Source organism: Pelecanus crispus, unplaced genomic scaffold, assembly GCF_030463565.1.
Source record: "Pelecanus crispus isolate bPelCri1 unplaced genomic scaffold, bPelCri1.pri SCAFFOLD_54, whole genome shotgun sequence".
NCBI classification, from domain to species: domain Eukaryota; kingdom Metazoa; phylum Chordata; class Aves; order Pelecaniformes; family Pelecanidae; genus Pelecanus; species Pelecanus crispus.
In genome coordinates this window covers 442,453-583,899 of record NW_027461485.1, presented here as the reverse complement: position 1 = coordinate 583,899, position 141,447 = coordinate 442,453, and the positions used below count along the sequence as shown (strand labels likewise).

The following is a 141,447-nucleotide window of genomic DNA, read 5'->3' as shown; positions in this document are numbered from 1 at the left end:
GGCCCCGAGATGCAGCGTGGCTGACTCCAAGCCCCTGCCTCAGGCAGGAAGGAGACAGCACTGGAGGCAGCATCGAGCAGCAAGGCACACACTGGGGCTTCTGCCAAACCCAAGCAGCCAAGCTGGCTGCGCCTGTCGCCCACGGTGGGCCAAACCCCACGCGAGGGGCTGCCCCAGCACCTGCACATGCTGCCGTGGCTGCCACGCACCCCCACCCACCCCGTGCTGGCCCTCGGGGGCCTCACGGCTGCGCCCACCCCACTGGAGGAGCAGGAGGAGTTGGTGCTCATCACACCCCAGCAGCGGCCCGAGCGCGAGCGCAGGAAGAAGCTGGCCAGGAGCAGCAGCAGTGGGCAGCGCTGCACATGTCACTGGGCCAGCTGCAGTTTTTGTGCAGAGCGAGATCGACATGGAGATAGCCGACAGCAATGGCTACCCATAGCCACCGGTCCAGCACCGTCCCCCGCAGCACCCACACGCAGGGGGAGATCTGGAGGCAGAGACCTGCACCCACCCACTCCAGCCCCAGCCCCAGCCCTCTCCCACATCCCTGCTTCTTCCTTATTTTATTAAAAGTGTTGGCTGTTCGCTTTGCAGCACCTCTCTCTGCCTGCGGTCATTTGCTCAGTGGGAGGTGGGGCACGGGGGCTAACACAGCCCCTTCCCACCCCACAGGTGCCTGAGCTGGGCTGGGGATGGCCACCGAGAGGGTGGGGAGAGGGGGCATCACTCCGGGTGGTGGTCGCCCGTGGGAGAAACCACGCTGATTTGCACCAACGCCGGGAGGATGGAGGCCTCCATCACCGCCCCAGCACCAGCATCACAGCCGGTGAGCCAGATCCGGCCCTGGCAAGGAGCTGCGGCCGCCCCAGGGGGCCAGGCAGGGACTGGCTGAGCACGCAAAATGCAGCTGGCACCTGGCCGGCGAGTGGCCATAGCTGCGTGGGCTCACACAGTGAGATCCCGGAGCTTGTGCTGCATCGGCTGCCCAGCTCACTCCCACCCCTCTACGGCCTTGTCCGGCGCTGCCTGGACCTCACCCAGCAAAACCCTCTGCCCACAGCTGAGCCCCAAGACGGTGTCACAAAGAATTCGCAACCGGCCCATGCCGACCAAGGCGAGAGGCCAGGATGCAAAGTATACAATTAGAGGGGCAAGTACTTTTTCATCTGCGTGCCATGTCCCAGCCCAACTGGGGCACTCCAAATGTGCTTTTACACAGCCTTCTTATACCCTTCCATTGTTCACGTACAAGACAACTTGACTCTTCACTAGCACCCACGCTCCCAATTACTAATCCTAGCCAAAGTTTGCAAAGCAACTCTGGCTTTGCAGCATTCTCGCCGCTTGTCTATTCATCCAGATGTCCCTGGAGTCAGTCTTGCTGGAGTTACTGATCTATGATGCCAGACCATGCTGGGAGCCTTTCAAAGACGTCTCAGAGAGGCTAGGACGCTGGCATTATCTGGTTGACCTGGGCTATCCTTTAGCCTTCATGGACAGCTCTAAGCTTCCCAGATGCAAAGTCCTTCTTCCCAGGGACAGGCTGGCCTTTCCTTTGTTTCACTTCAGCATGAGCAATATCAGAGTCTCCAAGGAAAACTCCACTACCTCCTCACATTACAGAGTCTCACTTGACATCATCATATATATCTACAAAGTTAACACACTTCCATACTATAAAGACTGGTTGATTAAATAATTGGGGAAGGGAATTGTCAGAACGTGCCCTGTGGGTCCCACCAGCCAGGGCCCCAAAAACCCACTGACAGGGGGACGGAGAGCCAGCAAGGATGCCACCCGGGGAGGATCGGTCTCCTTGAGTGACTACATTTGCCGCTGCAAATCACAAATTCCCCTGCAGCACTCAGGGCATTTCAGCGTCCCTGGAAGAGCCATCCCGTGGCGTTTCATCTCACTTCATCTCTGCCATTCCCTAGACCAACATGGCTGACCAGCAGCCCCGTGCCCCACGACTACGGCTGCCGGCATGCCGCGGGGAGCTCCTTCCTGCTGTCTGACCCTGCAGGTGCACAGAAAGTTGAGAGGGGACACAGCCGGGACAGCTCACCCCAACTGACCAAAGGGATATTCCAGACCATATGACATCACGCCCAGCAATAAAACTGGAGAGGAACGGTGGCGGGGGGGGGCCACCTTTTGGCAAAGTGTCTCAAGGAAATGTTTCTAATACTCTAGAATGGTCAGACTAAGCATGGTAATCTCACTCCATGTTCTAGCTCTGCCACACGTTACCTCTTCTTTTTTTTTTTTTCCCCTCCATTCACCAAAAGGCTGCCACTTCTTTCTGAATGCAAGATGAGTTACATGGGGTTATACAGACAGCCCATGGAAAATGGAGAAATGACTCTGGGATCACATCTATCCCCATTCCTTGGCACTCCAACACTCCTTTCACGCTCCTTTCCTTGCCAGCAGTCAGGCCTTACGCACTCTGTGCAACACGTACAAGATGACGACTTCGCCAGACACCGCCCAAATCAGCTCCTGCTTGAGTTCTCATCAGCTCAACTCCTGCCGCAACCTTTTCTCTCCTTACATGCACTCCTGCCACATTCTCACTCACTCAGAAAGCTCCTACAAGCATCATCTCACTCACTGCCTTCATCGCAACTAACAGTCTCCTTAACACCGTCCCGTTGTTCCCCTCACTTCACACATACAGTTAATGCGGCCTTTCATGCCTTAGCCTCCTCCCTCATGCTATTTCCCACCGAGTACCACGACAACGGCTCCTAATTACACGTCCTGACAGCAGCTTCCACTGACTGTCACCTGCTACACACCAACAGGAACAGCACTGTCTTCTCCCATCGCCATCCCCATGCTCGCGAAGAGCTGTTCACACACCCTGGCAGACGGCCTTGCTGCCTCAAAATCCTTGCTCTGCTGCTCAAGGCCATGAAAACTGGCACGCTACAGCTGGACCCACATCACTCTTCCTCATTCCAGGTGACACTGCCCATTTCTGGATATTCCCACCTGCCCACAGACATCTCTTCTTTTCAATCTTGTAAGCATCTTGGAAAAGCACACTTTTTAAAATTTTTTTAACACCTGCTTTGACCTTGCTACAGTACAGGCTCAGAGTCCATGACTATGGCTGGTAATGTCTGTAGCAATACCGAGTTGTGTAGGGATGAAAAATACCCAGTGGTTCAGCTCATTTCAGCTGTTTAAGCCAAGGCTTTTGGCTAGAACACAGCCAAGAACATTTAAAACCAGAACTAACCTACACTCCCTCCTTCACTGGCACCTCTTTCTTCATCAGTTTGTTGCACTTCCTTAGTTCCTGGGGAGTACATATCAAGATGTTCCTGTTTAAAAGAAACATCAGTCACACAGAAAACCTGCCACTCACATACATGGTGCCCACACAGTAGCATTATCAAGGCCCTGCATATACACAAAAGACTAAATTAATGAACCAGGGAGGAGAGAGCAGAACGAGTGCTCTGGCACCTGCAATTAGTAACAAGAATTTCTGCTCTGACCTGGGGCTTAGTCAATGTTCAAGTACAGTACTGATCCACTAACAAAACTGAGCCTACCACGTAATCCCAGGTGCCATATACACCCTGCCTTCTTCCATTGCCTCCTGCCGATGAAATGTTTTCCAGGCTCTTCCACCTCATCGCAGCTTAGATACCTGCACTCTGGCTCAGGGCTGACTCGGGGAACTTCTCAGTGCTTTAATTTTGCGTTGGGCTTGATACAAGCACGAGGCTTCTTCCTTCGCCTTGGCCCCCAGCAAGTGGCAGGCTTGCAAGTGCTTTGATGGAACTAAGCTTGGACACCTACCAGAGACTAAAACCCAAGCAAACAAAAAGCCCAGAGAAACCGTGTTGGAGAGTAGCAGAAAGAAACATCAGGGCTGAGCACTGTTTAACACACAGGGTTTAGAGTTTTGGAGACTGGAGCTCCCAACAGACTTGGCTCTTTGAATGGAAACATCCTTTAGTTCTTGATCCTGACAGAAATACTACAGACTGCCCCCACCTCTACTTTGCAGTTGCCTGAAGCGTTTGCTTGTCCACATCCAGTTCTCTTCCACGCTTACAAAGTATGTTGAACCAACCGCCCGACCCGGAGCCCCAGCCCGGCCCCAGTGTGCCCCCCAGACTCCCCAAGACCCTGCCCGTAGCCCCAAGACCCTGCCCGTAGCGCCAAGACCCAGCTCAGGGACGGCTGACTCCAAGCCCCCACCTCATGGCAGGAAGGAGATGGCACCGGAGGCGGCATTGAGCAGCAAGGCACGCACCGGGGCTGCCGCCAAACCCAGGCAGCTGAGCTGGCTGCGCCTGTCGCCCACGGGGGGCCAAACCCCACGCGAGGGGCTGCCCCAGCACCTGCGCATGCCACCGCAGCTGCCACGCACCCCCGACCACCCCATGCTGGCCCTCGGGGGCCTCGCAGCTGCGCCCACCCTACTGGAGGAGCAGGAGGAGTCGGTGCCCATCTCACCCGAGCAGCGGCCCGAGCGCAAGCACAGGAAGAAGCTGGCCCAGGAGCAGCAGCAGCGGGCGGCCCTGCACATGTCACTGGGCCAGCTGCAGTTTTTGTGCAGAGGGAGATCAACATGGAGATAGCCGACAGCAATGGCTACCCATAGCCACCGGTCCAGCACCGTCCCCCATAGCACCCACACGCAGGGGGAGATCTGGAGGCAGAGACCTGCACCCACCCACTCCAGCCCCAGCCCCAGCCCTCTCCCACATCCCTGCTTCTTCCTTATTTTATTAAAAGTGTTGGCTGTTCGCTTTGCAGCGCCTCTCTCTGCCTGCGGTCATTTGCTCAGTGGGAGGTGGGGCACGGGGGCTAACGCAGCCCCTTCCCACCCCACAGATGCCTGAGCTGGGCTGGGGATGGCCACCGAGAGGGTGGGGAGAGGGGGCATCGCTCCGGGTGGTGGGCGCGCATGGGAGAAACCACGCTGATTTGCACCAACGCTGGCAGGACGGAGGCCTCCATCACCGCCCCAGCACCAGCATCACTGCCCCGTCACACAGCTTCGCTTCACTGACAGCAAGACCAAGACTGACCTCTGGCCCATGGGAGCAGGTTCTTGACATTGGGTTTGCCATCAGGCCCACTTCTTCCTTTCTGCTCTTGATTTTCTTCACGAGGTCACGAGGCAAACAGCTCTCCTCCGCATGAAGATTCTGATCGCAGCTCTGAGAGGAAAGGATGTGGAACACCAGGCATTAAACACAGGCGCCACAAATACTCTGCATCAATCATCGTTAAAAATGTGATGTTCTATGTAAATCCACTGCAATATTAATGTTGTCATTTGTCATTAAGACCTGTGGCTTAAACCTGGAGATTTTCCCAAAAAATAAAGTGTGAAACTATACTATTGTATAGCTCCTCATTTACCAACAACAGATGGGAGGCACCTGTTGATTTTTTTTTAGAGATTAAGATTCAGTTTTACAGCATGTGTTATAACTGCTCTTGTAAGTAAAAGGCCGCTTTTCCCTACCTTTAGGCATACTAATTTAAATTATCAGGTTTAAATTTTCAGAGAGAAAAACCTTTAACTGCAAAAAGGGACATGGACCCAGCAGCGCAGAGCAGTGCCATGTGCAAACCACCACCCTACACACAGGGAAAGCACAACAAGTCAGATGTGGTACCGAATAATGCCAAAATAATGGCTCTTCACATCAGTTCTCTCTGTCATCAGCTTAGTCCTTTTAGTCAGACACAGAAATCAGAAGTGATTTCTTCTTCTTTTGCTGAAGTAGACTTTTAAGTAGATATTGCCAAAGAATGCAAAAACAACCAAAAAATGTTAAAGTAGGTTTCCCGTTAAGTCCACTACCTCTCACAAAACAGACAAATGGCTTCAAGAGATGCCTGCAAAGAAACCACCGATGGAAGAGAATCCTGATAACTCCAGCACAAGCGGTCAATGTGGAAATGGCAGCACTGACCCTTCTCCCGCTCCTCCTACGAGCTCTTCGCCAGCCATGTGAAGAGGCAAAACCAAGGATGATGGAATCAGATCTGACAAGGAATTCACCCCCCACTACCCAAAACGATCAAGAAATCTATTTGAAATACAGATTCACATCCACTAGCATGGATGATGAACCTCGTCCTAAGCACACGTTGTGCCTTGAGACAGGAGCTAAGGACTGCATGAAGTCACCACCACGAGCAGATGTTCAAACCTGAAGCATCCACAACACCCAGGCAAACCTCCACTATTTTGTCAGCAATGCTTCAAGTCACACGAAACTCAGTCCAGGACTTGACAAAATGTCACCAAAATTAATGACAGCAGCCTCTTTGCAGATTGCTTACTCAAAAGCAAAAACCAAAAAGCTATGTACCCTTGGGGAAACCCTTGTCCTTCTGTGCAGCTGGTGTATTCCCAGGGCTCTTCCTCAAGGCAGGAGAAATGACCATGCATTTGGAAGTCCACACAAACTCAGAAGCACATTTAGTCCTCTGGCAGTCATTACCGATGGGCCAGAAGTCCTCTCACCCCTCCCCAGAACTGCCCATTAGTCATCTGGCAGTCATTCTCCATGGACCGCAAGTCCTCCATACCTACCTACCTGGCAACCTACCTACCGACTTGCCAGAAATGAGTCAGAGCACACCAGAGGTGACACTGCCTGACATGAAGTAGACATATTAGACCAGAAATGATGGTTTCAAGACAGAAAACACAACACAGTCCACCATAACAGCAAAAAAACAACCAGAAGAAACATCACACACAAACCAAAGGCCCCATTCCAAACCCTAAAATCGCAAACAAACTGAAAAAAAAGGACTCTCCACAAAAAAAGACCACACAGAACACAAGGTAAGGTAAAAAAAACCTAACCCCAGGAACCAGGGACAACAAACCCAGATTCTCTCCTAACAGTAACACGCTTTAATTGTAACTTGCTTAAACTCTAGCATAACCCTGTCGCCCCATAACCCTAGCACACTGTAGCCCTAAGATATCAGAAAGCGGAACACAAACTCCCTGGAGATCTCTGCCAGGGCCTTCAGGTGGCCCCGGATCTCAGACATCATAACTCTGAAGTGGGAGTGAGATGGAGCCACCAGATGTCACCAGCATCCATCTTCACACACTGAAAAAGTGCCCAGGTTAAATGCTCCTGGGGAGAAAGGCCGAGGCACTCGGAGACTTTGAACCAGCCAGCCATGACCACGGGGCTTCAGCTCATTGTTTCTGTGCCACAGCCACCAGGCAGATGACCCCATCCTACCTGCAAGACCCCTTGAGGCAGCCGTACTCAGCGCTGGGTGGCTGGATACAGCCTTTGCTCTATCGGGAGGTGCTTCTTGGGAGCAGGATCTCTCACGGGGTCACTGGGAAACCCTCCTCAGGCCTGGAGGCCTGAGAAACATCTCTGTGCTGCTCCATATCTCACCAAAACCAGGGGCAGAGGAAGGCTGTTCTGGTGGCCTCCAAGAGAACCAGCTCACCTGGGCTGCTCTGTGGCCACCGGCTGCCTTGGCTGTCAGGCGGGTCTCAGTATTGCTCTGCGATCAGCTGTCACCTCCCTGCAGGACGCTCTCCAGCACATGGTACATCTCCACTTGCTCACCCTGGGGACAAAGATCAAAAAAGAGTGTGGTGGTACATCTCCCCCCGCCGTTTTTCTGTTGTTTTTCCCCTTTACTTCGGCTGCTTTACAATCTCAGGAATTCCAGGCCACAGCTTTTGTGTAGCGAGTTGGTCAGTTAAGCACCCCTTAATTGTACCAGAAACTCCTACATGGCTGGAGCAGAGAGCGGCTCTGTCCTTATCAAGATTCATATTATGGCTAACAAGGAGAATGAGAACAAACAGCTACCGCAGACAGCCTTGAAACAGAGTGGTATCATCGCTGCTAGAATTCCAGCAACAAGCCGACCCGAATTGTGGCTCGGATGGAAATTTACTGGTGATTAAAGTCAATCATCTCACAATCCTATAAACGGCAGTCCTAAGTGAGGCCCTTTGAGCTCTCCTGGACCGCTGCAGGCCGCACCAGCATCTCCCTCCGATCAAAATGTCTCTGAGAGTCAGCAAAAACTAGCAGACTCCGAAAGTCTGCTGCTACCAGAACTCCATTGCCAGAGATCAACAATGGAGCCTGGGCTGCTGATATTCTTCACTCCTTGAGACTCTACTCTCACCCGTTGAGAAATGCCAAGGCATTAGACGTGAGTATTTCACTAAACTCGAGGGGAATTTTTAACAGGTATACTATTTTAACAGGTATACTATTTTAACAGGTATACTATTTTCATACATGCATTTATAGTTGTAAGTGTGCACGCATGAATCAATTTAAGTAGTTTTATAGATGTATGATTTAATTTTAAAAGGAGTTTTATATTGCTGTACTATTCTTATAGCATTACTCTCCTAAACTGTTGACCAAGTCTGAGACTAAGAGTGGGCCCAGCCGCACCTGGGCTCCTCTCTGAGAAGGAGTTTAGAAAGCAAGGGGGTCTAGTCTAAACCTCGTGACTCAACGGGAGCCCCCCCCCCCCTTGCTTTTATTCCATATATACACAATGCTTTTATGAATTGTTTTAACTTGTTGTGATTTAATTCTCTTTTATGTGCTTCTATGTAGTAATAGAGTGAACCTTGCCATCTTCGAATCTGTAACTAAGTCACTGTTTTGATCAATTTTGTCTAATCACTTTGTTAATCATTGATGATTGAGTGCTATTGAAAATATTATAATCAAATTCTGCAATTCGCTACAAGTAAATTCTAACTTTTACTAAATCAAACTGTGTAAAGTCACTCATTCATAGTGAATCGATATAATCAGCAGGATTCACAAACCTGCATTCGTGACAGAGAGCGATGGCGTTTGCTTTGTCCCCGTTCCCAGGGTGCCACAAGAGACCTGCCACCCCCAAATCACACGCTGGGTGCTGTGGACACAACGTTGGTACAAGCTGCAGACGTGGGTCAGGACGGCTGTGGGGAGCAGGCAAGGCATTCTGCGGTGTCCCCGGTCCTGGCAGAAAGCAGAGCTGGAGAGAACAGCGGGGGAAGCCCAGGGCGGACGGCGCTGGGGCCCAGCAGGGTGCAGCACCCACAGAAATGCCCGGCTCCTTGAGCCTTGGCCCCGGGGCTGCAGCACGGGGACAGCACCGGCTGTGACTTTGCTGGGAAAAGCCAGGCAGGGGGGACCCTCACACCCCACACGGGTACCCAGACCTGGGATTTGACAACCGGTCCCTCTGCCCATCGCTGCCATGGCATCCAGAAAGCAGCGCCGCTGGCCCTGGCATGGTCCGGAGCCATCTCCTGATGGATGAGTCTTTAATCAGCAGGTCTAAAGAGAGGAGAAATTGTCCCCCATTAACCCGTGCTCAAGGTTTTGCAGGCAGGAGGGGTTTTTGAGCTGCCTGGTGGTGCTGCTCCTGGGGAGCGCTCAAGAAACAGGGCGGCTGCCTGTACCTGCAGGCAGGCGGTGGAGCGTGCACAGCGGGAGCGAGCGGTGGTTTGCGCGGCTGTTGAATGGATTCAGGCTTGAAATGTGTCCAGCCTGGTATGCCTGGTTCCTTTTTCCTTGCAAGTTGAATTTAGAGCCTAAATAGTATTATTTTAAAAGCAAAACCAACAAGCAAACCAACAAAAAACCCAAAGCTGGGTGACTGTTTTCCTCCCAGCTGGGCTTTTCTCCCCACTCCTGGCCACTCTGCAAGGTGATGCCAATTATTAGGGTGCAGGATTAGGCACAAGGGCAGGGCTTTTGCAGGCAGCACATTCCTTGAGGCCCCCAGTAATGCAGTTCTTGGGGACTGCTCAAGAAATGGGGACAGTTGCCCATCATTGCTCTTTTGTGTCCCTCCCCATTGCTCTCTGTCCGTCTCCCTGCCCCCATTTTTTAATTCCTCCCTCTCTGTCTTTAGCCCATTGCTATTTTTTTCTTTCTTTTTCTTTCTCTGTCTGACTCCCTGTTTGTATTTTCTAATTCCTCCTTCTCTGTCCTGTTGCTATTTTCTTCTTTCTCTACATCTCTCTCATCTTTTCTATTGCCCTCTCCTGCTTCCTGGCTTTATTCTTCCTCTCTGTCCTGCAGCCTGTCCCCTCTTTCCTGCCTCTCTCCCCTGCTCAGCTGCCTCTGCTTCTCCCTTCTCTCTGGGCCACCACCCTGCTCACCAGCCCGTTTTGCTCCTCCTCCACCTCCATCCTGGAGGCCATTGCTCTACTGTCCTTCTCCACCTGCTTATCCTGATCCGCATCCCTCTGGCTCTCAGTCTCTCTGGATTGTTTCCCATCCTTCCCTTGCTCTCTGTCCCACGCTCTCTCCCCTTCCTTTTCCCTCGCACCCTTTCCCCTTTCTCCCGCTGTCCTGATCCCTGTTCCGTTTCTCTCTCTCTGCTCTCCTGCTGCCTTTTCTCTCTCTCTGCTGCCCCACCCTGCTCCCTCACCCTGCCTGTGTCTGTCCACCCCTCTGTCCTCCTTCCTGCCCTTCTCCTTCTCTCTCTCCCTGTCCTGCTGCTTAGCGCTGTTTTCTTTCCTGCACCTCTCCAGCCCCTTGCCCTCCATCTCTTTCCCGCTCTACCCCTGTGCCAGCTCCTCACCAGTATTTTTCCTTCCTCCACTCCCTGCTCAGCTCCTCCCCTGTTCTCCTCGTCCCTCTGTCCGTCTCCCGTCCCTCTCTCCTCCCATCCCTCTCCGGCTACCCCACCACCCTGCCCCACCCCTCTCTGCTGCTCTCTCCCTCTCTCCTCCTCCTCCTCCCTGCTCCACCGGGACTCCAGGGCCGGGCCCGGGGCAGCCCCGGGGAGGCGGCAATGGGGCCTTGGGGGGAGCGGGGCCGGCCCCAGGGACGGTGTCCCCGCAGGGTCAAACAGCAGGACAGAGCGCCCGCAGTACGCCGGGAGCTGTAGTCCTGGGGCATGGGGCTGCTGAGCGGCCATGTTGGTTCCCAGGGCACGCCGGGAGCTGTAGTCCTGGGGCACGGGGCTGCTGAGCGGCCATGTTGGTTCCCAGGGCACGCCGGGAGCTGTAGTCCTGGGGCACGGGGCTACTGGGAGGCCATGTTGGTTCCCAGGGCACGCCGGGAGCTGTAGTCCTGGGGCACGGGGCTGGCAGGCAGCCATGTCGGTCTCTGGAATGGCAGCAACCAAGCGAGTTGAAAGAGCATGGGACGGCTCTGCTGGGGATGCTGACATGCCCTGAGTGCTGCAGATCATTGATAAAGATATTAAATAAAATACTACATAATAAATATTAAAAGATATAATATTATAAATATAAATATATAAATATAAATATATAAAAATAAATATTAAATATTATATATTAAAAGATATCCAGATCATTGATAAAGATATTAAACAAGACTGGCCCGAAAACTGAGCCCCGGGGAACACCGCTTGTGACCAGTCGCCAACTGGATTTAACTCCATTCACCACAACTCTCTGGGCTCAGCCATCCAGCCAGTTTTTTACCCAGCGAAGAGTATATCTGTCTAGGCCATGAGCCGCCAGCTTCCTTAGGAGAAGGCTGAGGGAGATGGTGTCAAAGGCTTTACTGAAGTCCAGGTAGATGACATCCACAGCCTTTCCCTCATCCACTAGGCACGTCAACAGGTCATAGAAGGAGATCAGGTTGGTCAAGCACGACCTGCCTTTCATAAACCCATGCTGGCTGGGCCCGATCCCCTGGTTGACCTGCACATGGCTGTTGAGCTCACTCAATATGAAATGCTCCATAATCTTTCCTGGCACTGAGGTCAGGCTGACAGGCCTGTAGTTTCCTGGGTCCTCCTTCTGGCCCTTCTTGTAGATGGGCGTCACATTGGCAAGCCTCCAGTCATCAGGGACCTTTCCCTGTTAACCAGGACTGCTGATAGATGATGGAGAGTGGCTTGGTAAGCTCCTCTGCCAGCTCCCTCAGTACTCTCAGGTGAATCCCATCCAGCCCCATAGACCTGTGAGCATCCAGGTGGTGTAGCAGGTCGTTAACTGCTTCCTCCTGGATTATGGGGGCTTCATTCTGCTCTCCATCCCTGTCTTCCAGCTCAGGGGGCTGAATGCCCTGGGGATAACTGGTCTGGCTATTAAAGACAGAGGCAAAGAAGGCATGAAGTACCTCAGCCTTTTCCTCATACTTGGTGGCAATGCTCCCCCCTGCATCCAATAAAGGATGGAGATTCTCCTTGGCTCGCTTTTTGTTGTTAATGTATTTGTAGAAACATTTTTTATTATCTCTTACAACAGTGGCCAGATTGAGTTCTAGCTGGGCTTTTGCGTTTCTAATTTCCTCTCTGCATGACCTAACGAGATCCCTGTATTCTTCTTGAGTTCCCTGCCCCTTCTTCCAAAGGTGGTAAACTCTCCTTTTTTCCCTGAGTCCCAGCAAAAGCTCCCTGTTCAGCCAGGCTGGTCATGTTCCCTGATGGTTCGTCTTACGGCACATGGGGACAGCCTGCTCCTGCACCTTTAAGACTTCCTTGTTGAAGAACCCCCAGCCTTCCTGGACCCCTTTGCCCTTCAGGACTGCCTCCCAAGGGACTTTCCCAACCAGCGTCCCGAACAGGCCAAAGTCTGCCCTCTGGAAGTCCATGGTAGTGGTTTTGCTGGCCTCCTCCTTGCTTTGCCAAGAATCAAAAACTCTATCATATCATATTATGGTCACTAAGCCCAAGATGGCCTCCAACCGCGACATCTCCCATGAGTCCTTCTCTGTTTGTAAACAGCAGGTCAAGCGAGGCACCACCCCTGGTAGGCTCACTTACCAGCTATGTCAGGAAGTTATCTTCCACGCACTCCAGGAACCTCCAAGACTGTTTGCTGTGTTGTATTTCCAGCAGATGTCTGGCAAGTTGAAGTCCCCCACAAGAACAAGGGCTAGCGATTGTGAGACTTCTGCCATCTGCTTATAGAATGCTTCATCTATCTCTACACCCTGGTTGGGTAGTCTATAACAGACTCCCAGCACGACGTCTGCCTTGTTGGCCTTCCCCAAGGATGAGGGCATCCTTACCCATAAGCACTCAACCTTATCATCACAATTGTTAAGCTCTATACAATTGAAACACTCCCTAACATACAGAGCCACCCCACTGCCTCTCCTTCCTTGCCTCTATCTCTTCTGAAGAGCTTATAGCCATCCAGTGCAGCACTCCAGTCATGAGAGTCGTCCCACCACGTTTCTGTGATGGCGACTATGTCATAGCCATCCTGCTGCACAAGGGCTTCCAGCTCCTCCTGCTTGTTGCCCATGCTGCATGCATTGGTGTAGATGCACTTGAGATGGGCTATTGATTTCACCCCCAATGTTGCCATGCCACCCTTGGGCTCCTCTCTAGCGAGCCTCCTTATATCCCCTTCCCCCTTCGAACCTAGTTTAAAGACCTCTCAATGAGCCCTGCCAACTCATGAGCGAGGATCCTTTTCCCTGTTGGGGATAGCTGAACTCCATCTGCCGCCAGCAGGCCTGGTGCTGTGTAAACCTCCCCATGATCGAAAAAACCAAAATTCCACCGATGGTACCAGCCTCTGAGCCACCTGTTAATCAGCTGAGCTTTCCTATTCCTTTCAGTATTCTTCCCTGCCGCTGACAGGATTGAGGAAAACACTACCTGTGCTCCCTCCCGATCCTTCAACCAATTGTCCCAGTGCCCTGAAGTCCCTTTTGATCGCTTTTGGACTTCTCTCTGCAACCTCATCACTGCCAACCTGCATAACGAACAGCAGGTAAGAATCAGAGGGCTGTACCCGATTGGGGAGTTTCTTAGTAACGTCTCTAACGTGGGCCCCAGGGAGGCAGCAGACTTTCCTGGGGGATGGGTCTGGTCGGAATATTGGGCCCCCTGTTCCCCACAGGAGGGAATCGCCTATGACAGTTACCCTCCTTTTTTTCTTAACAGAAGCAGTCATAATGCGTGGGGCTGACTCACTTGCCCTAGGCAACCCCCTGGATGGACCGTCACCTACATCCTCATTTGCCTGGCCCTCAAAGTACCAGAGCCCCACATTTGTTGTGTAAGGGCAACTGGGAAGGTAAGGGAGGCCGGGAGGGGATTCGCCTGCTGTCCCGAGCAGGGACCTGTTTCCATTCCCCCCCTGTCTCTGAGGTCCCCTCCTTCTGCTTCCTGGCAAGAGGGTAGGGGAGCCTCTGCTCCTTGTGGAGCCTCCATCTGCTGCCTTGGCACCAGGGATGGTAGGGTGTGGCTCCACCAATCTATCTCCCTCTCACACTCCCTGATACTCCTCAGCCTTTCCACTCTCTTTCAGCTCTGCCACCAGGCTGAGCAGATCATTCACTTGGTCACACTGAAATCAGCTGTTGTCTGTGCTGCCCTCTGGTATGAGTGACAGGCTCAGGCACTCCCTGAAGCCAGAGACCTGGACGGCTGTATGTTTGTGCAGGAGCTCCGTCTAGGTCGCCGCATTCCTTGTGGCGATGGCTTTTGGGTGAGTGGAAACCATAGCTGCTAGGTCCTCTCCTGAGAGGGCGATGACCACTAGTTGAGTTTCCCTTTAGAGCCAGGAGGGGACTGTGCCCTGCCCGCATGCCCCGCCTGTGCAAAGTGCCACACAAACTGCCGTGCCACACCCTGTTTGCCTGTCCTGTTCACTGTGCCCCTGGTCCCTCGTGCTCCCTGAGGGCTGCTTTTGTACGTGAGGGGGTTAGGCCACCATCGCTCTTGTCCCTGCCCATGCTGAGTCAGAGCTGCCTCTTGTCAGGAGCTCACTCTTTCCCGCTTGGGGTGGGGGGGCTGGGGTACCCTCCCTCCCTGCACTTTTGCCCTGCACTTTTGCCACCGATTTGCCGCTTTAGGAAGGGTACCCCATTGCGATCCTCCGCTCCGGAGCCCTTTGCCTTGCTGGGTGTCAAGGGTGTCTCTGCAGCTATCAGGGCAGAAGCATGCAGATGGCTTCTGCAGCTTTTTGTCATGTCATAGTGTTGCCTTTAAGTAGTAGATTTTGGTAGCAGATTTTGTTATACTAATGAAATATGATCCTATGCCTTTAAGTAGTAGATCTTGTTATACTAATGAAATATAGTCCTTGAGTAGCAGTGAAGTAATGCATATTTTGCTACATTGATAAAATGTAAAAAGGAAGGGAGGATGGCTAAGCGGATGGTTGCTGACCTTCAAAGATAAGGGGATGGCAGAACAAAAGGGGCATGCACATAATAGAAAAAACTGGGTAAGAGGTAATTCGGGCAGGGGGAGATCGTGACCACCGACCCAATTAGGGACTGAAGCAAGTACCCCCCTGACTCCTCCTGCACAAGCGCAGTGAATTAAAAAGACACTGTAGCTTTAAAGACTATGCGAGTAAACTGTTAACCAATGAAGATGAGCGCACGAAGACAGGTTAATGATTATGTATTAGAAAGGTGTGGAGATTGTATATTCAATGTGTAAATAAGGGAATAGAATCCCTAAACCACAACATTGGGTCAGACACCCACTATACCTGTCACCTTTATCTGTCCTCTTTTTAATCTTTACCCATAAGGTCTCGATTGGCTCCTCATCCATCCCCAGGCAGACCTCCATGCACTCCAGATGCTCTCTCACATACAGGCCAACTCCCCCTCCTCGTCTTCCCAACCTCTCCTTCCTAAAAAGCCTGCATCCCTCCATTGTGACACTCCAGTCATGGGAGCCATCCCACCACGTCTCTGTGATCCCAGCAAGACCATAGCCCTGCAGCTGCACAGAGATGTCTAACTCTTCATGTTTATCCCTCATGCTGCGTGCACTCGTACAGGCATTTTAGAGAGGCTTGTCTGCATGCTCGGTTCTCAGAGAGGGTTTGGGGGCTTTCTCCATAGTGGTGTCTTGTAGGCACTTCCTTGTTTTATGTGCAGGTGCTGGAGGTGACCCTACTTTAGCCTCTTTTGTTGATGTGCTGATCCCTTCCTGTCACATCACCCCCTGCTCTTTGCTCAGCGATCCTGTCTGTCACTCCCTCACAGGACTGCAGGTTGCTTTCTCCCTCCCCGTCCTTCTCAGTTTAAAGCCCTCCTTATGGGGTCAGACATCCTGCTGGCGAAAACAGCTTTGCCCTACTTCGTGAGGTGGATCCTCTCTCCCCAGCAGAGGCTGACCAGCAAACAGGGTCCCATGGTCACAGAACCTAAGCCCTGTTACCAACACCAGTTCCATGGCCAATTACTGACTTGTCCTAGTAGTGCCCTTCTCCTCACACCCTTGCCTCTTCGCTGGCAGGACTGGAGGAACACCACCTGGGCCCTTGACTACTGCCTCCAGTAGGCAAGTCCTGTTCTTTTTTGTCCTTCTCTTGTTCCTCCTTTTCTTCCTCCTCTTCTTCCTCCTCCTCTCTACTGTTGTGTCAAGAGAGGCTTTGGAAGGTACCCAATTTATCGTTATAAGACCGGTCGTGTTCAGTGCACTGAACTATCACGATTACGGAGTCACAAATAACGTAGGCACTTTTCGTCTAGTCGTGCTGCATGAACTATCACGGCCACACTTAAAGCGTCTGGTCGCGTTCAATGACCACTATCACACTAGACTAATAAATCAAAGCAATTTATTAAAGCAACAGACACACAGGTTCTTTGGATTACCGGTGATAAATTCACTGACTGCAAGGCACATGCAAATACCAAAGCTTTGGAATAACACAGATGCATCAACAGACCTAAAGCGACTCTATAGAGGTTTCTAAGTTTCGCGCGATGATGGGGGGCGTGTGTGTGTGTGCACTTGGTATAACCAAGTGTTAGATTCTTACCCAAAGGCGTCCCGATGGGGGGGAAGAGAGGCTCAGCCCGTCTACTGATCCCAGAGGTCAGAGTAGTACACGATGGTATCTTCCCTAACATCCCCTCTCTCTTAGGCCAATTTATAGTACTTTTATCTTTCAGGTGGAGCTCGAGGGACTCTAGTCATACATACTTTTGTTATGATTGGTGTAAAACTTTCTTGCTTCGTTTTAAAGGTACAGGCTCAAAAAATTCAGAGTGCAGGCTCAGTGAGGAGTGGTCTCACCTTAGAGGCGGGTAGGTTTTGGGATGGAGGTGTGTTTTGGTATTATAATGACATTATAATGAGCAAAGTTTACCAAAAGGACAGTATTTTGTCAAAATCATGACGCTTGTTGGCTCAGGGTATCAATTATGCAGCTCATCGGTGCCATGGTCCTCTTCTGAGTCCCTTATCACAGAGCTTGGCCGTGGTGTCTCCACACCACTCCTCCCTCTGGGCAACTCCCTTTAGAGCCAGCGCACCAGGCTCCCCTCATGTTGCCGACATCCAAGGTTGCAGGCTTAGGGAACTCCCTGATGGGATAGATTCCTTGCATCCACCTGCATTTCATCTGGACAGCTTCTTCAATGCTGTGTTTTTCTTGAAATTGTAAATCTAAGTCTAATGTCTAAGCCACCTCCAGCAATTACTCCACATCTACCTACCTACTCTTCCTTCTCCTCCTTTTCCTGTTCCTGTTCTTGTTCCTGTCCCTTGTGCTCCTGTTCCTCCTTGTCCTCCTTCTGTTCCTCCTCATCCTCCTGCTGTTCCTCCTCCTGTTCCTCCCTCTGGCCTTCATGATCATTGTCCTCTTGTTCTTCTGTTCTTCCTCCTCTTCTTCCTTTTCCTCTCCTCCTCCTCCTCCTGTTGCTCCTATTCCTCCTTCATATTCATGTTCATCCTCCTTTGCTTTGTCTTCCTTTTCCATCTGCTCCTCCTTTTCCTCCTGCTCCTCCTTTTCATCGTCCTTGTTTTTCTGCCATCTTTCTCCTTTTAATTCTCCTCCTCCTTCTCCTCTTCCTCTTCATTCTCTTCCTCCTCTTCATCTTCTTCCTCTTTTCTGCTTTTGTTCCTCCTCTTGTTCCTCCTCCTCTTTTTATTCTTTCTCCTCCTCATCCACCTTCTCCTCCTCTTCCTTCTCCTCTTCCTCCTTCTATTCCTGCTCATTCTTCTTCTCCTGTTTCTCTTTTTCCGCATTTTCCTAGTCATCTTCCTGTTCCTCTTTCTTTTTCCTCCTCTTCCTCTTCCTCTTCCTCTTCCTCTTCCTCTCCCTTATTCCCTATTCCACTCCCTTATTCTTTAGGCAGAGGCCGACAACCCAGCATGGAAAACTACAGTCAAATAACAGCAAGATGTCTCAAATTGCCTGTGTCCTGACTTAAGAGGTAACAGCACCACAGCCCCCCCCCCCCCCAGCCCCACACCCAAAAAACCAACAGATGTGCACATATCGACCCTTTCATAGAGACCGAAGGACTGTAGGGTAATTTCTTTCTGAACCCACATGCAATCCTATGCCAGCCCAGTAGCATGAAGGGCTTGGATATGTGTGCATCTCCTACTCTAGTAGAGATGGCAGTTCTGGTCATCCTTTCGTCTGGATTTGAGCTGAGAAACCTTCTAGGAAGGTCAGCTGTCCCATGCTCATCCACAGTCCAGCAAACAGATATTCCATTTGAATACAAGTCTCCTTTGTCTTTTTGTGACACAGTTGGGTCTGATGGGTTGGAGGTCTCAAGTTTCTGCCTAGTTTGGTCCTGGCTGGAGAGTGGGAGCAAATGTTCTTGGAGGAGACATAGGGGAGGGCACACACGGACACAGGCGGGATCCTCCTCTTTGGAGAAAAACAGGGCACAAAAATGCAGAGGGCAAAGGCCAGGTCAGTCCCTGTCACGAATGCAGGTTTATGAATCCTGCTGATTATGTCAATTTATTGTGAATGAGTGACTTTACACAGTTTGATTTAGTAGCAGTTTAGAATTTACTGGTAGCAAATCGCAGGATTTGATTGTAATATTTTAATAGCACTCAGTCATCAGTGATTAACAAAGTGATTAGAGAAAACTGGTCAAAACAGTGACTTAGTTAAAGATTCAAAGATGGCAAGGTTCACTCTATTACTACGTGGAAGTGCATAAAGGAAAATTAAGTTACACTGAGTTGGAATGATTCATAAAGTGATTCATGATTGTGTATGCAGGGGATAAGGAGGACCCTCCCGCTGAGTCACGAGGTTCAGAATAGACCCCTTTGCTTTCTAAACTCCTTCTCAGAGAGGAGTCGAGGTGCGGCTGGGTCCACTCTTAGTCTCAGACTTGGTCAACGGTTTATAGGAATAAGGATAAGGCAGCAGTATAAGACTCACTTGGAAACTAAATCGTACATCTACAGACTGCTTAAACTGATTCACACATGCATACACACAAACATGAATACATATGTAAAAATGGTATACCTGTTAAAAATTCCCCTCAAGGTCAATGAAATACTCGCGTCTAATGTCTTGGCATTTCTCAACGGGTGAGGGTTGAGCCTCGAGGAGTGAAGGGTTTCAGCCCAGGCTCCGCTGTCGGTCTTCAGCAATGGATTTCTGGTTTTAGCAAACTTTAAGATTTTGCTAGCTCTGAGAGGCATTGCACTTGGAGGGAGATGCTGGTGCAGCCCATGGCAGTCCAGGAGAGCTCAAAGGGCCTCACTTAGGACTGCTGTTTATAGGATTGTGAGATGATTGACTTTAATCACCAGTAAATTTCCATCTGAGCCACAATTCAGATCAGTAGTTGCTGGAATTCCAGTAACGATGATACCACTCTGTTTCAAGTCTGTCAGGGGTAGCTGTTCTCACTTCCCCTGTTAGCGATAATACAAAGATTTTGATAAGGACAGGGCTGCTCTCTGCTTCAGCCATGTAGGAGTTTCTGGTACAATTAAGGGGCGCTTAACTGACTAACTCGCTACACAAAAATGGTGGCCTGGAATTCCTGAGATCATAAAGCGGTTGAAGAGAAAGAGGAATAAGGCGTGGGGGGGTGGTGTGTGTGCACCACCACAGTCCCCTTGAGACCACGTTGCCTCAGGTCATAGAATCATAGAATAGTTTGGGTTGGAAGGGACCTTTAAAGCTCATCTAGTCTAATCCCCCTGCAATGAGCAGGAACGTCTTCAACTAGATCAGGTTACTCAGAGCCCTGTCAAATCTGACCTTGAATGTTTCCAGGGATGGCTTCCTGGAGGGGGACATGGATCAAGGACAGAGCTGGGAAGGGCTGTCTGCAGAAAGTCTTTGCTAAAGCTATTTGAGGACCATGAGTGAATTCAAGTGATGGAGAATGGGGAAATCCTGCATTTCTGGGCCTGTGGGGGTCCCCAGGATGCTGCCGTGTGTGGTCCCTGCCCCATGGTGTGTCCCCAGCATGTGTCCCTGTGACCTTGTGTCACAGCAGCCCTCTGTGAGGTGCCACGCCCCACAGGGGGGTCACAATGGCCAGGCTCTATATCTTCCTCCTGGGGCTGGTGCTGCCCCAGTTTCTCATGGCTTTTGCCCAGAGAGAGCAGTGCACTGATCTGGGAGATCCTGCTGCCATGAGGAGGATGAGAGTGCTGAGAGGTGAGGGGCTGGTGGGAGGTTAGGGGCTGACGCCTACTGGAGGCAGTGTCTGTCCCAGCCAGGTGCTAGGGGCTGCATCCCCATCACCTCTCATCTTGCTGCCAGGCACCTCTGAGAGGGCTCTGGCTCCATCCTCTCCCTGCCCTCCATGGGGCAGCTGGGGACTGCTCAGAGACAACCTGGCCTAGCTGTCTCTTGTTGGGGCTGCCCAGCCCTCCTGGCCTCTCCTCACAGAGCCCCATGTCCATCCCCTCTCCAGCTTGGGGCCCCCTCACTGAACTTGCTCCAGCACATTGCTGCTGTTCTGTCACTGGGGAGCCCAGAATGGGCCCAGTCCCCCAAGGTGGTCTTCCCAGTGCTGCAGTGCGGGGAAGACTCTCTCCCATCATCCCACTGACTGCCCTCCTGCCTCCTTACCCCTCCTTGGTGTGAAGCCCTGCAGCCAGCAATACTTTTCTTTCTTTTCTTCCAGCTCTGTGCCCATGCATATGTTCCCAGGCCAGACCTGTGCATTCTGAGGATGGAGGCAGGGCAACAGGGACTGTCCCTGTGGCCATCACTACCTTTGCGGCCGTTGGGACTTCTCTGCTAAAGCAGCTGCAAGACCATGAGGTAAGGCGGGGCGGGGGTTGAGGGCTCCCCTCCTTGCCCCTGGCTTCCCCAGGGAGCCAGGGCAGAGGGGGATTTCACCTGACGGCACCTCTGCACTCCTGCAGGCTCTTTGTCCCCAGGCGCTAATCCTGCTGCTCAAGCTGGACTAAGGCCACTGTTCCCCACTCCTTTCCCCAGGAGCTCGCAGCACACTCCTGGGCAAGGCAAAGCCTCTGGCATAAATCTCAGCATCTCTCCGGCACCTTTGTCCAAGTGTCCAAGGCCCCTCCTTAGCTTTGGTTTGGGAACTGTCCCAGAACCAGTGCTCCTGCCAGTGTGAGGAGCAATGCTGTGCCCCAAGGTGCAGAGTGCTCGTGGCTTCCCCTCCTCGGGCCATGGTCTCGTTCCTGTCCTGGTTTCGGCTGGGATAGAGTTAATTTTCTTCCTAGCAGCAGGCATAGTGCTGTGTTTTGGATTTAGTAGGAGAAGAATGTTGATAACATGCTGATGTTTTTAGTTGTTGCTGAGTACTGCTTATGCTAGTCAAGGACTTTTTCAGCTTCCCATGCTCTGCCAGGCGCACAAGAAACTGGGAGGGGGCACAGCCAGAATAGTTGATCCAAACTGACCAAAGGGCTATTCCATACCATATGACGTCATGCTCAGTATATAAACTGGGGGGGGTTGGCCGGGGAGCAGCGACTGCTGCTCGGGAACTGTCTGGGTATCGGTTGTCAGGTGGTGAGCAATTGCATTGTGCATCACTTGCTTTGTATATTATTATTACTGTTATTATTATTATATTGTTGTTATTATTATTTTACTTTATTTTATTTTAATTATTAAACTATTCTTATCTCAACCCAGGAGTGTTTCTCACTCTTACTCCTCTGATTCTCTCCCCCATCCCATCGGGGTAGGGGGAGTGAGCGAGCGGCTGCGTGGTACTGAGTTGCTGGCTGGGACTAAACCACGACAGTCCTTTTTGGCGCCCAACGTGGGGCACGAAGGGTTTGAGATAAGAACAGATTAACTAGAGTGTATTAAGGAGTCTGTTAACAGTTGCCGGTCATGATATTAGTTCATCTGATCTGTACCATGTTCTTTTCTTGGCTGTGCATGTTAAAGCTTGGTGTTGGTCTGTGCATTGCGCTATGCTCTGTAGTGATTAAGGATGTTTTGATTGGGAGGTTCCTTATCAAAATCCTGACCTTGAGCATGGTTTTGTATCTGGGTTTTATACACAAGTCATTACTGTACTTCGGGTACCACCTCATGGAGAGAGTTAGCAATTATACCTTTCCCTCGGAGACGTCTGTTGTGGAGGAACTACAGAATGGCACCTTCATTACCTTATTCTATAATGCTTCCTCCCTCATTACAGAAAGTTTTCAGTATTTTGAACATCCCTGGGCAGTTAAGATACTTCTATTGATACTTCTTGGGAATATTGTTTTGGTTTTGACAAAGGTTAGTAAGCAATTTAAGAATATCATCCAGAGATCTGCCCCAAGGCTGGAGAGTTATGAGTGGCAGGGTGTGTGGGATCGTATGCGCAAGTACCTAGGGCAGTGGGGACCTCCAGTGTTTTGGAACTTCACCCCTGAACAAGTGCAGAATCCTGAAGAACTAGTAAAGTATTTGGAAGAAGTATGTTCTCACCCTGGCAACTCCAAAGAGACACAACTCATTGCAACATGCTGGGGACTGGCCCATGCTTATAGAGCCCTGTTCAACACTATTCAGTACCCTCAAGGGAAAGAGAGGGTCTCTGGATCTGATGACAAAACAACAGGCACTGTGGCTACTCCAACCACAGCCATGAGCACTGTGGCTACTCCAACCACAGCCACAAGCACTGCAGCTACTCCAACACTCACCACAGGCACTGCGGCTACTCCAACACCCACCACAGGTACTGCAGCCACTCCAACCCCAGTGGCAGGCACTGCGGCTAAACCAGAGAACCAACCTGCGCCGGTATCAGTTGCCCCTATACAGAAGAAAAAATACACGAGGAAATCAGTTCGTTTAGTAAGGGATGAAGATGAACCAGGGCCATCACGAGAACCAGAGGAGGAAGAACCCATAAATGAGATGGTGACCACCCGATCCCTATCCCTGAGTGAGCTGCGAGATATGCGAAAAGATTTTGGTCGTCATCCAGGCGAGCACATCATCACCTGGCTGCTCCGATGCTGGGATAACGGGGCCAGTAGCCTGGATTTAGAGGGTAGGGAAGCCAAGCAGCTGGGATCCCTTTCCAGGGAAGGGGGCATTGACAAAGCAATTGGAAAGGGGCAAAACCGCTCAGCCTCTGGAGGCGACTTCTGTCAAGCGTGAAGGAAAGGTATCCCTTCAAGGAGGATGTTTTATACCGTCCAAGCAAATGGACCACCGTAGAGAAAGGTATCCAGTACCTGAGGGAATTAGGCGTGCTGGAGGTGATTTACAGTGACCTGAATGATGAACAGTTAACCAAAGACCCAGATGAAGTCAGGTGCACACAATCCATGTGGCGGAAGGTGGTACGGAGCGCACCAGCATCGTATTCCAACTCGTTGGCAATACTAGCCTGGAAAGACGACGAGGCACCAACGGTGGATGAAGTGGCTAGACAACTCCGGGACTACGAAGAAAAGCTCTCTTCCTCCCTACAGGCCTGTGTCTTGGCTGTGGAAAAACTGTCTGAAAAAATATGCCAAGAGTTCCAACAACTCAGAGAGGATCTGTCCTACTCCCCACCTGCACGGACCAGTGTCTCAGCCATTAGGAGTCAACGTCCCTATGCTCAAGAGAGAGGATATAGAGGATACACACCACGGGGCACCCTGTGGTTTTACCTGCGTGATTATGGAGAGGATGGAAAACCCACCTCAACCTTAGAGGCACGGGTGCGTGAGTTGCAAGGAAAAACTATTAGGAAAGGCGGTTCTCCCAGGAAAATTGCAGCTCCAGTTTCCAGTGAGCAGTTCCCGAGACAGAGTAAGAGGGCTAATTTTACTTCCGACCTTGATCAGGGGACTTTTGATTCACATTTACAGGAAGTGAACAGCGAATACTGTGACCAGTGTTAGAGGGGCCCTGCCTCCAGCCAGGTGGAGGAAAGGGACAACCGGGTTTACTGGACTGTGTGGATTCGATGGCCTGGAACGTCAGACCCACAGGAGTATAAGGCTCTAGTGGACACTGGTGCACAGCGCACGCTAATGCCATCAAACTATAGAGGGGCAGAACCCATTTGTATTTCTGGAGTGACAGGGGGATCCCAACAGCTAACTGTACTGGAAGCTGAAGTGAGCCTAACTGGGAATGAGTGGCAAAAGCACCCCATTGTGACTGGCCCAGACGCTCCGTGCATCCTTGGCATAGACTACCTCAGGAGAGGGTATTTCAAGGACCCAAAAGGGTACCGGTGGGCTTTTGGTATAGCTGCTTTGGAGACAGAGGAAATTAAACAGTTGTCCACCTTGCCCGGTCTCTCAGAGGACCCTTCGATTGTAGGGTTGCTGAAGGTTGAGGAACAACAGGTGCCAATTGCTACCACAACTGTGCACAGGCGGCAATATCGCACCAACCGAGACTCCCTGATTCCCATCCATAACCTGATTCGTCGACTGGAGAGCCAGGGAGTGATCAGCAAGACTCGCTCACCCTTTAACAGTCCCATATGGCCAGTGCGAAAGTCTAATGGGGAGTGGAGACTAACAGTGGACTATCGTGGCCTGAACGAAGTTACACCGCCGCTGAGTGCTGCCGTGCCAGACATGCTAGAACTTCAATATGAACTGGAGTCAAAGGCAGCTAAGTGGTATGCCACAATTGATATTGCTAATGCATTTTTCTCCATCCCTTTGGCAGCAGAGTGCAGACCCCAGTTTGCTTTTACCTGGAGGGGTGTTCAGTACACCTGGAACCGACTGCCCCAGGGGTGGAAGCACAGCCCCACCATTTGCCATGGACTGATCCAGACAGCACTGGAACAGGGTGAAGCTCCAGAACATCTGCAGTACATTGATGACATCATTGTGTGGGGCAACACAGCAGAAGACGTTTTTGAGAAGGGAAAGAAAATAGTCCAAATCCTTCTGAAGGCTGGTTTTGCCATAAAACAGAGTAAGGTCAAGGGGCCTGCACAGGAGATCCAGTTTTTAGGAATAAAATGGCAAGATGGACGTTGTCAGATCCCAATGGATGTGATCAACAAAATAACAGCTATGTCCCCACCAACTAGCAAAAAGGAAACACAAGCTTTCTTAGGCGTTGTGGGGTTTTGGAGAATGCATATTCCAAATTACAGCCAGATCGTAAGCCCTCTCTATCAAGTGACCCGGAAGAAGAACGAATTCAAATGGGGCCCTGAGCAACAACAAGCCTTTGAACAAATTAAACGTGAGATAGTTCATGCAGTAGCCCTTGGGCCAGTCCGGGCAGGGCAGGATATTAAAAATGTGCTCTACACTGCAGCCGGGGAGAATGGCCCTACCTGGAGCCTCTGGCAGAAAGCACCAGGGGAGACTCGAGGTCGACCCCTAGGGTTTTGGAGTCGGGGATACAGAGGATCCGAAGCCCGCTATACTCCAACTGAGAAAGAGATACTGGCAGCATATGAAGGGGTTCGAGCTGCTTCAGAAGTGGTTGGTACTGAAGCACAGCTCCTGCTGGCACCCCGACTGCCGGTGTTGGGCTGGATGTTCAAAGGGAGGGTCCCCTCTACACATCATGCAACTGATGCTACATGGAGTAAGTGGGTTGCATTGATCACACAACGGGCTCGAATAGGAAACCCCAGTCGCCCAGGAATCTTGGAAGTGATCATGGACTGGCCAGAAGGAAAAAACCTTAGAATATCACCAGAGGAGGAGGTGACACGTGCTGAAGAGGCCCCACTGTATAATAAATTGCCAGAAAATGAAAAGCAATATGCCCTGTTCACTGATGGGTCCTGTCGTCTTGTGGGAAAGCATCGGAGGTGGAAAGCTGCTGTATGGAGTCCTATACGACAAGTCGCAGAAACTGCTGAAGGGGAAGGGGAGTCGAGTCAGTTTGCAGAGGTGAAAGCCATTCAGCTGGCTTTAGATATTGCTGAAAGAGAAAAGTGGCCAGTCCTTTATCTCTATACTGACTCATGGATGGTGGCAAATGCCCTGTGGGGGTGGCTGCAGCAATGGAAGCAGAGCAACTGGCAGCGCAGAGGCAAACCAATCTGGGCTGCCGCATTGTGGCAAGATATTGCTGCCCGGGTAGAGAACCTGGTTGTAAAAGTTCGTCATGTAGATGCTCATGTACCTAAGAGTCGGGCCACTGAAGAACATCAAAACAACCAGCAAGTAGATCAGGCTGCTAAGATTGAAGTGGCTCAGGTGGATTTGGACTGGCAACATAAGGGTGAATTATTTATAGCTCGGTGGGCCCATGACGCCTCAGGCCATCAAGGAAGGGATGCAACGTATAAATGGGCTCGTGATCGAGGGGTGGACTTAACTATGGACAGTATTGCACAGGTTATTCATGAGTGTGAAACATGCGCTGCAATCAAGCAAGCCAAGCAGTTCAAGCCCCTTGGGTATAGTGAACGATGGCTGAAATATAAATATGGGGAGGCCTGGCAGATTGATTACATCACGCTCCCACAGACCCGCCAAGGCAAGCGCTACGTGCTCACCATGGTGGAAGCAACCACTGGATGGCTGGAAACATATCCCGTGCCCCATGCCACCGCCCGGAACACCATCCTGGGCCTTGAAAAGCAAGTCCTGTGGCGACATGGCACCCCAGAAAGAATTGAGTCAGACAACGGGACTCATTTCCAAAACAACCTCATAGACACCTGGGCCAAAGAGCACGGCATTGAGTGGGTGTATCACATCCCTTACCATGCACCAGCCTCCGGGAAAATTGAGCAATACAATGGATTGTTAAAGACTACCCTGAGAGCAATGGGTGGTGGGACGTTTAAACATTGGGATACGCATTTAGCAAAAGCCACCTGGTTAGTCAACACCAGGGGATCTGCCAATCGAGCTGGCCCTGCCCAATCAAAACTTTTACGTACTGTAGAAGGAGATAAAGTTCCTGTAGTGCACATGAAAAATATGCTGGGGAAGACAGTCTGGATTACGTCCCCCTCTGGCAAAGGCAAACCCATTCGTGGGATTGCTTTTGCTCAAGGACCTGGGTGCACTTGGTGGGTGATGCGAAAGGATGGGGAAGCCCAATGTGTACCTCAAGGGAATTTGATTTTGGGTGAAAATAGCTAATGAACTGAATTGTATGATATTAATTGCTTTATAATACTGTATGTTATCTCTTAACTATATGTTATCTCTTAACTGCATGTTAATATAATAATATAGTAGGTTAATATTAAGTATATAATACTGTATATTATGATTGATATATGCCACATCAATGGTATTGCAGTAAGAATTGCCCAGCTTAATGAAAATGAACTTTGATGAAACCATTTTGGAATGAGAACTGACTTCAGCATGCAACAGTCCAACACTGCACAACACCTCTCCTGCTCTGAAAGACTGTGATGACAGATGGAACCCAAAGTCATGGGCTAAATGAACTCAATGGACATTTTAGAGGGATGGGCCATAGACGAAGGGAATGATATCTGTGTGTATATCAAGATAGGGAAAGCGGTGGTGATTAATTGGAACACATTGGAAAGGGGAGGGCCTGTGCATGACGTAGATGGTATAGAATAAGGGGTGGATACTGTCCTGGTTTCGGCTGGGATAGAGTTAATTTTCTTCCTAGCAGCAGGCATAGTGCTGTGTTTTGGATTTAGTAGGAGAAGAATGTTGATAACATGCTGATGTTTTTAGTTGTTGCTGAGTACTGCTTATGCTAGTCAAGGACTTTTTCAGCTTCCCATGCTCTGCCAGGCGCACAAGAAACTGGGAGGGGGCACAGCCAGAATAGTTGATCCAAACTGACCAAAGGGCTATTCCATACCATATGACGTCATGCTCAGTATATAAACTGGGGGGGGTTGGCCGGGGAGCAGCGATCGCTGCTCGGGAACTGTCTGGGTATCGGTCGTCGGGTGGTGAGCAATTGCATTGTGCATCACTTGCTTTGTATATTATTATTACTGTTATTATTATTATATTGTTGTTATTATTATTTTACTTTATTTTATTTTAATTATTAAACTATTCTTATCTCAACCCAGGAGTGTTTCTCACTCTTACTCCTCTGATTCTCTCCCCCATCCCATCGGGGTAGGGGGAGTGAGCGAGCGGCTGCGTGGTACTGAGTTGCTGGCTGGGACTAAACCACGACAGTTCCCAAGCCTTCCCCTTTGTCACAGTCTCTTTGGAGCTCTCAAATTTACAGGACAACATACTCCCTGATCTAAATTTTATTTTATGAGCTCATTAAGAAATACACTACATGAACTCGATGAACAGGGGTGCTCAATCCCCTTTTGCCCAGACTAGTCTATCACATGAATTCACTTCTTAACCGGTCAAGTCATAAGTTTCAAAACTTACAACCCATAACTCTTAATGTAGTGCACCTATGAGCAAAAAAAAAGAATTAGTTACCTAGCCGACGGTGAGAGGGCTCATCCCTCCTCCGTCACAGTGCAGGGATCCCCTCTATCACACCAGGAAGCATGAAAGCTTCAGCCGCTCAGCTGCTGTTGGATCCGCTTCAAAAGCTTTTTGAGTAAGCTGATGTTTTATACCCTCCAGCTTGGAGGTTTGGTCTATGCCATTTCCATAAAGTAGTGGACTCTGAGGAAACTGCTAGACAAAAGACAATGCCTGCCGCAGACAGCAATCTGCAGGTGATAATGGCTGCATCATGGCCCTTTAGCTCTTTCTGGCCGCCTGCCCTGCCTATATGGTGCTCTTGCTTTGACCTAATGGTGCTGCTCCCAGTATACATGAGGCCTTAGCATGAGCTGGGTTAGCCAAAACCTAGGCAGGAGTTGAGTGAACAGTCACACCCTTCCTCGCCTGGCACTTTCCCTCTGACCTCCACCATCCCCCATCCTCAGGAGTGACTTCCTTGGCTCCTGCACGGCCATTTACCCTGGTGGAGTTGATCTCCCTATCTGGCTCTCTGCTAGCATCAGAGGCGCTGCGGAAGATCTTAGTGTTGCCCATGGCTGTCCTGACTGATGCCTGCAGCTCGTACCTCGTGCCCATGTCACACAGACGATTTGGGGGGCAGCAGGTCTCTCTCGTGGCTCCCTGGAAAAGAGGGCAAAGCAAGTCCCATCACTCCCCTTTGTGGTCTGTCCCCAGGGTGACCGAGTGGAGACATACCGGGAGCTGGAGAGGATCTTGCAGGGAGATGATGGCTGTTTGACAAGCGGTGTCGTGAACCGCCTAATAGCAGAGGCATCCAGTGACATGCGAGCAGCCCAGGTGAGCTTGTCCTCTTTCAAGGCCACCAAAGCAGCCTGCCTCTGCCCCTGGTTTGGGGGGAAATACAGAGTGGCGCAGAGATGTTCCGTGGTTATTCAGACCCAGAGGAGGTCCTAAGGGAAGAGATTCTGGGGACTCGTCATTACAGGGAATTTGGCGAGGGGATGCAGAGAGCTGTGCAGACACGCGGACTTGGGGCTGTTTCTAACTGAGAGAGAGCTGGGTTCAAGCTCAAGGTTATTCCTCCTGCCTTGAGGAAGAGCCATGGGAACCCACCAGCCCCACAGAGAGGTCCCAGGGGGGTTTCAAGTCTGCAACAATTTGTTCCTGGCATCTCCATGGAGAGGAGCCAGTGGCACAGGGCTGTGCCGGGGAAATGCCTCCCTTGTCTTGCAAGGGAGCTACTCGCCTACCCCAGGGAGCAAGAGGCAGCAGCTGCCTGGCCCTGAGCACAGCTGCCCCAAGGGGTTTCACAGAGGACATGGGGTCATTCAGCCTGTCTGAATGCCTCAGCCTTTTTCTTGGGAGTGTTTAGCCTGTGATGCTTTTGCAGGGTGTGACAGGTGATGTGAAGACGGCCGCTAGCGATGTCCTGGTGGCTCTGGCCCGCTCCCACTTCCACTTTGTCATGTCTGAGCTCCAGAGCCACCTGAAGGCCATGGGGAAGGTCCCTGATGAGACTGTGCTCCTCACCTTGGGCAAAATGGCCCGCAGCTATGGTACGGCACCCTCGGCCTCCTGGTTTGGGTAGGGGTCTGTGATAATAGCGAGAAGGGATCCTCCCCCTCCCTAAACACTCTGTGTTGAACTGGGGGGCTATGGAGTTGCTGTGCCTCCTTGCTCCAAGCCAGGGCCAGCTGGCAGCTCTGCCTTACCAGCCCAATCCCAGTTCCTGAAGGGTGGGCACCTGTTGGAAACAAACCCATGGGGTGTCTGTCCCCCGCTCTCCTCCCCATTTCCCCAAAGGGCTTTCCTGTGTTCCCCTTGGGGAAGGCAGCCCTCCCCATGCCCTCTAGCATGCCCTGCATGGCCCAGCAGCCCCAGCCTTGCCAGAGATCGACCCCAGTCTCCCATGTCTATCACTGACCTTGGTCCCTCTGTCCCTGCCTTCTCTGCAGCCCTGCGGTGCATCCCCTTCATGGGGATGACGCTGCTCGCCCTGCGCACTGTGCTGAGCCAGGTGGGGAGTGGCCAGATCTTGCACGTTGTCTGCAGTGGTGAGTGTCAGCTCCTTGGCCGGGGCCCCTGGGGCAGGGCTGGGGTGGCCTTCAATGCCTTCATGGGATCTCAGAGGGAACATGGTGGGTGCAGCCTGCAGCGAGGTCAAGCCTTGGTATTCCCAAACTCCTGTGAGTATGCAGAAGGAGAGGGGAAGCCCAGGAGGTTCCTGAGGGCAGGACATGGTGGCGCTGCACAGAGGAACTCCTAGGTCCTTTTCCATGGCTTCTGTTCCCCTGCTTTCCTCTGGGATTAAAATCCGTGCTCTGAAAGGGCATGTGTGTGGGGAAGGGAAGGGGCTGCAGTGAGAAATGCTGGAGGGGAACAGGCCATTTGAGGAGGAGAAGGTGCAAGAGCGAGGAGGAGTGAAACAATGGGGTGTTTGAATCCAGATGCCTCAAGAGCACAGATTGCCCTCAGATCCAGATCTGGTCCTGGGCTGAGCCCTGCTGGAGCCTGGGACTGTCCTTAAAGCAGGCTTGGGCGTGGATGCAAGGGACCGTCCCTGCTGCAGACTCTCACATGCTCCCTTTTCCTTTCTCCTGGTGCAGTTCTTGAGCAATGGTCAAAAGCAGTCAATACATACTTTGGCAACCGGGAGCAATGCCCGTTCCCTCTCAAGGGGGTAGCACACTTCTGTGAAGCCATTTACCCGGTGTTCCGCTATGTGGTGGTAAATCGGCTGGACTGCAAGGATGAAGAGGTGAGAAGTGCTGCTTTCCACGCCTGGGTCCACAGCAGAGACATCCACGTTGGTGGGTCTGTCTGTGCTCAGTTGGGTGCGAGCAGAGGGGCGAGGGGAGGGAGTGGTCTGAGTGACAAGGCACCCCAAGCCAGGAGCCTGTCGGCACCGTGCCTGAGACTAGGGGCTCCCTGGCAGGAAGCAGCCAAGTCCTGGGGCCTTTCTGCAGGAAGGGTGGGGTATCAGCATGGGGAAGTGCTCTTTCCTCTCTGGAGTGAGCCCTTCTCCTGCAGGGCAGAAAGGAAAGGAAAACCCTCCCAGTGGGAAGGGCAGACTGGTGTCCAGGGGATGCTGAGCACTAGGCAGACCTTCAGCCCTCTAAGCAGAGCCTCTCCCTTCTCTCTTCAGGACAAGCAGGCTGTCCTCGGGGCAGTGGCTGCCATGATGGGGGTCCTTCTGCATGAGGAGCAGCACCGAGAGCATGCCTGTGAGCAGCTCCTCTGGCTCCTGCACCAATACCAGGAGGTCCGAGACACCTCCCGGGTCACCAAGGTGAGGTCTTGCGCAAGGCTCAGCGTGGCTCCTGGGGGGCATCTATGAGAGTGCCACGAGGTGCTGGGGAGCTGTGGGGTGCCAGGAGGAGCTGGGACGCCCTTAGAGAAGGAACAAGGAGATCAGAGGAAGCCTGAGGCTTCCTGGGCTCTTTGGACAAGAAAAGAGAAACCCAGGGGGGCACGAGAGAGGCAAGAGTCCCTGCGGCTCATCTTCTCAGGAAATGAGGCATTGCCACCTCCCTGGGGCTCTGTGTGCGGAAAGAGCTTTGCCCTAACGCCCAGGGCCATGTCCAATCCTGTCCAGTGAAGGGCAAGATCTGATGAGTGGGAAGTGCCGGGAAACTGAATTGTCAACACTGGGCTCTGTTCAGAGGAAAGAGACCCTCCTGATGCTGCAAGCAAGAAGCCCCATTTAGGAGGGTTTGGGGCTTTCCCTGGGAGCTGGCGCTAGGGACTCCCCTTATCCCAGATGTGCTGGGTTTCTCCTTTCCCAGGTGCCTTTAGCCTCCTCTTCCTCCCCTGTTCTCTTGTAGAGCCTGAGCTATGTCCTGGAGATACTGGAGGGAGTTCAGACGCCCATCCCACAGGGCACAGCTCTTGCCATCAGCACCGCTGTGCACCGCCAGGTAAGGGGAGCCTGCGCCCTGCCGCCAGCCTGGGGCCTGCACACCTGATTGCCATGGAGGGGAAAGACCTGCTGGCTGGCAGGGCAGGGCAGGGCAGGACAGGGCAGAACCTGGCAAGGTGTCCCTCCGCCAGGACTTTCCTGCAGGCCAGGAGGATGCCAGGATTTGTCACCTAGGTGCCACCTTAAGGCTGCAGGAGGCCTGATCCTGGCTGTTTGGAATGGGCCTGAGGGGCAGCCCGGTTCCCACAGCAATTTCCCTCTTGGCCAAGTTGCAGGCGGACTCTGGAGCGCTGGCACCCTAAGGGCAGCCTTTTAACGCTGCTCAGTCTCAGCTCCTGGGCAGCCTGGGCTGCTGCAAACCTCTGTGTGTGCCCGGGGCCACTGTGGTGTGGGCTGGGTTTTGGCTGTGGATCCTGTGCCCAGAGTGCCCTGGGAGAGGCGAGCAGAGAGCACTGTTTCTTTTCAGTCCCTGTCAACACTGATGCGACTTTCTCTAAAATGGACCTTGTTCCCACAGCTCTCTGATGTGACCAAGGAGCCTGGCCCAACCCATAAGGCAGTGCTATCCCGCTGCATCATGCTGCAGGGTAAGGAGAGGAGGCTGGGCGATGCCCCGCCGTGCCATGGCAGCTCTCTCCCTGTCCTTGGTGGTCAGGGGCAGCTGCCTGCTAATGCAGAATGTGATTTCTTCCCCACAGCGCAAAGCTGCCCTGAGGAGACGGTTGTGTTTCTACACTCCCAGCTGAGCGGTGGGAGCGAAGCCAGTTGCGTGGCAGCCCTGGGCCTGCTGGGAGCCCTGGCCCACTCTGATGGTCAGTGCCACGGACCAGGGACACAAGGCAGGGGTTGGGGCTGCTGGGCTGAGAGCAGGAATGGGCTGAAAGTGGTGCACCTGCACCCAAAAGGAGCTACAAAGAGCAGCTCCCCCAGCAGAGCTGGCACCCTGCAACAAGGCTCAAGCACTCCCCCAGCAGTTAGAAATGGCGGCACACCAGGGACGATGCTCCAAGCTCAGTAACACGGGCAGGCTGGCGGGTGGGCTGGTGTGCACAGGAGCTGCTTGTATCCACGCCATTTGTCTTCTCCTCTGTGTTACCATATTACCATAGCTTTCAGTCCCTATAAAATAGCTGTGCCTGTAGAAACAGAGTTGCTCTGGCTATGCCACTGCCTCCTGTGAAGTCAGTCAGACCCCACTTTTCTGTCCCGTTGGTGTGCGAAAAACTTGGTATCTTCAAGGGATCCCTTCTGCCATCTAGGCTGTGCCTCAACGCACACCTCTCTGTATGTCTTCCAGCACCTGCGACAAGAGAGAAGCTGCCCCAGGTGGTGGAGGCCGTGCGATCCGTGTGCAACAGCCCCAGTGCCCAGGTGAGCTGGTTTGGGAAGGGACAGTGCCACCAGGGGAGGCAGAGAAACCCTCGGGGCAGAGCTGGAGTGCCTGGGAAAGCGCCAGCACGCTGCCCAGGTGGTGGGTGATGGCTCCTCCCCGGGGAGAGCTGGCAGAGTGGAGCAGGCAGGTTGCTGTGCTCTGTGGGGCAAATGCCCATCCAGCCTGGTGCTAAAGCCCAGCCCTGGTGCCAGGAGTGAAAGCTGCTGCCGTGCACTCATCATCTCTCCCTGAGCCACAAAGGCTGCCCCCAAGCAAAGGCATCTTCCTTTTGGATTTTGAACAGGAGGATCGTAACCGCACTCTCTCCTGGCAGGTGCGAAGGGCAGTTCTGGAGTTCATCAGGGAGCTGCTCAGCTCCGGCTCTGAGAGCCGCTGGGCATGGGATGTGGTGGGGCACATCTTCATCGAGTTCAGACGGACCTCGGGCAGACTGGTAAGGGCAGAGCAGGACACTCAGAGCTTTGACCGGTGCCTTGACTGCGCTGAGAGCTCCTGCAAGCATCTTTGGCCATGGAGAGCTCAACGCTGCAGGGCCATCAGGGTTGGCACTGCCATCGGAGTGGCCTCCCAATGGCTGTTCCTTGTGGGCGTCTGTGCTGATGTTGGTGGAGATGTCAGTGGATGATGTGGGTTTGCACCCGGGCATGCCACCCAGGACTGTGGGGCTGCCTGCACACCCCATGGGCTGAGCTGTGCCCACAGGCGCCTTCTGCAAAGCCACCTTGCAAAGGGAGGGGCTGGTAGGGACAGGACATCCTTCATCCTTAAATGCTCATGGACAATCAGCAAAACACAGCCAGTGCAGACAGGTGGGCCTGGCTAGAGGAGATTTCTGTGGTGTTCTTGTGCCCTAGCCCTCCAAAACACACCCTGCCCATCCAATAGCAGTCTGGGGGCCTGCATCCCTTCTGGCAAGGGGACAGGCCATTTGGCCATCCCTTCCATGAGCATTTCCAGCTGGGTGCCCAGGAGATGAAAGCTGGGGATGGCTGAGCCTCCCACTGACTTGCTGAGGATCTTCCCTCCGGCTGAAGCTTCCCTCTAGCTGGGAGATCTGTGTGTGTCACTTTGCTCTGAGGCTTGGGGAGGCTCTGCTTTGGGAGCAGGGCAAAGGAAAGGGCTTCTGCGTGCTCCTCTGCATCTGTCGGGCTGAGCGTGCTCCTGCCAGGGCTGGCACCGAGTTACAACAATGCTGAAGGGCACGTTCCTCACCTCTGCTTTGCTGGCATGAGAGCAGCATTTAGGCCCTGGGGGACTGTGCAGACAAGCAGCGTCGCTCTCTGCTCCCAGGCTTCCAGTCCTTCCCAGGGTCTGGGACCTGGTCCTTGAGCTGGGTCCGGCTGTCCTTGTTCCCCTTTCAGGAGATCAGTGCTGCCAGGAGGCTGGCACAGGAGCACTGGTGAGTTGTGCCTGAGCTGTCTCAGTCAGGAGCCGAGAGTAATGGGGATTTTGCCAACTCTGTCTTACAGGTGGCAGGAGGCCTTTTTGCCTGCGAAACCCAAGAGGATGGAGCTCTTCAAGCCCTGTGCATGGACATCCTGAGCTCGCTGGATGTCTCTCTGAGAGGGATGACCAAAGTAAGTCACCCTCTGCCCTGCTGCTGTGGCTTCCTCTTGCCTTCGGGATGTTTTTCCTCATGCACCCCCATGCCCTGAACCTCTCCCCTCATGTGTGCTGAAGTGCACAAGGCTCAGGGAAACGCAGACCACCCTTTTTGTCTTTGAGCTGAGTGGAAATGCCAATGTGGCAAACTGCCCACTGCTTCTCTGCAGCTCCTGTGGCCAAGGCTGCTGCAGTACGTGGTGCCAGCCCAGTACAGCGGCATGCTGATCCCGCTCTCCTGCTGTCTCCGAGCCCTAGTTGAGAGATGGGAGAGAGCAGGGTGCAAGGAAGAAGAGGAAGATCTGGATGGCATGGACTCCCAGGAGCAAGGTAGGAGCCCCAGTGAGTGCGGCTGGGTTTGGCCAGGGGCCGGGCCAGCCTGTGTCTCCCTGCACCCCACCAGCCCTGAGCAGGAGCCCAGGAAAACCAAAGGGTAGAAGCAGGTGCTGCTGCACCTTGCCCGGTGCAGAGGCCTGGCTCTCCTGCTCGCAGCACTCTGCTGGTGAGCCAGGACTCATTCCTGGCCATGAGCTGCCTTCATCTCATGCTGGGCAGCCCTGGGGAGCCCCCCCGGGCCAGCGCTGTGGCAGTGCAGCTGCTCGCAGCCCTCAGCCCTGTGTGGGGCATCGGAGGTGCACGGGGCAGAGCACGGTGGGGGCTTGTCGGCTCACCCAGCCTTTCTTCCTCCCCGCAGCCCAGCTGCCGGCTCCCCAGGCCCTGTTGACTCGACTGCTGGTGAGTAGTGGGGCCCTGGGGAAAGAGCTTTTCTGGCCAGGGGTGGTGGGAGAGCCCAGGGCGGATGTGCTGTTAAGGCCAGTGCTGGGAGCCCCCGAGGAGGAGGCAGCATGCCGAGCCTGCCCGAGCCCATTGGGGATCCCACTCTACTCTTGGGGCTGGCAGCACCCCAGGTGAAGCCATCGGCTGCCTGCTGCTGGCCGAGTGGCACCAGGCTCCCTCCCTCCCTCCCTCCCGGGAGAAGCTGTGGCTCTGGCAGCAGGAGTGACCCTTCTCTCCTGCCCTTGCCTAGGTGGTGGCAGCGGCTCCTTACGCGAGCAGCGAACGCACAGTCGCTGCCTTGCAGCTGCTGCAGGCTCTCCACGGCTGGATCCACAGAGCCTTGGGGCCAGTGTGGGCGACTGAGATCCCCCTCCTGCTGCAGTACCTGGAAGGTAAAGTGCGGGTGGTGAGGGAGAGGCTGGGGGTGGGGGGAGGAAAATGCAGCTTCTCAGCGTGATGGAGGAGAATTGTCCTCATGTCCCCAGGACTTGCTCTGTTGCCTTTCCTGTTCCAGGGAGCCAGCACTGAGGCTGGGGGCAGCTGACCCCTGGTGCCAATTCAGCCCAGGGAATGGGTGGGGCCGTTGATGTCTCCTTGGATGGCAGGTCTTGGTGGCACCTCCATGTCCTGCCCAGGATGGTCTTTGGGGGAGGGACAGGACTGGTGCTCCTGGAGCGGGTGCAGGCCTTGGCTTTGGAGGACCAAGTCCCCAGGCCAGGCCAGGTTTGTAGCAGCCGTCCTTGGCAGTAGCCTGGGAGAAGGGCTACAAATGGGCAGAAAGCGGTAGGTCATTAAGGAGAAAATGCGTGTTGCTGGTGCGTGCTGTGTCTCAGTGGCTGGAGTTGTTCTGGGAGCTGCCGTCAAGCAGTGGGGATCAGCTGCGGTCAGTATGTCCTTCCCCAGCTTGAATCAGTGGCCCTGACAGATGCCCCTGGGATCCTTCCTGTGTCTTTGGCCTCACAAAGACTTTGATGTAGGTGCCTTCTAGCCTGATGGCCTGGGACTTTTGGGCGGTCTGACCGCAGAGGAGACCACAGGGCTTGTCTTTGGTGTGAGCTTAAATAGCAGCAAGAGCTTTTGCTTCCTCTTGCTTTCTAGGAAAAACCGAGAGCTCCGTGGACTCTGCAGAGTGGGAGCACCGTGTGCTTAAGGTACAGCATCCTTGCGGGGGTGTCAGAAATAGAGGGGGAGAAGAGGGAGCAGACAAACTTGTGGGAGGAAGCTCGGGGCTGCTTGTGTAGGCAGCAGGAGGTGGGGGTACCTCATGAGCACCCTGTGCCTCCCCCCGCAGTAGGTGCCTGCCCGCTCAGAGGAGCTGCTGTCTGCACACGTGCCATGGCTGATGGCTAATGCCCTCTAACGCTGTGGCACGTGCCTTAGCACTGCCTCCTCCTCTATGTCTGGTGTGCTGGGGGGTCTCGCCTGAGGTGTTAGAGGAAGAGGGAGGCTGGCGAAAAGAGCGTGGGGTGGGGGAAGAGACTGCTGTTCCCAGCAGCTCTTCCCCAGCAGCATCCCGGGACATACGAGTGTGGAAAGGGCCCTGGCCAAGGGCAGGGGAACACTCGCTTCCTCTCCTGTTCACCCCAGTTCCTGCGAGCATCGCTGGAGCCCATTGAGGACAAGGCCTGGACTGTGGGCCTGAGCCAGGAGCTGAGCCAGCAGCTGGGCAGCTCTGCCCCCAGCTCCTGGGAGAAGGTGCGTCTCCTGCCCCGTGCCAGGGCTGGGGCCGGCGCCACTGCTCTGCCCACACAGGCGGTTTTCACTGCTTCCTGTTCCCTCACCCTCAAAAGGCACTTTCCCCAGGCTGCCCCAGTGGCTGGCTACAGCCTGACACCGCAGCCGGCCCTGCCTGCTCCCGGGGCGGTTGGGTCCATCTGGGGCCAGCCCTCTCCTGATGGGTCGGGCCGTGACTGCATCTTGGGTTTGGCCTCTTCTCTTTCAGTTTTTCCTGTACAAGGCTCTTGGGACAGCGCTGGCAGCTTGTCGGGACCTCAGACACGTCCAAGGGCAGGTGCTGAGGTTCCTCCAGGAGACAAGCCCCGTGGAGCTGTCTGAGGCCCAGGTGAGGTGATGCTCATGTCCTGAGCATGCCCTGCCTGTTCCTGGGGGAGAGGGTGGGCTGCTGCTGGCCCAGCTCCATATCTCCTTGATTTCCACATCGCTGCCGTTTCCCCCTTGCTGCAACATCTTGTCAGGCTATTGTCACTGGCCACAGCCAAGTGCATGGGCTGGAGCCAACTCTCTGTTTCTCTGTGGTTGCAGGGAATGATTTCTGTTGTGTCCCATGCTGCCGAGAGCCACTTCCACTTGGTCCTGGACACAGTGACTATGTTCTCTGCCGCTTTCACCAGAGGCTGGTTCTATCAGACTTCCACGGGCTGGAAGGTAAAGGCTCCAGGGTTCTGCTGCTTGGCTTTCCTTTTTCAGCCTTATTTCCACTTCCACACCTGCAGCAGCCAAACCGGGGCAGCTGCCTTCAGATTAGCCCTCTTGTAAGAGCTACCTGAGACCTGTTTTTCAGAGGGGACGTCCTGGCATTGGGGCCCCTGAGGTGTCTTTGGAAACGATGGGCTTTGACACCTGGTGGATCAGAGCCACCCAGCTGGGGCAGCTGCAGTGGTTCCTTGCTGGCAGCCACGTTGCCCCTGACTGAACTTCAGCAGGAGCTAGCAACAAGATGGGGTGGGCACAGTGTGACCCTCTGTCCCTTCCTCAAAGCTGAGGGCCAGGAGCAGGAGTCTGGTGAGGTCTCGCTGGCTCTGCTCCCCACCTGGGGGCTGTGGGGAAACCTTTCTGGGTAGGGCACGGCCTTGCAGAGAGAGCAGTGCAGCCTGGTCTGGGGAGGCAAGCAGACTGGGCTCCTCTGCGCCACTGACCTGCACGGGCTGGGCATCTCTGAGCAGGACCATGACAAGCAATGTCAGATACCTTTCCACTGAAAGGTTCCAGACAGCTCCCTGACCTCTCAAATCAGTGGTAAAACAGCCAGCAGCGTGTGCAATGCTGGCTGCACCCTCCTCCCCATCCCCATGCAAGAACCCAAGCTGCAGGATGGGAACAGCTCCCAGTCCCGGAGCTCCCGCAGCTCAAGGAGCAGCTTGGGGAGCTGCTGGGAGGTGCCCAGGGAAACAAGGAGCTGGTGAAGGTGCCGGAGCAGGGCCTGCTGCAGGAGCCCGCAGGAGTCTCGGGGCTGATGTCTCAGGGCATCTCTGTCAACACAGGTACAGCGGTGGAAGAAGGAGAAAGCCCAGGGCATTCGTGCTGCTCTCATGCGCACCTACAGCGGCATTGCGCTGCATGCCCCCAAGGAGCAGCTGCTCACCCGTGTGGATAAAGAAATCATGGGCAACATCCTGCGGCTCTCCAGAGCCAAACAGAGGGTAGGAGCATGGAGCACACAGGGCGGGGATGCCTGGGTGCCCCAGCTCCAGCCCCTAGGGGCTGGGGCATACCGAGATGGATGGTCTTTTTCTAAAGATCCCCCAAGGAAGGGTTTGTCCTCAACGTACAGATCCAACCCCCCCTTTTGGTTCCCCCTGCCCATGCTCACCTGCCACCTCTCAGCCCTTCAAAGAGTTCAAGGGGTGCTTTTCTGTCTTTGGCCTCAGGACTTGCAGCTCAAGCTCGCCCTGGTGCAGAGCATCACAGAGGTCAGCTGTGCCATCCAGGCTGTGGGCGACTGCAGCAACTTTGAGCTCTCCTCAAAGCAGGAGGCAACGCAGACCCTGCTGGTGAGCCGCCCGTAGCCAGGGCAGTCACATGGGGGGGTTTTGGGCTGTGCCATCAGACTGGTTTCCCCAGAGGCACGACGGACTCTTGACTTCATGCGAGCTCCTGCAGCTGTGTCCTGAGCCAGTGGGGCTGCTGGGTGCTGGTGCTAGCTGGCTGCGGAGCAGGGTCGCTCCTGTGGTGCCTTTGGGGATCCGTGGGGGTGACGGGGCAGTGTCTGCCCAGGCCTGGCAACAGAGCCTGTCCCCAGGGGAGGCAGGAGGGCTGTCCCCTGTCTCTGCCTGCTGCCAACTCTGCATTTGTCTTTCTGGGACTTGCAGGACTGGATAAAGGGGGAGCCCTGGGGCTCCCTAGTGTATGGAGTGTTTCAGGCCCTGGAGGAGTTGAGGTGAGGTCTGTTCCCCGGGCTCTGGGGACTCCCATTGTACTCCATCCCAGCTGGCTGGGACAGCCCCAGTGGCCTTGAGCATGGGGCCGGGAGCTGCTGGGGCTGTGGAGTGGGAGGGTGTTCCCCATTTTGGGTGTCTCCAAAAGAAGGGAGCTCCAGGGAGCCCCCTTAACCTGCGGGTGGGAGGTTGCCTGCTGCCTGGGATGTGGCAGGAATTGCTGGAGCTGAAGGCAGTGCTTGCTGGCATGGGCTGGGGGTGTTGGATACAGGGCCCTTGTTTAGGAGGAACCCAGTTGTGCTTTAAGCCGCTCTGGAGAGAGCTAGTCAATCTCCTTTCTCTTTTCTCTTCCTTTTTCCTCTGGCCAGCAAGCTGAGGCCACCTCTGAGCAGGGCGGAAAATTGCAACCTGCTGGCAGTGTGCTGCCAGAGTGTCTTGTCCTATCCTTCCAAGGAGCGGATGAACAAGAGAAGGAAGATAGTGAGGGCAGCTGTGAACATGCAGGTACCCACTGGCCACTGCCTGCCCACCTCTGGGTCAGGATGCCACCTCAGTGCGCACTGGTAGTCCCCATGATGCAGAAACTCAGCTCTCCTTTCCTGCTTTCAGGTTCTGCACAGGAGAAGCATGGAAGATCTGGGGCATCTCATAGAAACCCTTCTGGAGGCAGAGGAGACCTCTGCCTGCTTTGATGACGTGGTCCATGTGAGTAGTCATGGGGCAACAGGGAAAGTGTTGCAGGGGCAGAGAATCGAGGCTTTAGAGGGTGATAGGAGGTGGATGCCTTTCCTATGGGAAAGTGGGGCTTTGGCTCTTTGCTCTGAGAGTGTGCATCTGGCTGGGGCCAGGGGCTGAGCTGGGGGGTGGGAGCGCCTGGCCACTGCAGCCTCAGGACAGGCAGAGAAGTAGGCCCTGCCAGAGGGAAAGCCAAGAGCCAGCCCTGAGCTGGGAAAGAGCAGCCTGGGGGAAGGCCGGGGAGGGGAGATGCTGGCAGGGAAGCAACACCTGCCTCAGGGCAGAGGTGGCTGGAGAGCGCAAGGCAGTGGAGGCTGCAGTGCCAGTGCTCGGTAGGGCCAGGGGCTGTGCTGGGAAGGGGCCAGAGAAGGACGGTGGCGGGGGGATCTCAGGGAGAGAAAAATGCCGGTTGTGAGAGAGATGCACCCTGCCTCAGGTCCTGAAAGGCTGGCTCACCTCAGCCAATGAATGGGAGCGGGAGAGAGCCCTGCAGGTTTGTGCCCATGTGTTGGGAGCTTGCAAGGAGCAATCTGAGCTCATGGTAAGTAGGGATCCCCTGCGTGCTCTGGTGCCCTCTTCCCAGCATTCGTGGCCCCAGAAGGGAGCCCTGCCCAACTGGGTGCTGGGTTTCGGGGCTCCTGGGATCATGGGGCAGCCCTTCTGCCTGCCCCTCTGCCCAGTCGCTGCTCAGGGAGCAGGATGGGCGGTAGAGGCGAGCAGGTGCTGGGTCTGCCTGTGACCCTTTTCCTGCTGCTCTCCCCTGCAGAGAGGACGTCCTTGCAAGCAGTTTGGCTCCCTGGTGGGACTGCTGGGGACTCTGACCAACGACTGCCTGGCCGCGTCCCGCAAGAAGGCATGGGTCTGCCTCAGCTACCTTCTCCGAATGCAAGGTGAGGAGAGCGGGCGCTTCCCAGACTTGCTCAGCCTGATCCTCCCTCCCTTCCTGGCCTGGTGACCACTGGGGTCCCGTGGGGCCAGGCCCTGTCCCAGGGAAGGAAGGGGGAGTCAATGAGCTCAGATGTTTTTGTGCCCCCACCCTGTTAACTCTCTGCCTCCCTGGCCATCTCAGGAAGGATCTCTGGGAGAGGGTCGCTGAGTCCGACCTCCCTGGGGCATGTGTGAGGCTGGGTGGTCAGGGCCTTCCCCCACTGCTGTCTGAGAGCAGGACGTTGTCACCAATGCTGGGGACTGTCTCCCTCCACATTCAAGGAGAGACAGATGGTGGTCAGACAATTCACTTGGATGAGGGCCCTGATATTTCAGAGGGTGACGTAGGGGACACAGCTGTTGGGAGCAGAGGCTGCTGAATCCCTGAAGTCCCAGCAAACAGTTCAAGGAGGAAGAGGGCTCCTTCCAGCCCAGGATTTGTCAGCCATTTATTGGGGTCAGGAAGTCCTGCTGCACCGAGTTCAGGAGCCCTGGGTTTCCCTGTGGCCTTCACTGCCACCACTTGGGTTCTCCTTTATTGGTACCTGGGGCCAGAGGTTGGGTTTTCTGTAGATGTGACTCCTCTTTTCTCCTGGTGTTTGTTCCAGCCAAGACCATGAAGGTGGTGCCTCAGGCAGATGAGATCAGGTGCCTTTGTGAGGCACTGAACAGCCCAGACACCGAGACTCTGGTGGAGACCTGTACCAAACTAGCAAAGGTAACTAGCCCCAGACCAGCGGGGTGGGGGCTCGGCTCCTGGCCTCCTGCATGTCTCCCTGCTCCCCTCCAGAGTCTCTTACTGTCTCCAGAGTGAGCTGTTTGGAACGGCTGCTGTTAGCAAGTAGCAGGAGGCTTTGAGACAAGACTGTCCTCTAGGCCTGCTGGAGTAGATACCATGATGGGTGTGTTTGTGCGCACACGTGTGTGAGTGCTCTTGTCAGAATACAAATTTGGTATATGAGCAAACAACATGGGGGGAGGCACTTCCAAACTGGTTAGCTGCATCAGATGTAAACAGCACTGTATGCACAGCCGGAGGATCAAGTGATTGCCCCCTCCATGACTGCTGAACTAACAGTCCTGTCAAGTTTGCTTTCCTTTCCGAATTGCTGGAGCAGAGCTGTGATGCGGTCTCTCCTGTTCCTGACTTCTTTCCAGGCTGTTAGCAAATGCATCCCTCCAGCACAGGCTACGGACTTTCTGACTGCCATCCTGGACAGATTGCTGCATGTCACACCTGCACGTGCAAGAGCAGTGTGGAAGTGGGTGTTCATCTTCCTGGTGGAATGCAGAAAGGAAATACTCCAGGAGGTAAAGGAGACCTTTTTTTCCATTTGACTTTGTCTTTTCTCCTGTTGGCTGTTGCACTACACCCTGTGCAGTTGCCATGGGCTCAAGGAATGCTGCCTGTGTGCTGAGCCAAGGGGCTACTGATGGTCTGAGTCATGCATTAGCATCTGCTGCTGGTGTCTGCTCCAGCTGGTGACAAAGGATATGGGCACTTCTTGTCCAAAGTCTCCTGTTGGTTCAGCTCCTTCCCATGAGTGAGGCACTGGGAGGCACCAACCTTGCCCCTTGCCATTCTTCCCCTTCCTCAGGGTCACTGTCAGTCCTCCCTGCCCCGGGACCCACTTCACCCTGCTCTTTCTTCACTGGTTGCAAATTCTCTCTACTCTGAGCATTGCTGGGCATGCTAGGTTTTCCACAGGTTGGGTACTTGTTCATTGCTCTCATTGCTTTCCCTGACTGTGGTGTTACCCAGCCTGCACGGTGACCTTCCTTTAGCCACCAGTTGCTGCCTGTTTGTAGCCTGGGAGCCTCTGGCCTCATGCTGTGCCTGCCCTTTCCAGGCTCCTGTTCTCCTCCTCCATTTGTGCTCTGCTGCGCTCCACTTGGGCTCTAGGGCCACCAGCACATTGCTCAGCCCGGACTAGCTCAGTGGCTGTCTGCCGCTGACAGAAGCCGGTCACAGTGATGGCAATCATGGGTGGCAGCCCACAGGATCATGCCCAGCTGAGCTAAAGCTCACCCAGCTGTTAGGGAGCTCCTGTTACAGGCAGGGCAGGGCATCCCTGTGCCATCCCTGCAGAGCCAGCGGCTGCTCCAGGCAGCAAGAGTGCCGCATCCATGGGCTGCGGGGTCACCCCTTGCTACTTCCCCAGGCACAGAGTGGGTTGTGTCTGCACCACAGGCCAGAGGTAGGCAGCTGTGGGGGAAGCTGGGCTCTTCCACGGGATGAGGGAACTGGCTGCCTCTTTGTCTTTATCATGACCACGGCTTCTAGCTGTGAAAGGCTCCAACAAACACCCTTTTCTTCAGGGGATGGTCCTCTGTGTAGCGACGGCATTGGAGTTTTGGGAAAGGAGGGCAGAGGCAAGGAATAGTGTCCCTGGAGAACTGGGTTCCTCCGGAAGGAGTCACGTGCCCTTGCACAGGCCCTGCAAGAGTGTGTTTGGTTTTGCTCTTGCATTGCTACAGACACATGGGGAGAGCTATTTAAGTGCTGGGTGTGAAATGTGTCCATGTCCTCTGTGTGCACACAGCGCACGCAGCTGCTCATACATCTGGGCCCAGGCACGTGCAGTGACTGAGGCTCTGCCTGTGAGCACATGCATCTGTGCGTGCGCGTGTGTGCATGCGTGTGCGCTATTGCCAAGAGCAGGCTCAGCTCCAGACATGAGCCAGGGTCAGACAGGGTGGAAGGAGTGAGGTTTCGAGCTAGATCTGGACTCTGTGTCGACGGAGCAGGCATTGCTCATGTGCTGAATGACTGTGTCTGGGCCCCGCAGGAGGGGATAAAGAAGGCACTGAGCCCTTCTTTCTCCTCTTCTTTCATTCAGGTGCCAAAAATCCTGAACACCCTTTACACCTACATGCAGCAGAGCACCCACAGGCCCTTCCTGCTCCATATGGTGTTTCTTCTCGCCCGCTTTCACCATGAGCCTGTGATCAGCAGTCTCCTGCAGAAAGGTCTGCCTATGGACAGGTATGTGCACTTCCCCACTGTAGTCAGAGACCCTGCAGCTTGCTTGTACTGGCGGGGGCGGGGGGGGGGGGGGGGGGGGGGGCAGTTGAGAAGCAGGTCTTTTTTTTCTGCCTGAACAGTCTTGAGTGTTGCAAGACTGCATGCTTGTGTCTGCTGTGAGTGGGGCATTGTAAGCCCCATTGCAGGTGAGGAGGTTTGAGGGCACTGCAGGACTGCGAGGATATGGGCTCAGGGGTGAACGTCTCTTCCCTTGCAGTGACATGGTGGAGCTGTGGAGGAGCCTGGGAAGAAGCATCCTTGGGATTCAGATCCTGAGGTGCTTAGTAGAGAAACTAAACAGAGCAGGAAACAACCACCTGGGGACTCACTCCTCTGCTTGTGAGCGGCACAGCCGTCAGACTGCTCTGGAGACTCTGTCGGTACGTTCAATGGCACACACGTTTCTGCAGCTTTGCATCTGCTTTCTAACTCATATCTTGGCACGAGGGAGTCAGGTGCCCTTTGCGGATGCCCGTGGAGACTCCCAGGGCACTGTGCTGGGCTGGCCTCAAGGAGTGTGGGGAGCCGGGACAGTTTTGTGCTCCTGAGCCACAAGGCTGTCACAGAAGTGACAATTGTGGACAGTAACCCCCCTGCCCCAGGCAGGCAGGGGAACCAGGCTGGTGGGAAAAGGCCTTGCCTGAACAGGTGGTTCTTGGTCATGTTTCTCTGCAGATCACCCGTGCCATCTCCGAGGTGGTGCTTGCCCTGAGGAGCACAGAGGAGCTCAGGCAACTGCTTCCCCACCTTCTTCCCAGCCTCATGAGGTGGGCCAGGGAAACGCTGGGTGAGGAGAGGCTGCTTTCCCCCATAAGCAGCTGGAGACAACTGTTCCTTGAGGGCCAGGTGCTTGAAGAGAAGCCGTGCAGGTAAGGAGCTGAAGGGGCAGATGGAGGGGCTGGCTTCAGTTCCCCTCACCAAGGCATGTGCCTTTGTGGAGCTGAGGGAGAGCTTCACCTGCCCCGCTTCCTAGATGTGGAAACCAGTAGTCATGGTTGGGTTTACTTCTGTTCCTTCATGGAGAAACTCCAGCTCCTAGGCAGGAGTATCTAGCATGGAGTCAGTCTAGGGGTATGGGTTTTCTTCTGCTTCAGTGGGTTTGGGGCATGACAAAAATGCCAGTGTTGTTAGCTGCAGTCTTGGAGGCTATGAAGCATCATTTCAGGGGTATTTAGCTCTGCTAAAGATAAGTCTTCCCCTAACCTGCTGTGATTTGAGATTTCTTTGGGTTTGTGGTGGTGGTGTTATTTTGATTTGTTGTGTTTTGTTTCTTCTGCCAGGATTTTCCTTTCAGCTATAGAGTTGGTGCTAGGCAAATGCATGGCGCAGAAATGGATGCGGCTGCTCATGAATTGGGCAGTGTGGGCTCGCCTGGAAGACCCCCTGGCTCACCCTGAGGGGCTGTGTCTCCTGAGCAGGTAAGAGCCCCAGGGATGCATCTGGCCACCTTCTGTGGAGCTGTGCGCAGGGAAATGGCTGCTGGGACCCTTCCAGTGTGCCTGGGAAGCTGTCCTGAGCAAAAGAATAGCGTCTGTGTCAGCGCAAGTGAATTCTGGAGACCCGGCCTGTGGCCTTCCTGGGCAACTGTGTGTCCCTCGCTTGTGTCCCCTGCACAGCGTCCTGCTCCATGCTGGGCTCATCTCCCCCTGTGTGGTGAGGAACCTCTTGCCATGGCTGGATTCCTCCTCAGTTAAGCTGCGGGTGAGTGCTACAGCTTTCTTTGCTGAGGTAAGGCAGGGGGTGGGGAAGGAAGGGTTCAGAGGGGTTTTGCCGAGATACTGCTGCTTGGGATGTCTAGCTCACCAGACTCACTAGCGCAAGCGGCAGAGGAGTGAGATTCTGCCATCCAGACAAACATCTGTCTTCCAACCCAGCTGAAAGAGGCAGAGCGCAAACTGAAAGCCATGAGAGAAATGGCAGAAGGAAGTCAACAGCTGGAGAAGGAACAGGAGAGACAAAGTTAGCGCTCCAGAGGAAAGAGGAGGAAAGCGAGTATTTGCGGAGGCCTCAGGCAGAAGTACACAGGGAACACAAAGAAACCCTGCAACTGTTTCGAGCCCAGCTGATTGAACTGAATGATCGGTACCAGAAGTTAAATGAACAACACCAGAAACTATTTCAGGAACTTGAACAGCTGGAAGGAGAAAGATCCAACCACATCATTTCCAGGCCATGCCAGGCTAACCTGGGAGCAGACAAGGAGTGCATCCTCGTGGAGGCTGTGAGAAAACAACCAGCAGAGCTTCGAGCATTCGTAGCTCAATAGAGCTATGATCCTTTTGATGGTCCCAATGAGCTGCCTGAACTAGTGCTTCCTCTAGTTGCTGGACAATATGTTTACATCTTTGGAGATGTGGATGGAGAGGGCTGGTATGTAGCAGAGCTGACCAATGGCACAAGAGGCGTTGTCCCCTCTAATCTTGTTGAAGAAGTTTCAGATGACGGATGACCTGATGACGCCAGAGTCTCTCCAGAGACAACTAATTGGTAGCAGGACACAGATGATGTCTGTCCTGTCTTCTCGTATCTTCTTGTTAAATCTTTTCTTAACAATCTCTCTGTGTCATCTCGCTCTCTATCCTGTGTGCATGCAAACTGAAAGGACTATGTGCCAGCTATTGGGGGGTTGGCATGGGTGGACTGGGTGCCAGCTACTGGAGTCAACCAGGGGGTGTAGGCACCCCTGGCTTGTGGTGCCAGCTACTGGCATGGGTCCCAGTGCAGCTCGTGGAGTGAGTAGGGGTTCTCAGTGCAGCTACAGGAGCGAGTGGGGGTCTTGACCACCAGGCTCTGTGGCAGGAACGGTGTACATCCTGTAAACCACCTACTGGGGGAGACCAGCATGAGTGAGGTGAGTGAGAGGCTCTGTGAGTGTCTCTATCTTCCCCAAACCTGGTGTGCATAGGGTGTGCGTGTGCATCCACCAGCAGACTTCAAGCTGGACCAGCTGGTGACTTGCAGGGCCTTGGGTCTAGGCTGAGGTATCAGGTGGGCAGAGGGTCTGTGCTAGCACCTGGGGAGATTGGCAAGTGTGGGGTGCCTGCAGGAGAAACGTGTGAGTGCTGCCTGTTTGCAGGGAGCACGAAGATGGACCAGTCGGCGAGTAGCGGACCCATGGGGTGGGTCAGAGGGCTGGGATCTGGGCAGAGGTACCAGTGGACAGAGGGGCTGTGCCAGTACGCAGGGGATCCATGAACATCTGTATGCTTGTGAACGTAGAGAGTGTCGTGTGTGCCTGCACTAGTGACCTCCTGTCTCTGCCAGCCCAAGAGGAGGAGGGGACGTGGCTGGCTGTGTTTTATGTGAGTCCTGCATGCGGGTGCTGTTGACGGCAGCACCTCATCTGCGGCAGTCTGTGTGACTGGCTGTATCAGTGTCCTCTGCGTGTGTGTGTTGGCGTGTGTGTGTGTGTGTTGGCGTGTGTGTGTGTGTGTTGGCGTGTGTGTGTGTTGGCGTGTGTGTGTTGGCGTGTGTGTGTGTGTTGGCGTGTGTGTGTGTTGGCGTGTGTGTGTGTTGGCGTGTGTGTGTGTGTGTTGGCGTGTGTCTGTCTGTCTGTCTGTCTCTCGGATGCGTGGTCAGCTTCGCTACTAGTTACCACCTGCAAGCAGAAAAGTGGCAGCTGAATCCCTCAGCCTGCACAAAGACTCCAGATCCCCAGGCTGGGCTCCAGCAGCCAGGCACGACTGTACTGGGTGGTACTGGTGTGTATTGGGCTCCAGTGGCATGGCAGGAGGGGTCCTGGGCTGGAGTGTCTGGAAGTGGTGGCCAGTCTTGACATCCCTTAACACTGTGGGTCTGTGGGGTGCATGGGGGGAGCTGAATCCCACTTCAGCCCAAAGGCTTCCAGCTGGGGAGGAGATGCCTGCATTGCTTCAGCTGAATTCCTGCCTGGCGCAGGGTCCAACCAACACCTCCCTGTCACTGCCTGTGTGTCCTTGTCGTTAGGGGTCAAGAATGTCAGTGTCCAGAGGGGAACATTTATACTTCTCATAGGCATCCATGCCCTGATAGGACAAACCACACTTTTGGAATCAGTGTCTCTCCACTCTTCAGAGAGGGACAATTGGTGATTATTTCAGTCAGCTAAAAAGTCCATTCCCCAAAGGTGACTCTGTTGCCTTTCAGGAGCTGTCAGCCCTAGAGCCCCTGGGACATCTCCAGGCAGCCCAGAAAGTGGCTGCTTTGGCTGGTCCTCTGCTGCTGAGCTGGGCCGGGCTCCTGGGATGGAGGGAACTCATAGCAAGTGGGCAGTGCTTGTGAGAGACAGCTCTGCCCAGGAGCAGCTCCCCTGCAAAGTGCAGCAGGGCTGAGGGCAGTGCCTGCAGGCAGTGAGGGGAGAGGAATGAGGCAGGGAGAGGTTGGTGGAAGGACAGCTGGGCTCTCAGTGTGGGAGAAATCTTCACAGGTCTTTACATGGTAGGACTCTGGCTGCAGGGCAGTGCACATGAGTATCCCGGAGGGCTCTCCAAAATCTGGTACATCCAAAGCATCTGTCAGAACAACCCTCACAGTTTATCCAGTTTGTAGGAAGACGTGCTGCTGAGCAAGGCTTCCCTGCTGCATCATCAGAGGGACAAGACATGACAGCTGCCTTCTGCCGGGTACGGCTGCAGGGGTGTGAAGCTGGGTGTACATCCAGGGGTGCCCAGGACTGTCCTTCCAAGCAGGGTCCCTGCACCCCAGGGGGCTGTGTGCTGGGGCAGGACTCTGCCACCTGCCAGGGTCAGCGCTCAGCCTGCCTGGGGAGCTCCTCCCAGTGCTGTGATGACAAGCTGTGGGTGGAAGGAGCAACCCGCAGCAGGGCAGGGTCCTTCTGCTGTCGAGAGAGTGCTGCATGGGCCAGGCCTGCTCACAGCTCCACATCACCCCCAGGACATTTCTGAGGGCAGTTTTGAAGAGGAAGATCAAGGTGGGGGTTACCTGAAAGGGCAGGTGTCTGTGCTTTGAGGATTCTCCTCTTGGTTGTCTGGGTGGGCAGTGGGAGATGGGAATTTGCACTCAGACCCCAGCTCTTGTTAGGACTTGTCTGAGCTGCTCCTTCACACCTGCACACACAGAGATGCCCCTGGGGAGTGCCTTGTTGCCAGGAGGTGTCTGAAGGGCAGAGCTGAGCACACAGCGGGTGGGATGGGGTCTGTGAACATAGCCAGGGCAGAGACATGGGGACAGAGAAACAGCAGGGACAGCTCCAGGCTGTAGAGACATGGGCAATAAGGTAGAGGGAAGTACCACCAGAAATGCCTTGGGAGAGGGGATTCGAGCACCTCCCTGCCATCCCCTGCAGTGCAGACACCTGCCCTGGAGCAACCCCCTCACCTCTCCCACCTAGCAGAGCCTCTGCCCTCACAGCCATGGGGTCTCAGGCTGAGTCACCTCCTTCGCATCCCGATCTCTGATGAGGAGAAACCCCCAAATGCCTGTATCTCTGTCCTTGCCCTGTCTCCCTCAGCAGGCGCATTGGGGCATTTCTGCATGTTTCCCCCCCTGTCCCTGCTGTGATTGTCCCCACCTAACCTGCGGTCTGTTGGCACTGCAGTGTGGGGGACTGGAATGAGCTGGCCCTCCTTTCAGGACACCCCATCTTTAGGACATTTGACTTCCCCTGGGAGTGCTGCTGGGCTGCAGGTTGCCCTCCAGAAGGGCACAGCTCTCCCATAGCATCTCTGTGTTATGTAGGAGGCCCACGGAGAAGACACCTCGGTGCTAAGGCCATGGAAATGCTGCCGGACAGCTGTAGGTGGGCAGCTGCAATGAGCCCCCTGTGTCCCCGGCTGGGAGGGGAGAGCCGAGATCATGCTCAGGTACAATGAGGTGGGCATGGAGAGTCTGGAGATCTGCACTTTGAAACCGGGTTCCTCTGCTCTCAGTAGTGTCCACTTTCTTTTCAGGGGAACATCTGAGTACAATCACCCTCCAGCTCAAAGAGGTGCCAGCACAGGGCAGCTGAGAACAGGACTGATGGACAGACTGGCTCATCTCACTCTACACTAAGGGAAAAACCCCTTTGCCTCTCAGGACCCACAAGGTTTCACTCGGAGTGCAGCAGAAATGCCAGGGATTTCTGCCTTAAAACACTCCTCAGGTGTGGTGGGGCAACAAGGACAAAATAAACAAATCAAAATCCCCAAAGCTCTGCTCTACGGTTGGGTGATTTGGGAGCGACAATGCTGAAAAACTTTTTGATATCACAAGTGGATTTGATCTGAGATCACCCCATGGCCCTATTTACCTTTTGGTGTAGGGCAGGACTGTCTCCTCCAAAGCCCACAGCAGAGCCCCCTGCTCCCAGAGACACCCTTAGTTGGCCCTAAACAAAGCTCATGAAAGGCACCTGCCAAAGGTGTTCCTGGAAATGGGAGAAGCAGATTAGGGGATTTCTTTGAGAAGCAGAGTAGGTTTTGCTCAGAGAAATCTCCCCTAACTTCTCAATGCCTTTTCTTCCATAGTCATCCACACCTAGAAGCAGCAAATGTCTAACGGCAGCTCCATCACTGAGTTCCTCCTCCTGGTGTTCGCAGACACACGGGAGCTGCAGCTCTTGCACTTCTGTCTCTTCCTGGGCATCTACCTGGCTACTCTCCTGGGCAACGGCCTCATCATCACTTCCATAGCCTGCAACCACTGCCTCCACACCCCCAGGTATTTCTTCCTCCTCAACCTCTCTCTCTTCAACCTGGGCTCCATCTCCACCACTGTCCCCAAGTCCATGGCCAATTCCCTCTGCAACACCAGGGTCATCCCCTTGGCATGTGCTGCCAGGTCTTTTCCTTTTTGATGTCAGCAGAACTGTGTCTTGTCACCATCATGGCCTATGACTGCTACATTGCCATCTGCAAACCCCTTCAACTACAGGACCCTCCTGGACAGCAGAACTTGTGCCAAAATGGCAGCAGCTGCCTGAGGCAGTGGTTTCCTCCACGCTCTGCTGCACACTGCTAATACATTTTCAATACCACTCTGCCGAGGCAATGCCATAAACCAGTTCTGCTGTGAACTTCCCCAGATGCTCAAGCTCTCCTGCTCCAACTCCTGCCTCAGGGGAGTTGGGCTTCTTATGGTTGGTGTCTTTGTGAGCTTGGGGTGTTTTCATTTTCATTCTTTTCTCCTGTGTGCAGATCTTCAGGGCCGTGCTGAGGATCCCCTCTGAGCAGGGACAGCACAAAGCCTTTTCCACGTGCCTTCCTCACCCGGCTGTAGTGTCCCTGTTTGTCAACACTGGCATGTTTGCCTACTTGAAGCCCCACTCCATCTCCTCACCATCGCTGGAGCCGGTGATGGCTGTTCTGTACTCAGTGGTACCTCCAACATTGAACCCCCACATCTACAGCTTGAGGAACAAAGAGCTCAAGGATGCCATTCGGAAAATGATTTCTTGGATGTTTTTCAGTAGTGATAAACTTCTCTCCTCACAAATGACTCCCAGGGTATCCCATTCCAGGCCTATGCTATGGTTTTTTTAGTTATCATGTTCATCATTAGGATTATCATCATCATTACTCTTCTTATTATCATTATCGTAGCTGCTATCATTATCATTTTGTGGTAATTTGTGGTTATTTTGTTCCTACACAAATGTTTAGACTCAGTTCACTTCTACTGAGGAATGGACCTGTTCTTTCTCACCTGGCGTCCATATAAATGTACATCTAACACTGGGTCAGAGGTGGCTCTCATATAGCATCTCTGTAATATAGGGTGACCTCCTCAGTGCACAAAGGTTGGGCTCATCTTCCAAAGCTGATGCCAAGAACAGGCATGAGCAACTGCTCCCCAAAAGGGCCTGTTTCTTCATTGATTAAGGAGCAAAGAGCTCAGTGTCACATTGTGACTTCTTAGACACCGAAGGCTGGATTTAAGACTAACCCGTCAATGTCTACTTACAATGGAGATGGTGAGCAGTCACCGACGTACATACCCAGGACATACCCATGCAGATGATGGCCTTGAGAAAGCAAACCTGGAGCTGCCTGGAGACCCCAGGGATCTCCATAGACAGCGTGTGCCTGGGGCAGGCAGTGACTAGAGACGCACAAAGTAAGAGATCACCCAAGGTGGAGTCGCTCAAAGCAGAAGTGCTAAACCCAGGCGACGGCAGGGAAACAAGGACTCTGGAGTCCCAGTGGAGGAAATGGGGACCCAGCAGGCACAAGGAAGGGAGAGGCAGGAGAGTCGTTCATGTCACCCTCAGACATAACTGAACATCTACTCTCCTTTCAAATGCATCATAGTCCCTTCAAGCACCTGCCACATCCACAGAGCCCCAGGGTGGGGCTTCACAGCAGTGATCCCCACCCAGCTCCCAAGGGCCAGTGGAGAGCACAAGGAGAGGGCCAGGCATGACCAGAAGATCGGAGTGGTCGGCGCTGCCTGTAGGCTGGGAGGCAGGGGCAGGGGAGGGCGAAGGGACTTCCTGAGGTTCCTCACATACCTCTTTATCTTTCAGAGTAACATGTTAGCAGTCTTACCCCCAAATCTAAACCTCCAAAACTGCTTCCATCTCCCTATTGCCGATGTTGGAAAACTGAAAAAAAAAAAAACCCAAACCCACAAAACAACTGAGTCAGGAAAGACCTTGCAGGTACCTGGTGAACTTACCTTCCCCTTGAAAAGTCCCCATCTCCAAATGTCCCCATTGTGAGCTAAAGCTGTGAGCTAGAGCTGTGAGCTAGAGCTGTGAGCAGCCCCATCCCACATAACACCCTCCAGGTGGAAGAATGACCCTGCCCTGCCAGGGCTTTCTCCTTCCACCCAGACCTTCTCCCTGCACCACCGTAGGGAGCTCCCAGGGCAGGCCAAGTGCTGACATGGCATGGGGCAGAGTCACCGTCCCGAGCACACAGCATCTCTGGAGCAGGAGGACATCACTCTGAATTGCAGCCCTGTGCAGACCCGAGTGCACATCCCAGCTGCACACCCTGCAACCATCCCTCGGAAAGGTAGCAGTGATGCCCTGTCCCTCTGACGGTGGCAGAAGAAAGTCCTGCTCTGGAGCGCCTCCTTCTCCTGCACCCCTGAGAAGCTGTGAGAGCTGTCCTGACAGATCCCATCAGCAGAAGATGTGGCAGCTTCGGAAGACCTCTCTGGGAACATCAGCCACACTGTCCTGCAGCCAGAGACTTACTATGTCAAGGACTGGGAAGATCATAAGGCCATCGAATCCACACAGTCCAGTAAAACGGTTGTCCCTTTCCTCCACCTGGCTGGACGCAGGCCCCCTCTAGTCCTGCTCATAGTATTCATTACTCACTTCTTGTAAATGCGAATCAAAAGTCCCTTTATTAAGATCAGAAGTAAAATCAACCCTTCTACTCTGTCTGGGGAACTGCCCACTGGAAACTGAAGCTGCAATTTACCTGGAAGAACCACCTTTTGTGACTCTTTTTCCTTGCAACTCATGCACCCATGCCTCTAGGGTCGAGGTAGATTTTCCCATCCCACTTCCTCATGTCCTCTCCATGGTCACGCAGGTAAAACCACAGGGTGGCCCGTGGTGTGTATCCACTATATCCTCTCTGTTGAGCAGAGGGACGCTTACTCCTAACAGCTGAGATACTGGTCCGTACAGGTGGGGAGTAGGACATACCCTCTTTGAGTTGCTGGAACACCGGACAGTTTTTCAGACAGTTCTTCCACAGCCGAGACACAGGCCTGTAGGGAGGAAGAGAGACTTTCTTCGCATTTCCAGAGTTGGCCAGTGTCCTGGTTTAGCCCCTGTCGGCAACCAAGCTCCACACAGCCGCTCGCTCACCCTCCCCTCCCCAGTGGGATGGGGGAGAGAACTGGAAGGGCAAAACTAAGAAAACTCAGGGGTTGAGATAAGAACAGATTAATAATTGAAATAATAATTATAATACAAATAGTAATACAAATTGTAATGAAAAGGAGAAAAACGAGAGAGAGAAAGAAAACCCAGGGAAAAAAAAAACCAAGTCACACAACCACTTACCACCCGCCAACAGACACCCAGCCAGTCCCCAAGCAGTGATCGCTGCTCCCCAGCCGACTCCCCACAGCTTATATACTGAGCATGACATCACATGGTATGGACTATCCCTTTGGGCAGTTTGGGTCAGCTCTCCTCGCTCTGCCCCCTCCCAGTTTTTTTGTGCACCTGGCAGAGCATGGGAAGCTGGAAAAGTCCTTGACTAGTGCAAGCACTATGTAGCAACAACTAAAACATCAGTGTGTTACCAACATTATTCTAATGCTAAATCCAAACCACAGCACTATCCCAACTACTAGGAAGAAAATTAACTTTATCCCGGCCCCCCCACCCCGCTCCCCCCCTCCCCCAGTTCTCCTCAGGCTGCTCGGCCTCTGCCCCCTCCGGCCCCGCCCCAGGCTGCCTGGGACTGACAGGCCGCCTCCGGCTCCGCTCATTGGCTCAGCTGTGGCCAATGGCGTGGCTGTTGCCAGGCGGGCACAGGCAGCCCGCGCCTCTCCTCCCAGGGCTGCCCTGCGCCCGCTGCCCCCCAGCCCGCAGCGGCTCCTCAGCCCGCCGGGACACTGGGCCTGCGGAGAGACGGCCTGCGAGAAGGGCCATGGCCCTGGGGCTGTTCTCTCAGCAGCGCAAGGGCTGTGCACAGCCCTGCCCTCCCTCAGGGCTCTGCTGGGGGCTGGGCCTGCCCGCGGAGGGAGGGGAGGGGAGGGGAGGGGAGGGAGCTGCCAGGAGGGAGCTGCCTGGAATTGCTCTGGATTGGCAAGTCTTTCCCAAAAATGCAGGTCTGTCTGTGCTGCCAGCCACAGCCCTGGGCAGGAGGAGCTGTGTGACAGGAGCCGCTGGCATGGGCCAGGCCGGCAGCAGGCAGGAGACAGGGCTCTGCCCCTGGTGCCAGCGCCTGTGCTGAGCCCAGCACCCAGGGCCTTCCTCAGGCATCGCCTTCCCCCGGGCAGTGAGGAGGAGGGACGCCCTGTCCTGGTGTGGCCCAGGGCATCTTCCTGTGGCCAGGAGGAAGGACAGAGCCCCGTCTGTCTTCCCGCGGGCGCTGACCGCTGTCCTTCGCTTCTGTCCCTGGTGCTCCCCAGTACTGGCCAAGCAAATACCAGGGCACCAGGGGCTCCTGGGGCTCAGATCAGCTTTGCGGCTGCCCCTTTGCTTCTGCAGATGCAGTTGTTTGCTACCCCCTTCAGTGGTCAGAACTTTTTCTCTTCATGGCACATGGACTGGACAGAAGCCAGTTCCCTGTTAGTCTGGGGGAACTTCAGGGAAACGAGGAAGTCAAAGCATGCACACAGGTGTGAGGACAGCGAAAAGGAGCTGTGTCAAGGTTTTTTCCTGCTGTTTCAGATCTGAACTCAGACATCTGTGCACATCCCAGCACCAAGGTCAGTTTTTTTTTCTTCCAAGCTCCACAGCTTTTCACCAGCAAAAGTGAGCTGGCTTTCGGGATAACTCAGCTCCTTTCTTGTTTAATTGTGTGCCCACACTTTCCCTTTTTCCAGCAATTTCTTTCTTCCCCCTTGACCCTCGCCCAGTTCCATCCTCTTTCAAAGCTAATTATGATTTGATTTTCTGGACAGATCATCGAGTAGGTAGACAGAGGCTCTAAGTCTAGGCTGACTGTATAGCTGTAGGCTGAGCTATTCTACCTCTACCTATTCTACTTCCGAAGGCTGGATAGATATGGGCTATGGATAGAGTTACTGTTTGCCAGTTATCGTTTCTTTTGGGGTCCTGTGACAGTAATGGTAAGGCTGCCAGCCTGCAGCTCTGCAGCAGTTAAAATTATCACTGAAAGTGTTTTGATGACGGATGCTGTTCTGTGCATTTCATTTTCAATAATTGTTTCACTGAGCTGGAATTTTTTCTGTGCAATTAGGTGACAGGGATCTTCTTGCAGTGGGCTTCTGTTTCTGGAGCACGTCCTGACAGCCTTTGTCATGCAGAGCTTTCCTATCTGCTCCCGAGAGGAGTGATGGCCATGACATGGAATGACTCCTGTGTGTAATGGCTCTACCAGTAGGCTTGGATTTAGTGCATCCCCATGGACAAACATATGCAGCAGGTGCTCCATCCAAGAATGTTGATGTGCTGACACTCTAGAGTGAATTTGGAGGTGTTTCCTCCTCCTTGTCCTCTTCCTCTTCCCTGTTCTTCCTCCTCCTTTTCCTTCTACTCCTGCTCCTCCTCTGGTTCTTCATCATAGTCGTCGTCATCCTCCTCCTGTTCTTCCTCCTCCTGTTATTGTTATTCATCTTGTTCTTCCTCCTCTTCCTCCCATTCTTCCTCCTCCTCCCTCCTCCTCCTTCTCTTCCTTCTCCTCCTCCTCTTCCTCTTCTTGCTGTTCTTCCTCCTCCTCTTGTTCTTCCTATGACTCCTGTTCTTCATCCTTCTTTTCGTCCTCCACCTCTTCTTCCTCTTCTTCTTCCTCCTTCTCCTTCTCTTTCTCCTCCTTCTCCTCATATGCCTCTGCATGTTTATCCTCTGCATGTTCATTGGCTTCCTGTTCTTCTTGTTCTTCATAGTCCTTCTCCTTATACCCCTCCTTCTCCTCCTCCTCCAACTCATCCTCCTCCTATTCCCTTCTGCTTTTCTTCCTCCACTTCCTCTTATTCTGTTGTTCTTTCTCTCCTGTTCTTTATCCTCCTCCTGCTGTTCCTTCTGTTCTTTTTCCACCTTCTCCTTGTTGTCTACTTCCTCGTCTTCCTTCTCCTTCCTCCTCCTCTTCATCTTCTCCTACCTCATATTCATCTTTTTGTTTCTCCTCCTCATCATCCTGTTCTTTTTCCTGTTCTTCCTTCTCCTTCTCCTCCTACTCAACTTAATTTTATTCCTCTTATTCCTCCTCTTCCTGTTCTTCTTTCTCTTCCCCCTCATCCTCCTGTTGCCATCCTCCTTTTTTTCTTCTCCTTTTTCTCATCCTCCTCTTCCTCTTCTTATGCCTGTACCTTTTCCTATTACTTCTCCTCCTGTTCCTCCTCCACCTCCTCTTCTTCCTCCTCTTGCTCATTTCTCATCTTTCTCCTCCTCATTGTTCCTTTTCATCCTTGTCCTATCTTTTCATCCTCCTTATCCTCATCTTCCTTCTTGTGTTCCTCCTTCTTCTTCTCCTCCTCCTTCACCCTTTCCTCCAATTTCTCCTCATCCATCTCCTCCCATCCCTGGAGGTATCTAAAAGCCATGTAGAGGTGGCGCTTAGGGAACTGCTTAAGTGGTGCCTTGGCAGTGCTAGGTTAACAGTTGCACTCAATGATCCTAAGGGTCTTTGCCCACCTAAATGATTCTGATTCCATGATTCTATGCAAAACAAAGCTTACAGAGGGTGGAAACAAGGCCAGGTGTCCTGGGAGAAAGATGGAAACATTGTCCGAGCATCCAAGGACCAAGTCAGGAAAGCCAAAGCCCAAATGGAATTGAATCTGGGCAGGGATGTCAAAGATAGCCAGGAGAGCTTCTTAAGTACGCAGGAGACAAAAAGCAGCCGAGGGAAATTGTGGGCCCCTTGCTCAACGAGACAGGGGACCTGGTTCCACAGACGTGCAAAAAGCGGAGGTACTGAATGCAGCCTTTGCCTCAGCCTTTACTAGCAAGAGCAGCCTTCAGGAGTGCCAGGTCCCAGAGAGTAGGTGGAAAGGCTGGAGCAAGGAAGAGGTACACTTGGTGGAAGAGGATCAGGTCAGAGAATACTTGTGAAACAAGGGATATGCAGTTCTGAATGTCTCTCTCAAGACTGTGTACTCTTCCATATGTTTTTATTATGTTGACTTAATATACCGTCATTTGTCTTCAGCCTCAATTGTCTGTTTTGTCTCTCTAAAGTGTTTAGTTACAGACAAGTTCATCCTGTGATTTCTATTTTTAATATTAAATGCTACCAAACGGTGATGGGCTTCTTATTCACTGGTCCTGAATCAGGAGGTGAGTGGGGAACCTGTATTAAATACATTTCATCTGAATAATCTGCCTGGTTGATACAAGCTGTGTGGTTCAGAGATGTCTAAAGTTTGATCTTTGTTTTTTTAGAGATAAAAAGCACTTGCCCCACTGTAAATACATATAGTATGTAAAATGTATATAGTATATAAATACAGCAAAGTTACAATGGATTTTTACCTAAGTTTTACTAGTTATTTAACAAGCAGTATGTGATGTGAATGGAAAGCTTTCAGCATGTGTTTGATACTCACAAAATCAGCTCTTCCTTTCAGTGGTAGGTGAGAAGATGCTGTCAGTGTGACCCAGAGAAGATAAGTAACTGGGGACTTCAGCTGCCTAGGCAAGAACACAGACGGCTTTCTCCTTTGAAGTTAAAAGCTTCCGAAACCAGGCAGCAGGTTGGAAGCTCAGCAGTAGCTTTTTACTGTGTGTGACACCATAAAAAAAAAGGAGCAAGGTTAATGTTTTACTAAATAGTGCAAGGAGTATTTTGGTACATGCAGAACACCCTAAAGCCAAAGGGTAAGTGTCCCCTGCCTAATGTTCCTATGGCAACAGTTATGTGAAGTGACATAAAGTAGCATGACCAAGAAACCACATAGCTTTCCTGTATCTGGCTTTTTTTAGCTCTTCTGCCCTTTGGCTCCAAGATTTGGTGTCTTGTGTCTTGTCTGATGAGTAACCCTGGCCTAAAAGTATCAAAGGAGTTTAAATGTTGACTGCTGTACCTCGATTAAGAGCTCCAGAAGCAACAACTGCCCGAACTAGCTACTAAGCAGTAAATGGAGGGAGGGCAGTTCATGACAGCTTCAGATTAGAGCTGTGGAGAAGCAGACTGGGCAACTGCAGCAGCATCAGCTATTTCTAATTGGAGGAGTTCTAATTAATCTACTTGAGGAGCAGAGATCCAATTTCCTCCCCCCCTGCCCCCTTTCCATTTCACTGAAACTCATGGAAGTGGACTGATGAAATACCTCCTTAATTTAGGGTGACTCTCGAGGGAAACCAGCTCTTAATGGAATAAAACTCACAGTTGTAGCATACTTGACTGAAACAATCTATTTTGCAGTTAAAGGTTTTTCTCTCTGAAAATTTAAACCTGATAATTTAAATTAGTATGCCTAAAGGTAGGGAAAAGAGGCCTTTTACTTACAAGAGCAGTTATAACACATGCTGTAAAACTGAATCTTAATCTCTAAAAAAAAATCAACAGGTGCCTCCCATCTGTTGTTGGTAAATGAGGAGCTATACAATAGTATAGTTTCACACTTTATTTTTTGGGAAAATCTCCAGGTTTAAGCCACAGGTCTTAATGACAAATGACAACATTAATATTGCAGTGGATTTACATAGAACATCACATTTTTAACGATGATTGATGCAGAGTATTTGTGGCGCCTGTGTTTAATGCCTGGTGTTCCACATCCTTTCCTCTCAGAGCTGTGATCAGAATCTTCATGCGGAGGAGAGCTGTTTGCCTCGTGACCTCGTGAAGAAAATCAAGAGCAGAAAGGAAGAAGTGGGCCTGATGGCAAACCCAATGTCAAGAACCTGCTCCCATGGGCCAGAGGTCAGTCTTGGTCTTGCTGTCAGTGAAGCGAAGCTGTGTGACGGGGCGGTGATGCTGGTGCTGGGGCGGTGATGGAGGCCTCCGTCCTGCCAGCGTTGGTGCAAATCAGCGTGGTTTCTCCCATGCGCGCCCACCACCCGGAGCGATGTCCCCTCTCCCCACCCTCTCGGTGGCCATCCCCAGCCCAGCTCAGGCATCTGTGGGGTGGGAAGGGGCTGCGTTAGCCCCCGTGCCCCACCTCCCACTGAGCAAATGACCGCAGGCAGAGAGAGGCGCTGCAAAGCGAACAGCCAACACTTTTAATAAAATAAGGAAGAAGCAGGGATGTGGGAGAGGGCTGGGGCTGGGGCTGGAGTGGGTGGGTGCAGGTCTCTGCCTCCAGATCTCCCCCTGCGCGTGGGTGCTATGGGGGACGGTGCTGGACCGGTGGCTATGGGTAGCCATTGCTGTCGGCTATCTCCATGTTGATCTCCCTCTGCACAAAAACTGCAGCTGGCCCAGTGACATGTGCAGGGCCGCCCGCTGCTGCTGCTCCTGGGCCAGCTTCTTCCTGTGCTTGCGCTCGGGCCGCTGCTCAGGTGAGATGGGCACCGACTCCTCCTGCTCCTCCAGTAGGGTGGGCGCAGCTGCGAGGCCCCCGAGGGCCAGCATGGGGTGGTCGGGGGTGCGTGGCAGCTGCGGTGGCATGCGCAGGTGCTGGGGCAGCCCCTCGCGTGGGGTTTGGCCCCCCGTGGGCGACAGGCGCAGCCAGCTCAGCTGCCTGGGTTTAGCGGCAGCCCCGGTGCGTGCCTTGCTGCTCAATGCCGCCTCCGGTGCCATCTCCTTCCTGCCATGAGGTGGGGGCTTGGAGTCAGCCGTCCCTGAGCTGGGTCTTGGCGCTACGGGCAGGGTCTTGGGGCTACGGGCAGGGTCTTGGGGAGTCTGGGGGGCACACTGGGGCCGGGCTGGGGCTCCGGGTCGGGCGGTTGGTTCAACATACTTTGTAAGCGTGGAAGAGAACTGGATGTGGACAAGCAAACGTTTCAGGCAACTGCAAAGTAGAGGTGGGGGCAGTCTGTAGTATTTCTGTCAGGATCAAGAGCTAAAGGATGTTTCCATTCAAAGAGCCAAGTCTGTTGGGAGCTCCAGTCTCCAAAACTCTAAACCCTGTGTGTTAAACAGTGCTCAGCCCTGATGTTTCTTTCTGCTACTCTCCAACACGGTTTCTCTGGGCTTTTTGTTTGCTTGGGTTTTAGTCTCTGGTAGGTGTCCAAGCTTAGTTCCATCAAAGCACTTGCAAGCCTGCCACTTGCTGGGGGCCAAGGCGAAGGAAGAAGCCTCGTGCTTGTATCAAGCCCAACGCAAAATTAAAGCACTGAGAAGTTTCTCGAGTCAGCCCTGAGCCAGAGTGCAGGTATCTAAGCTGCAATGAGATGGAAGAGCCTGGAAAATATTTCATCAACAGGAGGCAATGGAAGAGGGTAGGGTGTATATGGCACCTGGGATTACGTGGTAGTAGGCTCAGTTTTGTTAGTGGATCAGTATTGTACTTGCACGTTGACTAAGCCCCAGGTCAGAGCAGAAATTCTTGTTACTAATCGCAGGTGCCAGAGCACTTGTTCTGCTCTCTCCTCCCCAGTTCATTAATTTAATCTTTTGTGTATATGCAGGGCCTTGATAATGCTACTGTGTGGGCACCATGTATGTGAGTGGCAGATTTTCTGTGTATTTGTGACTGATGTTTCTTGTTTCTTTTAAACAGGAACATCTTGATATGTACTCCCCAGGAACTAAGGAAATGCAACAAACTGATGAAGAAAGAGGTGCCAATGAAGGAGGGAGTGTAGGTTAGTTCTGGTGTTACATGTTCTTGCCTATGTTCTATCTAGCCTTGGCTTAAACAATTGAAGCAAGCTGAACTTACTGGGTATTTTTCATCCCTACACAACTCGGTATTGCTACAGACATTACCAGCCATAGTCATGGACTCTGAGCCTGTACTGTAGCAAGGTCAAAGCAGGTGTTAAAAAAATTTTTAAAAATTGTGCTTTTCCAAGATGCTTACAAGATTGAAAAGAAGAGATGTCTGTGGGCAGGTGGGAATATCCAGAAATGGGCAGTGTCACCTGGAATGAGGAAGAGTGATGTGGGTCCAGCTGTAGCGTGCCAGTTTTCATGGCCTTGAGCAGCAGAGCAAGGATTTTGAGGCAGCAAGGCCGTCTGCCAGGGTGTGTGAACAGCTCTTCGCGAGCATGGGGATGGCGATGGGAGATGGCGATGGGCACAGGGCCGCCCAAAGCCACTGCTCCTGGCCAGCTTCTTCCTGCGCTCGCGCTCAGGCCGCTGCTGGGGTGTGATGGACACCGACTCCTCCTGCTCCTCCAGTGGGGTGGGCGCAGCCATGAGGCCCCTGAGGGCCAGCACGGGGTGGGCGGGGGTGTGTGGCAGCCACGGCAGCATGTGCAGGTGCTGGGGCAGCCCCTCGCGTGGGGTTTGGCCCACCGTGGGCGACAGGCGCAGCCAGCTTGGCTGCTTGGGTTTGGCAGAAGCCCCAGTGTGTGCCTTGCTGCTCGATGCTGCCTCCAGTGCTGTCTCCTTCCTGCCTGAGGCAGGGGCTTGGAGTCAGCCACGCTGCATCTCGGGGCCGCGGGCAGGGTCTTGGGGAGTCTGGGGGTCACGCTGGGGCCGGGCTGTGGCTCCAGGTCGGGCAGTTGGTGTCCCAGCCCCACCACCTTCACTCTTTGCCCCAGCGGGTGGAAACTCTGGATGGAGCTCAGCAAGTGCCCTCAGGTCGTTGCGGGGTGTCCTCAGCCCTGTGGTGTGGATGCTGTTCCTAGGGACGCTGTTTCCTGCCTGCGGTGGGGATGCTGGCAGTGGGGCTGTCAGCGGCAGGAAGGGGCAGAGATGGCGGTAGCAGGGGTGTTGGTACCAGGCCGCGGTGGGGATGCTGTTTCGGGGCGGTGGTTCCTTTTAGCAGCCGCACAGTTCAGTAGACTGGGCTGGGGGAGGGTCCCTGGGCTGGGCGCGGGGCCGGAGCCCCAGGCCCATGGTTTAAGGACTCCATGCTGCAGGGTTTTGGTGGACTGGCTGCATTAAACCTGTCCCCTCCTGCTGCACAAAGGACCTTTACCCCTGGCATCGCCCCGGGTTCTAGGTTGCTTGGCGGGGACGTTGTTGGATTTGGATGCTCTCCGCTTGCTGCTTCCTGCCTGCTGCCCGCTGCCGCCTGCTGCATCGCCGTCCCCGTCCATCTTCCTCTGCAAGAGAGTATTTGAGTGTTTGGCCACCCGGCACACCACCACCATCTTCTTTTTCTTTGGTGGGATGGTGTCCCGTGGGGCACTCACTCTTGCATGTTGCGTCTTGCAGGTGCTGGCTGGCACGGAGCGCTTGGCCTTCTTGCCGCCCGCCTCTCCTGAGCTGGCCACCATTTGGCAGGATACGGTGCCCGGCGGCAGTGGCAAGCGGGTCAAAAGCACCCGGGGCTGCCTCCACAGTGCCTCCTCCAGCAGTTGGTCCATGCGGGGTGGATGGCACCGGGGGGCAGCCGGGGGCATCACCGCCGCCACTCGCTGTCTGCTGCAGCCGCCCTCTGCCCTGTAGTCCAAGAGGTGGGGGAGGTTGTTGAGGGAGGAGGTCAAGTTGGGGATGTTGGGGACATCGGAGATGGTGTCCTCACCATCCCCCAGCCCCACCACCACCACTCCCTCCTCAGGGCAGCCTCCCTCTGCCACGTACTTGGAGAGGTCAGGGACCTTGGTGGTCAAACTGGGGACACTGGCAGCAGAGGTGGTGTTCTCGCTGTCCCCTAGCCGCACCACGACCGCTTGGTCTTGGTGGCACTTGCTGTCCGCCGTGTCCTCCAAGAATTCACGGAACTCAATGAGGAAAGCGTTGGTGGTGAGGCTGTTGGGGAAATCAAGGATATGAGGGCGGGTGTCCTTGCTGTCCCCCAGCCCTGCCGCCACCACTCAATCCTTGGGGCAGCCGCCCTCCGCCACGTACTCGGAGAGGTCGGGGAACTCCTGGAGGAAAGCAGACAAGTCAGGGACATCAGAGACGGTGTCCTTGCTGTCCCATAGACCCGCCACCGCTGCTTGCTCTTTGGGGCAGCTGCCATCTGCCGCATACTCAGAGAGGCTGGGGAGCTGGTGGAGGAAGTCAGTCAAGCTGGGGCTGTCAGGGACATCAGGGACAGTGTCCTCGCTGTCCATGTTGTTGAGCCAAGTGAGCATATAGTTGGCGGTGGTGTTCTGTACCTGCTCAGGAATCCCTTTGGTGAAGGCATATGGCCCCTGCTTGGACAGCTCCGTGGGCTTCCCTGGGGCTGCCGGGGTGGTCACCACTGCTGAAATAGCAAACAAAGGCAACCCAACCCCAGGGTGATGCAGGGTTTCCTCAGCTTGGCCGCCCACCTGCAGGCTCTGCTACCCCCCAAACCTCACCTTTGGGTTTTGTTGCAGTTCTGCTGGTGAGCGGAGCCAGGGCACGCTGGTGGGGGCTGGCAGCAGGGTCACCATCTTCAGTGGCCGCTGTGTCCTTGTTGGCGGCCTCCGATGGCTTCTGGGTGCTGCCAGGCAGGGTGTGGAGCACAGGGGGGCCCTGCACCCAGAGCTGAGCCGTGGGGTGGCAGGGGGCCAGGGCGGTGGGGCAGGCAGGGACGTGCAGCGAGCAGGAACTGTTGGGGTTCAGGGGCTGCCCCTTGACCATGGCCCCCATCCCCAGCTCCATCAGCTGGTGGGGCAGCAGCATCCCTGTCACCACCGGCTGTCCCCAGCTGTAGGCAGAGGGCAAGGGAGCAGCCACGGTGGGGAGCTGCACCCCATGGGGGAGCTGCACCACGGTGGGGAGCTGCACCCCGGGGGGAAGCGGCACCGCGCGATGGAGCTGCACCCCCTGCCCCGGGGCCCCCAGGGGCCCTGGCACTCCCTGGCAGACGCTGCCCTGGGCCAGCTGGTAGGTGACAGTGTGGAGCTGGGCAGGCTCAGAGGACACCATCAGCCCCGGGACAGAAGGCAGCACACAGGCAGTGACCGGTGGCGGCATGGCCGGGGTGGTGAATGTGATGCTGGATACCTCCGATGCCATGGGCAGGCGGAGAGGGAACCTCCCTGTTGGGGGAAGCAAAGAGGGGTGATGGGGTGAGATATTGGTGGGCAGAGCCGTCTGGGGAGTTACCTGGGGGGCAGGAGCACCAGGAGGAGCAGGAGCCTGCTGCTGTACCTGCCATGGCGGTTGGTCGGTGTGGGGTTTGTTGGGGACAAACAGCATTGTGGGGGGGGGGCGTCCCCATGGCGATGGTTCCGCCAGCACCTGCTTCATCCAGCCTTGCGATGGTTTGATTTGTCATACCACAACGACTTCCCATCTCAATGATTTCCCTGCCTGCTGATGATTTTGTCCTCAATGCTGATTTCCCATCCCCACCATAGTTTCCCATCCATACCCATGATGGTTTCCCATCCCAATGGTGATTTCCCATCCCGATGATGGCTTCCCATCCCAACCATGATTGCATCAGCCCTGTTTCCCACCCCAACAGTTTCCCATCCCAAGCATGCTTTCTGCGGGGAGGTGAATTTCCTCTCCAAGGGGCAGGCATGGGGCCACCACCGGTGGCCCTGCGATGCCGACATATGTGTGCTGCCCCATCCCGCCCCGGTAGTGAGGATGGGGTGCTTTTGGCTTGTGTTTTCCCTCCCCGTCTCTGCCCCAGAGGGGGAAGATGCTGCACCCAAGTGTGGTGGAACCAGTGCTGGTACTGTGTGGCCATGCTGGGGAGCTGTCAGGAAAATTTGGCAAGTGGCCCGTGCCGACCGACGAGAGAGGCTGGGAGGCAAAGTACAGCATTACAAGAGGAATTCTTGCATTCGTGCGCACAAGCTGTCCCATTCAAACTGGCGCAGCCCGAATGTGGTCTGACACGTGGTTCTTAGACCATTCAAGCATTGAGGTCCAACGCAATTTGACACATCGTTACTGAACACGCACACACACACACGCTGCTGTTTTGCAAAGCAACTCTGTCTCTGTGTCGTCATCATGTATCTGCTGCTTTCTTGATCCAGACGTCCCTGGAGTGGGTCTTGCTGCAGCTCCTTGTCTCTGCTGCCAGAGAAGGGGAGGGTTTCGCAGAGGTGTGGGAGGGGCTGGGATGCTGGCATGATCTGGGCAGCGCAGGGGTGTGCTTTGTTCTTCAGGGTGGGGGCTGTCCTTCTCCTTGCAGAGAGCTGGGGTCATTGGGCACGCTGGCTGAACCATGGCGGTGCAGTATACGGTGTCAGCTCGATGTATCTTAAGAAAGTTCATACAAGTTCATAGTCTAAAGACTAATTGGTACAATAGTTAGGGAATGAGATTTTACTTCCTTTTCTTTGGACCATCAGGCTCACACTATACTATTCATTTTATAAGCCGGAAATTGAGTGCATAAGGTATACAACACTATAAACACACACATACAATTACAAAGCAAAATACGATAGTGAATGCAACAACCCAAATCCTTTTAGTTCACAGTCCTCTACCTGAGCTTGGGGGCCAAGAGGTTAACCAGCCAAAGAGATTTAGGGAAGATCCCTGCCTTACTTCATGTCATACAGTTAAATGAGTCTTTTTCTTTTTTTTCAATCAGTTTCATTTTTCTGGTCTTGATTTACATAAACAGCCCAGCAGCTGTGATTCAACAATGCACACACTGTGTCCTGTGCTGCTAAAAGGTGGTCTCAGGCTAATCAATTCTGTATTAGCATTTGTGGTGATAAGTTGATTTGTTCCTGTAGGGCTGTAATACTCCCTGCGGTTTCATTAATGGCTTTTTCTAATTCTCTTGACACATTCACAATAGCTCTTTCGAGTTTTGCAACCCATAAACGAGGGATAAAAGCTGTTACAGACAGGGGGAACTTAGTGCCACATTCCATCAGAGGGCTGTAACACTTCTTCCCATAACTATCAGTAGCTACGACCTCCAGAGGCAGAAGAGATAGCGGTTCTAACCTGTGCGGAAGGTATTAATGCACTTAGAATCCCCTTTTCAGCTCAGGTGGAGGGTAAATCCTGGAAAGCCCTTTCTTCACCTATCCCATATTGCCCTGGTAGTTGTGCAAATAGGGTAGTCTAATCTTCAGGTAAGTCTGAATGATGCAAATGATTTCCTGTGCAAGGGTTAGCATGTGCCGGATTGGGTTGTTCAGGTAAACCAGTAAGGCTGGGACCCAGAGGAGATGACTCAGAGCAATCAGGATGCTCTGGGCCCGTAGTGGCAGCCAAACTCTTACCATTACCTTTAGTTCGATTGTGGCTTCCTGCAGAACAGCAAGTGAATCTCTCTGCAAACATCCACGTTATGCGGCAGTGTGCAGGGCTGGATGAACTCCCTCCAGGAAAAAAATGGCCAGCGTGCTGGCTTATTCGAATGGGTTTCACGTAAGGGCTTCTGGAGAATCTCCCTTGCCCGCTCAGTGGATGTGGTAGACGGGAAGGTTTTGGAAGAAGGTGTGGAGGAATGGCGATTGCCTTTAGGGAGAGCTCAGGGTTAGGAGGAAGAGGGTGGGGCTGCCGTGCCCCCATGATGCAGGCCTTTTGCCGTAACACGCTGGGTGACATGAGGCACTGGAGGCAGCCTGTGCACTTGTCATCCAGGAAACCCCTGGGTGGAATGCTGAGGCCGGGCGCCCGAGTGGCCATAGCGAGCGGTCGGGCCTGGGAGCGCTGCATGTGAGAGAGGGAGCGGAGGAGGAGCCGGGGCCGCGGGGGCCACTCCCCATCGTGTGGCCGCCCGCTGGGCTGTGAGGAGGAGCATGCCGTGCGTCCACTACAAGTTCTCCTCCCAGCTGAGCTATGATGCGGTCACCTTCAGTGGCCTCCACATCCCCCTGTGTGACCTCAAGCGCCAGATCATGGGCCGCGAGAAGCTGAAGGCGACCAACTGCGACCTGCAGATCAGCAACGCCCAGACCAACAAAGGTGCATGGGGGCTGCGGGCGCGGGGCCTTGGGCACCTAAAGCTCCCTGTTTATCTGCAGATGTGTCCTGGTTTTGTCTGGGACAGAGTTGGTTTTCTCCCTAGTAGCTGGTGTGGTGCTGTGGTTTGGATTGAGAATGAGAGCATGAGAATAATGTTGATAGCACACTGATGTTGTAGTTGTTGCTCAGGAGTGTTTGTGGCAGTCAAGGACTTTTCCGCTTCCCATGCTCTGCCAGGTGCAGAAGAAGCTGTGAGGGGGCAGAGCCAGGAGAGCTGACCCAAACTGGCCAGAGGGCTGTTCCATACCATAGGGCGTCATGCTCAGTATAGAAAGTGGGGGGAGTTGGCTGGGGCTCAGCGATTGCTGCTCAGGGATGGGCTGGGCATCGGTCAGCGGGTGGTGAGCAACAGCATCACAAAGGGCATCACTTTGTGCTTTGTGTGTTCTTTTCTCATTAGTAGCAGTAGTATTACTATTTCTCTTCCTCTGCTGCCCTGTTAAACTACCTTTATCTCAACCCAGGGGTTTTACTTTTTTTTCCCCTGCAATTCTCTCCCCCATCCCTGTGGGGTGTGAGGGGAGGGTGAGTGAGCGGCTCTGTGGTGCTTAGTTGCCGACTGGGGTTAAACCACAACAAGATATTTAAACTATGTTCAGGAGAATGTCTGTGAAGAGACTTAAGAGCACAATGTTAGGGGTCCTAGGGGTGCCATTGGATTGCATGACACGCGTAGATAGAGATACATTTCAGGAGTCTTGTATTTTTCTACTACTGTTGAATGAAATTGTCAAGAGCTTTTGAAAAATGGTTAATTTGCCTGAAGGGCTTTTCTGCAGAAGGGTCTCTGAATTTTGTCTTCAATTGCTAAGGTACTGTCAGCTTCATGAATGCTAGCAGGCTGAATGGCCAACTGGCTGGCGTCACTACTGGAATAGTTGGGTCTGTGTCAAACAGAGCCTTAAAACCAGACTGATGGATGGTCATAAACTGTGATGGAGCCCAGTTATTATCCCCAGGAGAAAAAATGTTTTGAAATAGGCCAAACGTGGATTCTGTTACAGAAGGTGAGGAACAGAAAGCAAAGTTTTAGAAGAGAAAATGATGCTCATAAAGATTTTACCCCATAAAGTGTTACTGCAATATACATCATACCAGTTTTACAAAGTGTGTTGCTTTGTTTTCATCCGTACTCAGAATGCGGTGAAGAAAAAGTGTCTGCTTCCCCTAGGTTCTGTTAAGCGTGGTGTTCCCTAAAGGTGAGGTTAAAGAAGGAGTATCTGTCATGCTTTAAAGAGCATCCCTCTTGTTCACCAGTGACCAGATCCTCCTCTAGGTCGGTTGTGTTGCCCTTTGACCTTTGTAAAAGGAGTCTAAAATATTAAACTTGGTGTACTAGTGACAGAGGTGCTTCCTGAAGCTTTCTTAAGGGTGTTTTCCATGTGAAAACACAAAAATCTCCCTGTGGTTTTCAGAGCAAAGCTAGAGAATACATTTCAGTGTAATGTATACGTATACCAAATTTTTGCTTGAAATGCATAACCATGAATTTCAGTTTTTATTCATCAGATGTAGATGCTTAAACTCGCTAAAAGGTAACAGGATTTTAAATGTCAGTGGAAAAAATGATCTGATGGACTCTTTTGAAGATGCTGGGAAGCTATACTGGATGGTTGGGTCCTATTTTAAATAGCAGGGGGGGCAGGGGTGTCCTCTTCCATGCTTACTCTAGAGGCATGTTCTATAAAGGCAGAGTTCTCTTCAAAAAGCCTGCACTCAGGAATGATGCATTTCAACTTGCCTCCTCTTAATTTGATCTGAATTTCTTGACCTGTCTTTTGGAATAGATGTTCTCACAGGATTGTGGAAGAACTGTAAACTCGAGGGCTCAGGATTCTGGAATGCTCTTTCCTGCCCTGTAACATTCTGACTGAAAACACTTGGAGCATGTGCTATTCTGCTTCTCAGGCAAAATACAACAGACCAACGTAAACAACAAACCCCAGCTGGGCCTCTGACCTGGTCTTAATGCAGATGGCAGGCTGTCTTCTGTGTTCTGTCAGTCCTGAGTGACCTTGGAGACCATTGTGCTGTTGGCAAACAACAAACTGTTTTAAAAGAACAGAAATGATTTTGCTGCTTGTGTTTGATGACCAAATCTGAAGACTTCTAGGAATGTCCCGTTAGTGTGTTGAGATGTTAAAAGCACAATGTTACCTCTAAAGTTTTGCTTTCATACCTGTGAAGGGATTCCCTGAAGTGATGTGTAATGTCATAGTACTATACATTCTTACAAAGTGACTACAGTTTTTGTCTGCATTTGTGTTGTTTTCAGAATACACAGATGATAATGCCCTGATTGCTAAGAACTCATCGGTGATTGTTAGGAGAATCCCTGTTGGAGGAGTCAAAGGTACCAGCAAAACCTATGTTGTGTAAGTATCCATACAGCATTGTACCCTTTGTTAGGGCTTTCAGTGTGTTAGCTGCTTTTGTGGATATATTAGTTTACAGAGGCATTCAGATTGCATCTTTGTTGTTAAAGCCACTGTTAATTTTTGTTGTCATGGGGTAGATTGTAATCATAGAATCATAGAATCATTTAGGTTGGAAAAGACCTTTAAGATCATCCAGTCCAACCATTAACCTACACTACCAAGTCCACACTAAACCAATCAAGGGTAGACTAGATAAACTAGGTAAACCATGTCCCGAAGTGCCACATCTACCCATTTTTTGAACACCTCCAGGGATGGTGACTCCACCACCTCTCTGGGCAGCCTCTTCCAATTCTTGACCACCCTTTCTGTAAAGAAATTTTTCCTAATTTCCAACCTAAACCTCCCCTGGCGCAGCTTGAGCCCATTTCCTCTTGTCCTATTGCTAACTACATGGGAGAAGAGACCAACACCCACCTCACTACAACCTCCTTTCAGGTAGTTGTAGAGAGCGATAAGGTCTCCCCTCAGCCTCCTCTTCTCTAAGCTAAACAATCCCACTTCCCTCAGCTGCTCCTCATAAGGCCTGTTCCCTAGACCCTTCACCAGCCTTGTTGCCCTTCTCTGAACATGCTCCAGCACCTCAATGTCTTTCTTGTATTGAGGGGCCCAAAACTGGACACAGCATTCCAGGTGTGGCCTCACCAGCGCTAAGTACAGGGGGACAATCACCTCCCTGCTCCTGCTGGCCACACTATTCCTGATACAAGCCAGGATGCTGTTGGCCTTCTTGGCCACCTGGGCACACTGCTGGCTCACGTTCAGCCAGCTGTCAACCAACACCCCCAGGTCCTTTTCAGCCAGGCAGCTTTCCAGCCACTCTTCCCCAAGCCTGTAGCGCTGCATGGGGTTGTTGTGACCCAAGTGCAGGACCCGGCACTTGGCCTTGTTAAACCTCATACAGTTGGCCTCGGCCCATCGGTCCAGCCTGTCCAGGTCCCTCTGCAGGGCCATCTGACCCTCCAGCAGATCGACACTCCCACCCAACTTGGTGTCATCTGCAAACTTACTGAGGCTGCACTCAATCCCCTCACCCAGATCATTGATAAAGATATTAAACAAGGCTGGCCCCAAAACAGAGCCCTGGGGAACACCGCTCGTGACCGGCTGCCAACTGGACTTAACTCCATTCACCACTACTCTCTGGGCTCGGCCACCCAACCAGTTTTTAACCCAGCGAAGACTATGCCCGTCGAAGTCATGAGCTGCCAGCTTCCCAAGGAGAATACTATGGGAGACTGTGTCGAAGGCTTTGCTAAAGTCCAGGTAAATGACATCCACAGCCTTTCCATCATCTACCAGGTGGGTCACCAGGTCATAAAAGATCAGCTTGGTCAAGCAGGACCTGCCTTTCATGAACCCATGCTGGCTGGTCCTGATCCCCTGGTTGACCTGCACTTGCCTGTTGAGTTCACTCAAGATGAACCGCTCCATAATCTTTCCCGGCACCGAGGTCAGGCTGACAGGCCTGTAGTTTCCCGGGTCCTCCTTCTGGCCCTTCTTGTAGATGGGCGTCACATTGGCAAGCCTCCAGTCATCAGGGACCTCCCCTGTTAACCAGGACTTCTGATAGCTGAATGTATCTGTCCCAAAGTCAACTTCCATGTTCAGGCCTGCTGGGACACAGGGTTCCAACTGCAGCAATGGTAACTTTTAAGATGATACTCTTGGGCTTGTTCAGGGGCTTGATTTTGCTGATACCCAGGATGTAGATCCTGTTTCCTCTGTCTGGAGAGATTCCTTGCTATGTCTGTTTGCTTTTATTGTTTTTATAGTAAAGACAGAGCCACATCGTAGTGGGAACTCAGAACTTGTTCCCATCTCAGAAGTGTCTGATTGTTGGGGTTTGACTCTTTCTTGCCTTTGGGGGAGAGAGGGTGGGATATGGCAGGTATTCTTATGCCCCAAGGCTGGGGGTTTTGCATCCTAGCTGTAGAGGAAAGACCAAGGGTTGCCAGCTGGCGAACCGTGCAAACAAGAAGTTCCATTCATAAGGGATTCGTATCAGTTTCCTAAAGACAACATCCATTTCAGGCAAGAGAAAAAGAACAATATCCCAAAGTGTATTGCCTTTTGTGCGAGTACGATGAAGGAATAGTTAATCCTTTCCAAACCTGAAATGCAGGAAGCAGTTTAGCACGTTGCCAACTGTTGCTAGTTCTCTTTCTAAGTCTGTTTTTACCCTAAGCTGATATCTGTGCTCCAGGTTTTAGTTCTGTATTCCTAAGATTTAGAGAGGACAGAGAATCAGGCGTATTGATTAAAATGACAGACACTCAAATGCAATCCTGCCTACAGCATTATTGCTGTCATTTCTGTATTCACAGAGTCCAGTTGTGTATCAGCTACATTAGCATTGTTTGAATGGTCATGTTTTCCAGCCTTCTTAAAGATAGGCCTCTCCACCACAGTTAGTAGGTGTTATTAGCTTGTGGTTTTGCCATGTCCTTCTGATGTGGGTTCCCCATAAATAAAGTATACTGATGAGTTACAGTGTGTCTTGAACAAACAGTACAGCAGCATCCTGGCACCCGTGAAGCACTTGCCAGCCAAAAACCCTGAATTTGTGTGGCTCTGCCTGTAAACTTTGGGCATGTTACTGCAGCAGTTGTTGCAGTGCTTTCAGGCACTACTGAGTAATTGTGGACGCCACAGCATTGTGCTTATAAACATGGCCTTGTTTGGGGGGTTAATTTAAGTATGGATGCTCAGTGCTGCCTTGTGAATGCATCCTCCGTTTCTGGTTGGGTGGCACCCTCTCCTGGTATTGTAATGCTGCCCTAAAGTGAGAGGACAGATGCTGCTGGCATCAAAGCTCAACTAAATCCCTGTGTGTGGGGACAAGGAAAGAATGGCACTGCTGTTGTAACGTTGAAAACTAGCCGTGCAGATTAGCTTTTGATTCCTCTGTCTGGAAACATTGCAGAAACTGCTGGTAGAGTGGTTAATGTTTGGGAATGCTGACCGTATGCTGTAATGGTGGAGAGGCCTTCAAAAATGCATTACTTGCCTTGTAGTACGTTCTTGAAGGGAAATGTACGAAGAAACCACTGTGTGATAATCTCAAGCATTTCCTTGTACTTCCTCATCTTCAGGAGGTACGTGCTCTATTTTAAGTTCTGATCACCTCCATTTCTTCTTGCAGAAGTCGAACAGAGCCAGTGCGTGGACCATCAAAACCAGTATGTAAAACCACAGTCTCGCACTGTTTTTCTACACACGGCACTTAATTCTAAACAATGTAGCCTTGTATTAATTTTCCAAACAGTAATTTCATCTCTTTTGCAGTAAAACAGAGTATATGTTGTAAATAGAATGTATTTGATTCAGCATAATAGTTTGTATGTTTGTATCGGTTGTTGTGTGCTTTTTGATTCTTGCAATACAAATTGTCTGGAGTGCATTTTTTTGCCATTTTCACATTGTATCACTTAGCTGTTGTTTTTAAACACTTTTTTTTTGCCTAATTGTTTTTGAAAATGTGATGAAAACCCCCTGAGAAACCATTATTGTTCAACTTGGTACTGTTTCTTACTTTTGATTTGGGTGTTCAAACAAATACGATAAGCCACGTATCCCATATGTTTTGAGGACAGTTCTGTGCAGCTAAATGATTCCTTTCCATGTCCTTAAATACCTGGGTGTTTGTTCCTAAAACTGTATGATTGAAGTGATATTCTTTGGGCCCCTCTGAGTGAATAAATGTCTTTCATAGATTGCCGTGAAATTAAACATCGTTGCTACACAAAGTGCTATTGTCAAGTTCTGCATTTGATCTTTCCACTTTCTCAGATGAAGCAGTTTAGTTGAATAGTTTGTCTGCAAATGAAAATACCTAAACCCCAGTGTATAAATTTTGGCACAAGGTTAGAGCCTGGTGCATTTGTGGGTAAAATCCCTGTCATTTGTCTTCACTTCTGCCTGCAGTATGCTTTTGGAGCTGGGTGACTTCAGGGTTGGATGCTGCTTTAATTTCCCAGAAGTTAAGCCTTTCTTTAGTGTACCACCGTATGATTCTAAACATATAGAGAAGGAATGATGAACTGGAGTGAGGAATCATCTTCTGCATGTAGAGATTTTTTTCCCCAGAGTCTGCTAAAACTGCTCCCTTGAATTCTTCCACTGCGTTAGGCACTAAAGGACAAGAGCATTTTCCAAGGAAGGGTTTTACTCTCTTCTGATCCAGTTAGTGACCCCTTGAGGAGAGCTGTTCATTTTACATTGTGAAATGTTATTCTACGCTTTTGAACAACTTCAGGCATAATAAGCAGTGATTCAAGTGTCTTTCTGGTAATGTTTTACTAGTGTAAGCTTAAGTGCTGCTTGTGGCATAATAGACTTGAGTATACTGGAAAAGGAGCAAGCGAAGAGTTCCCCTTTTTCCTTGTGGAAAAATTGCCCTCCAGTCATTAGTTCTCAACAAACACAGCAGTCCATTACGAACCAGTGGCCTGAGGACTTCATTCCTGCAAGCTGTTCCATAGGTAGCTGGGAGGGAGGAGTGTGGCTGCAGTTTATTCTCAGAAATTCCTTTTTAGCTGAAAATTGGCAGCTTCCTTACCCCTTTGACTCTTAAGCAGTTGTGAGCATTTGACAAGGGTCCCTCTCTGAGATAGTCTGGAGCAGTAAGTTGATCTCAGGCGGGTTTGGTGAGTTTGGTTTCTTCTCATTAACCACAGAGGCACTCTGGAGCTGTCACAGGTTTGGACACTTTTTTGAACAAATACAGATTACACTGGGTTGGAAATGCCTCTTTCAGTGACACTCAGAGGATACAATGCAGCCTTTCAGGCTACAGTAGAGGTGAACTATTGCTGTGTTTTGATTGTAGAACTTGAATATGTGTTTAATGTTTTGTGAACAGATTGATGACTCTTCTGGATGTATTTCTCTGACCCAGCTTATTAAGGTGTGTATATATAGATACGGTCCTGGTTTCAGCTGGAATAGAGTTAATTTTCTTCCTAGTAGCTGGCATAGTGCTGTGTTTTGGATTTAGGATGAGAAGAATGTTGATAACACACTGGTGTTTTAGTTGTTGCTAAGTATTGCTTATGCTAGTGAAGGACTTTTCAGCTTGCCATGCTCTGCCAGGTGGACACAAGCTCTGCTGCCCAGCAGAGTGCCGTAGTGCAGGGGTTTGCAGATGGCAACATAGTGGTCATAGGCCATGACAGTGAGAAGAAAAAGCTCTGCTGAAATGAAAAAGACAGACAGACAGAGTTGGGCAGCACATCCCAAGCAGGAGATGGCCCTGGAGTCCCACAGGGAATTGGCCATGGCTTTAGGCACAGTGGTGGAGATGCAGACCAGGTCAAGGAGGGAGAGCTTGAGGAGGAAGAAGTACATGGGGGTGTGGAGGCGGTGGTCACAGGCTATGGTGGTGATGATGGGGCCGTTGCCCAGGAGGGCAGTCACGTAGATGCCCAGGAAGAGCCAGAAGTGCAGGAGCTGCAGCTCCCGCGTGTCTGCAAACACCAGGAGGAGGAACTCAGTGATGGAGCTGCTGTTGGACATCTGCTGCCTCTGGGCATGGGGACTGTCATTGGAGAAAAAGATAGTGACAAGTTAGGGGAGACTTCTCTGAGCAAAATGAAAGCCATTTCCCATAGACACTCCCCCTGTCATACATAGACACCCTTTTCTTTTTCTAGCAGACCTTCCTTGAGCTCTGTGCCTGAAGCCCTGGTTGGTGCTGGCCGTGTGGGCCATGAGGAGCAGGGCATCTGCCCACAGGCTCTTGAGAAGTCAGCCCTATTCTGCAGCAGTGGGCAGGGACAGGGACCAGTCCTGGCTGTTCAACTGTGTCAGATGACTGTATCCTGTAAGATCCTGTAAGCTGTGGGATGTACCAGCTTCAGGAGATCCCTCCAGGAACTGCACCGGTATTGTCCTACAGCCAGTGACTTACCATGTCAAGGGCTGTGAAGATCTCTCCTGCAGTGAGCTCTCAGCATCCTCCCACCCCACACTGCCTTTAACCTCTCTCTGCCTCCCTCCTCTCCCCTCCCTGCCTGCAGGCACTGCGCTCAGCCCTGCTGCGCTTGGCACAGGAGCTGCTCCTGGGCAGAGCTGTCTCTCTGCAGCGCTGCCCGCTTGCCAGGAGCTGCCTGTGTCCCAGGAGCCCGGCCCAGCTCAGCAGCACAGCACCAGCCCAAGGCAGCACTTGCTCTGCCCCTCTGGGCTCCCTTGTGTTGTCCCTGGGGCTGCAGGGGAACCTGCTGTGACACAGCCTGAAGCCATCACTGATGCTCCCTCCCTCAGCTGAAAAGAGGGACTTAGTTTCAGTTTTCAAGATCCCAGCTTCTTGTTTAATTCATTACAAGAGTTGGCTGTTCACTTTGCAGTGCCTCTCTCTGCCTGTGGTCATTTGCTTGTACACCCCCCTCAGCTTCCTTGACTCCCGCCTTTCTCCACCCTTGCCTCCTCCCAAACAAGGGACCTACCCCTGCTTATTTCCCCCCCCCCCCCCTTGCTCCCATGTTTGCCACACCTGGGAACAGATGTGGTCATTCAGGCGCTGTTAGCTAGGTCGTCTTGGACTTCCATGCCATTACTGATGGGGTTTCCTGGGTACTGCTGTCTCTGCCAGATTCCTCTCCCCAAAGTGACCACAACTCTTCCTTCAATTTTCTGTCAAGTGTGGCCACCTCTCACATCAATCCCCCTTAACCACCTGCAAAATCTGGGGCTGCAATAGCAGAGTATCCACAGGAGACAAGCTGTCTGCTCTAAGGCCGCCTTCTGTCTGCTCTGAGCAGATACTGGGCACCACCTTCAGGTCCATTCCAAAATCCAAAGCAGCCTTGAGCCAGTTGGTTTGGGGCCCAGCTCTGGTGCCCATGAAGCCATGCTACGCCTCAAGGGCCCTGAGAGCAGCTCTTCCACTTTCAGGCAGAGCCTGCCCTGCCATCCTAGGGACCAGGCTGCACTCGGCTGGGTGCCTCAGCTCTATCCCCACAAGCCAGGGTGGCAGCAGGAAGCTCCCGCACCTTGCACGCCCTTTGAGGCTGCCATTCTTCAAGCCACTGCTCTCTGCCCTCCGGGGACCCAGCCCTGCTCAGCAAATGCAACGCACGTGCCTGGCTCCTGCTTTTCTCCCAGGACTGCCCTGCACTCCAGCATGTGAGCAGCTGTAGCTGACACCTGGCTGCCCCACCAAGTCTCACTGATACCAATGATATCCTAGCTCTGGGAACGGACCCAGGCTTCCAGTTCAGCTTGGTTGTTTCTCACACTGCCTGCCCTGCTGTACAAGCATTTCAGATATGCTCCTGAGCCCTCCCTGCTCCCAGGAGCAGGGTAAATGTTTCCATCCTCAGGCGATGTATGCAACTTGGATGAAACCCGAAGATAATAATGCAGAAGAATTGGGAAAAAAAAATAGAAAAAGAAAAGACAAACCCCAAAACCCAGAACTGACAGTCAATGTATTAACTCCCACTTCCAACAGAAGACTAAACAGAAACTAACACAAAGCAAGTGGGGAAGGGGACAGAAAATAGCAGGAAAAGGCTAATCTCACTGCTGCAGTGCTGCATGTAAATTACAGTGGTTTCCTAAAACCCAATAGCTTGGCTAAACTCAAAATTCAGCCAGGAAGGATCACAGCTGTGCTTGATGGCACTAAAACAATGGGCATGACTCTGCACTTCTGCAGCCTCTAAGGACAAATGCCAACCAGAGATCCTTTCACTTACTGAAATAGTCATACTAAACCAAAAAGGATCCACTTGCTTGCTTTGGCTGCAGTAACAGCAGGACGGCAGCACAAATTTGCAAGTGTAGAATGACAGCTAACAGAAGAGCAAGACAATGAAGAAATACTCAAAGTATAAGCTTTGTGCATCTTTTTTTAAAAAAATCTTCACTAATTTTAGGTTTGCTGTTTTACTGTTCAACAAGAATTAGCAAGCTTTCCAGTGATTTATTCCTGCCACACTAAGATCCAGCTTCTGGTTTGAAATTCATACAAGGATACACGTATGAAAAAAAAAAAAAAAAAAAAGAAACTAAATGAAACCAAAGCAAACCCAAAACCGCACCCTGTAGACCAAGACCTGAGGTAGCTTTAAGAATGAAGCTAATTGTGTCTCCAAGACTAGAAAGCACCTGAGGCTGCAGTGCTTTGACAGGGGGAGGGAGAGAGGACTTCTAAAGAGAGATGCAAGGCTTCCACCCTGCGACAGCCACCCACAGCCCAAATCAGGGACAGTCAGAGCAAACAAGAAGGAAATGTGTTTGCTTTCTCTCTCATTTACTTGAATTAGTTCTAACTAAGACTAAGTCTTCCCTCCCACTCCACGATTTTTCCTGTTTTTTAATTTTTTTTTTTTGAGATTTCTCTGTTCCCTTATGGTAAGATGCTACTTAGAAATGTAATACAGACGTGCCAGGGAATACACGAGGCTAAAAGAATGTTAGCTTTATTTATAACATGTGATTTGTGTTTATACACACGCTAGTAAAGAAAAGTGGAAAACAGCCATGCAATTGTCCATGGTCCAGAACGGCTAGTGCAGTCCCCCGCAAAAGGTACTCCCCTTCTATCTTCCCAAAGTGGGAACTACTCTTTACGGGATAGTATCAAAATATTCTTATCCTTCTAAGAGGAAGATGTTCTAACTCTGTCTGTGTCTGGCTACTCCTTCTTCACTTTTTTCACAGGAGGTTCTATTTGAGCAGATCTTTCACCATCGGTGTCCACCTTCCTTTCCCACGCGCTGTATCTTTCCTTCTCAGATCGATCTCCGAAGTCAACAGATCTGCCATAGTGAGCTTCCCTACCATATGGTGGAACTTCTCTGTGTCTCTTAAGATACTGCCTTTCTCCTTGCCCTTGAGGTATAGTCTGTTTAATGCGAGACTGGCCTCTAAATACTGGACACCTTGGTCGTGAACGGGATCTTCAGTATGGGGTGACCTTGACCTTGACCAGTGATAACCATGTGCCCTTGACCTAGAATGAGAGTTACCACTTTTCCCTTTGCCTCTTCTTGGATACGGTGGCGATCGCGAGTAGGAGCAAGGATGGGAACGTCTAAATGTTCGAGAGGAGGAGCGAGTGCGGGAAGAACCAGACCTTGACTTGGAGTCGCTATATGAACTTCTAGAGTAAGATGAAGCCCTACAGGGAGACTTGGACCTTAAGGAAAACACAACACAGAAAAAAATAATGAAGATAATTCAAAACAGTCATTCTCCCCAGGTTTTTTCCTCCCAAGTTTGGTTTGGGTTATTTTTTTTTCCTCTCCCATATGCTTATGGCAAAGCTTCTTTCAGCTGCTGATGTGATGCTACTGCAGAGTGAAGAACTTGATGACATGTAAGAGTTTCTGCTTACAAGACACAACAGCTGCTGCTTTGTTAGTGTAAAAACATCCAAGAAGGGTAAGTCTATTTCCACTCACTTCTCTCTCATGAACTACCACAGCTGTTGATTGATTTCTGGTGGTGTATACTGGCCTCTACTGGTATAGGAACGGGAATTTTTCACTCCTCTGCGACTACATGCAGTGCAAATCATTTTTGTTGCAGTAAGATGCAAAAAGAGCAAATCTTAACAGCACCCATGCAGTATCAAACATCAAGAAAACATGATTTAGCCTCAAGACAGTAAAGCTCAATTTTAAAATGCCAATTTTTATATGTAATTATGTTTTCCTCAAAAAGAGTTCATTTTTCAGAGTCCTCTTTTCCGTCCTGTACTGGAGTTTTGTTTTAAATAATCTTACTGCAAGCACATATCCCCTTTCTTAAAGCCAATTCAAATTAAGACATCTAAAAATTAATTACTGCTTGTATTCTCCACAGCGATCTGTGCATACTCAGTTCATTATAAACCAGCTGCCGTATAAGTCCTATGTTACAGCCTTGTTTAACAGGTTACAAGTAGTCATCTCTTGAATTTCTGTAGAATACTCACAGTTCCCAACGTGGTCTGACACCTGCTGAGCAAATTGTTCTGGCTGTCATTGGATGACCTATTGGAGTGGGGAGACAAAAAAAACCCCAAAATCCCATTCAGTTGGTCTGAAGATAATTCTTTTAAGGAAATCCTGAAGTTATAGACACTTACCAGCTGTGGATATTGGTTGTCCTTGGGGGCCCAGAACACTTGCTAATGCTGGCTGTCTTTGTACAGGATCCTGGTAGCCCTTGTGAATAAATGCAAACAGTTGGAAAATAAGCTCTACGAAAATACCACAATCAGCGCATATGTTGAAATAAAACTTACCTTCTTCTTCCAAAAAAATGCTGATTGTCAGAGTGGAAGGTTTAGACAGTTGAGTGGCACTCACCAGAGCAGTAGGAGGTGTCAGGAGTGGTGTTGGTGGCAGCTGCTGCTGCTGTTGCTGCTGAATCTGCTTAGGAAGCCTTTTCTTGTAGCCAGTTCCGTTTCTGAAGTTGTTCACAGCCTAGAGGCAGAAAAACATTTACAAAAAGGTAATATGAAACTTCAGTAGACACATGAACAAATGCCTCCACAGAATAAAATTTTTTTTTGCATTCCTGTAAATGCTACCAACCCTAAAATAAATCACCATACAGATATATGAACGACTCAAGAGTATCCGTATTTCAAGTACTTCAGTGTTCACATCAATTTGCAAGTGAGGCAATCACGTTAAACAAAAGTGTGACCTGAATGTGCCAGGTTGTCTCTAAAGAGTTGTAAGCTTCCATGACAACAGCGAAAGTATTTGAAAAGTAAAGTTAGCCTTGTTCAATTTCGCCTTGCTTAAAGGAGATGTAAATGAATATTTGCTTCCCTTTCAGCTTTTTACAAACAGACACGAAATCATCAGCAGGCAGGGAAATCATTGAGATGGGAAGTCGTTGTGGTATGACAAATCAAACCATCGCAAGGCTGGATGAAGCAGGTGCTGGCAGAACCATCGCCATGGGGACGCCCCCCCCCCACAATGCTGTTTGTCCCCAACAAACCCCACACCGACCAACCGCCATGGCAGGTACAGCAGCAGGCTCCTGCTCCTCCTGGTGCTCCTGCCCTCCAGGTAATCCCCCATATGGCTCTGCCCACCAGTATCTCACCCCATCACCCCTCTTTGCTTCCCCCGACAGGGACGTTTCCTCTCCGCCTGCCAATGGCATCGGAGGTGCACAGCATGAGCTTCACCGCCCCAGCCATGCTGCTACCAGTCACTGCCCGTGTGCTGCCTTCTGTCCCGGGGCTGATGGTGTCCTCTGAGCCTGCCCAGCTCCACACTGTCACCTTCCAGCTGGCCCAGGACAGCAGCTGGCAGGGGGTGCCAGGGCCCCTGGGGGCCCCGGGGCAGGGGGTGCAGCTGCCGCATGTGATGCCACTTCCCCCCAGGGTGCAGCTCCCCACCGTGCTGCAGCTCCCCCATGGGGCACAGGTCCCCCATGGGATACAGCTCCCCCATGGGGTGCAGCTCCCCACCATGGTGCAGTACCCCACCGTGGCTGCTCCCTGGTCCACTGCCTATGGCTGGGGACAGCCAGTGGTGACAGGGATGCTGCTGCCCCAACAGCCGATGGGGCTGGGGCCAGGGGCCATGGGCCAGGTGAGCCCCTGAACCCCACGGGCTCCTGCCCGCTGCACATCCCTGCCTGCCCCACCGCCCCGGCCCCCCACTGCCCCACAGCTCAGCACTGGGTGCAGGGCCCCGCTGCACTCCACACCCTGCCCAGCAGCGCCCAGAAGCCATCGCAGACCTTTAAGAAGGACGCAGCGGCCGTCGAGAACAGCGACGCGGTGGCCAGGCCCTACCAGACCACCCTGGCTCCACTGACCAGCACAACCACAACCAAACCCAAAGGTGAGAACTGGGGGTGGCAGAACCTGCGGGAGGGCGGCCCGCACCAAGGAAAGCTTGCATCGCCCCGGGCTTTCGGTTGCCTTTGTTTGCTTTTTCAGCAGTGGTGACCACCCTGGCAGCCCCGGAGAAGCCTGCGGACCTGCCCAAGCAGGGGCCAGACCCCTTCGCCGAGCCCTTTCCTCAGCAGGCAGCTGACACCAACACCAACGACACGCTCGCCTGGCTCAACACCCTCGATGGCACGGGCACCCCCAAGGCGCAAGAGACCTCCCCGCAGGACAACGTGCCACCCAAGAAGAAGATGGTGCTGTGCCAGGTGGCAAAACAATCCAAAACCCTGGGGGAGGGGAAGCTGGGCAGGGACGGCGTGGCGGCAGGCGGCAGTGGGCAGCAGGCGGGCAGTAGCAGGCAAAAAGCAGGCAGCAGCAAGCGCATGGCACCTGAGGACCCAGACATACCCACCTCAGTGCTCAAGCAACCCGGAATCCCTGGGGACACCGGGGGGCAAAGCACCCCACGCCCGCCACTCGCCTGCCCGCCCCGCCCGCTGCTCATCGAGAAGGTGCAGAGCGTGGATCCCCTCAACATGCGAGCCTGGGACAGGCCGCTGCGCAAAAAAGTCCAGGCCAAAACGCCACAGGGGCTAAGGACACCCCGCAACGACCTGAGGGCACACTTGCTGAGCTCCATCCAGTGCCTACACCCACTGGGGCAAAGAGTCAAGCTGGTGGGGCCGGTGCACCAACCACCGGACCCGGAGACCCAGCCCAGCCCCCACATGCCCCCCAGCCTCCCCAAGCCCACGGCCCCGAGACCCAGCGTGGGGCCAGCTGCCTCCAAGGCAGCTGATGGCAGGAAGGACACTGCACCGGTGGTGGCATCAAGCAGCAAGGCACGCACCGGGGCTGCCGCCAAACCCAAGCAGCCGAGATGGCTGCGCCTGTCGCCCACGGCGGGCCAAACCCCATGCGAGGGGCTGCCCCAGCACCTGCGCATGCCGCCGAGGCTGCCACGCTCCCCTGACGACCCTGTGCCGGCCCTGGGGCCCTCGGGGGGCCTCGCAGCTGCGCCCACCCCGCTGGAGGAGCAGGAGGAGTCAGTGCCCATCACACCCCAGCAGCGGCCCGAGCGCGAGCACATGAAGAAGCTGGCCCAGGAGCAGCGGCAGTGGGCGGCCATGCAGATGTCACTGGGCCAGCTGCAGTTTTTTGTGCAGAGGGAGATCGACATGGAGATAGCCGACAGCAATGGCTACCCATAGCCACCGGTCCAGCACCGTCCCCCGCAGCACCCACACGCAGGGGGAGATCCGGAGGCAGAGACCTGCACCCACCTGCTCCAGCCCCAGCCCCAGCCCTCTCCCACATCCCTGCTTCTTCCTATTTTATTAAAAGTGTTGGCTGTTCGCTTTGCAGTGCCTCTCTCTGCCTGCGGTCATTTGCTCAGCGGGAGGTGGGGTGCGGGGGTTAACACAGCCCCTGCCCACGCCACAGGTGCCTGAGCTGGGCTGGGGATGGCCACCAAGAGCGTGGGCAGATGGGGCATCACTCTGGGTGGTGGGCGCGCATGGGAGAAACCACGCTGATTTGCATCAACGCCGGGAGGATGGAGGCCTCCATCACCGCCCCGGTACCAGCATCACCATCACTGCCCCAGCACCAGCATCACAGCCAGCGAGCCGGATCCAGCCCTGGCAAGGAGCTGCGGCCACCCCAGGGGGCCAGGCAGGGACTGGCTGAGCACGCAAAACCCAGCTCACACCGGGCTGGCGAGCGGCCATTGCTGGCCAGGGCTCACACAGTGAGATCCCGGAGCTGGCATTGCACCGGCTGCCCAGCTCGCTCCCACCCCTCTACAGCCTTGTCCGGCGCTGCCTGGACCACACCCAGCAAAACCCCTGCCCACAGCTGAGCCCCAAGACGGTGTCACAAAGAATTTGCAACTGGCCCATGCCAACTGATGCAAGGTGCCAGGACGCAAAGTATACAGTTACAGGGGCAAATACTTTCTTATCTGCATGCCGTGTCTGACTACAGCAGCCAGCATGCCGCGGGGAGCTCCTTCCTGCTGTCTGACCCTGCAGGTGCACAGAAAGTTGGGAGGGGACACAGCCAGGACAGCTCACCCCAACTGACCAAAGGGATATTCCAGACCATATGACATCACGCCCAGCAATAAAACTGGAGAGGAACGGTGGCGGGGGGGGGCCACCTTTTGGCAAAGTGTCTCAAGGAAATGTTTCTAATACTCTAGAATGGTCAGACTAAGCATGGTAATCTCACTCCATGTTCTAGCTCTGCCATACGTTACCTTTTTTTTTTTCCCCTCCATTCACCAAAAGGCTGCCACTTCTTTCTGAATGCAAGATGAGTTACATGGGGTTATACAGACAGCCCATGGAAAATGGAGAAATGACTCTGGGATCACATCTATCCCCATTCCTTGGCACTCCAACACTCCTTTCACGCTCCTTTCCTTGCCAGCAGTCAGGCCTTACGCACTCTGTGCAACACATACAAGATGACGACTTCGCCAGACACCGCCCAAATCAGCTCCTGCTTGAGTTCTCATCAGCTCAACTCCTGCCACAACCTTTTCTCTCCTTACATGCAGCCCTGCCACATTCTCACTCACTCAGAAAGCTCCTACAAGCATCATCTCACTCACTGCCTTCATCGCAACTAAGTCTCCTTAACACCGTCCCGTTGTTCCCCTCACTTCACACATACAGTTAATGCGGCCTTTCATGCCTTAGCCTCCTCCCTCATGCTATTTCCCACCGAGTACCACAACAACGGCTCCTAATTACACGTCCTGACAGCAGCTTCCACTGACTGTCACCTGCTACACACCAACAGGAACAGCACTGTCTTCTCCCATCGCCATCCCCATGCTCGCGAAGAGCTGTTCACACACCCTGGCAGACGGCCTTGCTGCCTCAAAATCCTTGCTCTGCTGCTCAAGGCCATGAAAACTGGCACGCTACAGCTGGACCCACATCACTCTTCCTCATTCCAGGTGACACTGCCCATTTCTGGATATTCCCACCTGCCCACAGACATCTCTTCTTTTCAATCTTGTAAGCATCTTGGAAAAGCACACTTTTTAAAATTTTTTTAACACCTGCTTTGACCTTGCTACAGTACAGGCTCAGAGTCCATGACTATGGCTGGTAATGTCTGTAGCAATACCGAGTTGTGTAGGGATGAAAAATACCCAGTGGTTCAGCTCATTTCAGCTGTTTAAGCCAAGGCTTTTGGCTAGAACACAGCCAAGAACATTTAAAACCAGAACTAACCTACACTCCCTCCTTCACTGGCACCTCTTTCTTCATCAGTTTGTTGCACTTCCTTAGTTCCTGGGGAGTACATATCAAGATGTTCCTGTTTAAAAGAAACATCAGTCACACAGAAAACCTGCCACTCACATACATGGTGCCCACACAGTAGCATTATCAAGGCCCTGCATATACACAAAAGACTAAATTAATGAACCAGGGAGGAGAGAGCAGAACGAGTGCTCTGGCACCTGCGATTAGTAACAAGAATTTCTGCTCTGGCCTGGGGCTTAGTCAATGTTCAAGTACAGTACTGATCCACTAACAAAACTGAGCCTACCACGTAATCCCAGGTGCCATATACACCCTGCCTTCTTCCATTGCCTCCTGCCGATGAAATGTTTTCCAGGCTCTTCCACCTCATCGCAGCTTAGATACCTGCACTCTGGCTCAGGGCTGACTCGGGGAACTTCTCAGTGCTTTAATTTTGCGTTGGGCTTGATACAAGCACGAGGCTTCTTCCTTTGGCTTGGCCCCCAGCAGAAGGTGGGCGAGTAGCAGGTTTGCAAGTGCTTTGATGGAACTGAGCTTGGACACCTACCAGAGACTAAAACCCAAGCAAACAAAAAGCCCGGAGAAATTGCATTAGAGAGTAGCAGAAAGAAACATCAGGGCTGAGAACTGTTTAACACATGGGGTTTGCAATTTTGGAGACTGGAGCTCCCAACAGACTCGCCTCTTTGAATGGAAACATCCTTTAGCTTTTGGTCCTGACAGAAATACTACACACTGCCCCCACCTCTACTTTGCAGTTGCCTGAAGCATTGCCTGTCCATGCTCAGGTCTCTTCCACGCTTACAAAGTATGTTGAACCTGCAAAACAGTCGGTACTACAAACCGGCAGCCAAATGCCTCTTCTCTCAAACATGTGAAAACTGCAGTTCAAGACCACACAGGTACCATGACAAGCCTTCTGCTCTGGGTTAGCTTTTAAAAAGCAAGGTCTTCTGGACCTCTGTTTTCCAGCTGCCACCCACAGCTGCAGAAACGGTCTGCTTTGGATCAGCTGGAGGATCAATGCTAACCCCCAAAACTCAGTACAGGACGCTACACCTCAGGCTTCACATTTTGAGACCAACCCAAAGGACTGATTAACCTCTCTCCTGCCATTGGGCTGCCTGCAGCATTGCACATCCCCTGGCTTCTCCAGCTCTTCCCCAGCAGTCTTCTCCTGACCACTCTGCTATAGGCTGCTATATGGTCTCAGGGAACCATACTCTGCATCCACTCTGGCATCTCCCGTCAATGAGGATACAGAGATGCTCTCCCGGCACACTGTGCTCCTCTCACCTCTTCTGCTCTCACTGCATTGGCCTTTCCTCATCTCCAGGCACTGGTCTGCACCTTCAGTCACATCTCCACTGCTTGTAAAATTCCCCCGCTTCAAGGAAATCAACAAGATGACCAGGTCCTCCTGAGCCTTGTCTCTCATGGCAACTTTGCTCTAGCAACCAAGACGGAAAAGGGCCGTGTGAGCACAGAAGCATCAAGGCTTGCCCCACACGAAGGTGGGATGAGATTTGCTCTTGTTCTGCACAGGAGCACAGCACAAAGAAAACCTGGTCAGGTTTAAGCACTAACAGCTTTACTGGGCTTTACCGGGCTTTTGCTGCCTTCTGCAGACCTCTCGCCTGGTAACATGCCAAACTTCCCAGCCCCTGCCTTTCAAGACGGCTTATTTTGGCTTGCATTAGAATATCAGTCAGCACCTGCACTGCCGAACCCTTGTAGACATGAGCATGCTCCTCACAGCTCCGTACCGCTGTACCCTGCGGGAAGTGAAGCTCAGGGTCAGCAGTGCTGCACAGATATGTGCTGGAAGGCAGCACAATGGGAATATATATACGAGACTGGTGGTGGAAAGGTCAAGTATCGACACTGGGAAACGTGATGCCAGTTCAGTGTCTGCAGCAGGATCTGGGCAGACACAGGATGAGCAGCGACTCTCTTTGGAGACCATGAGGCAACAGGTACCCTCACTCCCACAACCCACTCTACATGACATCCCACTTCTCGCATCCTTGCCATCCACTTCCCATCCAGCTTTCCAGACTGTGGGAATCGTCCTCTGAGGGTAAGACAAGAGAAAGTGCTCCTTGCTGAACCACCACCATTTCCTCCACTGGAACCACCCCAGCTCTGCACACAAGGACATATGGCAGTGGCAGCAGTTCACTCCCGTTCTGCTCCCTACACACCCCTTTGAGGACCTGAATGAAGTCTGCTCCTGGGATCCTCCTTGTGCCCACCCCAGCCTCCTCAAAGAAGTCAACTATCAGCCACTTCTATTTGCGCGGGAGGTTAAGCAGCGTGACAAGATCCTGGGGGGACGGTGCACAAAGAAGGGGGGGTGCTGCTCTTCCCCCAGGGACGACAGTTCTCTGCTGGCAAGCACTGGAAAAGGTTAGAAAACTCCCTGAGAGCACCCTTACCCAGAGTCACCAGGCCAGGAGGTCAGACACCATCTGGGGCAACTCTACTCATCTGTTCTTCTCCCTCTAGTCTTCCCTTTCTTCTCAGGCCTTCTGTCAGCAGGGTTTGCTCCTGAGTTCCTGCAGATGCAAACAGAAACCCTTCTGTTGTGGGCCAGGAACTAACTCACCCAAGAGCTGTTTTTCAGAAAGGGCTATGGTTACTTGCCTGACATAAGCAATGCCCAGAGTTTCTGATGCACCTCCGGAGTGCAGGGATGCACACAAGGGACTGCTAAGGCTCAGAGTAACTCACATCATTTAAGAACCCACAACAGGCAACTGAACGGGAGAACGAGCACAAACAAGGGGTCTTTGCAGAATCACTATCGATTTCTTTTTCACATCCAGATTTTCCTCACCACGGGGAGGAAACACAGACTCTGCAGACCCTGCACACAAATACAGTTCTGCGGAACACCGGGGAGAAGAAAGTAGAGAGACCTGAACAGGGAATTTTCAAATCTGTGAACAATCAAGTCAAAACACTTCCCAAGTGTAGCATCAAGTTACAGAAATTTAAACCTGATGGAGCCGTGTAGCAGAAGTGAGTATTACAGACAGCTAGAGGGGAGCACTGCAGTCAAGAGGGGAAGCAACACAGACAGCTCCAACTGCACACTGCCACCTCATTGCCTTAAACACAACAGGCTTGGGATCCCGACTGCTCACTTCACCCTGGAATAGTCCCATTCCTCAGCTGAAAACGACTGTGCACGTGGCTGAGGACAGACACAATCCACACAGACAGCAAGCACAGCTAAATGCTGTGCTTTCCTTGATCACATTTCCTTGGCAATAATACATTTTAAAAAAAAACAAAAGCTGTTACTGCAAGAACCAGGAAGCAAAAAATCCCTGACAGGTTGATTGGAACTTCCCGGCTGTGGTAAAACCATCCACCCTCTGGAGCCCCATTTCCCAAAAGCCAGCAGCACAGCTTGCGTGGGGGGAAAGGCACAAATCAGACCTTGGGGCCAAGAGAGGGGCACAACCATCTCCCAAGGGAGCTGCATCCAACCACCAGCACTCCACACTTGCTCCTCTGACAACAAAGTCCCTCTCACCTGGAGGGAGAAACAACCTCCATGCCTGCAAATCCCCATTTATCAAAGCCTCTCAACAGAGACGGGGCCGTCCATGAGCACGAGACCCACATGCAGGCCTGGGGACAGCAAAGGCACCTGCTCTGTCCCCACCACAGCACGCCCGCTCCACAGCCTGCAGCCGTCTCTTGGAGAGGAGGCCACTCCGCCTTCCCCTGCCCTGCGCACATCAGACACCCACCTCCAGCTCTCAGGGCTCGGGCTGGCGACCCTCGGGGCAGCAGCAGGAACCGCTCGGACCCTGCCTGTGGCCTTGGCCCTGGGGCTGAGCACTCGGGGCTGGGCTGGGGAGCTGGGCCATGCTGGGGCCCAGGGCACTGAGGTCTCCAGGTCCCTGCCCCCAGGCCCACCCGCACGGGGAAATACCTGCTCCTCCTTCTCCTTCTCCTTCTCCTTCTCCTCCCGCCCCCGCCCCTGCAGCTCCCCGGCTCCCCCCCCCCGCTCCCCCCCTCCCCCATTTCTCCTCAGGCTGCTCGGCCTCTGCCCCCTCCGGCCCCGCCCCAGGCTGCCTGGGACTGACAGGCCGCCTCCGGCTCCGCTCATTGGCTCAGCTGTGGCCAATGGCGTGGCTGTTGCCAGGCGGGCACAGGCAGCCCGCGCCTCTCCTCCCAGGGCTGCCCTGCGCCCGCTGCCCCCCAGCCCGCAGCGGCTCCTCAGCCCGCCGGGACACTGGGCCTGCGGAGAGACGGCCTGCGAGAAGGGCCATGGCCCTGGGGCTGTTCTCTCAGCAGCGCAAGGGCTGTGCACAGCCCTGCCCTCCCTCAGGGCTCTGCTGGGGGCTGGGCCTGCCCGCGGAGGGAGCTGCCGGGAGGGAGCTGCCCGGGAATTGCTCTGGGCCCCAAGGCTTCCCCAAAATGCAGGCCTGTCTGTGCTGCCAGCCCCAGCCCTGGGCAGGGGGAGCTGCGTGACGGGAGCCGCTGATTTGACTTTCTGGGCAGATGATGGAGTAGGCAGACACAGGCTGTAAGCCTGGGCTGGTCTGTACCTGCAGAGCTGTGGGCTGAGCTATTCTGCCTCTGAAGGCTGGAGAGATACGGGCTATGGGCAGAGTTACTGTTTGCCAGTTACCATTTCTTTTGGGGTCCTGTGACGGTGATGGTAAGGTCATCAGCCTGCAGCTCTGTGGCAGTTAAAACTACGACTGAAAGAGTTTTGATGGTGGATGCTCCTCTGTGTGTTTCATTTTCAATAATTGTTTCACTGAGCTGGAATTATTTCTGTGCGATTAGGTGACAGGGATCTTCTTGCAGTGGGCTTCTGTTTCTGGAGCACATCCTGACAGCCTTTGTCATGCAGAGCTTTCCCATCTGTTCCCGAGAGGAGTCATGGTCATGATGTGGAGCAACTCCTGTGAGTAGTGGCTTCACCAGTAAGCTTGGATTTAGTGAATTCCTGTGGACAAATGGATGCAGCAGGTGCTCCATCCAAGAACTTTGATGTGCTGACGGTCTAGAGTGAATTTGGAGGCGTTTCCTCCTCCTCCTCCTCCTCCTCCTCCTCTTCCTCTTCCTCTTCCCTGTTCTTCCTCCTCCTTTTCCTTCTCCTCCTGCTCCTCCTCCTCTGGTTCTTTGTCATAGTCATCATCCTCCTCCTCCTGTTTTTCTTCTCCTCCTGTTGTTGTTGTTCTTCATCTTGTTCTTCCTCCTCCTGTTGTTCCTGCTACTGTTGTTCCTCCTCCCATTCTTCCTCCTCCTCCCTCCTCCTCCTTCTCTTCCTTCTCCTCCTCCTCTTCCTCTTCTTGCTGTTCTTCCTCCTCCTCTTGTTCTTCCTCTGACTCCTGTTCTTCAGCCTCCTTGTCATCCTCCACCTCTTCTTCCTCTTCCTCATTCTCCTTCTCTTTCTCCTCTGTCTCCTCATATGCCTCTGCATGTTTATCCTCTATATGTTCATTGTCTTCCTGTTGTTCTTCATAGTCCTTCTCCTTATACCCCTCCTCCAACTCCTCCTCCTCCAACTCCTCCTCCTCCAACTCCTCCTCCTCCTATTCCCTTCTGTTTTTCTTCCTCCGCTTCCTCTTACTCTGTTGTTCTGTTTACTCTCCTGGTCTTATCCTCCTCCTGCTGTTCCTTCTGTTCTTTTTCCACCTTCTCCTCTTCTTCTGCTTCCTCCTCTTCCTTCCTCCTTCCTCCTCCTCTTCTTCTCCTACCTCATATTCCTCTTTTTCTTTCTCCTCTTCATCATCCTGTTCTTCCTCTTCTTCCTTCTCCTCCTACTCAACTTAATTTTATTCCTCTTATTCCTCCTCTTCCTTTCCTTCTTCCTCTTCCCCCTCATCCTCCTGTCGCCATCCTCCTTTTTTCTTCTCCTTTTTCTCATCCTCCTCTTCCTCTTCTTATGCCTGTTCCTTTTCCTATTTCTTCTCCTCCTGTTCCTCCTCCACCTCCTCTTCTTCCTCCTCTTGCTCATTTCTCATCTTTCTCCTCCTCATTGTTCCTTTTCATCCTTGTCCTATCTTTTCATCCTCCTTATCCCTCATCTTCCTTCTTGTGTTCCTCCTTCTCCTCCTCCTCCTCCTCCTCCTTCACCTTTTCCTCCAATTTCTCCTCATCCATCTCCTCCCATCCCTGGAGGTATCTAAAAGCCATGTAGAGATGGCACTTAGGGACCTGCTTTAGTGGTGCTTTGGCAGTGCTAGGTTAACAGTTGCACTCAATGATCCTAAGGGTCTTTGCCAACCTAAATGATTCTGATTCCGTGATTGTATGCAAAACGAAGCTTACAGAGGGTGGAAACAAGGCCAGGTATCCTGGGAGAAGCATGGAAATATTGTCCGAGCGTCCAGGGACCAAGTCAGGAAAGCCAAAGCCCAAATGGAATTGAATCTGGGCAGGGATGTCAAAGATAGGCAGAGGGGCTTCTTAAGTACGCAGAGACAAAAAGCATCCTAGGGAAATTGTGGGCCCCTTGCTCAACGAGACAGGGGACCTGGTTACACAGGCCATGGAAAAAGTGGAGGTACTGAATGCAGCCTTTGCCTCAGCCTTTACTAGCAAGAGCAGCCTTCAGGAATCCCAGGTCCCAGAGAGCAGGTGGAAAGGCTGGAGCAAGGAAGAGGTGCCCTTGGTGGAAGAGGATCAGGTCAGGGAATACTTGTGAAACAAGGCATATGCAGTTCTGAATGTCTCTCTCAAGACTGTTTGTGTACTCTTCCATATGTTTTTATTACGTTGACTTAATAGAATCATAGAATCGTTTAGGTTGGAAAAGACCTTTAAGATCATCCAGTCCAACCATTAACCTACACTACCAAGTCCACACTAAACCAATCAAGGGTAGACTAGACTAAACCATGTCCCAAAGTGCCACATCTACCCATTTTTTGAACACTTCCAGGGATGGTGACTCCACCACCTCTCTGGGCAGCCTGTTCCAATTCTTGACCACCCTTTCTGTAAAGAAATTTTTCCTAATATCCAACCTAAACCTCACCTGGCGCAGCTTGAGCCCATTTCCTCTCCTCCTATCGCTAACTACATGGGAGAAGAGACCAACACCCACCTCACTACAACCTCCTTTCAGGTAGTTGTAAAGAGCAATAAGGTCACCCCTCAGCCTCCTCTTCTCCAGGCTAAACAATCCCAGTTCCCTCAGCTGCTCCCCACCAGTCCTGTGCTCCAGACCCTTCACCAGCCTTGTTGCCCTTCTCTGAACATGCTCCAGCACCTCAATGTCCTTCTTGTATTGAGGGGCCCAAAACTGGACACAGCATTCCAGGTGTGGCCTCACCAGCGCCGAGTACAGGGGAACAATCACCTCCCTGCTCCTGCTGGCCACACTATTCCTGATACAAGCCAGGATGCTGTTGGCCTTCTTGGCCACCTGGGCACACTGCTGGCTCATGTTCAGCCGGCTGTCGACCAACACCCCCAGGTCCTTTTCAGCCAGGCAGCTTTCCAGCCACTCTTCCTCAAGCCTGTAGCGTTGCATGGGGTTGTTGTGCCCGAAGTGCAGGACCCGGCACTTGGCCTTGTTAAACCTCATACAGTTGGCCTCGGCCCATCGGTCCAGCCTGTCCAGGTCCCTCTGCAGGGCCATCTGACCCTCCAGCAGATCGACACTCCCACCCAACTTGGTGTCATCTGCAAACTTACTGAGGCTGCACTCAATCCCCTCATCCAGATCATTGATAAAGATATTAAACAAGGCTGGCCCCAAAACAGAGCCCTGGGGAACACCGCTCGTGACCGGCCGCCAACTGCACTTAACTCCATTCACCACTACTCTCTGGGCTCGGCCACCCAACCAGTTTTTTACCCAGCGAAGACTACACCCGTCCAAGCCATGAGCTGCCAGCTTCCCAAGGAGAATATTGTGGGAGACTGTGTCAAAGGCTTTGCTAAAGTCCAGGTATATACCATCATTTGTCTTAAGTCTGGGTTGTCTGTTTTGTCTCTCTAAAGTGTCTAGTTAGACAAGTTAATCCTGTGATTTCTGTTTTTATTGTTAAATGCAGTGAAACACTGATGGACTTCTTCTTCACTGGTCCTGCATCAGGAGGTGAGTGGGGAAGCTGTATTAAATACAGTTCATCTAAATAATCTGCCTGGTTGATACAAGCTGTGTTGTTCAGAGATGTCTAAAGTTTTGGGTTTTTTTTTTTTAAGGATAAAAAGCACTTGCCCCACTGTAAATATATAGCATGTAAAATTTATATAGTATAGAGTGGGTTTGATACTCCTGAAATCAGCTCTTCCGTTCAGTGGTGGGTGAGAAGATGCTGTCGGTGTGACCCAGGGAAGATAAGTAACTGGGGACTTCAGCTGCCTAGGCAAGAACGCAGACGGCTTTCTCCTTTGAAGTTAAAAGCTTCCAAAACCAGCAGCAGGTTGGAAGCTCAGCAGTAGCTTTTTACTGTGTGTGACACCATGGAAAAAAGGAGCAAGGTTAATGTTTTACTAAACAGTGCAAGGAATATTTTGGTACCTGGAGAACACCCTAAAGCCAAAGGGTAAGTGTCCCCTGCCTAATGTTCCTATGGCAACAGTTATGTGAGGTGACATAAAGTAGCATGACCAAGAAACCACATAGCTTTCCTGTATCTGGCTTTTTTCCCTCTTTTGTCCTTTGGCTCCAAGATTTGGTGTCTTGTCTTTTGTCTGATGAATAACCCTGGCCTAAAAGTATGAAAGGAGTTTAAATGTTGACTGCTGTACCTCGATTAAGAGCTGCAGAAGCAACAACTGCCCCAACTAGCTACTAAGCAGTAAATGGAGGGAGGGCAGTTTGTGACAGCTTCAGATTAGAGCTGTGGAGAAGCAGACTGGGCAGCTGCAGCAGCGTCAGCTGTGTCTAACTGGGGGAGGTCTAATTAATCTACCTGAGGAGCAGAGATCCGCTTTCACCCACACCCCCTCCTTTACATTTCACTGAAACTCATGGAAGGGGACTTCCATGGAACAGGAACAAAATACCTCCTTAATTTAGGGTGACTGACTCTCAAGGGAAACCAGCTCTTAATGGAATAAAACTCACAGTTGTAGCATACTTGACTGAAACAATCTATTTTGCAGTTGAAGGGTTTTCTGTCTGAAAATTTAACCCTGATAATTTAAATTAGTGTGCGTAAAGGTAGGGAACAGGGGCCTTTTACTTACAAGAGCAGTTATAACACATGTTGTAAAATTTAATCTTAATCACTAAAAAAAAAAAAAAAAAAAGCAGTTGCCTCCCATGTGTTCTTGGTAAATGAGGAACTATACAATAGTACAGTTTCACACTTTATTTTTCAGAAAATCACCAGACTTAAGCCACGGGTCTTCATGACAAATGAAAACATGAATACTGCAGTGGATTTACATAGAACATCCCATTTTTAACAATGATTGATACAGAGTATTTGTCATGCAAATCACTTGTGTGCACCGAGTAATACTTCTATCAGTCCATATCTGTACAGTATTTACATTTTATCTTTAAAATCTTTCTAGAACCATTTTCCAAGAAAATGTGGAAATGAAACGGGTAATCCACAAGTCTTAATTTGTAGCATTTGGTCTACAACAGACCCAGCTTTTCCAGCAAGCCTATCTACATAGATATGTAATGAATCTTAAAAATAGGCATTGTTTATATATGAAGCACTACAAATGCTGCTCCGTGTACAAAGGTTCAGTTTTGTACCAGTTTAAAATGGTTCCAAATGTGAAGTGACGTAGAGCTTATTTTGTTTTATTTTGTATTTTCTTTTGGTTTTTTTCAGAGTTAGCCTTCAACAATTCCAGTGGGGGTAGGTGATAGATCTTTGCTAAGAGGAGCAGCGTTGCTGGGGTTTGGAATAGTAACATGAACACAGCATTTCTGTTCGCCATCCTGGGGGGTGCTGCAAAAGAGAGAGAAGAGAAAAAACCCCTGTTTCAGCGGGGAGAGTTATCGTGGTTTAGCCCTAGCCAGCAACTAAGCACCACGCAGCCCCTCGCTCACTCCCCCTACCCCGATGGGATGGGGGAGAGAATTGGAGGAGTAAGAGTGAAAAAAACCACTCCTGGGTTGAGATAAGAACAGTTTAATAATTGAAATAAGGTAAAATGATGATAATAATAATATAATAGTGATAATAATAATAACAATATACAAAGCAAGTGATGCATAATGCAATTGCTCACCACCCGTCGAGCGATACCCAGACAGTTCCCGAGCAGCGATCGCTGCTCCCCGGCCAACCCCCCCACAGTTTATATACTGAGCATGACGTCACATGGTATGGAATAGCCCTTTGGTCAGTTTGGATCAACTGTCCTGGCTGTGCCCCCTCCCAGTTTCTTGTGCCCCTGGCAGAGCATGGGAAGCTGAAAAGTCCTTGACTGGCATGAGCAGCACGTAGCAACAACTAAAAACATCAGTGTGCTATCAACATTCTTCTCCTACTAAATCCAAAACACATCACTATGCCTGCTGCTAGGAAGAAAATTTCGGCTATCCCAGCCGAAACCAGGACAAGAGTCCAGGCGAGTTACCTCTTTAGTGATACAGGATAAATCTACCTAGTAGTGATTCTATATTTTATACCACTGTTATCAATAGCTTCAGCAGAAATTGGCTATTGTGGTACGTTAGTAACTACTGAATTAGGGAGTGCAGGGGCTACACGGAGTAAACGCACTGTAGCCTCCTGATCTTTATCAGGTTAGGATTAATATTTGAACCAAAGCACCACATCCCACCGTCTGGGAGGCGCCAGGTTCGGCCATTCAAATCATCAAAGCCCAAAATTTTTTCATTAAGATTTTTCGCTGCAAATGGGTAGACAGCATGCGTTTGTCGCGCGGGAGCCATAAATTAACCTTTGCAGTTTGACAAAAAGCACTTGCTCCATTCTCTCCAGTAACTTTAACCCTTTGCCATCTGGGTCATATACTCAGCTTCTCAGCATCTTGTTGTGTCAATATTGAATTTTGTGTACCGGTGTCTATTAGGAATTTGATTAATTGTTTTTGAGGACCAACTGGGATTAAAAATATATAGGCCATTATTATCTATCCATTGATAGGAGTCCACTTGCCAGACAGCCCAACCCAATTGTCATCCAGGCACTACTTGTTTTTTGATCTTGGATTTTGGGGAAGGACAGGGTCATCACCCCCTCTCGGAGCTGGTGATGGTATCTGGGTGTTGGAAATGTTTTCTCTCCGATGGTGTCTTTGAACTGCATGAATTAGATCTTGGGTAATGCTGGCAGGTTGTTTCTGAATTACAGCTCTCAGAATGCCTAATGTCAGTGCTTGATTCTATAGTTCTCTCCACCTCTGACCCCTAGGTTGACGATGAATGGGTTTTGGTTCCTGGGAACTGTTTTGGGGTGTTTAATTTGTCTGATGTTACCACTAGAATTTTCAGTTTCAAAAGATGGATCAGATTTCTCGTCCATGATTGATGATGTTGTGCATCAGTACTGCCCACGTGGGGAGATGTCTGCGCACTAGGGCCCCTTCCTGTTTGTTGGCAACCTCCCTTATGTCTACCAGGACATTGAAGTCTGTGTTCCTTCTAATTTCATCTCATTTTGCAACGAGGTAGGGTTTGAGCATAGCAGGGGCTCCCTTAATTAAGGGCTTTAGCCTCTCATGAGCCACGATTGCTGATACGGGAACGTCAAGAGGGCTGTGATCATGCATGGCCTGGATACCGGCAGCTTTTGTAACAGCTGTGGAAACTTCATTTAGGGATTTAATAGGCATTACTAGAGGTTCTCCTCTCTCCCCATATATCAATTCCATCGGCCCAGTATGCCACTCTGCTGGTTATGGAGTGGGGATCATCTGGAGGCCTGGAGGCAGCATTTGAAAAGACACCAGGGCCCCAGAATCCATTGGTTTCCTCGCCGTTTAGTAGAATTCTATCTCCGCCAGTTAAACGTTCACTCCAGAAATAATCAGTTTCAGTTTCGCCTGGCTTAGGGCCATAGCGTTCTTGTAGGTCAGCCATTTGGATTGGATCACATGGGGTTATTTCCTACTCCACCCCTAGGCCCAGTAGTTTCTTCTGTTTTTATAATGGGCCTCGCTACATATGTAGGGGCATTTGGAGGAGATAAAGAATCATCTTACACCGTTTCATTATCATCGGGGTCAGCCCAGATGTTTCCATCCCATTCTTCAGGGGATACAATTAATATCCGAATTTGTACAATGTCAAGGGGATTGGGAGCTTGCACAAGCATCATCTCAACCTTCTCCGCCAATTTTTGGTTTTCCTCCTTTCCTTTCTGTATCTGTTTCTGTAGTTGTTCAATTTGTAGGGACAGTATTAATTCAGCTGCCTTCCTGCCTTCTATTTCGTCCTTTAGATCCTGCTTCCTTTTATGAAACCTTTCTCAGTCTTTGCAGGCAGCTTCTAAGCAGGTGCCTAGCATCTTGCAAATGACTCCCTTTCCTTTCCCATTTTTAATATTTCCCCTGGTAACTTCTATCTGTTCTTCCACAGCTTCCCTATCATGCCAGTTATCACAAGCCCATTCTTCCGAGAATTTGGGACTCAGACTTATTCCATTTGTTTTTAAGTAATCAGAGATACTGCTTCCCATCCTGCTGACTATGCCAAATTGTCGCAAACACAGGTTTGTGAATCCTGCTGATTATGTTAATTTGTCATGAATGAGTGACTTTACAGTTTGATTTAGTAGCAGTTCAGAATTTACTTGTGGCAAATGGCAGGATTTGACTGTGATATTTTAATAACACTCAGTCCTCAGTGATTAACAAAGTGATCAGACAAAACTGATCAAAAGAGTGACTTCAGTTACAGATTCGAAGATGGCAAGGTTCACTCTATTACTAGATGGAAGAAGTGCATAAAGGGAAATTGAGTTACACTGAGCTGGAATGATTCACAGAGAGATTGTGTGTGCAGGGGATAAGGGGGACCCTCCCGTTGAGTCCCAAGGTTCAGAACAGACCCCCTTGCTTTCTAAACTCCTTTTCAGAGAGGAGTCGAGGTGCGGCTGGGTCCAATCTTAGTCTCAGGCTTGGTCAGTGGTTTATGTGAATAAGGATAATATGTATGCATATATCTAGTGGCAGGGTAAGGCTCACTTTGTAATTAAACCATAAAACTGCTGCTTTATAGCATGGTGAGATGATTGCCCAGAAAGCCCATCCAGTGCTCTTGGCAGCCCCTGGGTCCAGATCCCAACCCTGGAACACCCCTCTTCCACACATCCAGGGTCCCTGTGCAGGGATGAGGGAGAGCCCGACCGTACAGGCTCATGACCCCTTCCTAGAAAAGCTTCTGTAGGCTCCAGCACCTGAGCAGAGTGCACTCAAGGCTGCTTTGGTTTTTGAAAATGGACCTGAAGGTGATGCCCCATATGTGCTTAGAGCAGACAGAAGTCGACCTTAGAGAAGACAACTTGTACAACTTGTCTGCTGTGGATACTCTGCTATTCCAGCACCAGATTTTGCAGGTGGGTTTGCCCCTGCGCTGCCAGTTGCTCTGCTTCCATTGCTGCAACCACCCCCACAGGGCATTTGCCACCCCCCATGGTCAGTACAGAGATAAAGCACTGGCCGCATTTCTCCTTCAGCAATATCTGAAGCCAGCTGGATGGCTTTCACCTCTGCAAACTGACTCGACTCCATGTCTTCAGCAGTTTCTGTGACTTGTCATATAGGACTCGGTGCAGCAGCTTTCCACCTCCGATGCTTGCCCACAAGATGACAGGACCCATCAGTGAACAGGGCATACTGCTTCTCATTTTCTGGCACTTTATTCTACAGGAACACCTGCTTTTTGTTGTTGGAAGACTAGAAGTTAATTAGTACATTTGAATGCAGATGCTGAATAATCCTAGCGTAATATCCTAGCAAGCAACATGTAATGTATGAAGGATTCTCATAGTTTACAGATTATGGCTGAGGAAGAGTAAGATAACTCTGATAAGCACCTCACATCTGGATTGCACGATCCTTCATTAATGTGAGGTGTGATCAGTTGAGTCACACATAAACCCAGAAGTTTCAGTCTTTTTGTGAGTTTAAAGAGAAAGGTTTAGCATATGTGCAGTATCTTTTCCATTGCTCGTATAGAAGCTGGTATTACTTTTAAAAATTTCCTAATTGACGTTTTCCTTTTCCACCATGAATATTTCTAATAAACATTAATGCCTTAAAACTTTGTACCTAATTACAAGTTTCATAGAATTTTATAAAGCACTTCTTTTTTTTTTTTTTTTTTTTCTTATTCTGGGTAGGTCTCATTTTTTGTTCATAGGCATTCCCTATCAGTTTTGAATTATCTGCCTTGCATTTTGACATCAGAATATGAAAAGAGACTATTTAATTCTTTATATTTGTTAACTCTCAACAGTGTTTTTCTTGATGATGTGAACTGACGTGTTCCAGTCTTTCTCTGTGCTAGCGGTTGAATTTCACAACTTACTCCGCAGGCCCTCCCTTGGAGTGCGCAGTGCAATAATTTTGTTTCAAAGGGGTGCAGATGGTCTTGGTGTCTTTCCAGGCAACTCAGTACATGAAGACTTATTACTGTCCAATGTCTCCCTCCTGCAGAATGCCTGTTTCCTTCCATTGTATTTTTTACATTGATCTATGATCCATTTTGGAAATTATTTGCAGTTTCTAGTCCTGAGAACCTAGACTCTCTTGTTCCACTTTTAAGATTTGCATTCTAGCAGAAAGCTGAAGGAGTATATCCAGGCCATGCATTCAAAATAGCCGCTGCTTTGGTATAACAAGAAATGGTGCCCTTGCCTGACGTTCTGGTGATGTGCTCTAGTGAGAGATTCCTGGTCCTGCTTCGTGCCGAGTTGTTGGGAAGCCTGACCTTTTTGGCATAACAAAGATGCATGTCCAGACATTTGTTTGGCTATCAAAAGACAATGTTCTAAATCCTTTCTTCTTTGTTCTGTAGAGCTGTCCTCTTATATCCTGCTACCTTCTCTGGATTCACAAACCTGAAATGCAGTGTATGGATTTCTGAAAAGAAAAAACCTATTATGCAAGTAAATATCATTCAAATAGCATAAACATGTGTGAAGAGATGAAACCTTGTTTGACTTTGGGGTGGTGGTGGGGAAATACGCTTTTAAACATTTGTCTGTGCTTGTTTTTAAGGTGTAAAAAGATGGTTGCTGTATCACTGAGAAGATTTGTAAATTTTACAGGTGGAAAGATCAACAAGGTATGATAAAGTCCCTGTGTGGCCATAAGAACATACCTTACTCTTAAACAGTTAATTCTGTAGAAACCAATTCTCTGCAGCTTAAGTCATTAAATGTTGTTTATGAGAACAGGTATTTTTAAATTAATCAAAAAATATATTCATATAATCCTAGTCTGTGTTTTTAGAAGTGTTTTTCTCAGGCCATTCCATGGAGTATTTCAGGATAATTTTTGAATCTTCTTGGTCTCTCTTTAGAATGTAAAATGTCCTGGATCTTCAAGCATGTATGTATGTCCCAATCAGCTGGAGAACCACTCATCTATGCTTGATACGCAGTTCTCGTACAGAGGGGTTTCAGCTGTACCGCAGGACACACTCTCTGCTTCATAAAGGCAGCTATCAGCTTGATTTCTAACAGGGTAAAATCTGTGCTGACAAAGAAATTCAAACCTTACTGGTAACCACTGTTTTTAGGGGAAAAAGTTGCATTCTATGTTTTGTCTGATTTGTTTTGCTATGTTTTGTTCTGTAGTGTTCTAACTGTGATGCCATTTGGAAGCCACGCAGTTCATCTAAAGGAATCATTGTCTTTATTTGCAGGCCAGTAATGGACTTTGGTATGGAATGAATGATGCCTCGATAGACCTTTCTGATATCAAACCAGTTCTCAATCAGCAGGCTTATGTACTTTTTTATATCAGGTAATAACAAATACTAAATGTGTTGAGAATATATTTACTTTCCTGTTACTGACCTTTTTCTTCTTTTCAAGTGTTTTTCTTTCTGTCCTAGGAGAAGATTACTACTTGTATAATTCAGTTCTGTCAAACCTGAAATTGCCCATGCCTTTATTATCTTTCATTGCTTGGCCTTCAACTGCTGCGCTTGTGTACATTGCTATAGATCTGCTCTCTGTAGGTGGCTAATTTAGAAAAGAGGAGAAATTAAGGCCATAGATGGTGTAAGGGTGAGTTATGGCTCTGAAAAGGATAGTCATTGTAGGAAGACCATTATCTAATTTTCAGTTTTGGCTAAGTCTTCCGTATATGTCTTCTGTGTAATATGAACTGTTCCTGTAAAATTACAGGATGGGGTTTAATCCAAGCATAGGCTGAAAGAAAAATTCTAAACTAAGATTCCTGCTCTTTTCCCCAGGCACTGTGATTTGACACTCGGAGAATGTGCTTTTTACTTACCAGCACCATCTTATCCGCATTCATTCCTCGGTCAGCAGTGGGCTAATAGTGAGCAGGCTGGATTTATGGGACCACGACTTCCTCCTCATATGATTAAGGTAATTTGAGGGGGGCAGATAATGGCACCAAATTGATAGTGGGTTTTGGGTTTGGGGTGGGGTTTTTTGTTGTTCTTTTTTAGCATCTGAGGGTTATTTTCCCTCCCACACTGCAGCTTTCTTCACAGCCCTCATGCTACAGCCAGAGTTATTCAAAGAGTGGCTAATCCTAAATTGTGCAGCCATGCTACTTCATTACTTTATACTTCCAACTCAGCTTTCTGAAGCACTGAGGACTATGCTCTTGAGACAATTTAAGTAGAAATTTAGATCATGAATCTAAAGAAAATGGATTGAGACGTGAAGATTCCACTTGCCAAGGCCAACCTGTTAAAACTTCTGAGATTTTCTTTTCTAAAACAAACGGATTGCTTGAAACAGTGAGTTATGTTTGTTGCATCTGGAATTTCTCCCCTGGGATGTATTTGGTGTTCAGGAGCATTATAATGTTCCTAATTGATGTGAAATACCAAGAAAACACGCAGCAATGTCATCACAACACCTTGTGCTATTTTCCCATTAGAATTTGCAGAGCTGAGCTGACATATGAGAACACGTCACCTTAAAGAGAAGTTCTGCTGAGATAATACTTGCTAAGTTTCATAAAGTATATTTGGGGAGGTGGGTGGGGTGATGTGTAAAATGGGGATAGCGCATATAACTCAAAGTGACCTTGTTTAACTTCTAATGTTGAAACATTGCAAACAGTAGTTTTCTACTAAGGAAAGTATTTTTTCTGTCTGTTAACTTCTGCATTTATTAAAATGTAGATGCCTATAGCTTTGTCGCTGGTTCCTCAAGTAATAATCTTAGAATCTCTCACATACAGCCAGTTGAACAACTTGTCAGAGGAAATAAGGTAAAATGAGAATGCTCTGACTAAAACAAGGTTTCACACAAGATTATCACTGTTTTACCTGTCTCCTAATACTATTGAATAGAAAGATTTAAATCAGCCCAGAGAATTCCACGCTGTACATCTAGTGTTGCAAACATCAGCACTGAGCATTTATCATGCTGATCTTAAATACAGGCAGATGCCTCCTGGAAAACTTTTGTTTCTTCATAGAATGTTTTTCCATTTTTTCCCATTGTCTGGAATACTCTTTCTATTCCTTTCTCACTTTCTTCCATCCTAGGCTGTGTGAATGTAAATTCCCACCACCTGCTCTGCCATTTGGGAGAGAGAGGGAAAGCCATGTGTTTACTTTTTTCTAGTTGTGGGGAGAGCAAATCCAGTGGCTTTGGCTGTTGATGTGATTCAGAGCAGCAAGCGAAGGGAGACAGATATGTTGGGTGTGGGGTTTTTAATGCAATACTTGCAGAATCAAGAGGGAAAAATCCCACCTTCTCCTGGAGCTGAGGAAGGTGTCATCATTAGGTTTCTAAAGGGAATGTCTTTCAGAGTTTTCCAGTAGCCACCAATTTTTTTTACTTAGGGGGATTTTACTCCTAACATTCATCTTTTAGATGGACTTTTTCAAGTGAAAAACATGTTTTTATTTTGTGTAGTGCCCCTGGACCTCAGAAATCTTCTGAGAATGATGCGCTTCTAGCAACCGTAGTGATGGAAGCACTGTTTGCCTCTGAAGAATCCAGGAAGATTCCTTCCAACTTTAGCTGTGAGGTTGAGAATCTTTTTACTGAATCAGATTCTAAACCTTTTCTACCAAAGAAGTTGCTGAAAGGATTATCACAAAAGCTGATAATTTGCATCCCAGTGTCAATGGTCAGCACAAAGTCAGGAAAAAAATCCTTGGACACTGAAGGGGAATTCCTTGGGCGGTGTGAGTCTGAAGACAGTAGAGACAAAGACAAAGAAAGAAGATCAAGGGAACCTGAACGAATTCCAAAAGAAAGTCCTTTGTACATGAAAGGGTCTCCTGAGAGCGAAGAGAAATTAGGGCAAACTTCCTCTATAAAGTCTGACAGTGAATGTATTTCTAACAAACTTGCATCTCTAGATATTATAGGTAAATGCCAAGATGCAAAGGACATTTCTAAAAACTATGTAGAGGTACCACCTGTTAATGACTCTTCTATTACAAAGCTGGGTAACGTTTTGGTGAGTCCATTTTCTAGAGAAAATGAGGGACCGAGTAATAAAAAATGTGAAGACAAACATAGGAAAAAAGATAAGAAAAAAATATACAACTCTCAAAAACCGGATGAGGTCCACTAGCAAAACAAAAGAGAAACTCAGACACTGAAGAGAGGGAGAAGGAGAAGCAAAGCAGAAGCAGAGCAGATGATCATTCCCGCAAGAGGAGGTACTCTCGCAGTGTGGAAACAAATAAGCAGAATAGTCATAAGCAGGACTGTAGCAAGGAATGCAAGTACAGCTCTTCCCATAATGAAAGAAAGAAATAATGTCAGAAGCTCAGGAAAATATTCTCGTTCTAGATCCCGAAGCAGAGAAAGAACAGAACAAGACAGGAATAGGTATTACCATTGCAAAGGGGAGAGGACTTGGAGCAGAGAAAGATACTATCAAGATGAACCACAGAGATGGGGAAAAATGCAGATACTACAATGATTATTATTCCTCTCATGGAATAGAGATGGTAGAGAGAGAAAGTCCTCTCAGTGTGATAACGACTTTGACAAATGGAGTCAGGCTTACAACAACAGGTCGCATAAGGATTAGCATTGCAAAAGCAGGTGGCCTCACAATGCCCTCTCTAGAGAGGAAGATGTGCATCACTTTAGCAGCCACAGAGCAAACTTACATCATTGTTCAGTACCTCAGCAGCAATCTGAAAAATATTCTTGTGAAAGGCATGCACTTCCTCCTGTGTCAGCTTATTCACATTTTGAGGACCTTTCCTGGGAAAATGAAAAAGAAAAATTAAGACACGGCAAAAGAAAAGACACCCACACAGAAGGAAGCAGAAATGAAATAGAAAAGAAATGCTGAAAGATAGGTGTCCAAAGAAAGAAAAAAATATAAGTAGGTCAAGAGGAAAAAGAAGTTGAAAGGTAAACATTGAGAGAAGGAGTGCAAGTAGGCAAGCATTCCAGCATGATCAGCAATTTTTTGCTTAGTCTTTTCTGAGTGTTTCTCATGTCTGCCTGTTTTTCATTGTTCCTAAGTTATTTCTATAGCATAATCTGTCTGGGGATCATATCATTAGGTTGGTCAAGTGAAGACAAGAAAGATATTGCTGAATTGTATTAGAGCACTAGATCTGGACCCTGTAGTGATAATCACATCTGCACACTGTTCTTGATTAGGTTACAACAATTATTTCTTTTTAATTCCAGCTGTTCCACAACTAGCCACTGTTCATGATTTGTGTACAAACCAGGACCCGTTGTCCATCAATCTGTGGGCTTAAGTTTCCTGCATCTGAAGTAAGTTAGATGCACAGAAATTACCACAAGATAGCTGACATGCTGTAAGTCATTACCTGTGGTAAAATAAATAACATTTCATATATGCATCAAGTGCCACATCTGTTTTTCGATTTTTAACTTGCATGTATCCTTCATACTTTAGGATTTGGAGTTTTCTGTGCTCTGTGCTCTGCTTTGACAATGACAACCACAAATGGAAGAAAAAGAAGAAAAAGAAGAAACACGTCAGGAAAGTGAAAGGCTTCTTGGAATATTTAGATCCTCGTTTCCAGAAGAAAACGTGGGAGAAGAAGGAAGAATCCTGTACTCCAGGCACCTATTTATGTGAGTAATACACATAAACCCCTCTCAAAACCTCCCCCAGAACCAGGGGAACCAATGTGTTCCCCCCCAATAAACATTGTCAAATGATGGCGGCTCTGCTCCGGTCACGCCGTCCCCACGGCCGCTTGAAAGCCCTCTGCCAGAGGCCGTGCCCCTTTTCACCCCCCATCACTCACACCCTCCTGTCCGCACCCTTTGTTTGCATGTGGGGGGGAACAATTTGAGGGGAAGGATGGCGGGGATCTCAGGAACAGACCGTGTGCCAGCCCCAGGCACCCTGAATGTGCCTTTACACAGTGTTCTTATAACCTTCAGTCATTCAGGTACAAGACAATTTGACCGATCGCTAGCACCCACGCTACTGATTACTAATCATCGTCAAACTTTGCGAAGCAACTCTGGTTTTCAGCATTCTTGCTGCTTGTCTGTTCATCCAGATGTCCAGGAGCTCCTCCCCAAGCTCCCCCCAAAGCGTTGCAGGGCTCTGGGTGCCTCAGACATCTCTTCCTCGGCCTCCTCCTGGGTCTGAGCATTTATCAGGGACGCTCCCAGAGCCTGGCCCAGCCGGGGTGCAGGGGAAGACTCCCCACAGCTCTTGCTAACCACCAGTGTACCCCTTGCACTGGCAGAGCCCTCAGAGAAGGACGTCCACCCAGTGCCCCACAACTTTTCCCCATGCCCAGGACAGACCCCCGTCACAGAGCTTTGCATCCCCAACAGCAAAACCAAGACTTTAAAAGGCTTTAAAATGCTGATGACTCTTCAGGTATGCTTCATGGTACCTAGTCTACAAGGTACTTAATGAATTGGGACCTGCCTGTCTCAGGCTACCTTACTTACCCTTCATAATTTTAGAACGAGTTGTGCCCCTGGAAAGAGCAGAGTTAGACTGTCTGTGAAAGGAGATGGAACATTTGCTACGGCGGCACCTGGCTATTTATCCCTGTGTCAGAAATCAAGCTGTTTCAAGATGTCAAGATGTTGTCTCCCCTTGTCGTCTCTAGTGACAGAGTACCATGCACTGTGACCACTCTTTGCACTGTTGACCGGCTTTGCCTTACTGTCCTTTGTCAGTCACGTCTGCTGATGACTTCTCTTTTGCTACTGCATTTATAGCAAAGTTCCATGTCAGCACAACTCCTAGCTAAGCTTGGCTAAGAAAAGGTTTTCCCTGGTTTTGCATAATCTCTTAACCCTGGAATGTTTCGGATTAGAGAGGTGACACCTAATTTGTGCCCCTGAGTAGATGGACTGGGCTTTGTGTCCCAGGTTTAAGTTGTGAGGAAAAGAGAACTTGGAAGGTTGTGGCATTCTAAGCTTGGTTTTTGTGCCTTACAGACTTGTGGGGCACAAGGAGAGGTTCCCAAGCACGCCCGCATCCTATTATCATCAGGCTCCTGCTTGTCTAATGGTAAGGGTAACGTCTGAGCTGTGATCTGGTGGAACTCTGACTGATGACAGTCCCAGCTGACACTTGGCCCATATGTTACTTTTTATGGTTACGCTGCCTTCTATTTCTTGTCTCTTCCTGTGGTTTAAAAAACTTTCCTACACTGTTCTTTATTCCCTCGCCAGATAAAACCAGTGTAGTTGGGTATGTTTAGGTCTCTCCTGTCTTTCCTGACAGCACTCTTACTATATTCCGCGGCTTTGCTGTCTTTTAAATTGCCTTCCTTTTGTCACTGTGTTTCCAGTAAGGTGGTACGTACAGCGGAATTGTACGTGGTTATTTGGAAGCAGTCCTGTCAGAGGTGATGTGAGGGAAGAGGGCATTCCTTTCTTGTTCTGTGATGTGACTGTTGCATGATGTAATACAACCCTGTTCTGACACATTCTGCAGGGGTACTACATGAGACATTCTTCTCTGGTCCTCTGCCCTTTCTGCTTTCCTATACTTTGCACTTCCCATTTCTTAGCTCAGATGAGTCTTGTTTCCTGACTCCTAACCCGCTTAGGGTCTCGGTTTAGGGCATGATTGATCTCACCTAATAGAAGCCTTTCGTACAGGATGTGCCAAGCCCGCCTTGAATCCACCGATTGCACGGGCTGTACGGGAAGTGCGAGGCAAACGGACTTGGTGTTGGCAGCCCTACTGTAGACAGAAGCTCTACCTAGATGAATCCTGCTCTTAGTGTTCTTGTGTGAGCAGACGCTGCTCCAAGAGAGTGCTGGGCCTTGCCTTCATTTGCTGTATTGCACCCAGAGCAGGAAATGATCAGCCCACAGCTCTTAACACAGGCCCAGCCTGCAGAAGAGTTGCTGCAGCTTCCTGCAAAGAGGTGGGGAGTGGCTGCCTGGGCAGTGCTCGCTGGCGGGCATTTGGAGTGTGAACAACTGTCGCTTCTGTGAGCAACGGCGGATCAGCTGGAGTCATCCTCCTGTGCTGGCCCACAGGCTGCCTCTCTATCAAAACTGAGCTGTCACTGCTGTGTCAGCACATCCTGTAAGCATGCAGGAGATTTGTTCCAAAGCTGAAAGGAAGCCTCTGGCCTGCTGAGGCTGGGGTAGCTGGACCTGACTGCCTGTTACGTAAAGATATCCAGCAGTTGAGTCCTGTGTAGACTGTGAGCGTGCCCTTGCCTCACAGGCAGGTAGGTGCCATGGCATAAGGGCCGTGGGGAGTTCTGGTTAAAAAGGCCGAAGTGGAGGGAGAGGCATGGCTATACTGGCAATGGTGTCCAGGTCACGTGGACACACAGCAGAAATTGTAGGGCTGTGCCTGGAAAACATTCCTAGTTGCCACACAGCAAGTGAACTGACATGTTCTAAGCCGCAAAGCATTATTCATTTAGAACATACCACAATCCATCTATAATTTAGTCAAGCACTGTGGATAAACCAACAAGAACTCTTTTCTTTTTGTGTCTTCTTGTCAACACTTTGCTGCTGCTGTTGCTTTTCAAACCCTAGGGGAGGACTCTCCTGGCCTTGCCCTCCAGTGAGGAGGCCTTGCCAGCTAAATCAGGCTCTGGTCTCCATCTGCTCCACCACTCCTGCATATGTTGGCATTCTGCCTGCAGTGGTGTCTTACTGACCGCTGCTCCTTTTTTTTTTTTCTCCTTATATTTTTGCCCCCAGCGGCTATGGAGGGGACCCAGAAAAGCTTCCACTTTGGCCAGAAGTTCAGTTTGCCCTTTGACTTTGTGTCTGCTGCAGATGGCACCAAGGTAGTGAAGGTAAAACCTGGCTGTTTGGCTCAGCATCCATGAGACCCCTCTGCAGCGCAAGGACATGGAGGCTGCTGTAGGCACAGAGAGCAGAAAATGGCCCAGGACATCTGTTGGGCTACTTGTGAGGTTCTGGTAGCTATAGGGAGTTGCAGAGGTTTGGGTTGTTTTCTCTTTCCTTGGGATGTGGGAACAGTTTCCTTGTGTTACAGAAAGGCAGTGCCCCTCACTTGGGGTGACAAGCATTCTCCTTCTCATCAGCCCCTCAGTGATGCTATCCAGCTGGCAGTTGCTTCCAACCAGAATTCAGGAGATTTCATGGACGAGGTCGTGGGAGAACTGGAGGTCAGAAAGGCTCTACTCCCTGCGCTCCTCCTAAGTGACGAGCAGCGCTGCTCCTTTTTCCCCTCCAGGACACCAGAGCCTGTGGCAAAGGGTGAAGGGCATGGGCGAGGGGCATGGGGGGCCACACTGCAGCCATCCCAGGGAGTGGGGAGAGGGTCTGGAGCCACGCGTGGGCTTCATCCCCGTTGGGATGAGCAGAAATGGGGGGTGTGGGCAGGGAGAGGATGCCAGAGGGCCGGTGAAGTCACAGGGTTCCATTTGCAGTAATGTGGGTGTTGCTGGGCGCTGCGTGAGCAGAGCAGCCTCTGCCAGGGTGCGGGCAGCAGCCTTTGCCTCTGCGGGAGTGCGGGCAGCGGGAGGAGGCAGAATGGCCAAGAAGCAGGCAGCGTCAGGCTCTCTGCAGAGGAGGAGGAAGGCAAGGGTGCGCGGGCAGGGCTGGGGCGGGGGGTTTGGCAGCAGCAGAGAGGTTTGGGTCTCTGCCTGCACGTGGCGGCAGCCCCCCGGTCGGTGGCTGTGGGGTGGGCATGGGGGGGCACGCTCCAGGGCCCGGTGCCTGTTGAAGAGCCAGTCCTGTGCCCCAGTGTCCCCAGTGTTCCCCCAGGGCCTGCCCAGTGCCTCCCAGTATGTCCCCGGGACCTGCCCCGTGGGTGCCAGTGTGTGCCCAGGCCTGCCCAATACAGTGCCGGTGCCTGCCCAGTGTGCCCCAGTGTGACAGGAGGGCCAGCCCAGTGGGTGCCCAGGGCCTGTCCAGTAGGTCCCTGCGTGTCCCCAGAAGGTGCCCAGTGTATCCCAGTGCGTCCCAGTGCATCCCAGCACCAACGGCAAGCGGGCAGGCGCTGGGCCCCGCTGCACAGTGCCCTCCCCTCGCTCTTCTCTTGGTGGATCCCACTGTCCGTCCCTCCACTGTCCCTTCCGAGTGGAGCCCCAGCAGTCCCTGTCGCCCCTCCCAGGGTGTGCAGCCCCCGCCACTCTCTCCCGCCCCACTGTCCCCGCAGGGCTTGGGGTTCCCCCGCCACCCCGTCCCCTGGGCGTCCTGGGCCTCCCTCAGCTCCCGCCGGGCCCCCCTCATGGCCTCTTCCCCCAGTGCCCCCGCTCTGCTCAGATCCCCCGTTCCTCTGAGATCTCCCCCATCCACGTTCTCCTCGGGCCCCTCCCGGCATCCTCCCCCTCTCCCCTGGCACCGTGTTGGGGTCCCCCGCCATCTGGGCCCACTCCAACTCCCCCCCAACCTGACCCCCCCCAATTCCCCTCCCACATCCCGCTGTCCCTCACTGCTGCTGCCTCTCCCCCTGAGCAGCCCGCAGACGGGAACCCCCGGGTGCCCAGGGGCGATGGCACCCAGAAGCGGATCTCGGTGGAGCACATTTACCAGAAGAAGATGCAGCTGGAGCACATCCTGCTCCATCCCGACACCTACATCGGCTCCATGGAGCTGGTGCCCCAGGTGCAGGGGGGCCCAGGGCAAGGGAGGGTTGTGGGGCTAAGCCGCCTGAACTCCTGGGTGCAGGTGAGGAGTCATTAGTGTCTGTTTGTGAGGGACAAAACATCTGCTTTACAAACTGGTGGCCCAGAAGAGGAGGTGTACCGGGGACCTGATGTGTTTCTTGCCTTCTTATTTTAGCAGGTGTGGGTTTTTGATGAGGACGTGGGCCTGAACTGCAGAGCTGTGACCTTTGTGCCTGGCTTATACAAAATCTTTGATGAGATTCTAGGGAAGGGGAGCTACTTGTTGAGCCAATGATTGACAAGTTACTAACAGGTACTGAATGTCTAAGAAACTGGAACTAAATGCAAGAACTTACCAAGTGTGCTTTTACCTAGTTGTGGTGTTGACCAAGGGATGTCTGTTGCATGATTTGATGGATGGTGTTCGCAGAGTACGTTGCTTGTTGATTGTGCTTGGAAATACTGGATACTGATGTCCTTCCATTAGTGCTACTTAACAGTAAGCCATTCATGGGATGATTGGGTTTTGATAACAAACCCAATTTCATTCAGCCCCAAATTCTCCCAGATTCACTGTTAACTTGTAGTACTTGTCTTTCTAACTTGCAAAATATTTGCATACCAAGATGATTATTAGTAACGTAATGAATTTTTACATTCATTCTACTGAAGACACTTTATAGTTAATAGTTTTGACTTGATTGAGAATGTAATATAATAACAATAATCTTTCCGTTCTAGTCAATGCTGCAGACAACAAGCAGAGGGATAAAAGCATGTCATGCATTAAAGTTACAATTGATGTGTAAGTTTGATTTCATTTCTGTTCATTGCCTTCCCAACTGAAGGGCATTTGATTTTCTCACTCAGATGCTGTTCTGCTGAGCTGGTGTAGTACTGGAGGGCTCTGCCATGCAGCCGATCCAAGTTAGAGGCAATGTCATTCAGCAGTTGCGAAAGCCTTTTTCTTTGTTTAGTCCCTTGGTCTCTTCCAGAGTGCTGACTGGTGACATGACTGCTTTGGTGGTGGTGTTGTTTTCTGTTGTGGCTATTTTCCTCTCTTCTTCCTCTCAACCTTGTTATTCTGTCATTGAGCATAGACAGAGGTTTTTTATGTGTGGCGGTCCGTTTCACAGAATTTTTTTGTTGACTTGCCCTCCCTCTGCTGGCTGTTTCTGCACTTGCTGAGCAGAGATTTGCTCTTCATGAAATGGTGGCCTTTCCCCAGAGCTTTTGTGTACTCCTTGTTTCATAGCTCCGTCATTTGCAGCCTTAAAAACACACATTTTTTTCCCTTAGGGAGAATAACACAATCAGTGTATGGAACGATGGGAAAGGTATTCCAGTTGTTGAACACAAAGTGGAGAAAGTCTGTGTGCCCGCTCTGATCTTTGGACAGCTGCTAACATCCAGCAACTACGATGACAATGAAAAGAAAGTCACAGGTAGGGAAGACTCTCAAATATGTGCTCATATTTTTGAGCAGCCTGATCAAACGGTTTAAATGTGTGAACTGAAGTAAAGGCAGCGGGGGAAGGGGGTCCTTGATGCAACATGCAAACGGCGTTCTGAGCCCATCAGAGAGAAGTCTCCATGCTCGATTTTATAGTAATAATGGTACAAACAGGGAGAACAGGAACAATTCTCTTTGACCACTAATCCCAGTTGAATCTGGGTTTGTAGTCAGGTACTGGGTTTGTAGGACATTGTTGCTCCTTGACGGTTGTACTTTGATTGTGCTGAAGTGGCTGAGCTCCTGTTAGTCTGGAATTCTTGTAGGTGGTTTTGAACAAAGGTAATAACACAAGTCTTGTTTTCCTTCTCATTCCAGGTGGGCGAAATGACCAAATGGAGCCAAACTGTGCAACATATTTAGCACAAAATTTACTGTGGAAACTGCATGTCGCGAATACAAAAAGTTATTCAAGCAGGTATGAGCGCTTCTCATTTCAGTAAGGTTATACCTGAGATTTTCAAATGAGACCCTAAGGTTTTGTTCCAAAAATTTAGGTGTAACTTGCAGTCAGTGCACTGTGATTCAAATAAATTTGGCCCACAGTTTCTGTATCACCAAATAGAATTCAAATGAATAATGAAATGAGCAGACATAATGAGAATCTCGTTTTTAACCAGTGTTTTTTTTTTTTTTTTTTAATTTGAAAGTATTTAAAACTCGTAAATCAGCTCACTGCTTTTAAAAACTGAGCTAGTTGCTTGTGTGTGTTAAGAGTTGCAATTCCTAAAACCTTCTTTTCTCAGATGTGGACAGACAACATGGGCAAGGCTGGTGAAATGCAGCTGAAGTATTTTGATGGAGAAGATGACCCGTGTGTCCCTTTCCAACCTGATCTGTCAAAACTCAGAATGACCATTCTTGATAAAGCCATTGTAGCACTAATGTCTCGAAGAGCATATGATATTGCTGGATGCACAAAGGATGTCCAAGTTTTCCTAAATGGACAGAGGCTGCCTGTAAGTGAGCATTTAAAAGAAACAGTACTATCTGTATTTCTCGTGCCATTTAAAGAGTGGGATTTTGTTGAAGCAATTTACGTCATTACACATAGTAAAGGGAAAATTTGCGTGCGTGATTCCTCTACCCACTTTTCAGGAGGATATGAATTAAGTCTTTCTAGGAGCTGTTCTAACCGAGTTGTCTGCTTTCATGTGTATGCAGGTGAAAGGATTCTGCAGTTATGTGGACCTCTGTCTGAAGGACAAAGTAGATGAAACTGGGAATGCGCTTCAGGTTCTTCATGCGGAAGTCAATTCTCTGTGGCAAGTGTGTTTGACTTTAAGTGAAAAAGGCTTCCAGCAAGTTAGCTTTGTCAACAGCATTACCACTACAAAGGTGACTTTTCTTTAGTTGATTTAGTCAAGCTAATGCCATATACTTCATCATTAATATTCTTAGCTGTTTTCAAATGTCTGTATGTTAGTGAAAAATACTTAGTTGCTTAGTGTTGCAAGGACTATGCTTAAAGTTTTAAATAGATATGCATAGCGTTTTGGGTTTTTTTTCAATGGAATCACCACCAGGTCTTTGGTCCCATTTTCCCTTAGGGTGGCAGGCACGTTGATTATGTAGCTGACCAGATTGTGACCAAACTCATTGATGCTGTGAAAAGGAAGAACAAAAACGGAGTTGGAGTGAAGCCTTTTCAGGTACAATGTCAGAATTTCCCCAGTGGGAAACACGACTCTAGCATTACTGCAAATTGTGACTACAGTTTAATGCATTACTCCATTAATTAATAATACATATTTCCATTGTGCAGACTATATATAAAATTGCTGATTATAGAAGCCTCATATTGTCCAGTTTAAGCCAGCTAACAATCTTTGTGTTTGGCTGATGTGTTTTGTAATCAGCACACTGTAAGTCAGTGCAGATGCACTACAGCTCAGTACCTGTTTGATAATACCTATTTTGGCTGCGAGCTGTTGATTCCTGGACATCCCAAATCATCTAACGTTGTTGGTGAATGTTATTAGCTGTCCTAAATTCTTTCAAGACATCTAGGAAAATCCAAAACCATACAGTGATAATTGAGTTTTTCCTCACTGCGGGGCTGCTGCAGCCCGTGGCTCCGCTCCCTCTGACCCCTCTCTCCATCTGCCTTCCAGGCACATCACCCTGTGGCGCGTGGTGATCGGGGCCACCCGGTTGACTCAGCTGGGCCCTGAGGCCCAAGGGCGCCATATTAAGCAGCTCCTGGTTGACGAACACTATAGTAATACCTCGGAGAGGGACGACGTTGCCTGGCTGGAATTGGACCAGCCTGCCCAGTGCAGTTCCTACGTACTGCGTGCACGACGCCTCGCTGAGAGTGTCAGAGATGAGAACCTGCTACATCAGTGGCTGGGGTTCCACAGCTGCAAGATGTGAGTTCCCCAAAAGTACCCCTGTCCTGAGTGCAAGCTTGGCACACTGGGGAGACAGGTTGGGTCTGCTGAGAGCCCTGGCGAAAGCCAGAGTCAGGCTGGGGGACGTATGCCTACAAGGAGATGGGCCTGAGCCATTCCCCAGAGCAGGAGGGAAGGGAAACACGGGCACAAGGCCTCTCGAGATGCAAAGCCAAGCCTGTGGGAAGGGGCTCAGCCAGTCGGGGGAGGAGATCTGGCAAGGAGCTGCTGGCTGTTAATTGCTTTCTGTGCTCCCAGCTGGAGGATCAGCTGATGTGCTGCAGGAGGCCAAGGTCCACCTCATGGATGTCAGGCTCTGCAAGAGCAGCCGGTGGTCCAGAGGGGCCATCCACGCTCACAGGCTGTGTGCCGGCTGTGCGCAGGGTGGCATCGACCCCTGCCAGGTACGGGCGTGCTACAAGTCACCCCAGCAGCCCCGGCAGCCCCCACAGCACCACCCAAACACACCCCGGCACGTGCTTTGCCTGGCCAGTCACCCTCCCACCGCTGGGTCCCCACCGCTGTTGGGGCTCACCTCCCCTTCCCCATCTGCCGGTCCTTGCCCAGTGCCCCCCTCGTCCCAGCGGCCTGGGACTCTGCCCAGAAAGCCCATCCAGTGCTCTTGGCAGCCTGTAGGTCCAGATCCCAACCCTGGAACATCCCTCTTCCACACATCCAGGGTCACTGTGCAGGGATGAGAGAGAGCCCGAGCTTCCAGGCCCCGGACCCCCTCCCAGACAAGGTTCTGTCTGCTCCAGCACCTGAACAGAGCCTTCCTGTGCAGGGAATCCAGCTCTGGCAGGTGCTGTGGGAGAGCAGGAGCCAGCCCCAGTGCTGTCGGTGGCCCCCCAACACCACCTTAATCCTCTCCCCTCCGCTGCAGGTGACAGCAGTGGTCCCCTCGTGTGCAAAGCTAACAATGCCGACGACTTCTGGTGTGTTGGAGTGACAAGCTGGGGGAAAGGCTGTACAAGAGCCAAATGGCCTGGGGTCTACACCTCTGCTCAGCACTTTTACGTAAGAGTGGATTTTGGAAGAGATGGGACTGCGCCCAGCAGTAACAGCTACTCCAAGGCCACAGCCAGTCATCACCTCAAGCCCCTTTCAGAGGCCAAGGCCCCACACAATGGGGCAGGCTGAGGGTTAGGGTTAGACTTGGGGTTAGGGTTAGCATTAGGATTCAGGGCGAGGATTAGGGTTAGGGGATAGGGTTAGGGTTAGTGATTAGGGTTATGGGTTAGGGTTAGGGGTTAAGGGTAGGGTTAGGGTTAGAGTTAGGGGACTAGCCTTATGTTTAGGGTTGGGGTTAGGGTTAGGGTTTGGTTTAGGGTTCATTTGGTTTAGGGTTCATTAAGGGTTCTTGTAAGGGTTAGGGTAAGGGGTTAGGGTGGGGGTAGCAGGGTTAGGGCTCAGGTTTAGGGGTTAAGGTTAGGGGGTTAGGGTTTTAGGGTTAGGGTTAAGGTTAAGGTTTAGTGTTAGGGCTTAGAGTTAGGCTTAGGGGTTTGGGTTAGGGTTAGGTTTATGCGTTAGTGTGAGGGTTCAGGTTAGGGGTTTGGTGTTAGGGTTAGGGGTCAGGGTTAGGTTTATGTTTAGCATTAGGGGTTAGGGTAAAGGTTAGAGTTAGGTTTAGGGTTAGGGTTAGGCTTAGGTTTAGGTGTCAGGGTTAGGGTCATTAGTGTCAGGGTTAGGTTTAGGGTAAAGTGTTCATGTTAGGGATAGGATTACAGTTAGAGTTAGGGATAGGGTTCAGGGTTAGGGTTAGGGGGTTAAAGTAGGATTAGGATTACGGCATTAGGGCATTAGGGTTAGGGATTGTAGGGGTTAGCTGTAAGGGTTAGAGTTCAGGGTTAAGGTTAGGATTAGGATTAGGGCTTGGGGTTAGGCTTGGGGTTTAGAGTTACAATTAGGCGTTAGGGTTTAGAGTTAGGGTTAGGGTTAGGGTTAGGGCTTAAGGTTTCGTTTAGGGATAGGGTTAGGGTTAGGGGTTAGGTGTTAGGGTTTGGATTAGGTATATGTTTTAGGGTTAGGGTTAGGACTTAGGGTTAGGTGTTAGGGTTGGGTTAGGTTTAGGGTTAGGATTTGGGTTAGAGTTAAGGTTAGGGTTAGGGCATTAGGGTTAGGGGCTAGGGTTTAATGTTTGGGGTTAGGGTTTGGGTTAGGGGTTAGGGTTAGGGGGTTAGGGGTTGGGTTAGGATTATGGTTAGGGGTTGGGGTTAATTTTAGGGTTGGGTGTTAGGGTTACGATTCAAGGTTAGGGGTTATGGTTAGGATTAGAGTTAGGGTTAGGGTTTTAGGGTCAGGGTTAGGATTAGGATTAGTGGGTTAGGATTTGGGTTTGGTTTAGGGGTTAGTGTTAGGGATAAATTTAGGGTTACATTTAGGGCTAGGGTTAGGGTGAGGGGGTTAAGGTTAGGGTTAGGTTTTAGGTTAGGGGGTTAGGGTTAGGGGGTTAGGGTTAGGGGGTTAGGCATTGGGTTCGGATTAGGGGTTAGGGTTAGGGTCAGCATTAGGTTTAGGGGTTAGGCTTAGGGTTAGGGTTTGGGCTAGGGCTAGGGTTCGGTTTACGGGTTAGGGTTAGTCTTAGGGTTAGGGTTTGGGTTAGGGTTATGGTTAGTATTAGGTAGTTGTGTCATGTTTATGGTTAGGGTTAAGGTTAGGATTAGGGTTAGTGTTAGCATTAGGGTTAGGTAGTCGTGTGTCCTGGTTTCGGCTGGGATAGAGTTAATTTCCTTTCTAGTAGCAGGCATAGTGCTGTGTTTTGGATTTAGTAGGAGAAGAATGCTGATAACACGCTGATGTTTTTAGTTGTTGCTAAGTACTACTTATGCCAGTCAAGGACTTTTCAGCTTCCCATGCTCTGCCAGGTGCACAAGAAACTGGGAGGGGGCACAGCCAGGAGAGCTGACCGAAACTATGCAAAGGGCTATTCCATACCATATGACATCGTGCTCAGTATATAAACTGTGGGGGGTTGGCCGGGGAGCAGCGATCGCTGCTCAGGAACTGTCTGGGTATCGCTCAACGGGTGCTGAGCAATTGCAGTGTGCATCACTGGCTTTGTATAGTATTATTATTATTATCATTATTGTATTGTTATTAGTATCATTACTATTTTACTTTATTTCAATTATTAAACTGTCCTTATCTCAACGCAGGAGTGTTTCTCACTCTTACTCCTCCGATTCTCTCCCCCCATCCCATCGGGGTAGGGGGAGTGAGCAAGCGGCTGCATGGTGCTTAGTTGCAGGCTGGGGCTAAACCACGACAGACGTCTTTTGCAGAAACCCATCTGTCTTTGGGACACAAGGAGCTTTGGAAAGAGATGAATGAAAACACAAGGGAGAAGTTGCAAAAGAGTGTCGACTCTTCAATTGTTTGTAACGGTCCTTCCCCAGAAGCAGGGAGAAGGGTTTTACAGTTGGCCATGGCTCTGAGGTCAGCCCAGCATGGTTCTGGAAGTGGGGCCATCTGAGGGACATTCCCTCAGGGTCTTCTCCATCCAAAGGACATTTTCCATGGCCACTGTGGAAAGGAACCTGCTTTCTGTGGCAAGAGAGGGCAACCGGGCACTTGGAGAAATGTTGTGAAAGACTGAATGTCCCTCGGGAGGGAGAGAAGAGGATGCGAGTACAGCTGGGGAGGCATGGAGGGCATCTACATGCAGAGGCAGTGGAGGCCACCTGAACTTTCACCCAGAACCATAAGGGACCAGGGAAGGAAAGAGAGCAAGGCTGAGCCCAGCTCTGCTGGGCTGGACTTTCTACTTCCACTTGGGGTAGAGCCAGGGCTCTTTACTATCCTATTTATCTCCCAGATTATCCAATTTATATCCAATTTATTTCTCTACCTGTGAAATCCTCCAAGTAGGTCTGCCGTTTGGCCATCCCATGAGGCACCCGCAGTGACAGTCCATCTCCAGTCCCAGTACTATGGCACTCATGTAGTCAGTCTCCTGTTACCTGGCATTTTCCTCCTTGCCTAAATCCATCCTATTGAACCCGTCCTTATGGGAAACTTCGGATTAGTACCCCCTCTGGCACCTGGGGGAAGGGGCCACCCTGATGCCGCCCTAAAAATTCAGTCCCTGACCTTGAGCAAAGGTTGTTCCTGAGGACACTGGTGCGAGTGAATGATGAGGGTCTGCAAAGCTGAATTTCACTTTCTGCATGGGTTTGCAAGAGGTCTGAGGGTGCCAGGCTGGGAATTTGAATATCTTGTTGAAGTGCCAAAATTGAGGGATCTACCCCGAACCAGGAGCTCAGTGCTGGGGTGCGATGTGTCTCACTGGGAAGGCTGCAGTGTTACCCTGTCCAGCTGAGCTTGTCAAATGGGGACTTTCTGCTGAGGGAAATCAAAAAATCCTGGAATAATCCTGGTCAGAGGGGACATCAAGAGGTTTCCAGCCCAAACCTGTGCTCAGAGCAGTTCCCATCAGGCTGCTCAAGGACATGCCCAGTTGAGGTATGAACACCACCAAAGTTTTGCCCCTCTGGCTACAAGATCTGCCGACTCTTTGGGTAAGAAAAACCCTCCTTTTTAAGGCCCAAATCATCTTTTTTGAGTCTCAACCCTCATGTTTAGGGCACAAAGCCTCATTTCTTAGAGTCCAAAGCTGCATCTTAAAGGCCCAAAAGCCTCAAGTTAGAGCCTAAATCATCATTTTCGGGGTCCAAAGCCTCATTGTAGTGTCCAAAGACCCATTTTTAAGATCCAACCCCATGGTTTTAAAGCCCAAACACTCATTTTCAAGATGCAAGCCTCATTTTTAGGGCCCAAATCCTCCTTCTGGGGTCTAAATAGTCATTTTTAAGGTCCAAATCCTCATTTTTAGGATACAAACCCTCATTTATAAGTTCCAAACCCCACTTCAGAGGTTCAAGGATACTTTAAGGGCCCAAAGCATCATTTTTAATGCCCCAAATCTGATTTTGAAGTTCCAAAGCCTCATTTTTATGGTCCAAAGCCTCATTTTCAGGTCCAAAGCCTCATTTTAGTTCCCAAAGCCTCATTTTCCCATAGCCTAATTTTCAGGATCCAGTCTGTAAGTTTTAGGGCCCAAAGCCTCATTTTTTTTAGAATAGAATAGAATAGAATAGAATAGAATAGAATAGAATAGAATAGAATAGAATAGAATATTTACATTGGAAGGGACCTACAATGATCATCTAGTCCAGCTGCCTGACCAGTTCAGGGCTGACCAAGTTAAAGCACATAAGGGCATTGTCCAAATGCTTCTTAAACACTGACAGGCATGGGGCATTGACTTTTTAGTGTCCAAAGCCTCATTTTTATTTTCCAAACCTGAATTTTAACCAAAAAGCCTTAAATTGGGTGTGGTGCTTATTCTTCAGTGTCAAAGCCTCAGTTTTTGGGTCCAAACTTCATTTTAAGACACAAAGCTCATTTCAGAGGCCAAAGCCTCATTTTAGATTCCAAACCCTCCACTATAGGGCTCAAAGCTTCATTTTTAGGGTCCATATTCTCATTCACAGGGTCCAAACCTCTCTTTTACAGCTCAAAGTCTTAATGGTAGGGATCATAATCTTATTTTTAAGGCCCAAAGCTTCATTTAAAGGTCTAAGCCCTCATTTTTAGGTCCAAAACCCACTTTTTTTAAGGTCCAAAGCTACATTTATAGAATCTGAATTATCATTTTAGGGTCCAAGGTGTAATTTTTAGTTTCCAAAGTTTTATTTTTAGAGTCCAAAGCATCAATTCTAGAGTACAAAGCCCCATTTTTATCATCCAAACACTCACTTTAAGGAACAAAACCTCATTTTGGGTCTCAAAGCCACATTTTTATTGTTCAAAGCCTCATTTGTAGCATCCAAACATGTTTTTCAGGTCTGAAAGCCTCATTTTCAAGGCTCAAAGAATCAGTTTCAGATCCAAATCTTCATTTTTATAATCCAAAGCCTCATTTGTAATGTTTTAACTCTCATTTGTTGGGTCCAAATCTTCAGGATCTTAACCCTCATTTTAGGGTACCAAGCCTCATTTTAGGGTCCAAAGTGTGGTGGTGTGTGTCCCCCTCCCCCTTTTCTCTCTTCAACTCCTTTACAACCTCAGGAATTCCTGCCAGACCACAACTTTGTGTAGTAAGTTGGTCAGTTAGACACCCCTTAATTGTACCAGAAACTCCTACATGGTCCACGTGGAGAGAGGCCCTGTCCTTATGAGAAACTCATATTATGGTTAACGAGGGGAGCGGAAACAGTCAGCTACCCCTGACAGCCTTGAAACAGAGCAGTATCATCGTTACTGGAATTCCAGTAATTACCGACCTGGTTTGTGGCTCGGATGGAAATTTACTGATGACTAAAGCCAATCATTTCACGATCCTCTAAACAGCAGTCCTAAGTGAGGCCCTTTGAGCTCTCCTGGACTGCGGCGGGCTGCACCAGCACCTCCCTCTGTGCGGGACGCCTCTCAGAGCCAGCAAACTCTTAAAGTTTGTGAAGATCAGAGGTCCATTGCCGAAGAGCGACGATGGAGCCTGCGCTGAAACCCTTCACTCCTCGAGGCTCAACCCTTGCCTGTTGAGAAATGCCAAGACATTCGATGTGAATATTTCACTGAACTCGAGGGGAATTTTTAACAGGTATACCATATATATGTATAGAAATATATATATATTCATGTATGTGTGTATGCATGTGTAAATTAATTTAAGTAGTCTGTAGATGTATGATTTAATTATAAAGTGAGTCTTATACTGCTGCATTATCCTTATTCCTATGAACCATTGACCAAGTCTGAGACTCAGATTGGACCCAGCCGCACCTCGACTCCTCTCTGAGAAGGAGTTTAGAAAGCAAGGGGGTCTGTTCTGAAACTCGTGACTCAACGGAAGGGTCCTCCTCAGTATACACGATCTCTCTGTGAATCATTCCAACTCAGTGTAACTTAATTTCCCTTTATGCACTTCTTCTATGCAGTAACCTTGAGTGAACCTTGCCATCTTCGAATCTGTAACTAAGTCACTGTTTTGATCAGTTTTGTCTGATCACTTTGTTAATCACTGTTTGAGTGCTATTAAAATACCACAACCAAATCCTGCAATTTGCCACAAGTAAATTTTAAACAGCTACTAAATCAAACTGTGTAAAGTCACTCATTCACGAGAAATTAATATAATCAGCAGGATTTACAAACCTGCATTCGTGATACAAAGCCAGTTTTCGTTTACTAGTTTAGTTTTACTAAACTAAGCTGGGTCCGGCCCTTCCCTCAGGCCTTTCCGGGCCCCAGAGGCCATTTGGGCATGGCAGAGAAGACGGTCCCACCAGAGCCTGACAGGGCAAAATGATTTTTTACACAGCTTTGGTTTAGCAGCAATATAGGATTTATTAATATTTTGGAGATAGATCACAAAATTAGGTTATATAATTCTTAACAGCATTTAAGCATCAGCCCGTTTAACAGAGTGATTCAGTGGAAGTTCTTACAATCAAAATAGTGACTTAGTTAAAGATTCGAGAATGGCACAGGTCACCTAAACCTTACAGCAGGGTTGCACACACAGATAGGGTTTAAATCAAATCACACACATATGCACAGACTGACAAACAGCTCTAAATCAAATTGCGCACACACACACACACACACAGAGGTTAACCTGTGATTAAAATTTCCCTTGTTGTGAGTTTCATGAATTACTCACTTTTATGTGCCAGCATTCATCAATGGATGGTTGGTGAACCTCCCAAAATCAGGCGTTTGAGTCCTCACGAAATTGTTGACAGATGATCCTTCAATCCTCGCAAAATCTACACTGAGAGACATCCCAGCTCAGGGGGAGATACTGAGTCACACAGCCCGCTGCAGTCCCAGAGAGCTCGAAAAGTCTCACTTTTGGATTGCTATCTATAGGATCTCAAGATGATTGGCTTTGGCCAGTATTTTAAATTCTGGCCACAATTCATGCCGAGTCATTCTGGTATGCAACTCAGGCAGCAGATGGCCCAGGTGTGGCCAGGGAGTGTCTGACACCCAAGTCACTGCACTTGTGACCAAGCACAAGAGGGCTTATTCTGAGATCGCAGGGTGGCCTGGGGAGCTGCACCACCACACCACCACCCTCCTTACAAGACACTCTCTTTGGAAGACCGAGGTGCAATCTCTCAGGAGACGTTAGCTGTCTTAACTCCTGCCTATTTTCAGAGGTTCCCCACATTTATGGAGCTGGGCCAGAGCCCCCTCAACCTCAAAAATTGTTCTTCAGTTAAACACCAGTAACTGAGTTTCTAATGTCAACTCATTTCTTTGTTGCTCTGGTAATGCTTAATAAAGATGCAGAAAGACTCACAAAACCCTGTTCTCTCTTTGTCTGATCTGCCAAAATACAGGTGTTGCGATAGAGATCTCCTGTTCCATGGTCTGTTCGTGCTAGCCACCTGCTTAATTCACAGAAATGTAGAAGCAGCTCTTCCCAGGAAAAGAAAAACAAAACCAAACCAGAAACATTAGTTTTCTAACTGGCATTGGTCCAAAAAGCAAACCACCTGCCTAGCTACAATGGGAAAGGAAAAAGTAAATTTCCTTTTAGCACATAATACTACAGAACAGGACTGTCAAGTGTGTTTTGTGGCTAGTCTGCTTCTTACATTGCTACATTCACATAAGAAAAAGAAAAAGAAAAAAAATACAAACCTCTCTCAGTTGGGTCATAAGGGAAAGGGGCCCTCAGGGAACAGGGGGCAGCAGAGGCATCAGCCTGATGTCTTCTGCTTCTGCTAGAAAAACACTTCACAACTTGAGAAGTGAACCTGATCCCAGAGGTTTGGGTTTTCCAGTGGGGAAAACAGCATTTACCTAGTTTGTAGCAGCACGGTATGACATTGGTTCTCTTGTAACAACTCCACCTTTATTCTGTGGTTCCCAGGCTCATCTGACCACTTTGAGGTGGTGCCCTAAAAGAAGGCTTTGGACCCTCCCAAGGAGGGTTTGGAACCTTAAAAATGCCTCGCTGAATCCTAGAATTTGCCCTTTGGACCCTGAAATTTAGACTTTGCAAACTAAACCTCAGCCTTTGGATGCTCAAAATGAGGCTTTGGAGCCTGAAATGACGCTTTAGAGGTGAAAAGTAAGACTTTGGAAAGTAAAAATGAGGCTTTGGACACTATAAATCATGCTTTGGACTCTACAAATGAGGCTTCGGACCTTCAAAATCCGGCTTCAGGCCTTGAAAATGACACTCTAGGCCCTTAAAATGAATCTTTAAACCTGAAAAGTGTAAATCTTGGAACTTAGAAATGAGGCTTTGGACCCTAACGAATGAGGGATTGAAACTGTGGGTCCTCAAAAAAGGCTATGGATACCTAAAGACATCCCTGGACCCTACAAATGGGGATTTGGGCCCTAAAACTGGGGCTTTACACCCTAAGAATGGGTGTTTGGACTCTCAAAATGAGGCTTTGGACATGAAGAAAATGAGGCTTCGAGCCCTAAGTGAGGAGTTTGTACCCTAAAATGAGGCTTTGTACCCTAAAATGAGGCTTTGGGAGCTAAAACTGAGGCTTTGAGCCCTAAAAGAGGGCTTTGGACCCTCCCAAGGAGGGTTTGGAACCTTAAAAATGCCTGGTTGGATCCTAGAATTTGCACTTTGGACCCTGAAATTTAGATTTTGCAAACTAAACCTCAGCCTTTGGATGCTCAAAATGAGCACATCACCCCAGGGCCAACATCCCAGAGAACAACCACCCTTTGAAGTGGTTAACACTGGAACTCATCACCCTTGAGGTGTTTAACTCTGGGGGCCCATCATCTTTGGCACATTACCCTTGGAGTGGTTAACCCTGGGGGCCCATCAGTGAGGGGGCCCATCACCCTTGGCTTGGTTAACCTTGAGACCCATCACCCTTATGGTGGTTAACTGTGGGGGCCCATCACCCTTGGGGAGGTTAAAGCCAGGGCCCAACACCCTTTGGGTGCATCACCTTTGGGGTGGTTAACCTCCAGGGCTCATCAGCCTTGCTGTTTTTTACCCTTGGGGCCCATTAACCCTTGCTCCCATCATCCTTGGGGTGATTAACTGTCCTGGTTTTAGCTGGGATAGAGTTAATTTTCTTCCTAGTAGCAGGCATAGTGCTGTGTTTTGGATTTAGTAGGAGAAGAATGTTGATAACACGCTGATGTTTTTAGTTGTTGCTAAGTGCTGCTTATGCTAGTCAAGGACTTTTCAGCTTCCCATGCTCTGCCAGGCGCACAAGAAACTGGGAGGGGGCACAGCCAGGACAGTTGATCCAAACTGACCAAAGGGCTATTCCATACCATATGATGTCATGCTCAGTATAGAAACTGGAGGGGGTTGGCCAGGGAGCCACGGCTGCTGCTCAGGAACTGTCTGGATATCGGTCAGCGGGTGGTGAGCAATTGCATTATGCATCACCTGCTTTGTATATTGTTATTATTATTATCATTATTGTATTGTTATTATTATCATTACTATTTTACTTTATTTCAATTATTAAACTGTTCTTATCTCAACGCAGGAGTGTTTCTCACTCTTACTCCTCCGATTCTCTCCCCCATGCCATTGGGGTAGGGGGAGTGAGCGAGCGGCTGCGTGGTGCTTAGTTGCAGGCTGGGGCTAAACCACGACAGAGCAGAAAAGGCCTTAATGCTGTGTAAGCACTGCTCAGCAATAACTCTGGTGGCAGAGCTGAAGGAGGAGGTAGAAAGGCTGAGGCGTATCAGGGAGTGTGAGAGGGAAATAGACTGGTGGAGCCGCACCCTACCGTCCCTGGGGCCAAGGCAGCAGGCGGAGGCCCCACAAGGAGCGGAGGATCCCCTACCATCTTGCCGGCAAGCAGAAGGAGGGGATATCCAAGAGACGGGGGAGGAATGGAAACAGGTCCCTGCCCAGGACAGCAGGCGAATCCCCTCCCGGCCTCCCTCACCTTCCCAGCTGCCCTTACCTAACAGGTATGGGGCCCTGGAAGTTGAGGGCCAGGCAAGTGCAGAGGGAGGTGAAGGCGAAGGTCCAGCCAGGGGGTTGCCGAGGGCCAGTCAGTCACCCCCACAGATTACGACTGCCCCTGTTAAGAAAAAAAGGAGGGTAATTGTGGTGGGTGATTCCCTCCTGCGGGGAACTGAGGGCCCAATCTGCCGTCCGGACCCATCCCACAGGGAAGTCTGCTGCCTCCCTGGGGCCCGGCTTAGGGACGTTACTAGGAAACTCCCTGACCTCGTGAGGCCCTCCCATTATTACCCGTTGCTGGTTGTACAGTTGGCAGTGATGAGATTACAGAGAGAAGTCCTAAAGCAATGAAGAGGGACTTCAGGGCACTGGGGCGATTAGTCGCAGGATCGGGAGCACAGGTAGTGTTTTCCGCAATCCCATCAGTGACAGCTAAGAGTGCTGAAAGGAATGGGAAAACTCACCTGATTAACAGGTGGCTCAGAGGCTGGTGCCATCGGTGGAATTTGGGGTTTTTTGATCACGGGGAGGTTTACACGGCACCGGGCCTGCTGGCGGCTGATGGAGATCAGCTGTCTCCAAAGGGGAAAAGGATCCTCGCCCATGAGTTGGCGAGACTCATTGAGAGGGCTTTAAACTAGGTTTGAAGGGGGAAGGGGATATAAACGGGCCTGCCAGTTAGAAAAGCAAAAAAAAAATTAGAAAAGCAAAAGCCCAGCAAGAAGTTAATCTGGCCAATGCTGTAAAAGATAATAAAAAATGCTTTTATAAGTACATCAGCAATAAAAGGAGAGCCAAGTAGGATCTCCATCCTTTGCTGGATGTGGGGGGAACGTTGTCACCGAGGACAAGGAAAAGGCTGAGGTACTTAACGCCGCCTTTGCCTCTGTGCTTAACAGCCAGACCAGTCATCCCCAGGGTACTCAGGCCCTTGAGCTAGAAAATAGGGATGGGGAGCAGAATGGAGCCCTCAGTTAACGACCTGCTACACCACCTGGATGCTCACAAGTCTATGGGGCCAGATGGGATCCACCCGAGAGTACTGAGGGAGCTGGCAGAGGAGCTTGCCAAGCCACTTTCCATCACCTATCAGCAATCCTGGTTAACAGGGGAGGTCCCTGATGACTTTTCTAATTTCCTCCCTGCATGACCTAACAAGATCCCTGTACTCCTCCTGAGTTGCCCGCCCCTTCTTCCAAAGGTGGTAGACTCTCCCTTTTTCCCTGAGTCCCCACAAAATGTGATGCCCATCTACAAGAAGGGCCAGAAGGAGGACCCAGGAAACTACAGGCCTGTCAGCCTGACCTTGGTGCTGGGAAAGATTATGGAGCGGTTCATCTTGAGTGAACTCAACAGGCAAGTGCAGGTCAACCAGGGGATCAGACCCAGCCAGCATGGGTTCATGAAAGGCAGGTCCTGCTTGACCAAGCTGATCTCCTTCTATGAAGTGGTGACCCGCCTGGTGGATGATGGAAAGGCTGTGGATGTCATTTACCTGGACTTTAGCAAAGCCTTCGACACAGTCTCCCATAATATTCTCCTTGGGAAGCTGGCAGCTCATGGCTTGGACGGGCATAGTCTTCGCTGGGTAAAAAACTGGTTGGGTGGCCGAGCCCAGAGAGTAGTGGTGAATGGAGTTAAGTGCAGTTGGCGGCCGGTCATGAGCAGTGTTCCCCAGGGCTCTGTTTTGTTGCCAGCCATGCTTAATATCTTTATCAATGATCTGGATGAGGGGATTGAGTGCAGCCTCAGTAAGTTTGCAGATGACACCAAGTTGGGTGGGAGTGTCGATCTGCTGGAGGGTCAGATGGCCCTGCAGAGGGACCTGGACAGGCTGGACCGATGGGCTGAGGCCAACTGTATGAGGTTTAACAAGGCCAAGTGCTGGGTCCTGCACTTCGGGCACAACAACCCCATGCAACGCTACAGGCTTGAGGAAGAGTGGCTGGAAAGCTGCCTGGCTGAAAAGGACCTGGGGGTGTTGGTCAACAGCCAGCTGAACGTGAGCCAGCAGTGTGCCCAGGTGGCCAAGAAGGCCAACAGCATCCTGGCTTGTATCAGGAATAGTGTGGCCAGCAGGAGCAGGGAGGTGATTGTTCCCCTGTACTCGGTGCTGGTGAGGCCGCACCTGGAATGCTGTGTCCAGTTTTGGGCCCCTCAATACAAGAAGGACATTGAGGTGCTGGAGCGTGTTCAGAGAAGGGCAACAAGGCTGGTGAAGGGTCTGGAGCACAGGGCTGGTGGGGAGCAGCTGAGGGAAGTGGGATTGTTTAGCTTAGAGAAGAGGAGGCTGAGTCGAGACCTTATCGCTCTCTACAACTACCTGAAAGGAGGTTGTAGTGAGGTGGGTGTTGGTCTCTTCTCCCATGTAGTTAGCAATAGGACAAGAGGAAATGGGCTCAAGCTGCGCCAGGGGAGGTTTAGGTTGGAAATTAGGAAAAATTTCTTTACAGAAAGAGTAGTCAAGAATTGGAAGAGGCTGCCCAGAGAGGTGGTGGAGTCACCATCCCTGGAAGTGTTCAACCCCCCATGGACTCCCAAAAGTGGAGGGAAAAGGGGACACCTCCCATGGACCCCCCAAAACTAAAGCGAAAGGGTGACAGTTCCCCATGGATGCCTCGCTACTGAAGGGAAAAGGGGACACCACCCATGGGTGCCAACACTGGAGGGGAAGGGTGACATCCCCCATGCACACCCCCAACAGGAGGGGAAGTGGGACAGCATCCACAAACACCCCAAAAGTCAAGAGAAATGGGCAATCCTCCTGAGCACCCCAAATCGGGTGGGAAAGGGATAACCACCCCCTCCGGGCCCCCAAAATTGGGAGGGGGAAATGAGCTCTCCCCCAACACCCAGTATAGGAGGACAGGGAACACAAATTCCCATAAACTGTGGGGAAAAATAGGACACACACACCCCTCCGAGGGGAAATGGGGACACCCCCCCCAATTTTTTTTGGTGGGGGGGAAATAGGGAACCTCACTGGAGGTCCTAAAAGGGGGGTGGAATTAGGATGCCCCCAAACCCCCTAAAGGGCTGGCTAGGGACCCCCAAAAGCCCCTCCCAGGGACCCTCTAGTCTGGGTCAGGTGTATAACAGGGACTCCTGAACCCTCTCAGAAAGCACCCCAGGCAGCTCAGAGGTATAACAGGGACCCCAAAACCTCCCCAGAGACCCCCCCCATACAGCCCAGGGGCACAAAGGGGACCCCCAACACCACCCCAGACCCCCACCAAGCAGCCCAAGGCATACAACAGGGACCTCCAACCCCCGCCCCAGGGAACCCGCATGCAGCCCAGGGGTATAATAGGGACACCCCACCCCCCTGGAACACTCCACTGTGGGCCCTGGGGTACAATGGGGACGCCATCCCCTGGGGACCCTCCCCTGCGTCTGTGGGGTGCAATGGAGACCCCTGCGGCCCCCCCTCCTCGACCTGTGGCCAGGCCCTCAGCAGTCGCGAGGTGGAGGATGGTGTCATCACTGACAGGCCGCTCAGGGGGCTCAAGGGTGATGGCCTCCAGCCCCCCCAGCTCAGCCAGCTCGGCGTGGATCTGGGGTCCCGAGGTGCAATACTCTCAGCGGCCCCCCTGGTACCCAAGCGCATCCCCCACCCTGCTCAGCACCATGGCCGCTTCATAAGCTTCCACCGAGGGCACCCTGGGGGAAACAGCAGGGCTTCAGGGGGGAGCCAGCGGTGGTGGGTATGCCGGGAGCCCCCAGAGGCACTCATGTCGCCTCCATTGCAGTAGCAGCTGCGGAAGCCCATCAGGCCCGGGGCATGGGGCCAGCGCTGGCCAGGGGCCCTTAAGGAGAATGAGGACACCCCAGGGGTTGGGGGTGGGGATGGGGGCACTGTCCCCATGGCGATGGGGATGAGTGGTGAGGAACCCCAGGGCCTCTGTCCCTGGGGGGTGGCAGGGAGGGAAAAAGCTCCAGGGGGGCCCAAAAGGCACTGGGAGGGGACTGGGGGGCTCCAGGGAGCACCCAGAGGGGCATGGAGGGACATGGATGGGGGCATACCCAAAGAAGGCTGGGGGACACCCGAGAGGGAGACAGGGGACACCGAAAGGGGCCTGAGGGCTACCCAAAGGGGCATGGAGGCACATGGGAGGGGCATCCAAAGGGGCACATGGGCGGCACCCAAAAGGGCTGGGGGGTACCCAAAGGGGACACCCAGAGTGGACAGAGGCCTCAAAAGAATTTGGGGCACAGAGGGATGGGTTTTAGCAAGCCCTAGGGGAAGGCAGAGACAAGGAGAAAAGGAGCATCTCCAAGGAAGAATGTTTCTGCCAAATATTTGCCCATAAATAAATATTTCACTGGGATGGGGCAAAAACATGGCCCCAAACCATGTTTTGGGGTGAGAACCCCCAAAACTGCTATTGCCTGGGTCCCACCAGGATGGGGCAGCAATATGCAGCCCTGCTCTGACAACTGGGGTCGGCTCCAACTTAAAATCACTGTGTTTTGCTATGCAAAAATAGTAAAATTAATGTTTAGTGGTGGGCAGTGAGCACTTAAAAGTTCATACTTAAATTTCAGAGTCAAGCAGCAAAGCCTCGGTGCAGGCCCCATGCCAGTCCCAGAAAAGTGCAACTCCTGGCTCCCCAGCATCAGCTTTTCATCTTTTTTTTTGGCCCAAATTATGCCAAACGAGACACAAATCTTTGATCTGTTGGTAAAAATCCTGTTGGGCAGGGCGGGGGGTGCACAACAGGTGGTTGGTACTAAAATAGGTGAATAATGAGGTTTAAAATTCATTGTCAATTTGGAAATTTTTTTTTTAAAAAATGGTGTACAAAAAAATATTTTTTTTTGACATATTTTTGTTTGGACATACAGAAATTGCGGTTTCATCCTGCCACACTCCAAAGAGTGTGTTCAGGGCCTAAATAGGAAGCTATGGACCCAGGAAAGGGGCAGGGTACCCCCAAACCCTGCGGGTCACGTCCAGGACAGGGGCAGCAGATCCACAAACCCTGCAGGTCATGGAGCAGCCAGGGACAGGGCACCCCAAACCCCATGGATCAGGACCAGGACTGGTGCAGGGAAAGCCCAAAACTCTGTGGGTCACGGCCACAACAGGAATAGAGAACACCAAAACCCATGAGTCGGTGCCAGGACAGGGGCAAGAAACATCCAAACTCCGCAGGTAAGGGACAGGACTGGGGCAGGACACCCCCAAACTGCACAGGTCAGGGCCGGGACAGGGGCAGGGCACCTCCAAACCCCATGAGTCTCAGCTACAACAGACACAGGGCACCACGAACCTACGGGTGATGGCCATGAGAAGGCACCCAGGGTCAGAACAAGGGCCAAGAACCACAAAACCCCACGGGTAATGGCCCAGACGGGCACAGGGCACACCAAACCCAGCGGATCAGGTCCAGAACGGGAGCAGGGCACCCCCAAGCCAAGTTGGTCCTGGAAAGAGAGGGGGCCAGAAAACCCCACAGCTCAAGGTTCAGGGGCAGGGATCCCCAAAATACCTCAGATCAGGGCCAGTATAGGGGCAGAGTACCCCCAAACCGCACTTGTAGCGGCCAAGACAGGGGTAGAGAACCCCAAACCTCGCAGGCCAGGGCCATGACAGGGACAAGGCAGCTTGACATCCCTGTGGGTCATGGCCAGGTCAGGGGCCCCAGACCCCACGGATCACAGCCAATACAGAGACCAGACACCCCCAAAAGACTGTGGATCAGGGCCAGGACAGAGACAGGGAAACCCAAAAATCCATGGGTCAACCCCAAAACCTCATGGGTCAGGTCCAGGACAGGGACAGGGCACCCCCAAACTCTGTGGGTCAGGGCAGTGAAAGGGCAGGGCACACCCCAAAGACCATGAGTCAGGGGGGCGGTACAGGACAGGGGCAGGGTACCCAAAATCCAGTGCATGAGAGCAGGACAAGCAAAGGTCACCCCCAAGCCCTGACCATTTTGGCCTGGCCACGGGATGGGCACCCCCAAACATTGCTGATCAAGGCAAGGGCAGGGACAGGGCACCCTCAAATCCCCCGGGTCATGGTCAGCACAGGGGCAGGGCCTTCCCAAAACCCCACTTGTCAGGGCCAGGACAGAGGCATGGCACAACAGACCCCCTGGCTCAGGGCCAGGAAAGGGGCACAGCGCTCCGAAAACTTGCAAGTCAGGGCCAAAACAGGGGAAGGGTACCCCCAAATGTCATGAGTCAGGGAAATGAAAGGGGCAAGGCACTCCCTACCCTACAGGTCTGGGCCAGGCCAGTGGCAGGACACCCCAAAACCCCATGGGTCAGCATCAGGAGATAGTCTGGGCACCCCGAGTCACGGACCAGACAGGGACAGGGCACCCCAAACCCTGTGGATCACAGCCAATACAGGGGCTGGGCACCCCCAGACTCTGCATGTCAGGACCAGAGCAGAGGCGGGCAGACACCCCCAGACACTGCAGTTCTATGCCAAGACAGGGCAAGGGCCACCACAAATCCTGCAGGTGATGGCCTAGAAAGGGGCAGTGCACCCTAAATTCCAGTGAGTCTCAGCAGCAGCAGGGAAAGGGCACCCCCAAACCCCACACGAAAGGGCCAGTACCAGGCCAGGGCACCCCAAAACCCCATGAGTCAGGGCCAGGACAGGGGCAGGGCACCTCCAAACCCCAAGGGTCTTGGCCAGCACAGGGGCAGGGCACCCCCAAACCCCACATGTCAGGGCCAGGATCAGGGTCAGGTCACCCGCAAACTCTGCAGGTCATTCCCTGGACAGGGGAAGGGACAGGCACCCCCACACCCCATGGATGCCAGCCAGAGCAAGGAAGGGTGCCAACAACCCTTTTGGACCCTATGCAGGTGCTTTTGTTTTCACTTGTAGCTCAGTGTCTGAGACAGCAGAATCAAGCTCTTGACAGTCACAGGTTCTTGTTACATCACGTGTGGCTGAGTAGCAAATGATGCAGGGTCAGGCCTCTGGCTCATGCAGCTGCTTATGACGTCAGTGCTGGCTGAGGAGCAGCTTTGACAGGATCAGGTCCTCAACTTTTGCATGTGCTTGCAATGTCACTCGAGGCTGGGTAGCTCATAAGGCAGGATGAGGCCCCTGGATTGCGCAGACGCTTGTGATGTCATGTGTGGCTTAGTGGCTGATAGGGCAGAACCAAGCACCTCGCATCTGGAAGTACTTTAGAGTAGTCACTTGAGTCACAGCAACTGATATGGCAGGGTCAGGCCCCTGACTTGTGCAGGTGCTGTTGACGTCTGTGACTGTTCATTCAGCTCCTGCTCCAACTTTGTCTAACACAGCTCATGCTAAGGCCTCACGGGTGCTGGCAGCAGCACCATTAGGGCAAAGCAGGAGCACCACGTAGGCAGGACAGGTTGCCAGAAAGAGCCAAAAGGGTGCAAGACTGTGGTAGCGAGGGGGCTACAGGGGTGGCTTCTGTGAGAAGATGCCAGAAGCTGCTCCCAGGTCCAACAGAGCCAATGCCAGCCAGCTCCAAGACAGACCCACCACTGGCCAAGGCAGAGCCAACCAGCAACTACGATCATGCCTTTGTGATAAGATATTTAAGAAGGGGGGAAAAACTGCTGTGCAACAGCAGCCAGAGGGAGGAGTGAGAATACATGAAAGAAACAACTCTGCAAACCCCAAGGTCAGTGAAGGAGGGGGAGGAGGTGCTCCAGGTGCTGGAGCAGAGATTCCCCTGCTGCCCCTGGTACAGCCCATGGTGAGGCAGGCTGTTCCCCTGCACCCATGGAGGCCCACAGTGCAGCAGATATCCACCTGCAGCCTGTGGAGGACCCCCCGCTGGAGCAGGGGGATGTGCCTGAAGGAGGCTGTGGCCCCATGAGAAGTCCACGCTGGAGCAGGCTCCTGGCAGAAGCTGTGGCCCCGTGGAGAGAGGAGCCCAGGCTGGAACAGGTTTGTTGGCAGGGCTTGTCGCCCCATGGGGGACCCACAATGGAGCAGTCTGCTCCTGAAAGGCTGCACCCCGTGGAATAAAAATAAAAAGAGGGTCAGATCTGGGGAAAAAGACCAAGAAGAGGAAAAAAGAAGCAATGAGATGGAGGAAGAGGAAAAGAAGGCTGAGAAGCATGAATCAGGGAGAGAGAAGCAATAAAAGGTAGAGCCAGCTGGACAGGGTTGTAGAGCAAGAAACAATGTGATAGGCAGCAGGACAGAAAAATAAAGACAGAAAAGCTGGGGACAGGAAGCAGGACAGAGGGACAGCAAGAGGAAGAAAGGGACAGGGACAGGACCCTGGCCATCCCTCCCAGCATTCCAAGACACACACATTCTCATGCTCACTCTCAATCTCGGCACAGACCAGCTACCAAAATGCAAACACCCAAGCCATTTCTGGCGCATGCTACCTCTACGGGCTTAGAGCTGTTGCTGGTCCTCACCTTCCCTTGACAGCGCTTTCACAGCCAAACACACACTGGCCAACTGCCCTGGCCTTGCCTCCCAGCACTCCCAACACACATTCTCAGGCGAACTTTCACTCCAGGCACAGAACACATCCCAAAGAGCAAATGTCCAAGCCATTTCTCCCATACGATAGGCCTAAGGGCTTAGAGCTGTTGCTGGTCCTCACCTTCCCTTGACACCGCTTTCACAGCCAAACACACTCTAGCCATCTGACCTGGATTTGCCTCCCAGCACTACAAAGCACACAAATTCTCAAACTCGCTATCACTCTCGGCACAGACCACCTCCCAAAGTGCAAATGTCCAAGTCATTTCAGCCGCACGCTACCTGTAAGGGCTTAGAGCTGTTGCTGGTCCTCACCTTCCCTTGACACCGCTTCCACAGCCAAACACACTCTGGCCATCTGCCTTTGCCTTGCCTCCCAGCACTCCCAATACTCATTCCCTTACTCTCTGGTACAAGTCACTGCACTTTTGCACTTTGGCAGGTGGTCTGCGCCGAGCGTGAGCCTGAGCTTGAGAATGGGTGTTGGGAGTGCTGGGAGGCAAGGGAAGTGCACATCTCCGTTGTGCGTTTCGCTGTGAAGGCGCTGGGTAGGAATGTTAAGGAGGAGCCAGAGCTTCCCGTGCTGGCACCTTTGCGGTGGGAGAAATCGCTGGGTGATTGCAGTGTCAGAGCAGGGCTCTGCCGATCGTGAGAGTGACATGGGTGTTGGCAGTTTACGGAGCTAAGCAAGCGCGGAACGCCACTGCTTGCAATCGGCAGAGCCCTGCTCCCACACTCCAAACGTCCAGCGTTTTTCCCACAGCAAACAGCCAGCACTCAAAGCTCTTGCTGTTCATCAGCTTTCGCTGTGTGTTGTTTCACAGCCAAACACACAGTGGCGCTCTGCGCTTGCTTATTTCCTTACACTGCCAACACAGTCTCACTGCCACCATCAGCAGAGCCCTACTCGACACTGCGAACGTCCAGCGATTTGTCCCAAAGCACAGATGATAGAGAGCACGGAAAGATTTCATTGCTCCTCACCTTCCCGTGCCACTGCTTTCACAGCCAAACACACTCTGGCCATCTGACCTGGACTTGCCTCCCAGCATTCCAAGAAAAAACAGCTTCTCAGGCTCACTCTCAATCTCAGCACAGACCAGCTCCCAAAATGCAAACATGCAAGCCATTTCTGCCGCATGCTACATCTAAGGGCTTAGAGCTGTTGCTGGTCCTCACCTTCCCTTGACACCGCTTTCACAGCCAAACACACTCTGGCCATTTGCCTTTGCCTTGCCTCCCAGCACTCCCAACACACATTCTCAGGCTCACTCTCACTCTCACTCCCGGCACAGACCACCTCCCAAAGTGCAAACGTCCAAGCCACTTCTCCCCTACGATAGGCCTAAGGGCTTAGAGCTGTTGCTGGTCCTCACCTTCCCTTGACACCGCTTTCACAGCCAAACACACTCTCCCCATCTGCCTTTGCCTTGCCTCCCAGCACTCCCAACACACTCTCACTCCCGGCACAGACCAACTCCCAAAGTGCCAACACCCAAGCGATTTCTGCCGCATGCTACATCTAAGGGCTTAGAGCTGTTGCTGGTCCTCACCTTCCCTTGACACCGCTTTCACAGCCAAATGCACTCTGCCCATCTAACCTGGCTTTGCCTCCCAGCACTCCCAACACACATTCTCAGGCACATTCATGCTCTCACTCTCACTCCCAGCACAGACCACCTCCCAAAGTGCAAACACCCAACCGATTTCTGACACACACTACGTCTAAGGGCTTAGAGCTGTTGCTGGTCCTCACCTTCCCTTGACACCGCTTTCACAGCCAAACACACTCTGGCCATCTGCGCTGCCCTTGCCTCACAGCACTCCCAACACACCCTCACACCCGGCACAGACCACCTCACAAAGTGCAAATACCCAAGCGATTTCTGACACACGCTACATCTAAGGGCTTAGAGCTGTTGCTGGTCCTCACCTTCCCTTGACTCCGCTTTCACAGCCAAACACACTCTGCACATCGGCCTTTGCCTTGCCTCCCAGCACTCCCAACACACATTCTCAGGTTCAATCTCACTCTCACTCCCTGCACAGACCACCTACCAAAGTGGAAACGTCCAAGCATTTTCTTCCGCATGCTACATCTAAGGGCTTAGAGCTGTTGCTGGTCCTCACCTTCCCTTGACACCGCTTTCACAGCCAAACACACTCTGCCCATCTGCCTTTGACTTGCCTCCCAGCATTCCCAACACACATTCTCAGGCTCAATCTGACTCTCACTCCCGGCACAGACCACCTCCCAAAGTGCCAACACCCAAGCGATTTCTGATGCACGCTACATCTGAGGGCTTAGAACTGTTGCTGGTTCTCACCTTCTCTTGACACCGCTTTCACAGCCAAACACACCCTGGCCATCTGCCCTGGCCTTGCCTCCCAGCACTCCCAATACTCATTCCCTTACTCTCTGGTACAAGTCACTGCACTTTTGCACTTTGGCAGGTGGTCTGCGCCGAGCGTGAGCCTGAGCTTGAGAATGGGTTTTGGGAGTGCTGGGAGGCAAGGGAAGTGCACATCTCCGTTGTGCGTTTCGCTGTGAAGGCGCTGGGTAGGAATGTTAAGGAGGAGCGAGATCTTCCCGTGCTGGCACCTTTGCGGTGGGAGAAATCGCTGGGTGCTTGCAGTGTCAGAGCAGGGCTCTGCCGATCGTGAGAGTGACATGGGTGTTGGCAGTTTACGGAGCTAAGCAAGCACGGAACGCCACTGCTTGCAATCGGCAGAGCCCTGCTCCCACACTCCAAACGTCCAGCGTTTTTCCCACAGCAAACAGCCAGCACTCAAAGCTCTTGCTGTTCATCAGCTTTCGCTGTGTGTTGTTTCACAGCCAAACACACAGTGGCGCTCTGCGCTTGCTTATTTCCTTACACTGCCAACACTGTCTCACTGCCACCATCAGCAGAGCCCTACTCGACACTGCGAACATCCAGCGATTTGTCCCAAAGCACAGATGATAGAGAGCACGGAAAGATTTCATTGCTCCTCACCTTCCCGTGCCACTGCTTTCACAGCCAAACACACTCTGGCCATCTGACCTGGACTTGCCTCCCAGCATTCCAAGAAAAAACACCTTCTCAGGCTCACTCTCAATCTCAGCACAGACCACCTCCCAAAATGCAAACATGCAAGCATTTCTGCCGCATGCTACATCTAAGGGCTTAGAGCTGTTGCTGGTCCGCACCTTCCCTTGACACCGCTTTCACAGCCAAACACACTCTGGCCATCCACCTTTGCCTTGCCTCCCAGCACTCCCAACACACATTCTCAGGCTCAATCTCACTCTCACTCCCAGCACACACCACCTCCCAAAGTGCAAACGTCCATGCCATTTCTCCCAAAAGATAGGCCTAAGGGCTTAGAGCTGTTGCTGGTCTTCACCTTCCCTTGACACCGCTTTCACAGCCAAACACACTCTGGCCATCTGCCTTTGCCTCAACTCCCAGCATTCCCAACACACATTCTCAGGCTCACTCTCACTCTCACTCCCGGCACAGACCACCTCCCAAAGTGCAAACGTCTAAGCCATTTCTCCCCTACGATAGGCCTAAGGGCTTAGAGCTGTTCCTGGTCCTCACCTTCCCTTGACACCGCTTTCACAGCCAAACACACTCTGCCCATCTACCCTGGCTTTGCCTCCCAGCACTCCCAACACACATTCTCAGGCTCAATCTCACTCTCACTCCCGGCACAGACCACCTCCCAAAGTGAAAATACCCAAGCGATTTCTGACACACGCTACATCTAAGGGCTTAGAGCTGTTGCTGGTCCTCACCTTCCTTTGACTCCGCTTTCACAGCCAAACACACTCTGGCCATCCACCTTTGCCTTGCCTCCCAGCACTCCCAACACACATTCTCAGGCTCAATCTCACTCTCACTCCCAGCACACACCACCTCCCAAAGTGCAAACGTCCATGCCATTTCTCCCATACGATAGGCCTAAGGGCTTAGAGCTGTTGCTGGTCTTCACCTTCCCTTGACACCGCTTTCACAGCCAAACACACTCTGCCCATCTGCCTTTGCCTCAACTCCCAGCACTCCCAACACACATTCTCAGGCTCACTCTCACTCTCACTCCCGGCACAGACCACCTCCCAAAGTGCAAACCTCCAAGCCATTTCTCCCCTACGATAGGCCTAAGGGCTTAGAGCTGTTGCTGGTCCTCACCTTCCCTTGACACCGCTTTCACAGACAAACACACTCTGCCCATCTGCCTTTGCCTTGCCTCCCAGCACTCTCAACGCACATTCTCAGGCTCAATCTCACTCTCACTCCCGGCACTCAACACCTCCCAAAGTGCAAACGTCCAAGCATTTTCTGCCGCATGCTACATCTAAGGGGTTAGAGCTGTTGCTGGTCCGCACCTTCCCTTGACACCGCTTTCACAGCCAAACACACTCTGCCCATCTACCCTGGCTTTGCCTCCCAGCACTCCCAAGACACATTCTCAGGCTCAATCTCACTCTCACTCCCGGCACTCAAAACCTCCCAAAGTGCAAACGTCCAAGCATTTTCTGCCGCATGCTACATCTAAGGGCTTAGAGCTCTTGCTGGCCCTCACCTTCCCTTGACACCGCTTTCACAGCCAAACACACTCTGCCCATCTGCCTTTGCCTTGCCTCCCAGCACTCCCAAAACACTCTCACTCCCGGCACAGACCACCTCCCAAAGTGCAAACACCCAAGCGATATCTGACAAACGCTAAATCTAAGGGCTTAGAGCTGTTGCTAGTCCTCACCTTCCCTTGACACCGCTTTCACAGCCAAACACACTCTGCCCATCTACCCTGGCTTTGCCTCCCAGCACTCCCAAAACACATTCTCAGGTTCAATCTCACTCTCACTCCCGGCACAGACCACCTCCCAAAGTGCAAACGTCCAAGCCATTTCTCCCCTACGATAGGCTTAAGGGCTTAGAGCTGTTGCTGGTCCGCACCTTCTCTTGACACCGCTTTCACAGCCAAACACACTCTGCCCATCTACCCTGGCTTTGCCTCCCAGCACTCCCAACACACATTCTCAGGTTGAATCTCATTCTCACTCGCGGCACAGACCACCTCCCAAAATGCCAACACCCAAGCGATTTCTGACACACGCTACATCTAAGGGCTTAGAGCTGTTGCTGGTTCTCACCTTCCCTTGACTCCGCTTTCACAGCCAAACACACTCTGGCCATCTGCCTTTAACTTGCCTCCCAGCACTCCCAACACACATTCTCAGGCTCACTCTCACTCTCACTCGCGGCACAGACCACCTCCCAAAGTGCAAACCTCCAAGCCATTTCTCCCCTACGATAGGCCTAAGGGCTTAGAGCTGTTGCTGGTCCTCACCTTCCCTTGACACTGCTTTCACAGCCAAACACACTCTGCCCATCTGCCTTTGTCTTGCCTCCCAGCACTCCCAAATCACTCTCTCTCCCGGCACACACCACCTCACAAAGTCAAAACACCCAAGCGATTTCGGCCGCATGCTACATCTAAGGGCTTAGAGCTGTTGCTGGTCCTCACCTTCCCTTGACACCGCTTTAACAGACAAACACACTCTGCCCATCTACCCTGGCTTTCCCTCCCAGCACTCCCAAAATATATTCTCAGGCTCACTATCACTCTCACTCCCGGCACAGACCACCTCCCAAAGTGCAAACGTCCAAGCCATTTCTCCCCTACGATAGGCCTAAGGGCTTAGAGCTGTTGCTGGTCCTCACCTTCCCTTGACACCGCTTTCACAGCCAAACACACTCTGCCCATCTGCCTTTGCCTTGCCTCCCAGCACTCTCAACGCACATTCTCAGGTTCAATCTCACTCTCACTCCCGGCACACAACACCTCCCAAAGTGCAAACGTCCAAGCATTTTCTGCCGCATGCTACATCTAAGGGCTTAGAGCTGTTGCTGGTCCTCACCTTCCCTTGACACCGCTTTCACAGCCAAACACACTCTGCCCATCTGTGCTGCCCTTGCCTCCCAGCACTCCCAACACACATTCTCAAGTTCAATCTCTCTCTCACTCCTGGCACAGACCACCTCACAAAGTGCAAACACCCAACCGATTTCTGACATACGCTACATCTAAGGGCTTAGAGCTGTGGCTGGTCCTCACCTTCCCTTGACACCGCTTTCACAGCCAAACACACTCTGCCCATCCACGCTGGTTTTGCCTCCCAGCACTCCCAAAACACATTCTCAGGTTGAACCTCATTCTCACTCGCGGCACAGACCACCTCCCAAAATGCCAACACCCAAGCGATTTCTGACACACGCTACATCTAAGGGCTTAGAGCTGTTGCTGCTCCTCACCTTCCCTTGACTCCGCTTTCACAGCCAAACACACTCTGGCCATCTGCCTTTAACTTGCCTCCCAGCACTCCCAACACACATTCTCAGGTTCAATCTCACTCTCACTCCCAGCACACACCACCTCCCAAAGTGCAAACGTCCAAGCCATTTCTCCCCTACGATAGGCCTAAGGGCTTAGAGCTGTTGCTGGTCCTCACCTTCCCTTGACACCGCTTTCACAGCCAAACACACTCTGCCCATCTGCCTTTGCCTTGCCTCCCAGCACTCCCAAATCACTCTCTCTCCCGGCACACACCACCTCCCAAAGTCAAAACACCCAAGCGATTTGTGCCGCATGCTACATCTAAGGGCTTAGAGCTGTTGCTGGTCCTCACCTTCCCTTGACACCGCTTTCACAGCCAAACACACTCTGCCCATCTACCCTGGCTTTGCCTCCCAGCACTCCCAACACACATTCTCAGGTTGAATCTCATTCTCACTCGCGGCACAGACCACCTCCCAAAATGCCAACACCCAAGCGATTTCTGACACACGCTACATCTAAGGGCTTAGAGCTGTTGCTGGTCCTCACCTTCCCTTGACTCCGCTTTCACAGCCAAACACCCTCTGCCCATCTGCCTTTAACTTGCCTCCCAGCACTCCCAACACACATTCTCAGGTTCAATCTCACTCTGACTCCCGGCACAGACCACCTCCCAAAGTGCAAACCTCC

At 51.4% G+C, this 141,447-nt stretch overlaps 2 protein-coding genes across 2 annotated transcripts; both read left to right on the top strand.

Moving 5' to 3' along the window:
- The first annotated feature begins 20,232 nt into the window (after positions 1-20,232).
- On the top strand, positions 20,233-60,520 carry LOC142597059 (maestro heat-like repeat-containing protein family member 2B). The gene is made up of 37 exons (XM_075727494.1): positions 20,233-20,359; positions 20,832-20,971; positions 29,224-29,346; positions 29,900-30,065; positions 30,465-30,563; positions 31,116-31,267; positions 31,655-31,798; positions 32,334-32,426; positions 32,946-33,015; positions 33,127-33,240; positions 33,726-33,799; positions 34,135-34,254; positions 35,291-35,398; positions 35,594-35,753; positions 36,118-36,158; positions 36,451-36,592; positions 37,299-37,351; positions 37,788-37,895; positions 38,143-38,262; positions 38,463-38,585; positions 39,422-39,931; positions 40,250-40,317; positions 40,684-40,819; positions 40,925-41,020; positions 41,487-41,591; positions 41,817-41,940; positions 42,586-42,695; positions 43,136-43,288; positions 44,767-44,963; positions 45,220-45,382; positions 45,678-45,871; positions 46,283-46,420; positions 51,642-51,751; positions 52,200-52,426; positions 54,043-54,172; positions 56,290-56,327; positions 60,317-60,520. Exons 1-37 carry the CDS (start codon positions 20,233-20,235, stop codon positions 60,518-60,520), a joined length of 4,980 nt encoding a protein of 1,659 aa, XP_075583609.1.
- Positions 60,521-68,229: 7,709 nt separating this feature from the next.
- Positions 68,230-76,574, top strand: LOC142597058 (E3 ubiquitin-protein ligase RBBP6-like). Its single transcript, XM_075727493.1, has 5 exons — positions 68,230-68,395; positions 70,731-70,830; positions 74,039-74,075; positions 75,758-75,802; positions 76,548-76,574. Exons 1-5 carry the CDS (start codon positions 68,230-68,232, stop codon positions 76,572-76,574), a joined length of 375 nt encoding a protein of 124 aa, XP_075583608.1.
- Positions 76,575-141,447: the final 64,873 nt, after the last annotated feature.

Excerpts from the sequence above, each read along its gene's own strand:
- LOC142597059 (XM_075727494.1), top strand. The coding sequence starts at position 20,233 with ATGGCCAGGCTCTATATCTTCCTCCTGGGGCTGGTGCTGCCCCAGTTT. Across the intron at positions 39,932-40,249 it reads AGGCAACGCAGACCCTGCTG|GACTGGATAAAGGGGGAGCC; the intron begins GTGAGCCGCCCG and ends TGGGACTTGCAG. Across the intron at positions 56,328-60,316 it reads GTGCACATCCCAGCACCAAG|AGCTGTGATCAGAATCTTCA; the intron begins GTCAGTTTTTTT and ends CTTTCCTCTCAG.
- LOC142597058 (XM_075727493.1), top strand. The coding sequence starts at position 68,230 with ATGCCGTGCGTCCACTACAAGTTCTCCTCCCAGCTGAGCTATGATGCG. Across the intron at positions 68,396-70,730 it reads CAACGCCCAGACCAACAAAG|AATACACAGATGATAATGCC; the intron begins GTGCATGGGGGC and ends TGTTGTTTTCAG. Across the intron at positions 74,076-75,757 it reads TGCGTGGACCATCAAAACCA|ATTGATGACTCTTCTGGATG; the intron begins GTATGTAAAACC and ends TTTTGTGAACAG.